This window comes from Mustela lutreola, chromosome 4, assembly GCF_030435805.1.
Source record: "Mustela lutreola isolate mMusLut2 chromosome 4, mMusLut2.pri, whole genome shotgun sequence".
In the NCBI taxonomy this organism is placed as follows: domain Eukaryota; kingdom Metazoa; phylum Chordata; class Mammalia; order Carnivora; family Mustelidae; genus Mustela; species Mustela lutreola.
Window position 1 is genome coordinate 94,764,186 of NC_081293.1, and position 143,547 is coordinate 94,907,732.

The window sequence follows — 143,547 nt, forward strand, 5'->3', positions numbered from 1 at the left end:
GTCTGGGTTATAAAATGTGCTATGCTATCAAAATGGTAATAAGAACATACAAATGACCTGATGTAATGAACTGGACCAGATTGCCAGATATCACATTTCATACCAGAAAGATTCAGTGGTAAGTTTTAAAATGGCCAGCTATACTTCGACTGAATTATAACTCATTTAACTTCTTTCTTTGTGTACAGTATTATACATTAGTCAGTATTATAGTAAATAAGTACTTTGGACAGATGTAATTTTGCTGTAATAAAAAATATTTTTCTTTTTTCTTTTAGTCCTTTTTACTTGTAAGACTAGCCACAAATACCATGCCTCCCCCAAAATAATTTGCAATCCAAATTTATCTCTAAATGAATTTATTGCACAGAAAAAAAAATATATATACACTTACAGTAGACATGTTCAAAAATAGTTACACAACAGCAGGGTTCTAAATGTAAGCAGTATAGTATGTTTTGTTTTGTTTTCTTTAAATAAATAGAGGTTATGTGAAATACTGGAATTTTATTTCCAGGCCTAGTATTTCAAGACAGTTAACTACACTTACAGAGTCAACAGGCTCTTGTTGGCAGTATGATTTTATTGGCTCCATGGAATAAAAGCAAGAATTTACTATTGCTTCTTCCTTTTATGACACACACAGAAAAAAAAAATTGACACATTTGCTCAAGACCAACCAGAATCATTTTAACCTATCAATATTGATGGGAGGCCTTCACTGCCAAAGTCGCTGCTGGGTTTTCACAATTCATTGCAGACAATCTGCTACTCCCATTATGATAAAGGAGAGAAGAGTCATAATCAGGGAAGAAAGCTAGATTAATACTTGTAATTATCATTGAATTATTTAGCCTGCTATAGGATTATTATTATTAGTGTCATTTGATAATTTTCTCTCATTTTATTAAACACAACTGTGAGTAATTACCCTCCCTAATATTTCTCTGTATTGGCTGACTAGCTAGCAAACATTGATGAAAATATCCGGTAGCCACACATATAAAATGCTGCATTATGATGCTGTTGAATCAAAACATACCACTACCTGATCCTGTAGCTCTTTGAGGATTTGCAAATCAATTAATTCTATGTTTATTGGATTCTTCCCATACAATTAGAAAATGTATAATAGAGTCCATGAACACTATTAGTTTTACCATTTTAAGCCAGCAATCACACTTTGATTTTTACAACAAAAGCAGAAATATAAACACACACATTTGGATCAGTTTTCTGTTAGTCTGTCTGGACTTCAGAATCCTATTCCTCAAGATAATGCACACCAAAGTTCTGGATTAAACAAGAAATTAGATGGCACCTGAACACTTGGTTTAATATTCTCCAAAGGACTTATTTCTTACATTATGACATTGTTTTACAAAGATCCATACTTTTATAATGTTAGTATTTTTAATAATCAATAAAGTCAATTAATCGTGATTAAAAATCAAACATAAAAATTTCTACTTTTTGCTTTTGCCCCCTCTATTTAGAACTTATTTATAGCCTGATAATTCAAAGGTCCCTATGTTTATGAAAATCTGGACAGAAATAGCTCTAAGATCCCATTCAGAACTTGATATTAATCTAAGTCTTTTGGCTCCATTTATCCTGAGAGCAAAGAGTAGGACAAAGGATTTGAGTACTGTTAGTTTATCTGGGAGATTATCCAAGGTAGAAAAGAATGGGAAAGTGATACAGTGAAGAAGCAACATTGTGAAAGAGGTACATTGTTGATATAATTGTTGTGGATAGAAAATGAAGGCTTGCTTTTACTGAAAGGTCCTGAGAAACTTCTTTAAGTTGTCCTCATGAAGACCTGAAAACTGACAATTTTATCTATGGTTCTTATTTCCACTTCACTGAGAGCTGTCCTCAGAGGACAGTAACTCTCCTACACTTTTGGGTTGTGTTGGAGACATTCTAAAATGAGAGAGAGAACATGAGATGCTATCAGTCTTAAGTAACTGCAATTTCCCATGGAAGTATCCACCACAGGTTTGGCTATAATCAGGTGTCGGGCCTTGATATCAGAGGGATTTGAGGCAGTATCATTTTAGGTTAATCATTATATCTGAAATTTCCAAAAACTTCAAATGATGAAACTTTGATTATAAATCTATAAATATAACAATAAATCTACAGTATTCCAATTATTTTCATAGAAATACACAGACAAAGCATCAATTGATTAATATTTAAATGTTAGAAAATACTGAACTGAAAGAATTTGGTCATATAGCAACGTGTAAGAAGTAGAACTTAGGTTTAAGTTAGAACTCCGGATGCATTTGAGACTCAGTTAAGAAATTGAATGGAGGGATGCCTGGGTGGCTCAGTGGGTTAAGCCACTGTCTTTGGCTCAGGTTATGATCCCAGGATCCTGGGACGGAGCCCCAAATCTGGCTCTCTGCTCAGCCGGGAGCCTGCTTCCTCCTCTCTCTCTGCCTGCCTCTCTGCCTGCTTGTCAACTCTCTCTGTCAAATAAATAAATAAAATCTTAAAAAAAAGTAATTGAATGGATGTCTGACTATCTTATAGGTTTGCTAAAAATCAGTGACTTTGTGTTCACGTGTGGCTATGCAGGAATTTTTAACTTTCCCTAAGAAGTTATTAGATTTGTTTATATAATGGCAGTAAAGGATGGGGAAAAGCAAAGTACAAACCCCATAAAGACAAAGACACTGAGTATGAGAAAAGAGTAATAGATAAGAAGAATCAATGCATTTGAGGAAAATGGGAATTGAAATACACAATGATTGTTGATTTTTTTAGATGGAGAACACAAAACTAGCTTGCAAGAAGGAAATAACAGAAGACATGTTGTGATGTGAGACAGAATCCTGGAAAAGGCAGTAACGTGGAATAAAGGAGTAGGGAGAGCATATCAGGTAATTTGGATAGGAAGGAGTTAGGAGGTAATTGCTTGATCAATTTTATATGGCCCACTTAAATGCACAGATTTCTCTTCTTTAATTTATATGGAGAACAGGGTGTCCTTTCTCTTCCCTTTCAGAGCACCAGAGGTGTACTCTTTCAGACTGAAAACCTGAAAAGCTCAGGACTCAGTTGCTTAAGCACAGCTGAGAGGACATATTTCAATTACGATTTACATTTTGCTGTATGTAGTAGACTGTCAAAAGTGGTTTAACCATATTTTTTCATTTAACAAGAAGACTACAGAGAGTGTTTTCTGGTGTTGGTTCAGAGTGTCCATCCCTCTGAACAGATTTTTCTCTCAAAGTCCGGGGCAAGAAATCAATTGTTACATATGTATTCACTAAAAAAGCAGCTGGAAGATGTTGAGCACTGTGGCCCATGAGATCAAGGCACCAGCACACACTTGTGAGTGGTGAGCTCCCAAGGCGGGAGGAAAATTCTAGAATAAAGTGCTTATTAGAGAGCCATACCTTTTCTCCTGTTTCCTTACCTCTCTGCACTACCCTCTTGTATCCACAGCATTGGAAATGCTTTTAGCAACACACCACACTGAATCACCACAAATTATGTGATTCTCTTGGTGGAAAACCAAACACTGTGTAAAAACTGTGGTTTTCTAGTTCATGCTTCTGGATTGAAAATAATTCAGAATAAGCTGATAGGAGTAGCCAAGAGAGATTTAATCTTCTGTTTGGAATAGGGCTTCTATATAAGTGAGTAGAGGAACCTTTAAGAATTATTAATGTTTAGGGGCACCTGGGTGGCTCAGCGGGTTAAGCCTCTGCCTTTAGCTCAGGACATGATCTCAGGGTCCTGGGATGGAGACCTGCATTTGGCTCTCTGCTTGGCAGGGAGCCTGCTTCCTCCTCTCTCTGCCTCCCTCTCTGCCTACCTACTTCTGATCTGTCTCTGTCAGAGGAATAAATAAAATCTTAAAAAATAAAGAATTATTCATGTTTAGGGGCACCTGCGTGGCTCAGCGGGTTATGCCTCTGCCTTTAGCTCAGGTCATGATCTCAGGGTCCTGGGATCAAGCCCCACATCAGGTTCTCTGCTCAGCGGGGAACCTTTTTCCCCCCTCCCACTTTCTGCCTGTCTCTGCCTACTTGTGATCTCTGTCAAATAAATAAATAAAGATTTTTAAAAGAAATAATTATTCATGTTTACATATATGCACCAGAATTCTATGTCGCTTGTCAGATAGGCTTCAAATCAACAGAAATGATAATATTTTACTTAATAAGTTTTTTAATTCCTCTGTTAACATTTTGGAATACATCATTTTAATTCACATCTGCAAATTTGTAATCACTTCATGTGAGACAAGGAATGCTTAAAAAGGCAACCAGGGGCACCGGGGTGGCTCAGTGGGTTAAGCCTCTGCCTTTGGCTCAGGTCATAATTTCAGGGTCCTGGGATCGAGCCTTGCATCATTCTCTAGGCTCACCCGGGAGCCTGCATCTCTCTCTCTCTTTCTGCCTGCCTCTCTGCCTGCTTGTGATCTCTCTCTGTGTCATATAAATAAATACAATCTTTAAAAAAAAAAAAAGGCAACCAAAAAACATTTACAGTTTTGGACAGGAGTTTCCCTTACGTTTGGATAAGGATGCAAATTCAACTTCATAATAAATTACACTGCATCATAAAGATTAAATGCACTTGGGATTGCGTTCTCTCCTCCCTCCATCCTATCGTACACACAGCTGCCCGACTAATCTTCCAAAATCACACATTTTCATGTGCTGCTTTTCAAAACTAGCTTCCTGTTGCCTGAAAAAATAGTCTCAAATGCTTTTGTCTGGCATTCGGGGCTCTCTAGGATGGGCACTCTGGCCAACACATCACTGCTCGTTTGTTCCACCACACACAAGTGGATCTCGGGCTAGTTATTCAGAGACCCACCTCCTCACCGACCCAGCAAAGGTCTCGTGCATCTACTAAACTCGCATCTCACTCAGTGATGTTCTCAAAGGCCATTAGTGGGTGACATGCCACTGCTAGAGTCAGGAGCCAGTGTGAAGTTGCCGCTGCCTAAGTGCATGGACTGAAAGCGAGAACGTTGATTCTCCAGGAGAAACCTGGGGCATTGTTATGAGAAGGCAGACGGCAAAACCACCCAGGTCCCCTATGACTGCTTTAACACACTCTGGACAAAATTTAAGGAGACAAGTGAACGTATTAACTCCCACTTAGGCTGTAGAAGGCAAATGCAACGGAGGGAAGGCGTTATCTTCTTCTGGAACAAACCACTTAGCTCCAGGTACTTTTATAAATAGATCAGACCCTGTCCAGGAGCCCACTTAGCTGGGTTCATTTGTATACAATGTCCATACCCTCAGGAATATTAACATTTTATCTCAGATTGCATTAATTTAAATAAAACTTAACAAAAATGGTGTGAAATGAACAAAAACACCATATTCTGTGATGAGTCAAATGAAATACATTTTCAGTTGCTGTTTTCCCCATTTAAAGATAAAATTTCTGATAACTGTCATTATTTGTGAAAAGACACAAGACCAACAGTTTGTGTGTATGTGTGTTTTGGTTTTTGGTTTTTGGTTTTTTTCTTCCCCTTAAGGCTATAGCCATATTGTCACTAATAAAGATCTCAAATTTGCCTGGAAGCTTTCATGGCAAATTTTCAGTCTGAGGGTAGTCACCATGCAGCCAAATGGCTTTAAACATCATCAGTGCCTTTCTTCCACACACATTCTCTTCCTGGTTTAAACATTAGTTACCCTGGTTTTACACTGACACAGTATTTGCATCTCTCTCCTGTCCATAACTCCTAAAAGTTGGGGACCTCTCACTTTGGTTTCCCCAGAGCATGACATTTTATTTGGTGCTTGGGGGGCAATGGGCAGTTCAAGAAGTATGTTAATACTATCACTCAAAGTATTGATCCATCCTATGCACCAACAGTGTAGTAAATATCATTCATTTCTTGTAACAAAGGCAGTAGGAACTTCTCCCAAGGGACGGAATGCCAAGGACAGAATGAAGGCAGGAAGCGAGCTGGTCTATTTGGACCTACTTTGTGAGAGACACTGGTTTAGGTATTTTTATGTATACATTATACCACTGAACTGTCACAATCCTGCAAATTCTTACATGCTTGGATTTCTATGTAGCAAGTTTAGCAAGCCACCCAAATTCACAGTGACAGGCCCGTGAGTCAAATCCAGCATGCTTGACTCCATGATTGTCAAGTCCACTAGCCCCATATATTATGAATCTGAGATTCATGAGTGTGTAGGTGCTATCAGGAAATGTCAAAAATGCCCATTTCAGGGGCACATGGATGGCTCAGTTGGTTAATTGTCTACCTCCAGCTCAGGTCATAATCCCAGCATCCTGGGATCGAGTCCCCCATCAGGCTTCTTGCTTACCAGGAGCCTGCTTCCCACTCTGCCTGCCTCTCCCTCTGCTTGTGCTATCTCTCTGACAAATGAATAAATTAAATCTTTTGTAAAAATCTTGTTAAAAAGGCCCATTTTAAAGAATGTTTTAAAACATTGTTTGGACAGCAATAGAAGCGAAAGCAGAATGACATAATGTAACGACAGATAGTTTATGTGGGAGCCCTTTGGGTACTCTGGTGGATGAATGTTTTTAAATTAGTTTTTCATGGACATGGTGAGTTAGAGAGGAGAAGGGAGGTGGGAGAAATTGGAAGGGGAGCTGAACCATGAGAGACTATGGACTCTGAAAAACAGTCTGAGGGTTTTGAAGGGGCGGGGGGTTGGGAGGTTGGGGTACCAGGTGGTGGGTATTATAGAGGGCACTGCTTGCATGGAGCACTGGGTGTGGTGCAAAAAGAATGAATACGGTTATGCTGAAAATAAATAAAAAATGAATTAAACAAATTAGTTTTTTGTAAACTGCCACAAAAGAAAAGCACTCCCATTGATAGCGTACACTTTATGGTTCACAAAGCACGTGCCAACAATAAAAATAATGATGGGTTACCGTTACAATTCATAGAAAAGGAGGTACAGGGAAATTGAATGAAAGGGAATAACAAAGTAGGTTCATAAGTCCATCTTCCTTGTAAAATAAATTAACCTGAAAGTGCGTTTCTGCCACCTCTCTCCTGTTTGATCTGATAAAGAATGACCACGATACATGAATTATAGTTCGGGGTTTTGAAAAGTATAATAGCTTTATACCAACACTTTAGCTTTTATTTATTTATTTATTTATTTATTTATTGCTAACAAGATAGCTCGATTTGATATGCGGTTCCTGAAACCAACCTCAGAAGTAATTCCATCTTCATGAGAAGTCAGAAAGAACAACAAACCAAACCTCAAAATAGATTCAAAGAGAAAATAGTCTTAAAAAAAATTTCCCTTCCTGAGGCACCCGAGTGGCTCAGTGAGTTAAATCCTCTGCATTTAGCTCAGGTCATGAATCTAGGGTCCTGGGATTGAGCCCAATGTCTGGCTCTCTGCTCAGCGGGGAGCGTGCGTCCACTTCTCTCTGCCTGCTCTCTGCCTATTGGTGATCTATGTCTGTCAAATAAATAAATAAAATCTTTAAAAAAATTTTCCCTTCCTATCAGAAGCAGACCAAACCACTAACAAATTCCCCAGAAAGCTTCATCTAAAAGGTTGTACTTTCCTCAGTCACCCAGCAGGACCTTCTTCTCTGGGCCTGGTATTTCTTCAATGGCCTATTCCAGAGAATAAGACACTAAACTACTGAGCGCCATGGGCCTCAGAACCACGAAAAAGATGATGAGGGGCACAAAGCACGCCTCTGGTCACCAAAGGGTATGTAAACGTTTGCTACTTTTCTGTATTTTTCAAAGCTGAGTTTTTAGCTGGAGGCCGCTTCTTTAGGATAAATTGCTGATACTGTATAGTAAAAGCCATTATATGATCTTTTACAAACCATTTCCTATCTTTGCATTCTCATGTGCCAAGACAGACACGGATTATTTAAAACCCTGAAGAGAGTGCTATTGCATTGAAATTGCCTGTAACCTTCGTGTAATAGATTTATGATTGATGATAGATTTATTTAAAATATAACTGTTTTAAATATTTATTCTCAGTAAACGATTTCAAACTATGCTCATTTAAGTAAGTTGGTGCATAATCCCTTTTCTATTAAACCATAGTGCAAGGACCAATGCCGCGCTTCCGCGAGAACCCCAAGCTCTTTTTCTAGAATGGCCATATGCGTATGTATCAGGCGTCCTCTTTTCACTCCCTTTGTGGAGCACCTACCATGGAGGTCATGTAATAACCAATGACCAAAAAACAAACAAAAAACCCAAACATCCAGGTTGAAGTTATTCGCGCCTGCCATCATGCAAAGGCAGACCCTGCCTGGAGACCAGGGGACTGCTCAAATAGCAGGCAGGCATCTCAGCCCAGGCCTGTGCTGGGGAAGTTGGTTTCGGGCTTCTGGCGCAATCAGAAGCCAGCGAAGTGACCCGAGAGTGCAGCCGGGTTTAGGGCTGATGATCTTTTTGCAGCCAGGCTGCACCCGGACACCCGCTTGGGGAGCCAGGCTAGGAGGCCGCTGAGTGCCGGCGCTGGCCACGCTCACAGGCCCCCGGGGTTTCACCCCGTGCCCAGGCCCTGGCCTCCGCCTCAGGAAGGAGGAGGGCGGGGGCGGGGGAAGCCCGGAGAAGGGTCTTTGCTAATTGCCGACGCGGGAAGTGAGCTCGCGGAGGACATGGCAGAGAGTCTGGGAGGAGGTGGAGGGGCTGGCGGAGGAGGGCCGTGCAGCGCCCCGGTGCTGTGCTGCGACCCAGTCGGTACTGGAGGACCCACAGGACTAGCCGCCCATGCGCTCCTCCGCTCCAGCCTAGCCCTGGAGTCCACGCTGCCCCTCCCAGCCCCAAGGCTTCCCCAGACTACCCTCTGTGGACAGGTAAATTGAAACCGCGCCGCGCCCTCACCTGGAGCAGAAAGCGCAGGCCGCGAGCTCGCGGTGGTGTGGGGACCCAGCCTCCCGCGACCCCCGGGGCACCGGGACCACCCCGGATGCCATGCCTCACCCGGGTCCGTACGGGGTCGGGCCAGGGATGGCGCCGCCCGAGGTTTCCCCCCAGTGGGCGCGCTAGCCCCCATTGTTCGGCACCCCCATGCCTGCGTGACAAGGTCCCCCTTCACTCGTCTCCCACCATGGCCCCACCGCTTTTATTCTGGACTTGGGATCCTAGGTGGAAACTAGTCCCTCAGACCTCCCTGGCAGCAAGGAGCGCAGGGAGGGATTCTCGGTTTTTCCACCCTGGCTCTTCCTCTCTCCACATCCACATGCCTTCTTGTGTCCTTTCCTCTCCTCATTGTCACTTTTATTAAATGGTTTTGTTCTGCGTGTTGACCCGCAGAGCGATTTCATGAATGAATATACAGGAAACCAAGTCGGAGCCCACCTGTGAGAGCCCACCTGTGGAGGCCTTTCATTAGAATGGTCTCTGGTTCTAGCCTCAGTTCAGAATACTGCGTGTACCTGAGGACCGAGTCCAGATGTTTCTTTCATCTCTGACTTGAATTTGAAATCCTCCTCAGACTTCAGCTTCCAGGATTGCTCCCGTCCTTGCTCTCCCACTGTCTCGGTGGGGATCCGCCATGAGTGTTGAACACAGGAATGAATGAATGATATATACCCCCAGGTCGCTGGGGCTTTTTCTTGTTTTGCTGAGGTTGGAAAGGCTTGGGAGAGAACCCCTGTATGCAGATACAGAGCTGCATGCAATTGCTTAGATAAACGTGTTCCCCACTTAATTGCTTGGGCATTGAACATTTCGCCCTTAACCTGTGGCTTGAGCAGTTAGGAGGAGACAATCTGGAGGTGAATCAGAAGATGGCTGAATCCACATGGTGGTGGGCTGGGTTTGGGAGATTTTCCTGGAGATTCTAAAGAAAGATCTAAATTCTTCCAATGGGGAGTGGTAAACATTTTATCAACGGGAGATGGAAAATAAATTGTCTGGTTAACCTTTCCCTCCCCCTCAAAACCCATTATTTGAAAAAACAAAAAAGGAAGTGAAGGGAGAAATCCTCCCACTCCCATCCCCACTCACCTCCATAGCCACCTCCTCTTCCAAGAACTAACAGACAAGGTGCCAAGAAGTGTTAGGTACCAGCAGTGGTCTCAGAGCTCATTCAAGGATCATGGTGAAAGTCATTCAAAGAGATTGTGGGGGCACAGGGATCCAATTAAGGGGGACAAGTTTAAGGTTTGCCTGGTCCCCTAAAAATTAATGGCACTAGAGAAGATGAGCTTTGGGAACTATAGCTTCAGTGAGTCATGGTGGGAAGAGGCCATGAGGGCAGCAAAGACAGTCTTAGATGATGTTATTAATAGCACTACAGGCTCTAGATTTCCTGTGGTGGTGTTCTTGGCAAGACCAGCCCGGCCAAAGTGGATACTCACAACCTGGAACAGAGGGTCTTGGAGATCCCAGCAAGTGTGGTATGATGAGAGCGTAAAATGATAGGAGGTGTCCTTTGGAAGGACTGTCTTCTTGACTTTAAAAGGGAGAACCCAAATCTGTAGGTGAAATCTTCTTGGCTACAAAGAAGGCTGAGGCCTTCTAAGGTCAAGGTCTCCTCGTCATTTTAAAAGATGTCAAAGAACATATTCAGACATTTCAAAGATGTCCTCATGTCCATCCGTTCCCACTCTGGAATTCTATCAATAAGGTGAGAGTTCCTCTAGTTGGAAAAAAGATCTAAAAAGACTTCCCTTTCTCATGTAATCTCTGTAACCTCCAGGACACACCCACCTACCCCTTCCAGCGCTGTAATGAAGCTACAGCTGGTGCCAATTTGTGGAACTCATTAAAGGCTATTTTCCCTTATATACCCCCGGACCAAGTTCCCATGCTCCCTCACCTGATTTCCTGCACTCACCTCCCACCTGGTGTGTTCACACCTGCAGGTGCCTTTTACCAACCCCTTTGCCAAAAGGCAGCCAGAGTGACCTTTCAAAGACCTATCAGTTCCTGGCCTTTGTCTCCATAGAAATCTGCACTGATCTTCTAACAAATTCTCAGTCCTCCAAAGGCATCCATAATCCTCCCATCCATCTCTTCCTACCCTTCCAACTGACTGTTGCCTGTTCTGCCCTGTCTTTCTGCCCTTCAACCACGCTGCCTCCCTCTTCCTGTGGAGACCCCTCATGGTGCCTGCCTCCAAGCACAGGTGATTCCCATTGATGGGAAGACCCTCTTCCTCTCCCCCGTCTCCCCACTACAGTTACTCCCACTTATTCGTGAGCTCACAAGCCCCATGGTACACACTCTCCATGCACCCTGCTCTCTCTTTTCTAGCACTGGCCTCCGTTTCTAGCTGTGGTTGTGTCACGGATGTCCCTCCCCAGCCTGCCTCCAAGCTCTCCGTCCGTTTAGCTCCAACACCTGACACAGTGCCTGGCACATAGTAAGCCCTGGCTAGCTTCTAAGAGCCTCACTGAGGGACTGAAAGCGTTTTAAAAATGTCACCACGTAGGCTCCAAACTGTAGGCAGAAAAAGCTTTGCCTGGATTGACATTTTAGAGACATATTCGTCAAGTTAGATGTGTTCACTGACTTTACCTTGTAAAATTAAAAAAAAAAAAAAGGACCTCTGTATTGCTTCGCATCTAACGAAGGCACATGTATACTATTAGACCACGTTATGAGCTTAATGGAAGGAGACAAGATTTTTTCACTAAGAAAATGTGTAAGACTGTTGAGGTCACGTGGGAGGAAATAGTCCATTTGTTGGAGCATTGCTATCTTACTCTATCACAGCCACTAATAAAAATCTGACACGGGGTGAGTCAGAATTGTCTGTCAGAGATGAGTTAGATCTGGCTCATGTTCGTACAGACATGAAAGCCAGGAACGAAGAAGCAGGCTTTGAAAGCCTGGGTTGAGGAGGCGGTGTGGTTCACTGCGATGAGCTAAGTGCCCAGGGCCACTGGCAGACACGCGGGCCTGTGTCCTTCCTTTGTTCTGGGGTCCCTCTTGCACCATGTGGTGAGGCTAGCAGCTGGGAGCAGCTCAGGACAGGACCAGGTGGCATCTTACCTCTCCCACCCTCCTGTGGGCTCCAGTGGGCTCCAGTGGGCTCCAGTGGATCCCAGGGGACAGCCTGCCTTCCTTGCAAAGCCCAGTAGCACTGGGAGCAGAAACTGGGACCAAAGAGTGAGCACCCTGTTTGACAAGCTGGACCAGCCACCTCTTCTTCAGATGCAGGGGGAGCCCAGGCGTGCTGACTCCTCCCTTCTTCCTTTCCCCTTTCCTCCCTCCCTCCCTCTTCCCTTCCCCTCTCTCCTTCCCTGGTGGTGCCCTTTCCTGATGCCCACTTCATCCCTTTTCCTTTCTTACATGCCTGTCTTCTAGAGTTTCTTCTCTCCTCCCAATTACTTCCCTTCGTCTGAATCTCCTCTTTGGTCCCTTTGTCCCCACTCTCTGCTCCTCCTCCCCTTCCCTGGCCCCTGTTCAGCTCCATCCAGACTGCAGGCAGAGCTGGACTAACACTCTCACTCACTAGCTCAGCTACCCTCCAGAAGAGTCACTCTTCGGTGGCCACCTTCCTGACCCCCTGGTCCTTTCTCCACTTATTCAGCTATTGCTCTGAAGTCTGAGGAGGACAGAGTGGGGCTGCCGCAGAAGCAGGCCAGAGGGGACACCAAACCATGTGTCCACACTGTCCCCCAGTACTGCTGCTCTGAGAGCTTTCAGAGTCCTCATCAGGGTTAGGATTTAGGGGCTTCTTCAGAACCGGGAGTGAAAACAGCCATAGGTCAAAAGAAAAGCTATGGCCCCCACACAAAAATAATAATCACAAATGAAAACTAAGTGAGCTCTGAAGTCCCAAAGTCAAAAAATTGCCTTGAATCTGTCACTAGAAAGCACCCAAGGCCTCACTCTCTGGGTTCTGCGAGCCCTGGGAATGGCAGGAGGCTTTGACCCCCTTCCCTCTTCATCCACTCCCAAAGAACATCCTCTGAGGTGGTCTTCAAAATTCCTCTGAGAAATTTTGAGTTGATTTTGGGATGATTAGTGCTTTGGAGGGCATTGGGTGAAGGTATTTTGCACACGGGAAGGACACGAATTTGGGGAGCCAGAGAGTGGACTGTTAAGAGCTGACCTTGCATTACCCCCAGAAACCTTGCTGCTGTCCTTACCTCTGGTACCACAGAACGTGACCTTATTTGGAACTAGAGTCCTTACAGATGCAATCACATTACAGTGAGGTCGTTAGAGTGGGCCCTAATCTCCTGTAACTGACCTCCTTATGTAAAGGGAAAATCTGGACAGAGAGATGCCCCTACTGTCAGTGGTGGGCAGTGCATGAACATCTAGAACCCTGACAGTAGTGGAAAACAGACAGGATGAGCACTAGGTAAATGGGAGCTCTAGTGGAATTTCAGATGAAGATGCTGTGGACCTCGGCTTCCCAGGTCATAGTGACGTTAGGATTTCAAATTCAAGTCAGAGATGAAAGAAACATCTGGACTCGGTCCTCAGGTACACGCAGTATTCTGAACTGAGGCTAGAACCAGAGACCATTCTAATTAATGAAAGACCTCCACAGGTGGGCTCTCCCAGATGGGCTCCGACTTAGTTTCCTGTATATTCATTCATGAAATCGCTCTGCGGGTCAACATGCAGAACAAAGCCATTTAATAAAAGTGACAATGAGGTGAGGAAAGGGACTCCAGAAGGCATGTGAATGTGGAGAGAGGAAGAGCCAGGGCGGGGCGGTAAAACCTAGAATCCCTCTCTGTGCTCCTTGCTGCCAGGGAGGTCTGAGGGACTAGTTTCCACCTGGGATCCCAAGTCCAGAACAAAAGTGGCGGGTCCAAGGCTCAGGATGAGGGAAGTGGGTCCTCGGCACCCGCGCGGGGGGTGCCAAACGATGGGTGCTATTGCGCTCGCTGCGAGGGGGGGCACCTCGCCAGGCTCCGTCCCCAGCCCGACCCCGTGGGGTCCCGGGTGTGGCGTGTCGTCCGGGTGGTCCCTCTGCCCCGGGGGTCGCGGGAGGCTGGGTCCAACACCCCCGCGAGGTCGCGGCCGGTGCTTTCTGCTCCAGGTGAGGGCGCGGCGCGGTGTCACTTAACCTGCTTGCAGAGGGTCCTCCGGAGAAGCCATGGGGCGGGGGGTTGGGGGGCAGCGGGCCACGGGAGCGGCACAGCGAGGCCACTGGGGCTGGGCGGGAGCGCGGGAGTGCGGGGGTCCTGCAGTGCTGACTGCGCCGCAGCAGAGGACCGCGGCGCTGCGCGCCCCTCCTCCGCCAGCCCCTCCACCTCCTCTCAGACTCTCCTCCACGTCCTCCACGAGCTCACAGCTCACTTCCAGATTCCGCAATTAGCAAAGCCCCTTCTCCGGCCCGCCCCAGCCCCCCGCCCCTCCCCCTCCGTCCTGAGACGCGTGCCCAGGGCATGGGCGCAGCGAAGCCCAGGGGGCTTGGGAGCGTAGCCAGCGCTTGCACTGAGCAGCCTCCTAGCCTGGCTCCCCGAGCCGGTGTCCGCGCGCTGCCTGGCTGCAAAAACATCATCAGCCCTAAACCCTGGCTGCACTCTTGGTTCACTTCGCTGCCTTCCTGATTGTGCCCAAAGCCGGGAACCAGCTTCCCCAGCAGAGGCCTGGGCTGAGATGCCTGCCCGCGATCTCTTTGAGCAGTCTCCTAGTCTCCAGGCAGGGTCCACCATTGCATGATGGCACCCACGAATCACTTCGACCTGGATGTTTAGGTTTTTTGTTTGTTTTTTGGTTATTGGTTATTACATGACCTCCATGGTAGGTGCTCCACAAAGGGAGTGAAAAGAGGACACCTGATACATACGCGTATGATCATTCTAGAAAAAGAGCTTGGGGTTCTCGCGGAAGCGCGGCATTGGTCCTTGCACTATGGTTTAATAGAAAAGGGATTATGCACCAACTTACTTAAATGAGCATAGTTTGAAATCGTTTACTGAGAATAAATATTTAAAACAGTAATATTTTAACTAAATCTATGATCAATCATAAATCTATTACACGAAGGTTACAGGCAATTTCAATGCAATAGCACTCTCTTCAGGGTTTTAAATAATCCGTATCTGTCTTGGCACATGAGAATGCAAAAATAGGAAATGGTTTGTAAAAGATCATATAATGGCTTTTACTATACGGTATCAGCAATTTATCCTAAAGGAGCGGCCTCCAGCTAAAAACTCAGCTTTGAAAAATACAGAAAAGCAGCAAACGTTTACATACCCTCTTGGTGACCAGAGGCATGCTTGTGCCCCTCATCATGTCTTTCGTGGTTCTGAGGCCCTTGGCGCTCAGAGGTTTAGTGTCTTATTCTCTGGAATAGGCCATTGAAGAAATACCAGGCCCAGAGAAGAAGGTCCTGCTGGGTGTCTGAAGAAAGTACAACCTTTTAGATGAAGCTTTCTGGGGAATTTGTTAGTGGTTTGGTCTGCTTCTGATAGGAAGGGAAATTTTATTTTTAAAGATTTTATTTATTTATTTGATAGAGATCACAAGTAGGAAGAGAGGCAGGCAGAGAGAGAGGAAGAAACAGGCTCCCTGCTTAGGAGTGAGCCTGATGGGGGGGCTCGTTGCCAGGACCCTGGAATCATGACCTGAGCCGAAGGCAGAGGCTTTAACTCACTCTGCCACCCAGGTGCCCAAGGGAAATTTTTTTTTAAAGATTTTATTTATTTATTTGGCAGACAGAGATCACAAGTAGGCAGAGAGCAGGCAGAGAGAGAAGTGGAAGCAGGCTCCCTGCTGAGCAGAGAGCTAGACATGGAGCTCTATCCCAGGACCCTAGGATCATGACCTGAGCCGAAAGCAAAGGCCCAGTGAGCCAAACTCACTGAGCCACTCGGGTGCCCCAGGAAGGGAAATTTTTTTAAGAGTATTTTCTCTTTGAATCTATTGTGAGGTTTCGTTTGTGGTTCTTTCTGACTTCCATTGAAGATGGAATTACTTCTGAGGTTGGTTGTCAGGAACCGCATATCAAATCGATATGTCTTGTTAGCAATAAATAAATAAATAATTAAATAATTAAATAAAAGCTCAAGTGTTGGTATAAAGCTATTATGCTTTTCAAAACCCCGAAATATAATTCATGTATCGTGGTCATTTTTTATCAGATCAAACAGGGAGAGGTGGCAGAAACGCAATTTCAGGTTAATATTTTTCAAAGAAGATTGCCTTATGAACCTACTTTGTTATTCCCTTTCTTTCAATTTCCCTGTACCTCCTTTTCTATGAATTGTAACGGTAAACCATCATTATTTTTATTGTTGGCACGTGAGAATTAGAGATCAATGCCCAAAGTGAAAGCACAAGGCAGGTTTATTAAAGCAACAGCACACTATCTAAGGGAGAGCAGGTGTATTCCATGAGGTGGAGCTGGCCCTTACTTTCTGTTGGGATTGGATGAAGAATATTTTAATCAGCAGTGAAGATCAAAATGACAAAGTTCCAGGATCAGAGTAAACATATGGGATTAAAACATAAAAAATAAAAAAAAAAGATTTTTTTGAAACGACTTTTTTTTTAAAGGACTTTAAACAAAAGTCCTTTTTAAGAGACAGTTGGCTGTTTAAACCAAAAGTACAACTCACTGAGAGAATCGCTGCATTATTTTTTGGGGTAGAAAGGACCTGGAATGTAGAAAGACCCATTCTACAGAGGAAAAAAAATAGAATCACTAACAGGACTCATGCCTTGCACAGCCAGTGGCTAGAATCCCTGCCTCATCAGACCCTGTGCTAGCAGGCCGCTAGAACCATCTCAACTATGTTAGTCTCTCTTGGAAGCCAACAAGTGTTTGCCCGGTTAAGAGCACGGTAACAATCAGTCATGTTATGTTATAATGATTGTCGATATCTTTAAAAGGCTTGTAAGTTCCTTTTTGAGTAACCCTCACCCCACCCTTAGAGAAATTTATCTGTGGTTCACCTCTTTGAAATACCTCATTGTTGTTCCACATTTACCATAGCCAAAAAAAAAAAAAAAATCTTTTTATTAACAAAGTGTTCAGAAGGGGGCGCCACTGTAAACAATGAGAGTTTTCGCTGCCGGGACAACTTGTTGCAGAAACAGCTGAAAGCAATCAGGTCAGACAGAGCCAAGGGCTGGAGGGATATTTTTAAATTACAAAAACCTAACCAAATCAAACCAAAACAAAAATCAAAACCAATGGCCAAGGGCACCTGGGTGGCTCAGTGGGTTAAGCCGCTGCCTTCGGCTCAGGTCATGATCTCAAGGTCCTGGGATCGAGTCCCGCATCGGGCTCTCTGCTCAGCAGGGAGCCTGCTTCCCTCTCTCTCTCTCTCTCTGCCTGCCTCTTCATCTACTTGTGATTTCTCTCTGTCAAACAAATAAATAAATTCTTTAAAAAAAAAAACAATGGCCAAGATTTCATGTTTGCTACTAAAGCTATGACATTCTCCTCAGACATGCGTGTGACTTGATCAATATATTTATATATTTATATTTGAAGAAGAAGGAACTATTTGATGCAGCAAATCCACGTTGATTAAAAATACCAGATATGGGGCTCCTGGGTGGCTCAGTGGTTTAGGCCTCTGCCTTCGGCTCAGGTCATGATTTCAGGGTCCTGGGATGGAGCGCCACATCGGGCTCCCTCCTCAACAGGGAGCCTGCATCACCCCTCCCCCCCTCTGTCTTTCTCTCTACCTACTTGCAATCTGTCTGTCAAATGGGTAAATAAGATCTTTAAAAAAAGAATTACTAGGTGTGAAATACATCGAGGGTATGGGAAGGAAAATGATTTCACCTGATCTGACTAGTAAGTGGTTGAAGCCTGAATTAAAGTGCTATAAAAAGAGTAAAGACCTTGGAAATAAATGGGGAAAAAATCCCTAGAAAAACAGCAATAATAACTGGCTGCACTTTATTGATCCAGATCCAGCGGTAGGCAAAGAAGAGCTGGTTTTAACCAGAGGATGATCTCCGTTTGTCTTCATGATCTGGCATTTCCTGCAAGCCAGGCATGGGGCTCTGCTCTAGAGCTGCAAATGCTGGGGAGCCCTCACTGTCCCTTTTCTCTTCTCAGCGGGACAACGGGTATGTCCATGGTGCAGTGAGACAGTCTTTACCACAGGGAGATAAAAGATTCCCAAGGGTAGGTTGGAGCTGGGAAAAGCCACTTAGGAACAGATTTTCAGGGGAGGTGATAGACAAGGGCAAAGCAAAGAATGAGGATGAGTGTGTCAAGTTTCAAAGTGCCAGGAGGAGGCACAGTGCATTCGGGAAACTACAGCAAGTTCATGACAACCAACAGCTGATCTGGCCGCATCACCTGGGAATGGAGGCTGAGCCCAGGGGTTAACACTGGGGCTGAGATGGTTTGTATACTATGTCGAGGAGGTGAGGTACTACACTGTGGGGCACAGGGAGCTACCGGAGGATTTCAAGTATCAGAATTGTAACCATAATAGTGTATTTAATTGCATCCTAGCTTTCATCAAGGGTAAGATGCACTATAGTTTATGTTCGACTAAGAAAGAGAAATGCTGTCAGTTAAACTAAGATATGTCCTCAAGTGCAACGTGAGTGCCACCTTAAGAGATATTAAAATGGGGGGGAAGGACAAATCTTAGAACAAGTAAACTGTGGTACTAGAATAAATAAGAAAGGTCAAACACTTGGATCAACAAAATAAGTGATTATTGCTTCCCATGTGCACAAAACTATATTAAGTGTTAGAACAAGAGACATTCTCATCTTGATGCCCCGCAGCTGTTAGACCCAAGGTACAGAGGGCAGTAGCCAACGACCAGCAGGCCCCAAGTGCCATGTGCAGACTCTAAGAGCAACTGCCTTTGAGAGACGAAACGGTTGAGCGTGGGCTTTCTGAGGTAGAGAATTATTAGCTGGTAAAGGAGGAAAATTGACACAGAATCGGAATTGATGCCCCTTACATGACAGAGTTGGTGAAACTTCCCTTCTCAGAGATCTTGAGGCTCCTCAGAAATGTATTTTTCATTTTGGACGGAACATTCAGGATAAATATGATCTGTTCGAGTTTCTGTTTCTCTCATTAGGACAGTTTTTTAGACTTCAGTGGCACAAATAAAGGGTTTTGATAGTCCAGAGTAAATCCTGACAATGGCAAAGCACGGTATCTATGAAAAACTAACCACTCAGAAGAGAACAACAGATAAAAGGCCAGGCCGACCTGACCCTGCAGGATGGGTAAGGTTGGTCTGGCAACAGGGGTAGAGGGGTAGTGCCCATCTCCTGCTAGAAGAGCTAGAGAAGACCCCTTCCGGAGAGACCACCAGGAGAGGAGAGAAGTAGGTGCTGATGATGAAGAATATTTTAATCAGCAGAGAAGGTCAAAATGAAAAAGTTCCAGGATCAGAGTAAACACATGGGATTAAAAAATAAAAAATAAAAAAAAAAGATTTTTTTGAAAGGACTTTTTTTTTTAAAGGACTTTAAACAAAGTCCTTTTTAAGAGACAGTTGGCTGTTTAAACCAATAGTACAACTCACTGAGAGAATCGCCGCATTATTTATTGTGGTAGAAGTGTCTTGTAATGTAGAAAGACCCAATCTGCAGAGGAAAAAATAGAATCACTAACAGGCCTCATGCCTTGCACAGCCAGTGGCTAGAATCCCTGCCTCATGAGACCCTGTGCTAGAAGGCCGCTAGAACCATCTCAACTATGTTAGTCTATCTTGGAAGCCAACAAGTGTTTGCCAGTTAAGAGCAGGTAACAATCAGTCACATTATGTTAAATGACTGTCGATATCTTTAAAAGCCTTGTCAAGTTTCTTTTTGAGTAACCCTAACCCCACCCTTAGAGAAATTTATCTGTGGTTCACCTCTTTGAAATACCTCATTGTTGTTCCACATTTACCATAGCCAAAAAAAAAAAAAAAATCTTTTTATTAACAAAGTGTTCAGAAGGGGGCGCCACTGCAAAAAATGGGAGTTTTCGCTGCCAGGACAAATTTGTTGCAGAAACAGCTGAAAGCAATCAGGTCAGACAGAGCCAAGGGCTGGAGGGATCTTTAACATTACAAAAACCGAACCAAATCAATCCAAAACAAAAATCATACCAATGGCCAAGATTTCAAGTTTGCTACTGAAGGTGTGACATTCTCCTAAGACATGCGCGTGACTTAATCAATATATTTATATATTTATATTTTAAGAAGAAGGAATTATTTGATGCAGCAAATCCACGTTGATTAAAAATTACCAGATATGGGGCTCCTTGGTGGCTCAGTGGTTTAGGCCTCTGACTTCGGCTCAGGTCATGATTTCAGGGTCCTGGGATGGAGCTCCACATCTGGCTCTCTGCTCAGCGGGGAGCCTGCATCCCGCCCCTCTCTGCTGTCTCTCTCCGTACTTGTGATCTGTCAAATGGGTAAATAATATCTTTAAAGAAAGAATTACTAGGAGTGAAATACATCGAGGGTATGGGAAGGAAAATGATTTCACCTGATCTGACTAGGAAGTGGTTGAAGCCTGAATTAAAGGGCTATAAAAAGAGTAAAGACCTGGGAAATATATGGGGAAAAAATCCCTAGAGAAACAGCAATAATAACTGGCTGCTCTTTATTGATCCAGATCCAGCGGTAGGTAAAGAAGAGCTGGTTTTAGCCAGAGGATGATCTCCGTTTGTCTTCATGATCTGGCATTTCCTGCAAGCCAGGCATGGGGCTCTGCACTAAAGCTGCAAATGCTGGGGGGCCCTCACTGTCCCTTTTCTCTTCTCAGCGGGACTACGGGCATGTCCACGGTTCAGTGTGACAGGCTTTACCACAGGGAGATAAAAGACTGCCAAGGGTAGGTTGGAGCTGGGAAAAGCCACTTAGGAACAGATTTTCAGGGGAGGTGATAGACAAGGGCAAAGCAAAGAATGAGGATGAGTGTGTCAAGTTTCAAAGTGCCAGGAGGAGGCACAGTGCATTCGGGAAACTACAGCAAGTTCATGACAACCAACAGCTGATCTGGCCGCATCACCTGGGAATGGAGGCTGAGCCCAGGGGTTAACACTGGGGCTGAGATGGTTTGTATACTATGTTGAGGAGGTGAGGTACTACACTGTGGGGGCACAGGGAGCTACCAGAGGATTTCAAGTATCAGAATTGTAACCATAATAGTGTATTTAATTGCATCCTAGCTTTCATCAAGGGTAAGATGCACTATAGTTTATGTTCGACTAAGAAAGAGAAATGCTGTCAGTTAAACTAAGATATGTCCTCAAGTGCAACGTGAGTGCCACCTTAAGAGATATTAAAATGGGGGGGAAGGACAAATCTTAGAACAAGTAAACTGTGGTACTAGAATAAATAAGAAAGGTCAAACACTTGGATCAACAAAATAAGTGATTATTGCTTCCCATGTGCACAAAACTATATTAAGTGTTAGAACAAGAGACATTCTCATCTTGATGCCCCGCAGCTGTTAGACCCAAGGTACAGAGGGCAGTAGCCAACGACCAGCAGGCCCCAAGTGCCATGTGCAGACTCTAAGAGCAACTGCCTTTGAGAGACGAAACGGTTGAGCGTGGGCTTTCTGAGGTAGAGAATTATTAGCTGGGAAAGGAGGAAAATAGACACAAAATCTGAATTGATGCCCCTACATGACAGAGTTGGTGAAACTTCCCTTCTCAGAGATCTTGAGGCTCCTCAGAAATGTATTTTTCATTTTGGATGGAACATTTAGGATAAACATGATCTGTTCGAGTTTCTGTTTCTCTCATCAGGACTGTTTCTTAGGCTTGAGTGGCACAAGAAAAGGGTTTTGATAGTCCAGAGTAAATCCTGACAAAAGCAAAGCACGGTATCTATGAAATCTAACCACTCTGAAGAGAACAACAGATAAAAGGCCAGGCCGACTGACCCTGCAGGATAGGTAAGGTTGGTCTGGCAACAGGGGTATAGGGGTAGTGCCCATCTCCTGCTAGAAGAGCTAGAGGAGACCCCTTCCGGAGAGACAACCAGGAGTGGAGAGCAGTAGGTGCTGAAGATGAAGAATATTTTAATCAGCAGAGAAGGTCTAAATGACAAAGTTCCAGGATCAGAGTAAACCTATGGGATTAAAATATAAAAAATTTTAAAAAAGATTTTTTTGAAAGGACTTTTTTTTTTTAAGGACAAAAGTCCTTTTTAAGAGACAGTTGGCTGTTTAAACCAAAAGTACAACTCACTGAGAGAATCGCCGCATTATTTATTGGGGTAGAAATGACCTGGAATGTAGAAAGACCCATTCTGCAGAGGAAAAAATAGAATCACTAACAGGCCTCATGCCTTGCGCAGCCAATGGCTAGAATCCCTGCCTCATGAGACCATTGTAAAAGCTGTACTCATAATGGAACGGAAGGTGTTATTTCCCTATAATTTTATATATGTCATTAATTTGCTGCAAAGCCCAATAGCACTGGGAGCAGAAACTGGGACCAAAGAGTGAGCACCCTGTTTGACAGGAGGGACCAGCCACCTCTTCTTCAGATGCAGGGGGAGCCTTGGAGTGCTGACTCCTCCCTTCTTCCTTTCCCCTTTCCTCCCTCCCTCCTTCTTCCCTTCCCCTCTGTCCTTCCCTGGTGGTGCCCTTTCCCGATGCCCACTTCATCCCTTTTCTTTTCTTACATGCCTGCCTTCTAGAGTTTCTTCTCTCCTCCCAATTACTTCCCTTCCTCTGAATCTCCTCTTTGGTCCCTTTCTCCCTGCTCTCTGCTCCTCCTCCCCTTTCTTGGCCCTTGTTCAGCTCCATCCAGACTGCAGGCAGAGCTGGACTATCATGCTCACTCGCTAGCTCAGCCACCCTCCAGAAAAGTCACTCTTCGGTGGCCACCTTCCTGATCCCGTGGTCCTTTCTCCACTTATTCAGCTATTGCTCTGAAGTCTGAGGAGGACAGAGTGGGGCTGCCGCAGAATCAGGCCAGAGGAGAAACCAAACCATGTGTCCACACTGTCCCCCAGTACTGCTGCTCTGAGAGCTTTCAGAGTCCTCAACAGGGTTAGGATTTAGGGGCTTCTTCAGAACCGGGAGTGAAAACAGCCATAGGTCAAAAGAAAAGCTATGGCCCCCACACAAAAATAATAATCACAAATGAAAACTAAGTGAGCTCTGAAGTCCCAAAGTCAAAGAATTGCCTTGAATCTGTCACTAGAAAGCACCCAAGGCCTCACTCTCTGGGTTCTGGGTGCCCTGGGAATGGCAGGAGTCTCTGACGCCCTTCCCTCTTCATTCACTCCCAAAGAACGTCCTCTGAGGTGGTCTTCAAACTTCCTCTGAGAAACTGTCTCTGGGAACTGTAGGCCCTCGGCTGCTGGGACGAATGAGGGTGATGTCAGGACCTGATGGGAAGCTTTACCAGGAGACTGTGGCTTCTGGATGCCGTCCTCAGGTCCCATGGTCTGGCTGAGATCTAGGTCTTTCAGTGGAGGCAGACAGATGATATTTCAGATTTTGAGTTGATTCTGGGATGATTAGTGCTTTGGAGGGCATTGGGTGAAGGTATTTTGCACACGGGAAGGACACGAATTTGGGGAGCCAGAGAGTGGACTGTTAAGAGCTGACCTTGCATTTCCCACAGAAACCTTGCTGCTGTCTTTACCTCTGGTACCACAGAACGTGACCTTATTTGGAACTAGAGTCCTTACAGATGCAATCACATTACAGTGAGGTCGTTAGAGTGGGCCCTAATCTCCTGTAACTGACCTCCTTTTGTAAAGGGGAAATTTGGACAGAGAGATGCCCCTACTGTCAGTGGTGGGCAGTGCATGAACTTCTAGAACCCTGACAGTAGTGGAAAACAGACTCAAGTAAATGGGAGCTCTAGTGGAATTTCAGATGAAGATGCTGTGGACCTCGGCTTCCCAGGTCATAGTGACGTTAGGATTTCAAATTCAAGTCAGAGATGAAAGAAACATCTGGACTCGGTCCTCAGGTACACGCAGTATTCTGAACTGAGGCTAGAACCAGAGACCATTCTAATGAAAGGCCTCCACAGGTGGGCTCTCACAGGTGGGCTCCGACTTAGTTTCCTGTATATTCATTCATGAAATCGCTCTGCGGGTCAACATGCAGAACAAAGCCATTTAATAAAAGTGACAATGAGGTGAGGAAAGGGACGCCAGAAGGCATGTGAATGTGGAGAGAGGAAGAGCCAGGGTGGAAAAACCGAGAATCCCTCCCTGCGCTCCTTGCTGCCAGGGAGGTCTGAGGGACTAGTTTCCACCTGGGATCCCAAGTCCAGAACAAAAGTGGCGGGTCCAAAGCTCGGGATGAGGGAAGGGGGTCCTCGGCACCCGCGCGTGGGGGTGCCAAACGATGGGGGCTATTGCGCTCGCTGGCGGGGGGGGGGGGCACCTCGCCAGGCTCCGTCCCGGCCCGACCCCGTGGGGTCCAGGTTGCGGCGTGTCGTCCGGGGTGGTCCCGCTTCCCCGGGGTTCCCGGGAGGCTGGGTCCCAACACCCCCGGGAACTCGCGGGCCGCGCTTTCTGCTCCAGTGAGGGAGCTGCGCGGTGTCACTTTACCTGCTCGCAGAGGGTCGTCCAGAGAAGCCATGGGGCGGGGCGGGGCAGCGGGCCACGGGAGCGGGACAGCCGGGTCTCAGGGGCTGGGATGGAGCGCTGGAGTGCAGGGACGGCGAGGAAGGGGGTCCTGAGTCCTGACTGGGCCGCAGCACAGCACGGCGGCGGCGCTGCGCGCCCCTCCTCTGCCAGCCCCTCCACCTCCTCTCAGAGTCTCCACCGCGTCTTCCGCGAGCTCACTTCCCGCTTTGGCAATTAGCAAAGCCCCTTCTCCAGGCCGCACCCGCCCCCGCTCCCCTCCCCCTCCGTCCTGAGGCTAAGCCCCGGGGGCCTGCGAGCGTGGCCAGCGCCAGCGCTGGGCAGCCTCCTAGCCTGGCTCCCCGAGCCGGTGTCCGAGTGCTGCCTGGCTGCGAAAAGATCATCAGCCCTAAACCCGGCTGCACTCTCGGGTCATTTCTCTTGCTTCCTGATTGTGCCCAAAGCAGGGAACCAGATTCCCCAGCACAGGCCTGGTCTGAGATGCCTGCCAGCGATCTCTTTGAGCAGTCTCCTAGTCTCCAGGTAGGGTGGGCCATTGCCTGATGGCACGCGCAAATCACTTCGACCCGGATGTTTGGGTTTTTTGTTTGTTTTTTGGTTATTGGTTATTACATGACCTCCATGGTAGGTGCTCCACAAAGGGAGTGAAAAGAGGACGCCTGATACATACGCATATGTCCATTCTAGAAAAAGAGCTTGGGGTTCTCGCGGAAGCGTGGCATTGGTCCTTGCACTATGTTTTAATAGAAATGGGATTATGCACCAACTTACTTAAATGAGCATAGTTTGAAATCGTTTACTAAGAATAAATATTTAAAACAGTTATATTTTAGCTAAATCTATCATCAATCATAAATCTATTACACGAAGGTTACAGGCAATTTAAATGCAATAGCACTCTCTTCAGGGTTTTAAATAATCCGTGTCTGTCTTGGCACATGAGATTGCAAAGATAGGAAATGGTTTGTAAAAGATCATATAATAGCTTTTACTATACGGTATCAGCAATTTATCCTAAAGGAGCTGCCACCAGCTAAAAACTCAGCTTTGAAAAATGCAGAAAAGCAGCAAACGTTTACATACCCTCTTGGTGACCAGAGGCATGCTTTGTGCCCATCATCATGTCTTTCGTGGTTCTGAGGCCCTTGGCGCTCAGTAGTTTAGTGTCTTATTCTCTGGAATAGGCCATTGAAGAAATACCAGGCCCAGAGAAGAAGGTCCTGCTGGGTGTCTGAAGAAAGTACAACCTTTTAGATGAAGCTTTCTGGGGAATTTGTTAGTGGTTTGGTCTGCTTCTGATAGGAAGGGAAATTTTATTTTTAAAGATTTTATTTATTTATTTGATAGTGATCACAAGTAGGAAGAGAGGCAGGCAGAGAGAGAGGAAGAAACAGGCTCCCTGCTGAGGAGTGAGCCTGATGGGGGGGCTCGTTCCCAGGACCCAGGAATCATGACCTGAGCCGAAGGCAGAGGCTTTAACTCACTCTGCCACCCTGGTGCCCAAGGGAAATTTTTTTAAAGATTTTATTTATTTATTTGACAGACAGAGATCACAAGTAGGCAGAGAGCAGGCAGTGAGAGAAGTGGAAGCAGGCTCCTTGCTGAGCAGAGAGCCAGACATGGGGCTCAATCCCAGGACCCTAGGATCATGACCTGAGCCGAACGCAAAGGCCCAGTGAGCCAAACTCACTGAGCTACTCGGATGCCCCAGGAAGGGAAATTTTTTTAAGAGTATTTTCTCTTTGAATCTATTTTGAGGTTTGGTTTGTTATTCCCTTTCATTCAATTTCCCTGTACCTCCTTTTCTATGAATTGTAATGGTAAACCATCATTATTTTTATTGTTGGCCCGTGAGAATTAGAGATCAATGCCCAAGTGAAAGGAAAATTTTTTTAAGAGTATTTTCTCTTTGAATCTATTTTGAGGTTTGGTTTGTTATTCCCTTTCATTCAATTTCCCTGTACCTCCTTTTCTATGAATTGTAATGGTAAACCATCATTATTTTTATTGTTGGCCCATGAGAATTAGAGATCAATGCCCAAGTGAAAGCAGAAGGCAGGTTTATTAAAGCAACAGCACACTATCTAAGGGAGAGCAGGTGGTATTCCATGAGGTGGAGCTGGCCCTTACTTTGTTTTGGGATTGGATATTTCTTGGTCTTTTTGAAGTGGGAGGACCTTCAACATGCAGTGGATTGATCTCTAATGGAGGCTGCTTCCAATCATTTGGGGGACTCCTACCACATGTTGGGAAAAGGAGTTGTTGTCATTTTTATTTTATTTTTATCAGGGTTCCAAAATTCACTGTTTATGCACCACACCCAGTGCTCCATGCAATATGTGCCCTCCATAACTCCCATTAACAGGCTTACCCAACCCTCTGCCCCCTCCCCTCAAAACTCTCAGTTTGTTTCTCAGAGTCTCTCATGGTTTGTCTCCCCCTCCAATTTCCCCCCACTCACTTCTCCTCTTGATCACCCAGTGTCTTCTGTGTTATTCTTTATGCTCTACAATTAAGTGAAACCATATGAAAATTGACAATCTCTGCTTGAATTATTCCACTCAGGATTATCTCCTCCAGTCCCATCCATGTTGATACAAAAGTTGGGTATCCTTCCTTTCAGAAGGAAGCATAATACTCCATTGTAAAAATGGATCATATCTTCTTTATCCGTTCATCCATTGAAGGTCATCTCGGTTCTTTTCAATGTTTAATGACTGTGGCCATTGCTGCTATAAACATTAGGGTACAGATGTCCCTTCTTTTCACTGCATCTGTATCTTAGGGGTAAATACTCAGTAGTGCAATTGCAGGGTCATAGGGTAGCTCTAATTTTAATTTCTTAAGGAGTCTCCACACTGTATCCCAAAGTAGCTGCACCAACTGGCATTCTCACCAATAGTGTAAGAGGGTTCCCCATTCTCCACATCCTCTCCAACACTTGTTGTTTATTGCCTTCTTAATTTTGGCCATTCTAACTGTGTAAGGTGGTATCCCAATGTGCTTTTGATTTGAATCTCCCTGATGGCTAATGATGATGAACATTTTCTCATGCATCCATTTGCCATTTGTATGTCTTCTTTGGAGAAGTGTCTGTTCATGTCTTCTGCCCATTTTTTGACATGATTATCTGTTTTGTGTGTGTTGAGTTTGAGGAGTTCTTTATAGATCTTGGATATCAGCCCTTTATCTGTAATGTCATTTGTGAAAATCTTCTCCCATTCCGTGGGTTGTCTCTTCATTTTGTTGACGGTTTCCTTTGCTGTGCAGAAACTTTTGATCTTGATGAAGTCCCAAAAGTTCATTTTTGCTTTTGTTTCCTTTGTCTTTGGGGACATGTCTTGAAAGAATTTGCTGTGGCCAGTGTCCAAGAGGTTACTGCCTATGTTCTCCTCTAGGATTTTGATAGATTCCTGCCTCATGTTGAGGTCGTTTGTCCATTTCGAATTTATCTTTATGTATGGGATAAGAGAATGGTTGAGTGTCATTCTTCCATACATAGCTGTCCGATTTTTCCGGCACCATTGATTGAAGAGGCTGTCTTTTTTCCACTGTGTAATTTTCTCTGCTTTGACAAAGATTTTTTGACCATAGAGTTGATGGTCCATATCTGGGCACTCTACTCTAATCCACTGTTCTACAAGTCTTGTTAACCCGCTGAGCCACCCAGGTGCCCCTTTTAAGCTATTATTTAAAGTAGAGTCATTCTTTTTTTTTAAGAATTTATTTATTATTTATTTGACAGAGAGAGATCACAAGTGGACGGAGGACAGGCAGAGGGTTAGGGTTAGACGTCGTTGGGGTCAGGGTTAGCATAAGGCTTAGGGTAGGGGTCAGGGTTAGGATTAGGTTCATGGTTAGGTTTAGGGTCAAGCTCACAGTAGGGTCACGGTTAGCGTTACTGTCAGGGTCAGGGTCAGTGTCAGTGTTAGAGTGACGGTTAGGTTTAGGGTCAGGTTCAGGGTCATGCTCAGGTTTAGGGTCAGGTTCAAGTTTTGGTTTTGGGGCAAGGTTCATGTCAGGGTCAGGGTTAGGTTTGGGACAGGTTTAGTGTCAGGGTTATGGTTAGGTCAGCTTTATGTTTAGGTTCTGCTTTATGAGTAGGTTCAAGATCAGGCTTAGATTTAGGGTTACGATTCTGTTCAGAATCACGGATTGGGTCAGAGTTAGGTTTACAGACAGGGTTAGGGTCAGTGTTAAGGTCATGGCCAGGGTCAGGTTTAAGGTTAAGTTCTGACATAGGCAAAGTTCAGAGTTAGGGTTATGATCAGGGTCAGGGACAGGGTCAGGTTTATTGTTAAAGTGGGGTTATGGTTAGGTTTAGAGATAGGTTGAGGGTTAGGGTTAGACCGGGTTAGGGTCAGTGTCAGGGATAATGTTAGGGGTTAGTTTTAGGGTTAGGTTCAGCGTTAGGTTTCGGGTCGGGGCCCGTGTTAGTGTCAGGGTCAGGGTTACGTTTAGGGTTAGAGTTAGGGTCAGGCTCCCATTCAGTGTCAGGGTTAGTGTTAGGGTCAGGGTCAGTGTCACTGTTAGGGTCAGGGTAAGGTTTATGGTCTTTGGCTGGGTCAGGGTCAGGGTGAAGACTAGGGCCAGTGACAGCTTTACGGTCAAAATCAGATATTGGTTTAAAGTCCACATTCGGGTCAGGGACAGGGTTATGTAGTGGTAAGTGTTAGAATCATGGTTAGGTTTAGGGTCAGGGCCAGAGTCAGTTTTAGGGTCAGGGTCTGGTATAGGCAAAGTTCAGGGGTACGGTTATGATCATAGTCAGGTAGGGGTCAGGGTTATTGTTAAAGTTTAAAGTTAGTGTTAGGGTTAGCGTTAGGTTGACGGTTAGGGTTAGAACTTGTTAGGGTCAGGGTCCGTGGTTAGTGTTAGGGTAAGGTTCAGCAATAGGATTCGGTGTACAGCCCGTGTTAGTGTCAGGATCTGGGTTACATTAGGGTTAGAGTTAGGGTCAGGCTCACAGTCAGGGTCAGGTTTAGTGTTCTGGTCAGGGTCGGGGTCACTGTTAGGGTCAGGGTTAGGTTGATGGACAGAGTCTGGGTCAGGGTCAGGGTGAAGTTTAGCGCCAGTGTCTTTTAAGGGTCTGGTTCAGGTATTGGTTTAAAGTCCACATTCGGGTCAGGGACAGGGTTATGTAGGGGTCAGTGTTAGTGTCATGGTTAGGATTAGGGTCAGGGTCAGGGTCAGGGTCTGGTGAATGTCAGGGCCAGGGTCAGGTTTAGGGTCAGGCTTTGGTTTAGGGTCAATGTTTGGTTCAGTGTCACTGTTAGGTTTTGGTGGTAGGGTTTGGGATTCGGGTTAGGGTTAGAGTTAGTAGTAGGGTTATGGTTAGGGTTAGGGATAGTGTAAGGTCAGGGTTAGGGTTTGGTTTAGGGTACGGGTAAGTGTTAGGGTCAGGGTCAGCGTTAGGTTTAGGTTCAGGGTCTGTAGAGGGTCATGGTTAGAGTTACGTTTGGGTTTAGGGTTAGCGTCAGGCTCCCAGTCACGGTCAGGGGTAGGGTTAGGGTCAGGGTTAGGTCAGCGTCAGGGTTAGCATTAGGGTTAGGGTCAGGGTCAGGGTTAGGTATGAGTCATTGTTACGGTAATGTCAGAGGTACGTTTAGGTTCAGGGTCCACATCAGGGTCAGTGTAAGGCTTAGGTTTAGGTTTACGGTTCAGGTCAGGATCACACTCAGGTTCAGGGTCAGGGTCATGGTCAGGGCTTGGGATAGGGTTTGGGGCGGCCTCAAAGTCAGTGTCAGGGTCAGGGTTAGTGGTTACTTTTAGTGTTACTGTTACTGTTAGATTTCATTGACCCATCCCTTCAGGGTCTCAAGATAAACCATGGGCAGAAGTGTGTAGTCCTTACAACCCATCCCACTTAACCAGCCTTAAACTGGGGTGTGAACATGACTTGCCCACCAGACATCTAACCCCTCATCAGCCTGATCCTGCTTGGGGCATCTCCACCCACGATGGCATGGCCAGGTCCTCTTTACACGCAGACACACAGATACCCAGAGCCGCGCACACACACACACACACACACACACACACACACTCACAGAGAGAGAGACGAGGAGGAGACCTAGGGCTTAACCTGTTGATCAGAAGGTGTGGACTCTCTTACTCTGAGTCCACTGGTGTCCCCTTGATTTTATTAGCCAAAGGGCCTGAGACGTTGGGGAAACCTGATATGACCTGCCAGGGATTGGACGTATCTGGTGGGCGAGCTCTCTTCTCCCTGCATCCTCTGGGCTTCAGTACAGCAGAAGAACATGTCGCTTCCTTTAGGATGTGCCTAGAAATGAGCTGGGCATGGCCGTTTTCTCTGTAATGGGGTGCCTGGATACGTGCCTTCCAATTCCGTTGGGCTCTGTCTTCAGGGAAGTGAGGTCACCACTGCCTGGGGGTTCCTTACCGAACTTTCTATTTCACCAGAGCTCCCTAAGCCACCGGTCCCCAAGCTGCTCAAGGCTCACACTCCACTCAATGCAGTGCCCATCCATTTACCCCCATACAGCCTCCCCACACCCCTGGAGGGCTGGGTTCATCTGTTGTCCCCGCTGGAGGGAACACAGCTGGGTTTAGATCAAGTTACTGTTAGGGTTAGGGTTAAGAACAACTAGGGTCAGGGTTAGGAATAGATGTCATTGGGGTCAGGGTTAGCATAAGGCGTAGGGTAGGGGTCAGGGTTAGGGTTAGGTTCATGGTTAGGTTTAGGGTCAGGCTCACAGTAGGGTCAGGGTTAGCGTTACGCTCAGAGTCAGGGTCAGGGTCCGTGTTAGGGTGACGGTTAGGTTTAGGGTCAGGTTCAGGGTCATGCTCAGGTTTAGGGTCAGGTTCAAGTTTTGGTTTTGGGGCAAGGTTCATGTCAGGGTCAGGGTTAGGTTTGGGACAGGTTTAGTGTCAGGGTTAGGGTTAGGTCAGCTTTATGTTTAGGTTTTGTTTTATGAGTAGGTTCAGGATCAGTGTTAGCTTTAGGTTTACGATTCTGTTCAGAATCACGGATTGGGTCAGAGTTAGGTTTACAGTCAGGGTTAGGGTCAGTGTTAAGGTCAAGGCCAGGGTCAGGTTTAAGGTTAAGGTCTGACAAAGTCAAAGTTCAGAGTTAGGGTTATGATCAGGGTCAAGGAGAGGGTCAGGATTATTGTTAATGTGGGGTTAGAGTTAGGATTAGAGGTAATTTGAGGGTTAGGGATAGACCGGGTTAGGGTCAGTGTCAGGGATAATGTTAGGGGTTAGTTTTAGGGTTAAGTTCAGCGTTAGGTTTCGGGTCAGGGCCCGTGTTAGTGTCAGGGTCAGGGTTACGGTTAGGGTTAGAGTTAGGGTCAGGCTCCCATTCAGTGTCAGGTTCATTGTTAGGGTCAGGGTCAGAGTCTCTGTTAGGGTCAGGGTTAGGTTTATGGTCTTTACCTGTGTCAGGGTCAGGGCGAAGTCTAGGGCCAGTGTCAGGATTACTGTAAGATCAGGTAATGGTTTAAAGTCCACATTCAGGTCAGGGACAGGTTTATGTAGTGGTAAGAGTTATAATCATGGTTAGTTTAGGGTCAGGGCCAGAGTCAGGTTTAGGTTCATGGTCTGGTACAGGCAAAGTTCAGGGGTAGTGTTATGATCATAGTCAGGTATAGGGTCAGGGTTATTGTTAAAATTTAGAGTTAGTGTTAGGGTTAGCGTTAGGTTGACTCTTAGGTTTAGAACTTGTTAGGGTCAGGGTCCGTGGTAGGGTTAGGGGTTAGTGTTAGGGTTAGGTTCAGCGATAGGTTCGGGGTACAGCCCGTGTTAGTGTCATGGTCTGGGTTACATTTAGGGGTAGAGTTAGGGTCAGTCTCACAGTCAGGGTCAGGTTTAGTGTTCAGGTCAGGTTCGAGGTTACTGTTAGGGTCAGGGTTAGGTTTATGGTCATGGTCTGGGTCAGGATCAAGGTGAACTTTAGCTCCAGTGTCATGTTTAGGGACAGCTTCAGGAATTGGTTTATAGTCCACATTTGTGTCAGGGACAGGGCTATGCAGTGGTCAGAGTTAGTGTCAAGGTTAGAATTAGGTTCAGAGTCAGGGTCAGGTAAAGGTCAGGGCCATGGTCAGGTTGAGGGTCAGGCTTTGGTATAGGGTCAATGTTCGGTTCAGTGTCACAGTTAGGTTTTGGCGGTAGGGTGTGGGATTGGGGTTTGGGTTAGAGTTAGAAGTAGGGTTATGGTTATGGTTAGGGTTAGGGTTAGACAGCGTAAGGTCGGGGTTAGGGTTTCGTTTAGGGTTGGGGTTAGTGTTAGGTTCAGGGTCAGCATGAGGTTTAGGTTCAGGGTCCTTATTAGGTTCATGGTTCGAGTTACCATTATGTTTAGGGTTAGGGTCAAGCACACTGTCACGTTCAGGGGTAGGGTTAGGTCCGGGTTAGGTCAGCATCATGGTTAGGATTAGGGTCACGGTCAGGGTCCTGGTTAGGTTTGAGTCATGGCTTCAGTAATGTCAGAGTTACGTTTAGGTTCAGGGTCCACATCACGGTCAGTCAGGCTTAGGTTTAGGTTTAGGGTTCAGGTCAGGATCACAGTCAGGGTCAGGTTTGGGGTCAGGGTCAGGGCTTGGGTCAGGTTTTGGGGCAGGCTCACAGTCAGTGTCAGGGTCAGGGTCAGGGTTAGTGGTTACTGTTATGGTTAGCCCCCTCCTGGGTCATGGACCCATCCGTTCAGGGTCTCAGGTTAAACCCTGGGCAGAAGGGTGTAGACCCTACACCCGATCCCACTAACCAGCCTTAAACTGGAGTGTGAACATGACTTGCCCACCAGATATCTAAACCCTCATCATCTCATCCTGCTTGGGGCATCTCCACCCACGATTGCATGGCCAGGACCTCTTTACACACAGACACACAGACACCCAGAGGCACACACACAGACACATAAACACACACACACACACACACACACACACACACACACACGCAGAGACAGGGAGGAGACCTAGGGCTACATCCATAGATCAGAAGGTGTGGGACTCTCTGACTCTGAGCCCACTGGTGTCACCTTTTGATTTTATTAGCCAAAGGGCCTGCGTCGTTGGGGATACCTGATATGACCTGCCAGGGAGGGGACGTGTCTGGCGGGCGAGCTCACTTCTCCCTGTATGCTCTGGGCTTCAGTACAGTAGAAGAACATGTCGCTTCCTTTAGGATGTGCCTAGAAATAATCTGCACAGGGGGTTTTCTCTGTTATGGGGTGCAGTGATACGTGGGTTCCAATTGCATTGGTCTCTGTCTTCAAGGAAGTGAGGTCACCACTGCCTGGGGGCTCCTTACCGAACTTCCTGCTGCACCAGAGCTCCCTGAGCCGCCGGTCCCCAAGCTGCTCAAGGCTCACACTCCACTCAATGCAGTGCCCATCCAGTGACCCCCATTCAGCCTCCTCCCAGACCCTACGAAGCCTGGGTGCAGCTGTTGTCCCCGCTGGAGGGAAGAGAGCTGGGTTTAAACCAGCTTAGTGTTAGGCTTAGGTCCAAGAAAGAGGTAGGCTCAGGGTTAGGGTTAGACGACTTTGGGGTCAGGGTTAGCGTAATGCTTAGGGTAGGGGTCAGGGTTAGGGTTAGGTTCATGGTTAGGTTTAGGGTCAGGATCACAATAGGGTCAGGGTTAGCGTTACGGTCAGAGTCAGGCTAAGGGTCAGTGTTAGGCTGATGGTTAGGTTTAGGTCCAGGCAGGGTCATGGTCAGATTTAGGGTCAGGTTCAAATTTTGGTGTGGGGGCAAGGTTCATGTCAGGGTCAGGGTTAGGTTTGGGACAGGTTTAGTGTCAGGGTTAGGGTCAGGGTCAGCGTTAGGTTCATGGTTATGGTAAGGTCAGCTTTATGTTTAGGTTCTGTTTCATGTGTAGGTTCAGGATTAGGTTTAGCTTTACGGTTACGATTCTGTTTAGGATCACGGATTGGGTCAGAGTTAGGTTTACAGTCAGGGTTAGGGTCCGTGTTAAGGTCAAGGCCAGGGTCAGGTTTAAGGTTCAGTTGTGACATAGGCAAAGTTCAGAGTTAAGGTTATGATCAGGGTCAGGGAGAGGGTCAGGATTATTGTTAAAGTGGGGTTAGGGTTAGGGTTAGAGGTAGGTTGCGGGTTAGGGTTAGATTGGGGTAGGGTCAGTGTCAGGGATAATGTTAGGGGTTAGTTTTAGGGTTAGGTTCAGCATTAGGTTTCGGGTCATGGCCAGTGTTAGTGTCAGGGTCAGGGTTACGTTTAGGGTTAGAGTTAGGTTCAGCCTCCCATTCAGTGTCAGGGTTAGTGTTAGGTTCAGGGTCAGGGTCACTGTTAGGGTTAGGGTTAGGTTTCTGTTCTTTGCCTTGTTCAGGTTCAGGGTGAAGTCTAGGGCCAGTGTCATGTTTACGGTCATGATCAGGTATTGGTTTAAAGTCCACATTCAGGTCAGGGACAAGGTTATGTAGTGGTCATTGTTATGGTCATGGTCAGGTTTAGGGTCAGGGCCAGGGTCAGGTTGAGGGTCAGGCTTTGGTATAGGGTCAATGTTCGGTTCAGTGTCACAGTTGGTTTTGGCGGTAGGTTTTGGAATTGGGGTTTGGGTTAGAGTTAGAAGTAGGTTTATGGTTAGGGTTAGGGCTGGGTTAGACAGCGTAAGATCAGGGTTAGTGTTTGGTTTAGGGTAGGGGTTAGTGTTAGGTTCAGGGTCAGCTTGAGGTGTAGGTTCAGGGTCCTTATTAGGGTCATGATTCGAGTTACCATTAGGTTTAGGGTTGGGTCAAGCACACTGTCACGGTCAGGGGTAGGTTTAGGGTACTGGTTAGGTCAGCGACAGGGTTAGGATTACAGTCAGGGTCAGGGTCCTGGTTAGGTTTGAGTCATGGTTACGGTAATGTCAGAGTTAATTTTAGGTTCAGGGTCCAAATCAGGGTCAGTGTCAGGCTTAGGTTTAGGTTTAGGATTCAGGTCATGATCACAGTCAGGGTCAGGTTCGGGGTCAGGGTCAGGGCTTGGGTCAGGTTTTGGGGCAGGCTCACAGTCAGTGTCCGGGTCAGGGTCAGGGTTAGTGGTTACTGTTAGGGTTCGCCCCCTCCTGGGTCATGGACCCATCCGTTCATGATCTCAGTATAAACCCTGGGAAGAAGGGTGTAGACCCTACACCCGATCTCACTTAACCAGCCTTAAACTGGGGTGTGAACATGACTTGCCCACCAGATATCTAAACCCTCATCAGCCTGATCCTGCTTGGGGCATCGCCACCCACAATGGCATGACAAGGTGCTCTTTACACACAGACACACAGACACCCAGAGGCACTCGCACACACACACACACACACACAGACAGGGAGGAGACCTAGGGCTACACAATTCGATAAGATGTGTGGGACTCTCTGACTCTGAGACCCCCGTTGTCACCTTTTAATTTTCTTAGCCAAAGGGCCTGTGGCCTTGGGGAAACCTGATATGACCTGCGAGGGAGGGGACATGTCTGGCGGGCGAGCTCTCTTTTCCCTGCATCTTCTCGGCTTTAGTACAGCAGAGAACATGTCGCTTCTTTTAGGATGTGCCTAGAAATGAGCTGGGCATGGCGGTTTTCTCTGTCATGGGGTGCCTGGATCCGTGGGTTCCAATTCAGTTGGGCTCTGTCGTCAAGGAAGTGAGGTCACCAGTGCCTGGGGGCTCCTTACCGAACTTCCTGCTCCACCAGAGCTTCCTGAGCCTCCGGTCCCCAAGCTGCTCAAGGCTCACACCCCACTCAATGCAGTGCCCATCCAGTGACCCCCATACAGCCTCCCCCAGTCCCTGGGATGCCTTGGTGCAGCTGTTGTCCCTGCTGGAGGGAACAGAGCTGGGCTGAGACCAGCTTAGTGTTAGGGTTAGGGTTAAGAATGACTTAGGGTCAGGGTTAGGGTTAGACGTCTTTGGGGTCAGGGTTAGCATAAGATTTAGGGTGGGGTCAGGGTTAGGGTTAGGTTCATGGTTAGGTTTAGGGTCAGGATCACAGTAGGCTCAGGGATAGCGTTACGGTCAGAGTCAGGCTAAGGGTCAGTGTTAGGCTGATGGTTAGGTTTAGGGTCAGGTTGAGTGTCATGGTCAGTTTTAGGATCACGTTCAAGTTTTGGTTTGGGGGCAAGGTCATGTCAGGTCAGGGTTAGGTTTGGGACAGGTTTAGTGTCAGGGTTAGGGTCAGGGTAAGTGTTAGATTCATGGTTATGGTAAGTTCAGCTTTATATTTAGGTTCTGTTTTATGAGTAGGTTCAGGATCAGAGTTAGCTTTAGGGTTACTAATATGTTCAGGATCACGGATTGGGTCAGAGTTAGGTTTGGAGTCAGGATTAGGGTCAGTATTAAGGTCAAGGCCAGGGTGAGTTTTAAGTTTATGTTCTGACGTAGGCAAATTTCAGAGTTTGGGTTATGATCAGGGTCAGGGAGAGTGTCAGGATAATTGTTAAATTGGGGTTAGGGTTAGGGTTAGAGGTAGGTTGACGGTTAGGATTAGACCGGGTTAGGGTCAGTGTCAGGGATAATGTTAGGGGTTAGTTTTAGGGTTAGGTTCAGCGTTACGTTTCGGGTCAGGGCCGGTGTTAGTGTCAGGGTCAGGGTTACGTTTAGGGTTAGAGTTAGGTTCAGGCTCCCATTCAGTGTCAGGATTAGTGTTAGGGTCAGGGTTAGATCAGCATCAGGGTTAGGTTTAGGGTCAGGGTCTGGGTCATGGTTAGGTATTAGTCATATTTACGGTAATGTCAGATTAAGGTTTAGGTTCAGGGTCCACATCAGGGTCCTTGCCAGGCTTAGGTTTTGTTTTGGGTTCAGGTAAGGATCACAGTCAGGGTCAGGGTCAGAGTTAGTGGTTACTGTTAGGGTAGCCCTGCTCCTGAGTCATGGACCCATCCATTCAGGGTCTCAGGATAAACTCTGGGCAGAAGGGTGTAGACCCTACAACCGATTCCACTTAAGCAGCCTTAATCTGGGGTGTGAACATGACTTACCCACCAGACATCTAACCCCTGATCAGCTCATATGCTTGGGGCATCTCCACCCACGATTGCATGGCCAGGACCTCTTTACACACAGACACACAGACACCCAGTGGCACACACACAGACACACAAACACACACACACACACACACACACACACACACACACACACACGCAGAGACAGGGAGGAGACCTAGGGCTACACCCATATATCAGAAGGTGTGGGACTCTCTGACTCTGAGCCCACTGGTGTTACCTTTTGATTTTATTAGCCAAAGGGCCTGCGTAGTTGGGGAAACCTGATATGACCTGCCAGGGAGGGGACGTGTGTGACGGGCGAGCTCACATCTCCCTGTATGCTCTGGGCTTCAGTACAGTAGAAGAACATGTCGCTTCCTTTAGGATGTGCCTAGAAATGATCTGCACAGGGGGTTTTCTCTGTTATGGGGTGCAGTGATACGTGGGTTCCAATTGCATTGGTCTCTGTCTTCAAGGAAGTGAGGTCACCACTGCCTGGGTGCTCCTTACCGAACTTCCTGCTGCACCAGAGCTCCCTAAGCCGCCGGTCCCCAAGCTGCTCAAGGTTAACACTCCACTCAATGCAGTGCCCATCCAGTGACCCCCATTCAGCCTCCTCCCAGACCCTAGGAAGCCTGGGTGCAGCTGTTGTCCCCGCTGGAGGGAACAGAGCTGGGTTTAGACTAGCTTAGTGTTAGGCTTAGGTCTAAGAAAGAGGTAGGGTCAGGGTTAGGGTTAGACGACTTTGGGGTCAGGGTTAGCGTAAGGCTTAGGTAGCGGTCAGGGTTAGGGTTAGGTTCATGGTTAGGTTTAGGGTCAGGATCACAGTAGGGTCAGGGATAGCGTTACGGTCAGAGTCAGGCTCAGGGTCAGTGTTAGGCTGACTGTTAGGTTTAGGTCCAGGCAGCGTCATGGTCAGATTTATGGTCAGGTTCAAGTTTTGTTGTGGGGTCAAGGTTCATGTCAGGGTCAGGGTTAGGTTTGGGACAGGTCTAGTGTCAGGGTTAGGGTCAGGATCAGGGTTAGGTTCATGGTTATGGTAAGGTCAGCTTTATGTTTAGGTTGTGTTTCATGAGTAGGTTCAGGATCAGGGTTAGCTTTACGGTTAGGATTCTGTTCAGAATCACGGATTGGGTCAGAGTTAGGTTTACAGTCAAGTTTAGGGTCAGTATTAACGTCAAGGCCAGGGTCAGGTTTAAGGTTCAGTTCTGACATAGGCAAAGTTCAGAGTTAAGGTTAGGGTTAGGGTTAGAGGTAGGTTGAGGGTTAGGATTAGACCGGGTTAGGGTCAGTGTCAGGGATAATGTTAGGGGTTAGTTTTAGGGTTACGTTCAGCATTAGGTTTCAGGTCAGGGCCAGTGTTAGTGTCAGGGTCAGGGTTACGTTTAGGGTTAGAGTTAGGTTCAGGCTCCCATTCAGTGTCAGGGTTAGTGTTAGGTTCAGGGTCAGGGTCACTGTTAGGGTCAGGGTTTGGTTTCTGGTCTTTGCCTGGTTCGGGGTCAGGGTGAAGTCTAGGGCCAGTGTCAGGCTTACGGTCACGATCAGGTATTGGTTTAAAGTCCACATTCGGGTCAGGGTCAAGGTTATGTAGTGGTCATTGTTAGGGTCATGGTCAGGTTTAGGGTCAGGGTCAGGGTCAGGTTTAGGGTCAGGGTCTGGTATAGGCAAATTTCAGGGTTAGGGTTATGATCATAGTCAGGTATAGGGTCAGGGTTATTGTTAATGTTTAGGGTTAGTTCTATGTTTAGCATTAGGTTGACGGTTAGGGTTAGAACTTGTTAGGGTCAGGGTCCGTCGTAGGGTTAGAGGTTAGTTTTAGGGTTAGGTTCAGAGATAGGATTCGGGGGAGGGCCCATGTTAGTGTCAGGGTCAGGGTTACACTTAGGGTCAGAGTTAGGTTCAGTCTCACAGTCAGGGTCAGGTTTAGTGTTCAGTTGATTGTCGGGGTCACTGTAAGTGTCAGGGTTAGGTAATCGTCAGGGTCTGGGTCAGGGTCAGGGTGAAGTTTAGCACCAGTGTCCTTTTTAGGGTCAGGTTCAGGTATTGGTTTAAAGTCCACAATCGGGTCATGGTCAGGGCTATGTAGTGGTCAGAGTTAGTGTCAAGGTTAGGATTAGGTTCAGAGTCAGGGTCAGGTAAAGGGCAGGGCCAGGGTCAGGGTGAGGGTCATGCTTGGTATAGGGTCAATGTTCGGTTCAGTGTCACAGTTAGGTTTTGGCGGTAGGGTTGGGGATTGGGGTTTGGGTTAGAGTTAGAAGTAGGGTTATGAATAGGGTTAGGGTTAGGGTTAGACAGCGTAAGGTCAGGGTTAGTGTTTGGTTTAGGGTAGGGGTTAGTGTTAGGTTCAGGGTCAGCATGAGGTGTAGGTTCAGGGTCTTTATTAGGGTCATGGTTAGAGATAAAATTAGGTTTAGGGTTAGGGTCAAGCAAAATGTCACGGTCAGGTGTAGGGTTAGGGTCCGGGTTAGGTCAGCGTCAGGGTTAGGATTAGGGTCAGGGACAGGGTCCTGGTTAGGTTTGAGTCATGGTTATGGTAATGTTAGAGTTAGGTTTAGGTTCAGGGTCCACATCAGGGTCAGTGTCAGGCTTAGGTTTAGGTTTAGGGTTCAGGTCAGGATCACAGTCAGGGTCAGGTTCGGGGTCAGGGTCAGGGCTTGTGTCAGGTTTTGGGGCAGGCTCACAGTAAGTGTCACGATCAGGGTCAGGGTTAGTGGTTACTGTTAGGGTTAGCCCCACTCCTGGGTCATGGACCCATCCGTTCAGGGTCTCAGGATAAACCCTGGGCAGAAGGGTGTATATCCTACACCCAATCCCACTTAACCAGCCTTTAACTGGGGTGTGAACATGACTTGCCCACCAGATATCTAAACCCTCATCAGCCTGATCCTGCTTGGGGCATCTCCACCCACGATGGCATGGCAAGGTCCTCTTTACACACAGACACACAGACACCCAGAGGCACTCGCACACACACACACAACACACAGTTAGGGATGAGACCTAGGGCTACGCAATTGGATAAGATGTTGGGACTCTCTGACTCTGAGCCCCCTGGAGTCACCTTTTAAGTTTATTAGCCAAAGGTCTTGCGGCGTTGGGGAAAGCTGATATGACTTGCCAGGGAGGCGACGTGTCTGGCGGGCGAGCTCTCTTTTCCCTGCATCCTCGGCTTTAGTACAGCAGAGAACATGTTGCTTTCTTTAGGATGTGCCTAGAAATGAGCTGGGCATGGCGTTTTTATCTGTAATGTGGTTAAGAATGACTTAGGGTCAGGGTTAGGGTTAGACGTCCTTGGGGTCAGGGTTAGCGTAAGGTTTAGGCAGGGGTCAGGGTTAGGGTTAGGTTCATGGTTAGGTTTAGGGTCAGGATCACAGTAGGTTCAGGGATAGTGTTACGGTCAGAGTCAGGCTCAGGGTCAGTGTTAGGCTGATGGTTAGGTTTAGGGTCAGGTTGAGGGTCATGGTCAGTTTTAGGGTCAGGATCAATTTTTCGTTTGGGGGCAAGGTCATGTCAGGTCAGGGTTAGGTTTGGGACAGGTTTAGTGTCAGGGTTAGGGTCAGGGTCAGGGTTAGGTTCATGGTTATGGAAAGGTCAGCTTTATGTTTAGGTTCTGTTTCATGAGTAGGTTCAGGATCAGTGTTAGCTTTAGGGTTACGATTCTGTTTAGGATCACGGATTGGTTCAGAGTTAGGTTTACATTCAGGGTTAGGTTAGGGTCAGTGTTAAGGTCAAGGCCAGGGTCAGGTTTAAGGTTCAGTTCTGACATAGGCAAAGTTCAGAGTTAGGTTATGATCAGGGTCAGGGAGAGGGTCAGGATTATTGTTAAAGTGGGGTTAGGGTTAGGGTTAGAGGTAGGTTGCGGGTTAGGGTTAGATCGGGGTAGGGTCAGTGTCAGGGATAATGTTAGGGGTTAGTTTAGGTTTAGGTTCAGCATTAGGTTTCGGGTCATGGCCAGTGTTAGTGTCAGGGTCAGGGTTACGTTTAGGGTTAGGGATAGGTTCAGGCTCCTATTCAGTGTCAAGGTTAGTGTTAGGTTCAGGGTCAGGGTCACTGTTAGAGTCAGGGTTAGGTTTCTGGTCTTTGCCTGGGTCGGGGTCAGGGTGAAGTCTAGGGCCAGTGTCAGGTTTACGGTCTGGATCAGGTATTGGTTTAAAGTCCACATTCGGGTCTGGGACAAGGTTATGTAGTGGTCATTGTTATGGTCATGGTCAGGTTTAGGGTCAGGGCCAGGGTCAGGTTTAGGGTCAGGGTCTGGTATAGGCAAAGTTCAGGGTTAGGGTTATGATCATAGTCAGGTATAGGGTCAGGGTTATTGTTAATGTTTAGGGTTAGTTCTACGTTTAGCATTAGGTTGACGGTTAGGGTTAGAACTTGTTAGGGTCAGGGTCCGTGGTATGGTTAGAGGTTAGTGTTAGTGTTAGGTTCAGAGATAGGATTCGGGGGAGGGCCCATGTTAGTGTCAGGGTCAGGGTTACACTTAGGGTCAGAGTTAGGTTCAGTCTCACAGACAGGGTCAGGTTTTGAGTTCAGTTGATTGTCGGCGTCACTGTAAGGGTCAGGTTAGGTTATCGTCATGATCTGGGTCAGGGTCAGGGTGAAGTTTAGCACCAGTGTCCTTTTTAGGGTCAGGTTCAGATATTGGTTTAAACTTCACATTCGGGTCAAGGACAGGGCTATGTAGTGGACAGAGTTAGTGTCAAGGTTAGGATTAGGTTCAGAGTCAGGGTCAGGTAAAGGTCAGGGCCAGGGTCAGGTTGAGGGTCAGGCTTTGGTATAGGGTCAATGTTCGGTTCAGTGTCACAGTTGGTTTTGGCGGTAGGTTTTGGAATCGGGGTTTGGGTTAGAGTTAGAAGTAGGGTTATGGTTAGGGTTAGGGCTGGGTTAGACAGCGTAAGGTCAGGGTTAGGGTTTGGTTTAGGGTAGGGGTTAGTGTTAGATTCAGGGTCAGCATGAGGTGTCGGTTCAGGGTCCTTATTAGGTTCATGGTTCGAGTTACCATTAGGTTTAGGGTTAGGGTCAAGCACACTGTCACGGTCAGGGGTAGGGTTAGGGTCTGGGTTAGGTCAGCGTCAGGGTTAGGATTATGGTCAGGGTCAGGATCATGGTTAGGTTTGGGTCATGGTTACGGTAATTTCAGAGTTAGTTTTAGTTTCAGGGTCCACATCAGGGTCAGTGTCATGGTTAGGTTTGGGTTTAGGGTTCAGGTCAGGATCACAGTCAGGGTCAGGTTTGGGGTCAGGGTCAGGGCTTGGGTCAGGTTTTGGGGCAGGCTCACAGTCAGTGTCAGTGTCAGGGTCAGGGTTAGTGGTTACTGTTATGGTTAGCCCCCTCCTGGGTCATGGATCTATCCGTTCATGATCTCAGGATAAACCCTGGGCAGAAGGGTGTAGACCCTACACCCGATCTCACTTAACCAGCCTTAAACTGGGGTGTGAACATGACTTGCCCACCAGATATCTAAACCCTCATCAGCCTGATCCTGCTTGGGGCATCTCCACCCACGGTGGCATGGCATGGTCCTCTTTACACACAGACAAACAGACACCCAGAGGCCCTCGCGCACACACACACACACACACAGACAGGGAAGAGACCTAGGGCTACACAATTCGATAAGATGTGTGGGACTCTCTGACTCTGATCCCCCTGGTGTCACCTTTTAATTTATTAGCCAAGGGGCCTGCGGTGTTGGGGAAACCTGGTATTACTTGCCAGGGAGGGGACGTGTCTGGCGGGTGAACTCTCTTTTCTCTGCATCCTCTCGGCTTTAGTACAGCAGAGAACATGTCGCTTCGTTTAGGATGTGTCTGTGTGTCTGTGTGTAAAGAGGACGTGGCCATGCCATCGTGGGTGGAGATGCCCCAAGCAATATGAGCTGATGAGGGGTTAGATGTCTGGAGGGTAATTGATGTTCACATCCCAGTTTAAGGATGCTTAAGTGGGTTTGGTTGTAGGGTCTACACCCTTCTGCCCAGGGTTTATCCTGAGACCCTGAATGGATGGGTCCATGACTCAGGAGCAGGGCTAACCCTAACAGTAACCACTAACCCTGACCCTGACTCTGACTGTGAGCCTGCCCCAAACCCTAACGCAAGCCCTGACTCTGACACTGACCCTGACCATGACTGTGATCCTTACCTGAACTCAAAACAAAACCTAAGCCTGGCAAGGACCCTGATGTGGACCCTGAACCTAAACCTAACTCTGACATTACCGTAAATATGGCTAATACCTAACCATGACCCAGACCCTGACCCTAATCCTAACCCTGATGCTGATCTTCCCTGACCCTAACACTAACCCTGACACTGAATGTAAGCCTGAACCTAACTCTAACCCTAAACGTAACCCTGTCCCTGACACTAACACGGGCCCTGACCCGAAACCTAACGCTGAACCTAACCCTAAAACTAACCCCTAACATTATCACTGACACTGACCCTAACCCGGTCTAATCCTAACCCTCAACCTAACTCTAACCCTAACCCTAACCCCACTTTAACAATTATCCTGACCCTCTCCCTGAACCTGATCATAACCCAAACTCTTAACTTTGCCTAAGTCAGAAATTAACCTTAAAACTGACCCTGGCCTTGAACTTAATACTGACCCTAACACTGACTGTAAACCTAACTCTGACCCAATACGTGATCCTGAACAGATTAGTAACCCTAAAGCTAACACTGATCCTGAACCTACTCATAAAACAGAACCTAAACATAAAGCTGACCTTACCATAACCATGAACCTAACCCTAACCCTGACCCCACCCTAAACCTTACCCTAACCCTGACCCCAGAGACGTCTAACCCTAACCCTGACCCTAAGTCTTTCTTAACCCTAACCCAAACACTAACCTTGTCTAAAACCAGCTCTATTCCCTCCAGCAGGGACAACAGCTGCACCCAGGCCTCCCAGGGGTTGGGGGGAGGCTGTATGGGGGTCACTGGATGGGCACTGCATTGAGTGGAGTGTGAGACTTGAGCAGCTTGGGGACCGGCTGCTCAGGGAGCTCTGGTGGATCAGGATGTTCGGAAAGGAGCCCCCAGGCAGTGGTGACCTCACTTCCCTGATGAAAGAGCCCAACGGAATTGGAACCCACATATCCAGGCACCCCATTACAGAGAAAACAGCCATGCCCAGCTCATTTCTAGGCACATCCTAAAGGAAGCAAAATGTTCTTCTGCTGTACTGAAGCCAAGAGGATGCAGGGAGAAGAGAGCTGGCCTGTTAGACAGGTCCCCTCCCTGGCAGGTCATATCAGGTTTCCCCAATGACTCAGGCCCATTGTCTAATAAAATCAAAAGGGGACACAGGAGGTTCAGAGTCAGAGAGTCCCACACCTTCTGATGACTGGTGTAGCCCTTGGTCTCCTCCCCATCTCTGTGTGTGTGTGTGTGTGTGTGTGTGTGTGTGTGTTTGTGTCTGTGCACGGTTGGATGTCTGTGGGTCTGTGTGTAAAGAGCACCTGGCCATGCCATCGTGGGTAGAGATGCCCCAAGCAGGATCAGGCTGATGAGGGGTTAGATGTCTGGTGGGAAAGTCATGTTCACACCCAAGTTTAAGGCTGGTTAAGTGGGATCGGGTGTAGGGTGTACACCCTTCTGCCCAGGGTTTATCCTGAAACCCTGAAGGGATGGGTCCATGACCCAGGAGCGGGGCTAACACTAACAGTAAGCACTAACCCTGACCCTGACACTGACTGTGAGCCTGCACCAAACCCTCACCCAAGCCCTGACCATGACCCTAACCCTGAACCTGACTGTGATCCTGACATGAATGCTAAACCTAAACCTAAGCATGACACTGACCCTGATGTGGACCTTGAACCTAAACCTAACTCTGTCAACACCGTAACCATGACTCATACCTAACCATGACCCTGACCCTGACCCTAATCCTAACCCTGACGCTAACCTCACCCTGAGCCTAACCCTAACCCTACCCCGGACCGTGACTGTGAGCCTGATGCTAACCCTAACCCTAAAGATAACTCTAACCATGTCCCTCTACGGACCCTGAACCTAATCCTAACGATGACCCTGACCCTAACACTAACCCCTACCATAAACCAAACCCTAAACCTGACCTTCCGTTGTCTATCCCTAACCCTAAACATAACCCTACTTCTAACTCTCACCCAAACCCCAATCCCAAAACCTACTGCCGAAACCTAACTGTGACACTGAACCGAACATTAACCCTAAACCAAAGCCTGACCCTAAACCTGACCCTATCCCTAACCTTCACCTGACCCTGACCCTGACCCTAATCATATCCATGACACTAACACTGACAACTACATAACCCTGTCCTTGACCCGAATGTGGACTTTAAACCAATACCTGAACCTGACACTAAACCTGACCGTGGCGCTAAACTTCACCCTGACCCTGACCCAAACAATGACCATAAACCTAACCCTGACCCTAACAGTGACCACGACCCTGACCTTAACACTAAACCTGACCCTGACTGTGAGCCTGACCCTTACTCTAACCCCTATGTAACCCAGACCCTGACACTAACACGGGCCGTACCCCGAATCCTATCGCTGAAACTAAACTTACACTAAATCCTAACCCTACCACGGACCCTGACCCTAACAAGTTCTAACCCTAACCGTCAACCTAACGCTAACCCTAACACCTACTCTAAACTTTAAAAATAACACTGACCCTATACCTGACTATGATCATGACCCTATCCCTGAACTTTGCCTATACCAGACCCTGACCCTAAACCTGACTCTGGCCCTGACCCTAAACCTAACCATGATTCTAACACTTACCACTACATAACCCTGTCCCTGACCCGAATGTGGACTTTAAACCATACCTGATCTTGACCGTAATCCTGACAGTGGCCCTAGACTTCAACCTGACCCTGATGCAGGTAAAGACCATAAACCCAAGGCTGACCCTAACAGAGATGCAGACCCTGACCCTAACAATAACCCTGACTCTGAATGGGAGCCTGACCCTAACTCTAACCCTAACCGTAACCCTGACCCTGATACTAACATGGGACCTGACCGAAAAATAACGCTGAACCTAACCCTAAAACTAACCCCTAACATTATCCCTGACACTGACCCTAACCCGGTCTAACCCTAACCCTCAACCTACCTCTAACCCTAAGCCTAACCCCACTTTAACAATAAACCTGACCCTCTCCCTGACCCTGATGATAACCCTAACTGTGAACTTTGCCTATGTCAGACCTTAACCTTAAACCTGACCCTGGCCTTGACCTTAACACTGACCCTAACCCTGACTGTAAACCTAACTCTGACCCAATCCGTGATTCTGAACAGAATTGTAACCCTAAAGCTAACACTGATCCGGAACCTACTCATAAAACAAAACCAAAACATAAAGCTGACCTAAACCTAACCCTGACACTAAACCTGTCCCAAACCTAACCCTGACCCTGACATGAACCCTGCCCCAAAACCAAACTTGAACCTGACCCTAAACCTGAGCATGACCCTGAACCTGACCCTAAACCTAACCGTCACCCTAACACGGACCCTGACCCTGACTCTGAGCGTAACGCTAACCCTGACCCTACTGTGAGCCTGAACCTAAACCTAACCATGAACCTAACCCTAACCCTGACCCCTACCCTAAGCCTTATGCTAACCCTGACCCCAACGACGTCTATTCCTAACCCTGACCCTAGTTGTTCTTAACCCTAACCCTAACAGTAACTTGGTCTAAACCCAGCTGTGTTCCCTCCAGCGGGGACAACAGATGAACCCAGCCCTCCAGGGGCGTGGGGAGGCTGTATGGGGGTAACTGGATGGGCACTGCATTGAGTGGAGTGTGAGACTTGAGCAGCTTGGGGACCGGCGGCTTAGGGAGCTCTGGTGAAACAGGAAGTTTGGTAAGGAACCCCCAGGCAGTGGTGACCTCACTTCCCTGAAGACAGAGCCCAACGGAATTGGAAGGCACGTATCCAGGCACCCCATTACAGAGAAAACGGCCATGCCCAACTCATTTCTAGGCACATCCTAAAGGAAGCGACATGTTCTTCTGCTGTACTGAAGCCCAGCGGATGCAGGGAGAAGAGAGCTCGCCCACCAGATACGTCCAATCCCTGGCAGGTCATATCAGGTTTCCCCAACGTCTCAGGCCCTTTGGCTAATAAAATCAAGGGGACACCAGGGGGCTCAGAGTAAGAGAGTGCACACCTTCTGATCAACAGGTTTAGCCCTAGGTCTCCTCCTCGTCTCTCTCTCTGTGAGTGTGTGTGTGTGTGTGTGTGTGTGCGCGCGCGCGCGCGGCTCTGGGTGTCTGTGTGTCTGTGTGTAAAGAGGACCTGGCCATGCCATCGTGGGTGGAGATGCCCCAAGCAGGATCAGGCTGATGAGGGGTTAGATGTCTGGTGGGCAAGTCATGTTCACACCTCAGTTTAAGGCTGGTTAAGTGGGATGGGGTGTAAGGACTACACCCTTCTGCCCATGGTTTATCTTGAGACCCTGAAGGGATGGGTCAATGAAATCTAACAGTAACAGTAACACTAAAAGTAACCACTAACCCTGACACTGACTTTGAGCTTGCCCCAAACCCTAACCCAAGCCCTGACCCCGAACCTGACCCTGACTGTGATCCTGACCTGAACCGTAAACCTAAACCTAAGCCTTACACTGACCCTGATGTGGACCCTGAACCTAAACGTACCTCTGACATTACCGTAACAATGACTCATACCTAACCATGACCCTGACCCTAACCCTAATGCTAACCCTGACGCTGACCTAACCCTGACCCTAACCCTACCCCTGACCGTGACTGGGAGCCTGACGCTAACCCTAAACCCAAACGTAACTCTAACCATGACCCTCTACAGACCCTGAACCTAAACCTAACGCTGACCCTGACCCTAACACTTACCCGTACCCTAAACCAAACCCTAACCCTGACCTTACGCTATCCCTAACCCTAACCATAACCCTACTACTAACTCTAACCCTAAGCCGAATCCCAAACCCTACCACCAAAACCTAACAGTGACACTGAACCAAACATTGACCCTAAACCAAAGCCTGACCCTAAACCTGACCCTGGCCCTGACATTCACCAGACCCTGACCCTGACCCTGACCCTAATCCTAACCATGACACTAACACTGACCCCTACATAACCCTGTCCCTGACCCGAATGTGGACTTTAAACCAATACCTGAACCAGACCCTTAAAAGACACTGGCGCTAAACTTCACCCTGACCCTGACCCAGACTCTGTCCATCAACCTAACCCTGACCCTAACAGTGACCCCGACCCTGACCAGAACACTAAACCTGACCCTGACTGTGAGCCTGACCCTAACTCTAACCCTAATGTAACCCAGATCCTGACACTAACACGGGCTGTACACCGAATCCTATTGCTGAACCTAACCCTAACACTAACCCCAAACCCTACCACGGACCCTGACCCTAACAAGTTCTAACCCTAACCGTCAACCTAACGCTAACCCTAACACTAACTTTAAACTTTAACAATAACCCTGACCCCTACCTGACTATGATCATAACCGTACCCCTGAACTTTGCCTATACCAGACCCTGACCCTAAAACTGACTCTGGCCCTGACCCTAAACCTAACCATGATTCTAACACTTGCCAATACATAACCCTGTCCCTGACCCGAATGTGGACTTTAAACCAATATCTGATTTTGACCGTAAAGCTGTCACTGGCCCTAGTCTTCACCCTGACCCTGACCCAGCCAAAGACCATAAACCTTACCCTGACCCTAACAGTGACACTGACCCTGACCCTAACACTAACCCTGACACTGAATGGGAGCCTGACCCTAACTCTAACCCTAAACGTAACCCTGACCCTGACACTAACACGGGCCCCGACCCGAAACCTAATGCTGAACCTAACCCTAAAACTAACCCCTAAGGGCGCCTGGGTGGCTCAGTGGGTTAAGCCGCTGCCTTCGGCTCAGGTCATGTTCTCAGAGTTCTCGGATCGAGTCCCGCATCGGGCTCTCTGCTCAGCAGAGAGCCTGCTTCCCTCTCTCTCTCTGGCTGCCTCTCCGTCTACTTGTGATTTCTCTCTGTCAAATTAATAAATAAAAAAATCTTTAAAAAAAAAAACAAACAAACAAACAAAAAAAAAAAAACTAACCCCTAACATTATCCCTGACACTGACCCTAACCCGGTCTAACCCTAACCCTCAACCTATCTCTAAACCTAACCATAACCCCACTTTAACAATAAACCTGACCCTGTCCCTGACCCTGATCATAACCCTAACTCTGAACTTTGCCTATGTCAGACCTTAACCTTAAACCTGACCCTGGCCATGACCTTAACAGTGACCCTAACCCTGTCTGTAAACCTAACTCTGACCCAATCCGTGATTCTGAACAGAATCGTAACCCTAAATCTAACCCTGATCTTGAACCTACTCATTAAGCAGAACCTAAACATAGAGCTGACCTAACCCTAACCCTGACACTAAACCTGTCCCAAACCTAACCCTGACCCTGACATGAACCTTGCCCCAAAACCAAAACTTGAACCTGACCCTAAACCTGAGCATGACCCTGAACCTGACCCTAAACCTAACCGTCACCCTAACACTGACCCTGACCCTGACTCTGACAGTAACGCTAACCGTGACCCTACTGTAAGCCTGACCCTAAACCTAACCATGAACCTAATCCTAACCCTGACCCCTAACCTAAGCCTTATGCTAACCCTGACCCCAACGACGCCTAACCCTAACCCTCTGCCTGTCCTCCGTCCACTTGTGATCTCTCTCTGTCAAATAAATAATAAATAAATTCTTAAAAAAAAAGAATGACTCTACTTTAAATAATAGCTTAAAAGGGGCACCTGGGTGGCTCAGCGGGTTAACAAGACTTGTAGACCAGTGGATTAGAGTAGAGTGCCCAGATATGGACCATCAACTCTATGGTCAAAAAATCTTTGTCAAAGCAGAGAAAATTACACAGTGGAAAAAAGACAGCCTCTTCAATCAATGGTGCCGGAAAAATTGGACAGCTATGTATGGAAGAATGACACTCAACCATTCTCTTATCCCATACATAAAGATAAATTCGAAATGGACAAACGACCTCAACATGAGGCAGGAATCTATCAAAATCCTAGAGGAGAACATAGGCAGTAACCTCTTGGACACTGGCCACAGCAAATTCTTTCAAGACATGTCCCCAAAGACAAAGGAAACAAAAGCAAAAATGAACTTTTGGGACTTCATCAAGTTCAAAAGTTTCTGCACAGCAAAGGAAACCGTCAACAAAATGAAGAGACAACCCACGGAATGGGAGAAGATTTTCACAAATGACATTACAGATAAAGGGCTGATATCCAAGATCTATAAAGAACTCCTCAAACTCAACACACACAAAACAGATAATCATGTCAAAAAATGGGCAGAAGACATGAACAGACACTTCTCCAAAGAAGACATACAAATGGCAAACGGAAGCATGAGAAAATGTTCATCATCATTAGCCATCAGGGAGATTCAAATCAAAAGCACATTGGGATACCACCTTACACAGTTAGAATGGCCAAAATTAAGAAGGCAATAAACAACAAGTGTTGGAGAGGATGTGGAGAATGGGGAACCCTCTTACACTATTGGTGAGAATGCCAGTTGGTGCAGCTACTTTGGGATACAGTGTGGAGACTCCTTAAGCTGATGTCAGACCACCCTTGTTATTCCTGGGCAGTCAACACTATAGGGATGGCCCCGGGCACTTTGGAGGTTTATCATCCTATTTCTAGGTTTGTGGCCAATGGAATGGGCAGAATTCCCAGGCACAGTCCTCAGGTTTGGCTCCAAGAACCTGTGCCTGTAGGTTTTGTGGGCCAGGGCTTTGGGGACAGTTGTCTGAAAACACAACTCAGCTTAGGTTTCGGGTCGTAGGTATTGCAGGACTGATCTACAGACCGTGAGGAGAACTCTTCAGGATATGAAGAAGGGGGCGAGTGTGAGACGCTTGCTCAAGATTTTGTCTCTGGATATTGTGTCACTGATGGCCGTGGAATGTCCGGGTGGCCTCATGGGCCATGGACGAGTCTTCCTCTCTGGGCATTTGGCCCGATCCCAAGAGTTTGCGGTTATTCTTTGAGATGGGAGGAGTCGGTTTTGTTTTGTTTTTAACTCAGGTGTCCCACCAAAAGAGAGTTTCCAGAGCAGAGCCCTGGGGAGGGGCGACTGGACAACCAGAAAGCTGCTTAAAACTTGGGGCCTAGGGGCATGGCAAGCCCATTATGACGTCTAATGGTCCAGCCACTGAGAGGACTTAATAGAGGACAGGACTCACGCTGAGGGTCACAATGCGTGTTTGTGCCCTCTTCGTACTCAAGCATGGGCGGGGCCTCATGGTGAACGCTGGTTTCTCCTACACTGAACGTGGGACAACATGCCAACCACATGGTTTCTTGCCATAGGGAAGGAGGAGTTCTGATTTCTGCATCACATTCACCCCTTGGCGGGGTGTGGATTTAAGGTCTATGTTCTGAATCCTGAGAAGCTAGGTTGGGAATAGATGACGAGCTAAGGCCATGGCGGGTCTGTTGTGCTCAGTGTGCGGTCAGCTGTCTGGGTGTGGGTCAGGAAGTCCGGGCTCAGGCTGTTTCAGACAGTGTATTAGTGCCCAGATTTGTCGATATAATTTGTGTACAGAAGGGTGCCGTGTTGTCTATCCTCATTTGGGGTGTGTGGGAAGCTCCATAGGGCAACATTTTTTTTTTTTTCTGGAGGGCAGGCAGAGTGCTGCCTTGTGGGTCCAGAATTGCCAAACGTGAGGTCTTGGGGGCCAGGAGTGTGAGGAAGGACATTGGAGAAGAGAAGTTTCACACAGGTTTAAGGGCGAGGGCAAGGCCGGCACACTCTGCAGAGCTGAATCGAGATGTCGTGCATCTGAATTCAGGGCGAGGATCAGACTTTGGCTCAGGTTGGTGTTCCTGTCCATGATTTCCCCCTTCAGAATGGGGGTGGGGGCTTCAGAAAGCCATCACGCTTTTCCCACGTTGGGAGTTGTGAGATGCCCCAAAACGCAAGGATTCCTTCTGCGGGACATTTGAGACCTTTTAGATGGGTCCAGGACGTTCCATATGGAAGGACGCCAGAGCAGGGTTCTAAGGGCGGAGCCCTTGGCAACCCGCCTCGCATCTCAATTGTCTCCTAGCAACAAGACATGTTCTATCTGCTGGCTCTGTGGGAGCAACCTAGAAGCCAGAGTTGAAATGGACTCTCCTGCGGATGGATCCTAATGTGGGTTTGTGTCCATGGAGACCTTGGAAAGGGGTGGTGGCACCGGGCCCTGAAGGATTCTCCTAACCGGAAGTTTTGGCACAGTTCCAGCCTGCTATTTTCCCATGTCGAGACAAGATTTGCCTCCGGAAACCCCCGCATGCTGGTATTTGAAATCATACCTCTGAGGAGAGATGCCTGGAAAGCAAAGCAATGGATCCGATCATGGCCTAGGGACCTGTGAGGTTCAATCTACGACCCTGGTGACATCCAACTACGGTATGAGTGGAGGTAGATGCTCAGCTGTTGTCAGACGCCCTTGTTTGTCCCGGGCGGCCTACACAATTGGGATGGCTTCAGGGACTGTGGAGGTTTCTCCTAATTTGGAGGCGAGTGGTCAAGTGAATGGGCAGAATTCCAGTGGAGTGGGAAGGCACAGACCTGATGTGTGGCTCCAGGGTCCCCAGGCTGGAGGGTATGGAAGCCAGGAATGTGGGGATAGATCTCTGAAAACACTCACTCGGCTTGTTTTGGGGACGTAGTTATGGAAGTCCCGATCTACAGACCGTGAGGTGAACTCTTTGGGATATGACGAAAGAGCGAATGTGAGGCGCTTATTCAGGCTTTTGTCTCTGGATTTTTTGTCAACGATGGGCTTGGAATGTCGGGGAGGCCTAATGGGCCATGGATGAGTCTTCCTCTCGGTGGATTTGGCCCGATACCAATTTGGGGGTCAATCTGTGGGATGGGAGGAGTCCTTTCAGTTTGGTTACCTCATTCTAAAGCAGAGCACAGGGGAGCGCCAATGGACAACACGAACTATGGTTACATATGGGGGCCTAGGGGCATGGCAAGCCCAATATATCGTCTCTTGGTCCAGCACTGTGAGACCTTACTTGGGGACTGGGCTCACGTTGAGGGTCACAATGCGTATTTGTGACCAACGCGGCCCTCAAGCATGGCGGGGTCAAAGGGCCACACTGCATTCAACTACACAGAAGGCCAACCCCAAGATTTCTTGCCATGGGGAAGGATTTCTGATTTCTTCCTCATGTTCAACCCTGGACAGTGATTGGAGAAAACGTCTAGGTTCTGAATCCTGAAAACCGAAGTTGGGAAGAGATGACGACCCAAGGCTTTGGCAGGTCCGATGTGTACAGCGTGAGTCCAGCTGGCTGGGTGTGGGTCGGGAGGTCCAGGCTCAGGCTGTGACAGAAAGGGCAAGAGTGCCCAGGGAATCCTGTAGAATTGGGGTACAGTCAAGTGGCGAAAAGGTTGATCCTCATTTGGGGTTTCTGGTTAGCCCCAGAGGGCAATGTTTTTTCTTCTGGAGGGCAGGCAGAGGGCTGCATTGTTGTTCTGGAATTGCCAAACTGGAGGGCTTGTGGGCCAGGAGAATGGAGAACACAAGCAACCTTAGGTTTCTGGGCGAGGGCCTGGCAGGTACGCTCTGCAGAGCTGAATCGAGAACTCGTGCATCTGAAATCAGGTGAGGATCTGACGTACGCTCAGGTTGGAGTTTCTGTCCCTCCTGGCCCTCTTCATGAAGAGGTTGGGGATCACGAGGCCATGGAATTTTTCCCACGATGGGAGTTGTGAGATGCTCCAAACCGTAAAGATTCTTCTGCGGGACGATTGAGACCTGTTGGTTGGCTCCAGGAATTCCCGTACGGATCGATTCCGAGTAGGGTTCTATGGATGGATGGCTGGGAAGCCAGACTCTCCTTCCTCTTGTGTCCTAGGGACAAGACAGGTTAGATCTGCTGGATCTGGGGGAGAGACTGAGAGGGTTGAGTTGAAATGGACTCTCTTGTGGATGGGTCCTAATGTGGGTTTGTGTCCATGGAGAACGTGGAATGAAGCAGTGGCACAGGGTCCCTGATGGGTTCTCCTAACCAGAGGCTTTGACACAGCTCCAACGTGCAAGATTCCCACATGGAGACGAGATTTGTTCTGATGGCTGCCTCAAGAAACAGCCATATGCTGCTATTGGAATCCAGGCCTCTGAGGAGAGATGACTGGACAACAAAGCATTGGATCCGATTAGGATCTAGGGGCCAGCTCATTCCAATTTACCTCTGGGGACATTTGTCCACGGGTCTAAGTGCAGGTAGATGCTCAGCTGGTGTCAGACCACCCTTGTTATTCCTGGGCAGTCAACACTATTGGGATGGCCCCGGGCACTTTGGAGGTTTATCATCCTATTTCTAGGTTTGTGGCCAATGGAATGGGCAGAATTCCCAGGCACAGTCCTCAGGTTTGGCTCCAAGAACCTGTGCCTGTAGGTTTTGTGGGCCAGGGCTTTGGGGACAGTTGTCTGAAAACACAAACTCAGCTTAGGTTTCGGGTCGTAGGTATTGCAGGACTGATCTACAGACCGTGAGGAGAACTCTTCAGGATATGAAGAAGGGGGCAAGTGTGAGACGCTTGCTCAAGATTTTGTCTCTGGATATTGTGTCACTGATGGCCGTGGAATGTCCGGGTGGCCTCATGGGCCATGGCCGAGTCTTCCTCTCTGGGCATTTGGCCCGATCCCAAGAGTTTGGGGTTATTCTTTGAGATGGCAGGAGTCGGTTTTGTTTTGTTTTTACCTCAGGTGTCCCACCAAAAGAGAGTTTCCAGAGCAGAGCCCTGGGGAGGGGCGACTGGACAACCAGAAAGCTGCTTAAACTTGGGGCCTAGGGGCATGGCAAGCCCATTATGACGTCTAACGGTCCAGCCACTGAGAGGACTTACTAGAGGACAGGACTCACGCTGACGGTCACAATGCGTATTTGTGCCCTCTTCGTACTCAAGCATGGGCGGGGCCTAATGGTGAACGCTGATTTCTCCTACACTGAACGTGGGACAACATGCCAACCACAAGGTTTCTTGCCATAGGGAAGGAGGAGTTCTGATTTCTGCATCACATTCACCCCTTGGCGGGGTGTGGAGTTAAGGTCTATGTTCTGAATCCTGAGAAGCTAGGTTGGGAATAGATGACGAGCTAAGGCCATGGCGGATCTGTGGTGCTCAGTGTGCGGTCAGCTGTCTGGGTGTGGGTCAGGAAGTCCGACTCAGGCTGTTTCAGACAGTGTATTAGTGCCCAGATTTGTCGATATAATTTGTGTACAGAAGGGTGCCGTGTAGGTCTATCCTCATTTGGGGTGTGTGGGAAGCTCCATAGGGCAACATTTTTTTTTTTTTTTTCTGGAGGGCAGGCAGAGTGCTGCCTTGTGGGTCCAGAATTGCCAAACGTGAGGTCTTGGGGGCCAGGAGTGTGAGGAAGGACATTGGAGAATAGAAGTTTCACATAGGTTTAAGGGCGAGGGCAAGGCCGGCACACTATGTAGAGCTGAATCGAGATGTGGTGCATCTGAATTCAGGGCGAGGATCAGACTTTGGCTCAGGTTGGAGTTCCTGTCCATGATTTCCCCCTTCAGAATGGGGGTGGGGGCTTCAGAAAGCCATCACGGTTTTCCCACGTTGGGAGTTGTAAAATGCTCCAAAACGCAAGGATTCCTTCTGCGGAACATTTGAGACCTTTTAGATGGGTCCAGGACGTTCCATATGGAAGGACGCCAGAGCAGGGTTCTAAGGGCGGAGCCCTGGGCAACCGGCCTCGCATCTCAATTGTCTCCTAGCGACAAGACAGGTTCTATCTGCTGGCTCTGTGGGAGCAACCGAGAAGCCAGAGTTGAAATGGACTCTCCTGCGGATGGATCCTAATGTGGGTTTGTGTCCATGGAGACCTTGGAAAGGGGTGGTGGCACCGGGCCCTGAAGGATTCTCCTAACCGGAAGTTTTGGCACAGTTCCAGCCTGCTATTTTCCCATGTCGAGACAAGATTTGCCTCCGGAAACCCCCGCATGCTGGTATTTGAAATCATGCCTCTGAGGAGAGATGCCTGGAAAGCAAAGCAATGGATCCGATCATGGCCTAGGGACCTGTGAGGTTCAATCTACGACCCTGGTGACATCCAACTACGGTATGAGTGGAGGTAGATGCTCAGCTGTTGTCAGACGCCCTTGTTTGTCCCGGGCGGCCTACACAATTGGGATGGCTTCAGGGACTGTGGAGGTTTCTCCTAATTTGGAGGCGAGTGGTCAAGTGAATGGGCAGAATTCCAGTGGAGTGGGCAGGCACAGACCTGATGTGTGGCTCCAGGGTCCCCAGGCTTGAGGGTATGGAAGCCAGGAATGTGGGGATAGATCTCTGAAAACACTCACTCGGCTTGTTTTGGGGACGTAGTTATGGAAGTCCCGATCTACAGACCGTGAGGTGAACTCTTTGGGATATGACGAAAGAGCGAATGTGAGGCGCTTATTCAGGCTTTTGTCTCTGGATTTTTTGTCAACGATGGGCTTGGAATGTCGGGGAGGCCTAATGGGCCATGGATGAGTCTTCCTCTCGGTGGATTTGGCCCGATCCCAATTTGGGGGTCAATCTGTGGGATGGGAGGAGTCCTTTCAGTTTGGTTACCTCATTCTAAGCAGAGGACAAGGGGGGGGGGCAATGGACAACACGAACTATGGTTACATATGGGGGCCTAGGGGCATGGCAAGCCCAATATATCGTCTCTTGGTCCAGCACTGTAAGACCTTACTTGGGGACTGGGCTCACGTTGAGGGTCACAATGCGTATTTGTGACCAACGCGGCCCTCAAGCATGGCAGGGTCAAAGGGCCACACTGCATTCAACTACACAGAACGCCAACCCCAAGATTTCTTGCCATGGGGAAGGATTTCTGATTTCTTCCTCATGTTCAACCCTGGACAGTGATTGGAGAAAACGTCTAGGTTCTGAATCCTGAAAACCGAAGTTGGGAAGAGATGACGAACCAAGGCTTTGGCAGGTCCGATGTGTACAGCGTGAGTCCAGCTGGCTGGGTGTGGGTCGGGAGGTCCAGGCTCAGGCTGTGACAGAAAGGGCAAGAGTGCCCAGGGAATCCTGTAGAATTGGGGTACAGTCAAGTGGCGAAAAGGTTGATCCTCATTTGGGGTTTCTGGTTAGCCCCAGAGGGCAATGTTTTTTCTTCTGGAGGGCAGGCAGAGGGCTGCATTGTTGTTCTGGAATTGCCAAACTGGAGGGCTTGTGGGCCAGGAGAATGGAGAACACAAGCAACCTTAGGTTTCTGGGCGAGGGCCTGGCAGGTACGCTCTGCAGAGCTGAATCGAGAACTCGTGCATCTGAAATCAGGTGAGGATCTGACGTACGCTCAGGTTGGAGTTTCTGTCCCTCCTGGCCCTCTTCATGAAGAGGTTGGGGATCACGAGGCCATGGAATTTTTCCCACGATGGGAGTTGTGAGATGCTCCAAACCGTAAAGATTCTTCTGCGGGACGATTGAGACCTGTTGGTTGGCTCCAGGACTTCCCGTACGGATCGATTCCGAGTAGGGTTCTAAGGATGGATGGCTGGGAAGCCCGACTCTCCTTCCTCTTGTGTCCTAGGGACAAGACAGTTAAGATCTGCTGGATCTGGGGGAGAAACTGAGAGGGTTGAGTTGAAATGGACTCTCTTGTGGATGGGTCCTAATGTGGGTTTGTGTCCATGGAGAACGTGGAATGAAGCAGTGGCACAGGGTCCCTGATGGGTTCTCCTAACCAGAGGCTTTGACACAGCTCCAACGTGCAAGATTCCCACATGGAGACGAGATTTGTTCTGATGGCTGCCTCAAGAAACAGCCATATGCTGCTATTGGAATCCAGGCCTATGAGGAGAGATGACTGGACAACAAAGCATTGGATCCGATTAGGATCTAGGGGCCAGCTCATTCCAATTTACCTCTGGGGACATTTGTCCACGGGTCTAAGTGCAGGTAGATGCTCAGCTGGTGTCAGACCACGCTTGTTATTCCTGGGCAGTCAACACTATTGGGATGGCCCCGGGCACTTTGGAGGTTTATCATCCTATTTCTAGGTTTGTGGCCAATGGAATGGGCAGAATTCCCAGGCACAGTCCTCAGGTTTGGCTCCAAGAACCTGTGCCTGTAGGTTTTGTGGGCCAGGGCTTTGGGGACAGTTGTCTGAAAACACAAACTCAGCTTAGGTTTTGGGTCGTAGGTATTGCAGGACTGATCTACAGACCGTGAGGAGAACTCTTCAGGATATGAAGAAGGGGGCGAGCGTGAGACGCTTGCTCAAGATTTTGTTTCTGGATATTGTGTCACTGATGGCCGTGGAATGTCCGGGTGGCCTCATGGGCCATGGACGAGTCTTCCTCTCTGGGCATTTGGCCCGATCCCAAGAGTTTGCGGTTATTCTTTGAGATGGGAGGAGTCGGTTTTGTTTTGTTTTTAACTCAGGTGTCCCACCAAAAGAGAGTTTCCAGAGCAGAGCCCTGGGGAGGGGCGACTGGACAACCAGAAAGCTGCTTAAAACTTGGGGCCTAGGGGCATGGCAAGCCCATTATGATGTCTAATGGTCCAGCCACTGAGAGGACTTAATAGAGGACAGGACTCACGCTGAGGGTCACAATGCGTGTTTGTGCCCTCTTCGTACTCAAGCATGGGCGGGGCCTCATGGTGAACGCTGGTTTCTCCTACACTGAACGTGGGACAACATGCCAACCACATGGTTTCTTGCCATAGGGAAGGAGGAGTTCTGATTTCTGCATCACATTCACCCCTTGGCGGGGTGTGGATTTAAGGTCTATGTTCTGAATCCTGAGAAGCTAGGTTGGGAATAGATGACGAGCTAAGGCCATGGCGGGTCTGTTGTGCTCAGTGTGCGGTCATCTGTCTGGGTGTGGGTCAGGAAGTCCGGGCTCAGGCTGTTTCAGACAGTGTATTAGTGCCCAGATTTGTCGATATAATTTGTGTACAGAAGGGTGCCGTGTTGTCTATCCTCATTTGGGGTGTGTGGGAAGCTCCATAGGGCAACATTTTTTTTTTTTCTGGAGGGCAGGCAGAGTGCTGCCTTGTGGGTCCAGAATTGCCAAACGTGAGGTCTTGGGGGCCAGGAGTGTGAGGAAGGACATTGGAGAAGAGAAGTTTCACACAGGTTTAAGGGCGAGGGCAAGGCCGGCACACTCTGCAGAGCTGAATCGAGATGTCGTGCATCTGAATTCAGGGCGAGGATCAGACTTTGGCTCAGGTTGGTGTTCCTGTCCATGATTTCCCCCTTCAGAATGGGGGTGGGGGCTTCAGAAAGCCATCACGCTTTTCCCACGTTGGGAGTTGTGAGATGCCCCAAAACGCAAGGATTCCTTCTGCGGGACATTTGAGACCTTTTAGATGGGTCCAGGACGTTCCATATGGAAGGACGCCAGAGCAGGGTTCTAAGGGCGGAGCCCTTGGCAACCCGCCTCGCATCTCAATTGTCTCCTAGCGACAAGACTGGTTCTATCTGCTGCCTCTGGGGCGCAACCGAGAAGCCAGAGTTGAAATGGACTCTCCTGCGGATGGATCCTAATGTGGGTTTGTGTCCATGGAGACCTTGGAAGGGGGTGGTGGCACCGGGCCCTGAAGGATTCTCCTAACCGGAAGTTTTGGCACAGTTCCAGCCTGCTATTTTCCCATGTGGAGACAAGATTTGCCTCCGGAAACCCCCGCATGCTGGTATTTGAAATCATACCTCTGAGGAGAGATGCCTGGAAAGCAAAGCAATGGATCTGATCATGGCCTAGGGACCTTTGAGGTTCAATCTACGACCCTGGTGACATCCAACTACGGTATGAGTGGAGGTAGATGCTCAGCTGTTGTCAGACGCCCTTGTTTGTCCCGGGCGGCCTACACAATTGGGATGGCTTCAGGGACTGTGGAGGTTTCTCCTAATTTGGAGGCGAGTGGTCAAGTGAATGGGCAGAATTCCAGTGGAGTGGGCAGGCACAGACCTGATGTGTGGCTCCAGGGTTCCCAGGCTGGAGGGTATGGAAGCCAGGAATGTGGGGATAGATCTCTGAAAACACTCACTCGGCTTGTTTTGGGGACGTAGTTATGGAAGTCCCGATCTACAGACCGTGAGGTGAACTCTTTGGGATATGACGAAAGAGCGAATGTGAGGCGCTTATTCAGGCTTTTGTCTCTGGATTTTTTGTCTACGATGGGCTTGGAATGTCGGGGAGGCCTAATGGGCCATGGATGAGTCTTCCTCTCGGTGGATTTGGCCCGATACCAATTTGGGGGTCAATCTGTGGGATGGGAGGAGTCCTTTCAGTTTGGTTACCTCATTCTAAGTAGAGCACAAGGGGGGGGCCAATGGACAACACGAACTATGGTTACATATGGGGGCCTAGGGGCATGGCAAGCCCAATATATCGTCTCTTGGTCCAGCACTGTGAGACCTTACTTGGGGACTGGGCTCACGTTGAGGGTCACAATGCGTATTTGTGACCAACGCGGCCCTCAAGCATGGCGGGGTCAAAGGGCCACACTGCATTCAACTACACAGAACGCCAACCCCAAGATTTCTTGCCATGGGGAAGGATTTCTGATTTCTTCCTCATGTTCAACCCTGGACAGTGATTGGAGAAAACGTCTAGGTTCTGAAGCCTGAAAACCGAAGTTGGGAAGAGATGACGACCCAAGGCTTTGGCAGGTCCGATGTGTACAGCGTGAGTCCAGCTGGCTGTGTGTGGTTCGGGAGGTCCAGGCTCAGGCTGTGACAGAAAGGGCAAGAGTGCCCAGGGAATCCTGTAGAATTGGGGTACAGTCAAGTGGCGAAAAGGTTGATCCTCATTTGGGGTTTCTGGTTAGCCCCAGAGGGCAATGTTTTTTCTTCTGGAGGGCAGGCAGAGGGCTGCATTGTTGTTCTGGAATTGCCAAACTGGAGGGCTTGTGGGCCAGGAGAATGGAGAACACAAGCAACCTTAGGTTTCTGGGCGAGGGCCTGGCAGGTACGCACTGCAGAGCTGAATCGAGAACTCGTGCATCTGAAATCAGGTGAGGATCTGACGTACGCTCAGGTTGGAGTTTCTGTCCCTCATGGCCCTCTTCATGAAGAGGTGGTGGATCACGAGGCCATGGAATTTTTCCCACGATGGGAGTTGTGAGATGCTCCAAACCGTAAAGATTCTTCTGCGGGACGATTGAGACCTGTTGGTTGGCTCCAGGACTTCCCGTACGGATCGATTCCGAGTAGGGTTCTAAGGATGGATGGCTGGGAAGTCCGTCTCTCCTTCCTCTTGTGTCCTACGGACAAGACAGGTAATATCTGCTAGATCTGGGGGAGAAACTGAGAGGGTTGAGTTGAAATGGACTCTCTTGTGGATGGGTCGTAATGTGGGTTTGTGTCCATGGAGAACGTGGAATGAAGCAGTGGCACAGGGTCCCTGATGGGTTCTCCTAACGAGAGGCTTTGACACAGCTCCCTCGTGCAAGATTCCCACGTGGAGACGAGATTTGTTCTGATGGGTGCCTCAAGAAACAGCCATATGCTGCTATTGGAATCCAGGCCTCTGAGGAGAGATGAGTGGACAACAAAGCAATGGATCCGATTAGGATCTAGGGGCCTGCTCATTCCAGTTTACCTCTGGGGACATCTGTCCACGCGTCTAAGTACAGGTAGATGCTCAGCTGGTGTCAGACCACCCTTGTTATTCCTGGGCAGTCAACACTATAGGGATGGCCCCGGGCACTTTGGAGGTTTATCACCAATTTCTAGGTTTGTGGCCAATGGAATGGGCAGAATTCCCAGGCACAGTCCTCAGGTTTGGCTCCAAGAACCTGTGCCTGTAGGTTTTGTGGGCCAGGGCTGTGGGGACAGTTGTCTGAAAACACAAACTCGGCTTAGGTTTCGGGTCGTAGGTATTGCAGGACTGATCTACAGACCGTGAGGAGAACTCTTCAGGATATGAAGAAGGGGGCGAGTGTGAGACGCTTGCTCAAGATTTTGTCTCTGGATATTGTGTCACTGATGGCCGTGGAATGTCCGGGTGGCCTCATGGGCCATGGCCGAGTCTTCCTCTCTGGGCATTTGGCCCGATCCCAAGAGTTTGCGGTTATTCTTTGAGATGGCAGGAGTCGGTTTTGTTTTGTTTTTACCTCAGGTGTCCCACCAAAAGAGAGTTTCCAGAGCAGAGCCCTGGGGAGGGGCGACTGGACAACCAGAAAGCTGCTTAAACTTGGGGCCTAGGGGCATGGCAAGCCCATTATGACGTCTAACGGTCCAGCCACTGAGAGGACTTACTAGAGGACAGGACTCACGCTGACGGTCACAATGCGTGTTTGTGCCCTCTTCGTACTCAAGCATGGGCGGGGCCTAATGGTGAACGCTTGTTTCTCCTACACTGAACGTGGGACAACATGCCAACCACAAGGTTTCTTGCCATAGGGAAGGAGGAGTTCTGATTTCTGCATCACATTCACCCCTTGGCGGGGTGTGGAGTTAAGGTCTATGTTCTGAATCCTGAGAAGCTAGGTTGGGAATAGATGACGAGCTAAGGCCATGGCGGGTCTGTTGTGCTCAGTGTGCAGTTAGCAGTCTGGGTGTGGGTCAGGAAGTCCGGGCTCAGGCTGTTTCAGACAGTGTATTAGTGCCCAGATTTGTCGATATAATTTGTGTACAGAAGGGTGCCGTGTAGGTCTATCCTCATTTGGGGTGTGTGGGAAGCTCCATAGGGCAACATTTTTTTTTTTTTTTTCTGGAGGGCAGGCAGAGTGCTGCCTTGTGGGTCCAGAATTGCCAAACGTGAGGTCTTGGGGGCCAGGAGTGTGAGGAAGGACATTGGAGAATAGAAGTTTCACATAGGTTTAAGGGCGAGGGCAAGGCCGGCACACTCTGTAGAGCTGAATCGAGATGTGGTGCATCTGAATTCAGGGCGAGGATCAGACTTTGGCTCAGGTTGGAGTTCCTGTCCATGATTTCCCCCTTCAGAAAGGGGGTGGGGGCTTCAGAAAGCCATCACGGTTTTCCCACGTTGGGAGTTGTAAGATGCTCCAAAACGCAAGGATTCCTTCTGCGGGACATTTGACACCTTTTAGATGGGTCCAGGACGTTCCATATGGAAGGACGCCAGAGCAGGGTTCTAAGGACGGAGCCCTGGGCAACCCGCCTCGCATCTCAATTGTCTCCTAGCGACAAGACAGGTTCTATCTGCTGGCTCTGTGGGAGCAACCGAGAAGCCAGAGTTGAAATGGACTCTCCTGCGGATGGATCCTAATGTGGGTTTGTGTCCATGGAGACCTTGGAAAGGGGTGGTGGCACCGGGCCCTGAAGGATTCTCCTAACCGGAAGTTTTGGCACAGTTCCAGCCTGCTATTTTCCCATGTCGAGACAAGATTTGCCTCCGGAAACCCCCGCATGCTGGTATTTGAAATCATGCCTCTGAGGAGAGATGCCTGGAAACCAAAGCAATGGATCCGATCACGGCCTAGGGACCTGTGAGGTTCAATCTACGACCCTGGTGACATCCAACTACGGTATGAGTGGAGGTAGATGCTCAGCTGTTGTCAGACGCCCTTGTTTGTCCCGGGCGGCCTACACAATTGGGATCGCTTCATGGACTGTGGAGATTCCTCCTAATTTGGAGGCGTGTGGTCAAGTGAATGGGCCGAATTCCAGTGGAGTGGGCAGGCACAGACCTGATGTGTGGCTCCAGGGTCCCCAGGCTGGAGGGTATGGAAGCCAGGAATGTGGGTATAGATCTCTGAAAACACTCACTCGGCTTGTTTTGGGGACGTAGGTATGGCAGTCCCGATCTACAGACCGTGAGGTGAACTCTTTGGGATATGACGAAGGAGCGAATGTGAGGCGCTTATTCAGGCTTTTGTCTCTGGATTTTGTGTCAACGATGGGCTTGGAATATCGGGGAGGCCTAATGGGCCATGGATGAGTCTTCCTCTCTGTGGATTTGGGCCGATCCCAATTTGGGGGTCAATCTGTGGGATGGGAGGAGTCCTTTCAGTTTGGTTACCTCATTCTAAAGCAGAGCACAGGGGAGGGGCCAATGGACAACACGAACTATGGTTACATATGGGGGCCTAGGGGCATGGCAAGCCGAATATGTCGTCTCTTGGTCCAGCACTGTGAGACCTTACTTGGGGACTGGGCTCACGCTGAGGGTCACAATGCGTATTTGTGACCAACGCGGCCCTCAAGCATGGCGGGGTCAAAGGGCCACACTGCATTCAACTACGGAGAACGCCAACCCCAAGATTTATTGCCATGGGGAAGGATTTCTGATTTCTGCCTCATGTTCAACCCTGGACAGTGATTGGAGAAAACGTCTAGGTTCTGAAGCCTGAAAACCGAAGTTGGGAAGAGATGACGACCCAAGGCTTTGGCAGGTCCGATGTGTTCAGCGTGAGTCCAGCTGGCTGTGTGTGGTTCGGGAGGTCCAGGCTCAGGCTGTGACAGAAAGGTCAAGAGTGCCCAGGGAATCCTGTAGAATTGGGGTACAGTCAAGTGGCGAAAAGGTTGATCCTCATTTGGGGTTTCTGGTTAGCCCCAGAGGGCAATGTTTTTTCTTCTGGAGGGCAGGCAGAGGGCTGCATTGTTGTTCTGGAATTGCCAAACTGGAGGGCTTGTGGGCCAGGAGAATGGAGAACACAAGCAACCTTAGGTTTCTGGGCGAGGGCCTGGCAGGTACGCTCTGCAGAGCTGAATCGAGAACTCGTGCATCTGAAATCAGGTGAGGATCTGACGTACGCTCAGGTTGGAGTTTCTGTCCCTCATGGCCCTCTTCATGAAGAGGTGGTGGATCACGAGGCCATGGAATTTTTCCCACGATGGGAGTTGTGAGATGCTCCAAACCGTAAAGATTCTTCTGCGGGACGATTGAGACCTGTTGGTTGGCTCCAGGACTTCCCGTACGGATCGATTCCGAGTAGGGTTCTATGGATGGATGGCTGGGAAGCCAGACTCTCCTTCCTCTTGTGTCCTAGGGACAAGACAGGTTAGATCTGCTGGATCTGGGGGAGAGACTGAGAGGGTTGAATTGAAATGGACTCTCTTGTGGATGGGTCGTAATGTGGGTTTGTGTCCATGGAGAACGTGGAATGAAGCAGTGGCACAGGGTCCCTGATGGGTTCTCCTAACCAGAGGCTTTGACACAGCTCCAACGTGCAAGATTCCCACGTGGAGAGGAGATTTGTTCTGATGGGTGCCTCAAGAAACAGCCATATGCTGCTATTGGAATCCAGGCCTCTGAGTAGAGATGACTGGACAACAAAGCAATGGATCCGATTAGGATCTAGGGACCTGCTCATTCCAGGTTACCTCTGGGGACATCTGTCCACGGGTCTAAGTGCAGGTAGATGCTCAGCTGGTGTCAGACCACCCTTGTTATTCCTGGGCAGTCAACACTATAGGGATGGCCCCGGGCACTTTGGAGGTTTATCATCCTATTTCTAGGTTTGTGGCCAGTGGAATGGGCAGAATTCCCAGGCACAAAATCCTCAGGTTTGGCTCCAAGAACCTGTGCCTGTAGGTTTTGTGGGCCAGGGCTTTGGGGACAGTTGTCTGAAAACACAACTCAGCTTAGGTTTCGGGTCGTAGGTATTGCAGGACTGATCTACAGACCGTGAGGAGAACTCTTCAGGATATGAAGAAGGGGGCGAGTGTGAGACGCTTGCTCAAGATTTTGTCTTTGGATATTGTGTCACTGATGGCCGTGGAATGTCCGGGTGGCCTCATGGGCCATGGCCGAGTCTTCCTCTCTGGGCATTTGGCCCGATCCCAAGAGTTTGGGGTTATTCTTTGAGATGGGAGGAGTCGGTTTTGTTTTGTTTTTAACTCAGGTGTCCCACCAAAAGAGAGTTTCCAGAGCAGAGCCCTGGGGAGGGGCGACTGGACAACCAGAAAGCTGCTTAAAACTTGGGGCCTAGGGGCATGGCAAGCCCATTATGATGTCTAATGGTCCAGCCACTGAGAGGACTTAATAGAGGACAGGACTCACGCTGAGGGTCACAATGCGTGTTTGTGCCCTCTTCGAACTCAAGCATGGGCGGGGCCTCATGGTGAACGCTGGTTTCTCCTACACAGAACGTGGGACAACATGCTAACCACATGGTTTCTTGCCAAAGGGAAGGAGGAGTTCTGATTTCTGCATCACATTCACCCCTTGGCGGGGTGTGGAGTTAAGTCTATGTTCTGAAGCCTGAGAAGCTAGGTTGGGAATAGATGACAAGCTAAGGCCATGGCGGGTGTTGTGCTCAGTGTGCGGTCAGCTGTCTGGGTGTTGGTCAGGAAGTCCGGGCTCAGGCTGTGTCAGACAGTGTATTAGTGCCCAGATTTTTCGATATAATTTGTGTACAGAAGGGTGCCGTGTAGGTCTATCCACATTGGGTGTGTGGGAAGCTCCATAGGGCAACATTTTGTATTTTTTTTTTCTGGAGGGCAGGCAGAGTGCTGCCTTGTGGGTCCAGAATTGCCAGACGTGAGGTCTTGGGGCCAGGAGTGTGAGGACGGACATTGGAGAAAAGAAGTTTCACATAGGTTTAAGGACGAGGGCAAGGCGGGCACACTCTGCAGAGCTGAATCGAGATGTCGTGCATCTGAATTCAGGGCGAGGTTCAGACGATGGCTCAGGTTGGTGTTCCTCTCCATGATTTCCCCCTTCAGAAAGGGGGTGGGGGCTTCAGAAAGCCATCACGGTTTTCCCACGTTGGGAGTTGTGAGATGCTCCAAAACGCAAGGATTCCTTCTGCGGGACATTTGAGACCTTTTGGATGGGTCCAGGACGTTCCATATGGAAGGACGCCAGAGCAGGGTTCTAAGGGCAGAGCCCTGGGCCACCCACCTTGCATCTCAATTGTCTCCTAGCGACAAGACTGGTTCTATCTGCTGCCTCTGGGGCGCAACCGAGAAGCCAGAGTTGAAATGGACTCTCCTGCGGATGGATCCTAATGTGGGTTTGTGTCCATGGAGACCTTGGAAAGGGGTGGTGGCACCGGGCCCTGAAGGATTCTCCTAACCAGAATTTTGACACAGTTCCAGCCTGCTATTTTCCCATGTCCAGACAAGTTTTGCCTCCGGAAACCCCCGCATGCTGGTATTTGAAATCATGCCTCTGAGGAGAGATGCCTGGAAACCAAAGCAATGGATCCGATCACGGCCTAGGGACCTTTGAGGTTCAATCTACGACCCTGGTGACATCCAACTACGGTATGAGTGGAGGTAGATGCTCAGCTGTTGTCAGACGCCCTTGTTTGTCCCGGGCGGCCTACACAATTGGGATGGCTTCAGGGACTGTGGAGTTTTCTCCTATTTGGAGGCGTGTGGTCAAGTGAATGGGCCGAATACCAGTGGAGTGGGCAGGCACAGACCTGATGTGTGGCTCCAGGTTCCCCAGGCTGGAGGGTATGGAACCCAGGAATGTGGGGATAGAAGTCTGAAAACACGCACTCGGCTTGTTTTAGGGACGTAGGTATGGCAGTCCCGATCTACAAACCGTGAGGGGAACTCTTTGACATATGAAGAAAGAGCGAGTTTGAGGCGCTTATTCAGGCTTTTGTCTCTGGATTTTGTGTCAACGATGGGCTTGGAATGTCGGGGAGGCCTAATGGGCCATGGATGAGTCTTCCTCTCGGTGGATTTGGCCCGATCCCAATTTGGGGGTCAATCTGTGCGATGGGAGGAGTCCTTTCAGTTTGCTTAACTCATTCTAAAGCAGAGCACAGTGGCGGAGCCAATGGACAACACGAACTATGGTTAAAAATTGGGGCCTAGGGGCATGGCAAGCCCAATATGCCGTCTCTTGGTCCAGCACTGTGAGACCTTACTTGGGGACTGGGCTCACGCTGAGGGTCACAATGCGTATTTGTGACCAACGCGGCCCTCAAGCATGGCGGGGTCAAAGGGCCACACTGCATTCAACTACACAGAATGCCAACCCCAAGATTTCTTGCCATGGGGAAGGATTTCTGATTTCTGCCTCATGTTCAACCCTGGGCAGTGATTAGAGAAAACATCTAGGTTCTTAAGCCTGAAAACCGAAGTTGGGAAGAGATGTCGACCCAAGGCTTTGGCAGGTCTGATGTGTTCAGCAAGAGTCCAGCTGGCTGTGTGGTTCGGGAGGTTCAGGCTCAGGCTGTGACAGAAAGGGCAAGAGTGCCCAGGGAATCCTGTAGAATTGGGGTACAGTCAAGTGGCGAAAAGGTTGATCCTCATTTGGGGTTTCTGGTTAGCCCCAGAGGGCAATGATTTTTCTTCTGGAGGGAAGGCAGAGGGCTGCATTGTTGTTCTGGAATTGCCAAACTGGAGGGCTTGTGGGCCAGGAGAACGGAGAACACAGGCAACCTTAGGTTTCTGGGCGAGGGCCTGGCAGGTACGCACTGCAGAGCTGAATCGAGAACTCGTGCATCTGAAATCAGGTGAGGATCTGACGAACGCTCAGGTTGGAGTTTCTGTCCCTTATGGCCCTCTTCATGAAGAGGTGGTGGATCACGAGGCCATGGAATTTTTCCCACGATGGGAGTTGTGAGATGCTCCAAACCGTAAAGATTCTTCTGCGGGACGATTGAGACCTGTTGGTTGGCTCCAGGACTTCCCGTACGGATCGATTCCGAGTAGGGTTCTAAGGATGGATGGCTGGGAAGTCCGTCTCTCCTTCCTCTTGTGTCCTACGGACAAGACAGGTAATATCTGCTAGATCTGGGGGAGAAACTGAGAGGGTTGAGTTGAAATGGACTCTCTTGTGGATGGGTCGTAATGTGGGTTTGTGTCCATGGAGAACGTGGAATGAAGCAGTGGCACAGGGTCCCTGATGGGTTCTCCTAACCAGAGGCTTTGACACAGCTCCAACGTGCAAGATTCCCACGTGGAGACGAGATTTGTTCTGATGGGTGCCTCAAGAAACAGCCATATGCTGCTATTGGAATCCAGGCCTCTGAGGAGAGATGAGTGGACAACAAAGCAATGGATCCGATTAGGATCTAGTGGCCTGCTCATTCCAGTTTACCTCTGGGGACATCTGTCCACGCGTCTAAGTACAGGTAGATGCTCAGCTGGTGTCAGACCACCCTTGTTATTCCTGGGCAGTCAACACTATAGGGATGGCCCCGGGCACTTTGGAGGTTTATCACCTATTTCTAGGTTTGTGGCCAATGGAATGGGCAGAATTCCCAGGCACAGTCCTCAGGTTTGGCTCCAAGAACCTGTGCCTGTAGGTTTTGTGGGCCAGGGCTGTGGGGACAGTTGTCTGAAAACACAAACTCGGCTTAGGTTTCGGGTCGTAGGTATTGCAGGACTGATCTACAGACCGTGAGGAGAACTCTTCAGGATATGAAGAAGGGGGCGAGTGTGAGACGCTTGCTCAAGATTTTGTCTCTGGATATTGTGTCACTGATGGCCGTGGAATGTCCGGGTGGCCTCATGGGCCATGGCCGAGTCTTCCTCTCTGGGCATTTGGCCCGATCCCAAGAGTTTGGGGTTATTCTTTGAGATGGCAGGAGTCGGTTTTGTTTTGTTTTTACCTCAGGTGTCCCACCAAAAGAGAGTTTCCAGAGCAGAGCCCTGGGGAGGGGCGACTGGACAACCAGAAAGCTGCTTAAACTTGGGGCCTAGGGGCATGGCAAGCCCATTATGACGTCTAACGGTCCAGCCACTGAGAGGACTTACTAGAGGACAGGACTCACGCTGACGGTCACAATGCGTATTTGTGCCCTCTTCGTACTCAAGCATGGGCGGGGCCTAATGGTGAACGCTGGTTTCTCCTACACTGAACGTGGGACAACATGCCAACCACAAGGTTTCTTGCCATAGGGAAGGAGGAGTTCTGATTTCTGCATCACATTCACCCCTTGGCGGGGTGTGGAGTTAAGGTCTATGTTCTGAATCCTGAGAAGCTAGGTTGGGAATAGATGACGAGCTAAGGCCATGGCGGATCTGTGGTGCTCAGTGTGCGGTCAGCTGTCTGGGTGTGGGTCAGGAAGTCCGGGCTCAGGCTGTTTCAGACAGTGTATTAGTGCCCAGATTTGTCGATATAATTTGTGTACAGAAGGGTGCCGTGTAGGTCTATCCTCATTTGGGGTGTGTGGGAAGCTCCATAGGGCAACATTTTTTTTTTTTTTCTGGAGGGCAGGCAGAGTGCTGCCTTGTGGGTCCAGAATTGCCAAACGTGAGGTCTTGGGGGCCAGGAGTGTGAGGAAGGACATTGGAGAATAGAAGTTTCACATAGGTTCAAGGGCGAGGGCAAGGCCGGCACACTCTGTAGAGCTGAATCGAGATGTGGTGCATCTGAATTCAGGGCGAGGATGAGACTTTGGCTCAGGTTGGAGTTCCTGTCCATGATTTCCCCCTTCAGAATGGGGGTGGGGGCTTCAGAAAGCCATCACGGTTTTCCCACGTTGGGAGTTGTAAGATGCTCCAAAACGCAAGGATTCCTTCTGCGGAACATTTGAGACCTTTTAGATGGGTCCAGGACGTTCCATATGGAAGGACGCCAGAGCAGGGTTCTAAGGACGGAGCCCTGGGCAACCGGCCTCGCATCTCAATTGTCTCCTAGCGACAAGACAGGTTCTATCTGCTGGCTCTGTGGGAGCAACCGAGAAGCCAGAGTTGAAATGGACTCTCCTGCGGATGGATCCTAATGTGGGTTTGTGTCCATGGAGACCTTGGAAAGGGGTGGTGGCACCGGGCCCTGAAGGATTCTCCTAACCGGAAGTTTTGGCACAGTTCCAGCCTGCTATTTTCCCATGTCGAGACAAGATTTGCCTCCGGAAACCCCCGCATGCTGGTATTTGAAATCATGCCTCTGAGGAGAGATGCCTGGAAAGCAAAGCAATGGATCCGATCATGGCCTAGGGACCTGTGAGGTTCAATCTACGACCCTGGTGACATCCAACTACGGTATGAGTGGAGGTAGATGCTCAGCTGTTGTCAGACGCCCTTGTTTGTCCCGGGCGGCCTACACAATTGGGATGGCTTCATGGACTGTGGAGGTTTCTCCTAATTTGGAGGCGAGTGGTCAAGTGAATGGGCAGAATTCCAGTGGAGTGGGCAGGCACAGACCTGATGTGTGGCTCCAGGGTCCCCAGGCTTGAGGGTATGGAAGCCAGGAATGTGGGGATAGATCTCTGAAAACACTCACTCGGCTTGTTTTGGGGACGTAGTTATGGAAGTCCCGATCTACAGACCGTGAGGTGAACTCTTTGGGATATGACGAAAGAGCGAATGTGAGGCGCTTATTCAGGCTTTTGTCTCTGGATTTTTTGTCAACGATGGGCTTGGAATGTCGGGGAGGCCTAATGGGCCATGGATGAGTCTTCCTCTCGGTGGATTTGGCCCGATCCCAATTTGGGGGTCAATCTGTGGGATGGGAGGAGTCCTTTCAGTTTGGTTACCTCATTCTAAGCAGAGGACAAGGGGGGGGCCAATGGACAACACGAACTATGGTTACATATGGGGGCCTAGGGGCATGGCAAGCCCAATATATCGTCTCTTGGTCCAGCACTGTGAGACCTTACTTTGGGACTGGGCTCACGTTGAGGGTCACAATGCGTATTTGTGACCAACGCGGCCCTCAAGCATGGCAGGGTCAAAGGGCCACACTGCATTCAACTACACAGAACGCCAACCCCAAGATTTCTTGCCATGGGGAAGGATTTCTGATTTCTTCCTCATGTTCAACCCTGGACAGTGATTGGAGAAAACGTCTAGGTTCTGAATCCTGAAAACCGAAGTTGGGAAGAGATGACGACCCAAGGCTTTGGCAGGTCCGATGTGTACAGCGTGAGTCCAGCTGGCTGGGTGTGGGTCGGGAGGTCCAGGCTCAGGCTGTGACAGAAAGGGCAAGAGTGCCCAGGGAATCCTGTAGAATTGGGGTACAGTCAAGTGGCGAAAAGGTTGATCCTCATTTGGGGTTTCTGGTTAGCCCCAGAGGGCAATGTTTTTTCTTCTGGAGGGCAGGCAGAGGGCTGCATTGTTGTTCTGGAATTGCCAAACTGGAGGGCTTGTGGGCCAGGAGAATGGAGAACACAAGCAACCTTAGGTTTCTGGGCGAGGGCCTGGCAGGTACGCTCTGCAGAGCTGAATCGAGAACTCGTGCATCTGAAATCAGGTGAGGATCTGACGTACGCTCAGGTTGGAGTTTCTGTCCCTCCTGGCCCTCTTCATGAAGAGGTTGGGGATCACGAGGCCATGGAATTTTTCCCATGATGGGAGTTGTGAGATGCTCCAAACCGTAAAGATTCTTCTGCGGGACGATTGAGACCTGTTGGTTGGCTCCAGGACTTCCCGTACGGATCGATTCCGAGTAGGGTTCTATGGATGGATGGCTGGGAAGCCAGACTCTCCTTCCTCTTGTGTCCTAGGGACAAGACAGGTTAGATCTGCTGGATCTGGGGGAGAGACTGAGAGGGTTGAGTTGAAATGGACTCTCTTGTGGATGGGTCCTAATGTGGGTTTGTGTCCATGGAGAACGTGGAATGAAGCAGTGGCACAGGGTCCCTGATGGGTTCTCCTAACCAGAGGCTTTGACACAGCTCCAACGTGCAAGATTCCCACATGGAGAGGAGATTTGTTCTGATGGCTGCCTCAAGAAACAGCCATATGCTGCTATTGGAATCCAGGCCTATGAGGAGAGATGACTGGACAACAAAGCATTGGATCCGATTAGGATCTAGGGGCCAGCTCATTCCAATTTACCTCTGGGGACATTTGTCCACGGGTCTAAGTGCAGGTAGATGCTCAGCTGGTGTCAGACCACGCTTGTTATTCCTGGGCAGTCAACACTATTGGGATGGCCCCGGGCACTTTGGAGGTTTATCATCCTATTTCTAGGTTTGTGGCCAATGGAATGGGCAGAATTCCCAGGCACAGTCCTCAGGTTTGGCTCCAAGAACCTGTGCCTGTAAGTTTTGTGGGCCAGGGCTTTGGGGACAGTTGTCTGAAAACACAAACTCAGCTTAGGTTTCGGGTCGTAGGTATTGCAGGACTGATCTACAGACCGTGAGGAGAACTCTTCAGGATATGAAGAAGGGGGCGAGTGTGAGACGCTTGCTCAAGATTTTGTTTCTGGATATTGTGTCACTGATGGCCGTGGAATGTCCGGGTGGCCTCATGGGCCATGGACGAGTTTTCCTCTCTGGGCATTTGGCCCGATCCCAAGAGTTTGCGGTTATTCTTTGAGATGGGAGGAGTCGGTTTTGTTTTGTTTTTAACTCAGGTGTCCCACCAAAAGAGAGTTTCCAGAGCAGAGCCCTGGGGAGGGGCGACTGGACAACCAGAAAGCTGCTTAAAACTTGGGGCCTAGGGGCATGGCAAGCCCATTATGATGTCTAATGGTCCAGCCACTGAGAGGACTTAATAGAGGACAGGACTCACGCTGAGGGTCACAATGCGTGTTTGTGCCCTCTTCGTACTCAAGCATGGGCGGGGCCTCATGGTGAACGCTGGTTTCTCCTACACTGAACGTGGGACAACATGCCAACCACATGGTTTCTTGCCATAGGGAAGGAGGAGTTCTGATTTCTGCATCACATTCACCCCTTGGCGGGGTGTGGATTTAAGGTCTATGTTCTGAATCCTGAGAAGCTAGGTTGGGAATAGATGACGAGCTAAGGCCATGGCGGGTCTGTTGTGCTCAGTGTGCGGTCAGCTGTCTGGGTGTGGGTCAGGAAGTCCGGGCTCAGGCTGTTTCAGACAGTGTATTAGTGCCCAGATTTGTCGATATAATTTGTGTACAGAAGGGTGCCGTGTTGTCTATCCTCATTTGGGGTGTGTGGGAAGCTCCATAGGGCAACATTTTTTTTTTTTCTGGAGGGCAGGCAGAGTGCTGCCTTGTGGGTCCAGAATTGCCAAACGTGAGGTCTTGGGGGCCAGGAGTGTGAGGAAGGACATTGGAGAAGAGAAGTTTCACACAGGTTTAAGGGCGAGGGCAAGGCCGGCACACTCTGCAGAGCTGAATCGAGATGTCGTGCATCTGAATTCAGGGCGAGGATCAGACTTTGGCTCAGGTTGGTGTTCCTGTCCATGATTTCCCCCTTCAGAATGGGGGTGGGGGCTTCAGAAAGCCATCACGCTTTTCCCACGTTGGGAGTTGTGAGATGCCCCAAAACGCAAGGATTCCTTCTGCGGGACATTTGAGACCTTTTAGATGGGTCCAGGACGTTCCATATGGAAGGACGCCAGAGCAGGGTTCTAAGGGCGGAGCCCTTGGCAACCCGCCTCGCATCTCAATTGTCTCCTAGCGACAAGACATGTTCTATCTGCTGGCTCTGTGGGAGCAACCTAGAAGCCAGAGTTGAAATGGACTCTCCTGCGGATGGATCCTAATGTGGGTTTGTGTCCATGGAGACCTTGGAAAGGGGTGGTGGCACCGGGCCCTGAAGGATTCTCCTAACCGGAAGTTTTGGCACAGTTCCAGCCTGCTATTTTCCCATGTGGAGACAAGATTTGCCTCCGGAAACCCCCGCATGCTGGTATTTGAAATCATACCTCTGAGGAGAGATGCCTGGAAAGCAAAGCAATGGATCTGATCATGGCCTAGGGACATGTGAGGTTCAATCTACGACCCTGGTGACATCCAACTACGGTATGAGTGGAGGTAGATGCTCAGCTGTTGTCAGACGCCCTTGTTTGTCCCGGGCGGCCTACACAATTGGGATGGCTTCAGGGACTGTGGAGGTTTCTCCTAATTTGGAGGCGAGTGGTCAAGTGAATGGGCAGAATTCCAGTGGAGTGGGCAGGCACAGACCTGATGTGTGGCTCCAGGGTCCCCAGGCTGGAGGGTATGGAAGCCAGGAATGTGGGGATAGATCTCTGAAAACACTCACTCGGCTTGTTTTGGGGACGTAGTTATGGAAGTCCCGATCTACAGACCGTGAGGTGAACTCTTTGGGATATGACGAAAGAGCGAATGTGAGGCGCTTATTCAGGCTTTTGTCTCTGGATTTTTTGTCTACGATGGGCTTGGAATGTCGGGGAGGCCTAATGGGCCATGGATGAGTCTTCCTCTCGGTGGATTTGGCCCGATACCAATTTGGGGGTCAATCTGTGGGATGGGAGGAGTCCTTTCAGTTTGGTTACCTCATTCTAAGCAGAGCACAAGGGGGGGGCCAATGGACAACACGAACTATGGTTACATATGGGGGCCTAGGGGCATGGCAAGCCCAATATATCGTCTCTTGGTCCAGCACTGTGAGACCTTACTTGGGGACTGGGCTCACGTTGAGGGTCACAATGCGTATTTGTGACCAACGCGGCCCTCAAGCATGGCGGGGTCAAAGGGCCACACTGCATTCAACTACACAGAATGCCAACCCCAAGATTTCTTGCCATGGGGAAGGATTTCTGATTTCTTCCTCATGTTCAACCCTGGACAGTGATTGGAGAAAACGTCTAGGTTCTGAAGCCTGAAAACCGAAGTTGGGAAGAGATGACGACCCAATGCTTTGGCAGGTCCGATGTGTTCAGCGTGAGTCCAGCTGGCTGTGTGTGGTTCGGGAGGTCCAGGCTCAGGCTGTGACAGAAAGGGCAAGAGTGCCCAGGGAATCCTGTAGAATTGGGGTACAGTCAAGTGGCGAAAAGGTTGATCCTCATTTGGGGTTTCTGGTTAGCCCCAGAGGGCAATGTTTTTTCTTCTGGAGGGCAGGCAGAGGGCTGCATTGTTGTTCTGGAATTGCCAAACTGGAGGGCTTGTGGGCCAGGAGAATGGAGAACACAAGCAACGTTAGGTTTCTGGGCGAGGGCCTGGCAGGTACGCACTGCAGAGCTGAATCGAGAACTCGTGCATCTGAAATCAGGTGAGGATCTGACGAACGCTCAGGTTGGAGTTTCTGTCCCTCATGGCCCTCTTCATGAAGAGGTGGTGGATCACGAGGCCATGGAATTTTTCCCACGATGGGAGTTGTGAGATGCTCCAAACCGTAAAGATTCTTCTGCGGGACGATTGAGACCTGTTGGTTGGCTCCAGGACTTCCCGTACGGATCGATTCCGAGTAGGGTTCTAAGGATGGATGGCTGGGAAGTCCGTCTCTCCTTCCTCTTGTGTCCTACGGACAAGACAGGTAATATCTGCTAGATCTGGGGGAGAAACTGAGAGGGTTGAGTTGAAATGGACTCTCTTGTGGATGGGTCGTAATGTGGGTTTGTGTCCATGGAGAACGTGGAATGAAGCAGTGGCACAGGGTCCCTGATGGGTTCTCCTAACCAGAGGCTTTGACACAGCTCCAACGTGCAAGATTCCCACGTGGAGAGGAGATTTGTTCTGATGGGTGCCTCAAGAAAGAGCCATATGCTGCTATTGGAATCCAGGCCTCTGAGTAGAGATGACTGGACAACAAAGCAATGGATCCGATTAGGATCTAGGGACCTGCTCATTCCAGTTTACCTCTGGGGACATCTGTCCACGGGTCTAAGTGCAGGTAGATGCTCAGCTGGTGTCAGACCACCCTTGTTATTCCTGGGCAGTCAACACTATAGGGATGGCCCCGGGCACTTTGGAGGTTTATCATCCTATTTCTAGGTTTGTGGCCAGTGGAATGGGCAGAATTCCCAGGCACAGTCCTCAGGTTTGGCTCCAAGAACCTGTGCCTGTAGGTTTTGTGGGCCAGGGCTTTGGGGACAGTTGTCTGAAAACACAACTCAGCTTAGGTTTCGGGTCGTAGGTATTGCAGGACTGATCTACAGACCGTGAGGAGAACTCTTCAGGATATGAAGAAGGGGGCGAGTGTGAGACGCTTGCTCAAGATTTTGTCTTTGGATATTGTGTCACTGATGGCCGTGGAATGTCCGGGTGGCCTCATGGGCCATGGCCGAGTCTTCCTCTCTGGGCATTTGGCCCGATCCCAAGAGTTTGGGGTTATTCTTTGAGATGGGGGGAGTCGGTTTTGTTTTGTTTTTAACTCAGGTGTCCCACCAAAAGAGAGTTTTCAGAGCAGAGCCCTGGGGAGGGGCGACTGGACAACCAGAAAGCTGCTTAAAACTTGGGGCCTAGGGGCATGGCAAGCCCATTATGATGTCTAATGGTCCAGCCACTGAGAGGACTTAATAGAGGACAGGACTCACGCTGAGGGTCACAATGCGTGTTTGTGCCCTCTTCGAACTCAAGCATGGGCGGGGCCTCATGGTGAACGCTGGTTTCTCCTACACAGAACGTGGGACAACATGCTAACCACATGGTTTCTTGCCATAGGGAAGGAGGAGTTCTGATTTCTGCATCACATTCACCCCTTGGCGGGGTGTGGAGTTAAGTCTATGTTCTGAAGCCTGAGAAGCTAGGTTGGGAATAGATGACAAGCTAAGGCCATGGCGGGTCTGTTGTGCTCAGTGTGCGGTCAGCTGTCTGGGTGTTGGTCAGGAAGTCCGGGCTCAGGCTGTGTCAGACAGTGTATTAGTGCCCAGATTTTTCGATATAATTTGTGTACAGAAGGGTGCCGTGTAGGTCTATCCACATTGGGTGTGTGGGAAGCTCCATAGGCAACATTTTGTATTTTTTTTTTCTGGAGGGCAGGCAGAGTGCTGCCTTGTGGGTCCAGAATTGCCAGACGTGAGGTCTTGGGGCCAGGAGTGTGAGGACGGACATTGGAGAAAAGAAGTTTCACATAGGTTTAAGGACGAGGGCAAGGCGGGCACACTCTGCAGAGCTGAATCGAGATGTCGTGCATCTGAATTCAGGGCGAGGATCAGACGATGGCTCAGGTTGGTGTTCCTCTCCATGATTTCCCCCTTCAGAAAGGGGGTGGGGGCTTCAGAAAGCCATCACGGTTTTCCCACGTTGGGAGATGTGAGATGCTCCAAAACGCAAGGATTCCTTCTGCGGGACATTTGAGACCTTTTGGATGGGTCCAGGACTTTCCATATGGAAGGACGCCAGAGCAGGGTTCTAAGGGCAGAGCCCTGGGCAACCCACCTTGCATCTCAATTGTCTCATAGCGACAAGACAGGTTCTATCTGCTGCCTCTGGGGCGCAACCGAGAAGCCAGAGTTGAAATGGACTCTCCTGCGGATGGATCCTAATGTGGGTTTGTGTCCATGGAGACCTTGGAAAGGGGTGGTGGCACCGGGCCCTGAAGGATTCTCCTAACCAGAATTTTGACACAGTTCCAGCCTGCTATTTTCCCATGTCCAGACAAGTTTTGCCTCCGGAAACCCCCGCATGCTGGTATTTGAAATCATGCCTCTGAGGAGAGATGCCTGGAAACCAAAGCAATGGATCCGATCACGGCCTAGGGACCTTTGAGGTTCAATCTACGACCCTGGTGACATCCAACTACGGTATGAGTGGAGGTAGATGCTCAGCTGTTGTCAGACGCCCTTGTTTGTCCCGGGCGGCCTACACAATTGGGATGGCTTCAGGGACTGTGGAGTTTTCTCCTATTTGGAGGCGTGTGGTCAAGTGAATGGGCCGAATACCAGTGGAGTGGGCAGGCACAGACCTGATGTGTGGCTCCAGGTTCCCCAGGCTGGAGGGTATGGAACCCAGGAATGTGGGGATAGAAGTCTGAAAACACGCACTCGGCTTGTTTTAGGGACGTAGGTATGGCAGTCCCGATCTACAAACCGTGAGGGGAACTCTTTGACATATGAAGAAAGAGCGAGTGTGAGGCTCTTATTCAGGTTTTTGTCTCTGGATTTTGTGTCAACGATGGGCTTGGAATGTCGGGGAGGCCTAATGGGCCATGGATGAGTCTTCCTCTCGGTGGATTTGGCCCGATCCCAATTTGGGGGTCAATCTGTGCGATGGGAGGAGTCCTTTCAGTTTGCTTAACTCATTCTAAAGCAGAGCACAGTGGCGGAGCCAATGGACAACACGAACTATGGTTAAAAATTGGGGCCTAGGGGCATGGCAAGCCCAATATGCCGTCTCTTGGTCCAGCACTGTGAGACCTTACTTGGGGACTGGGCTCACGCTGAGGGTCACAATGCGTATTTGTGACCAACGCGGCCCTCAAGCATGGCGGGGTCAAAGGGCCACACTGCATTCAACTACACAGAATGCCAACCCCAAGATTTCTTGCCATGGGGAAGGATTTCTGATTTCTGCCTCATGTTCAACCCTGGGCAGTGATTAGAGAAAACATCTAGGTTCTTAAGCCTGAAAACCGAAGTTGGGAAGAGATGACGACCCAAGGCTTTGGCAGGTCTGATGTGTTCAGCAAGAGTCCAGCTGGCTGTGTGGTTCGGGAGGTTCAGGCTCAGGCTGTGACAGAAAGGGCAAGAGTGCCCAGGGAATCCTGTAGAATTGGGGTACAGTCAAGTGGCGAAAAGGTTGATCCTCATTTGGGGTTTCTGGTTAGCCCCAGAGGGCAATGATTTTTCTTCTGGAGGGAAGGCAGAGGGCTGCATTGTTGTTCTGGAATTGCCAAACTGGAGGGCTTGTGGGCCAGGAGAACGGAGAACACAGGCAACCTTAGGTTTCTGGGCGAGGGCCTGGCAGGTACGCACTGCAGAGCTGAATCGAGAACTCGTGCATCTGAAATCAGGTGAGGATCTGACGAACGCTCAGGTTGGAGTTTCTGTCCCTTATGGCCCTCTTCATGAAGAGGTGGTGGATCACGAGGCCATGGAATTTTTCCCACGATGGGAGTTGTGAGATGCTCCAAACCGTAAAGATTCTTCTGCGGGACGATTGAGACCTGTTGGTTGGCTCCAGGACTTCCCGTACGGATCGATTCCGAGTAGGGTTCTAAGGATGGATGGCTGGGAAGTCCGTCTCTCCTTCCTCTTGTGTCCTACGGACAAGACAGGTAATATCTGCTAGATCTGGGGGAGAAACTGAGAGGGTTGAGTTGAAATGGACTCTCTTGTGGATAGGTCGTAATGTGGGTTTGTGTCCATGGAGAACGTGGAATGAAGCAGTGGCACAGGGTCCCTGATGGGTTCTCCTAACCAGAGGCTTTGACACAGCTCCAACGTGCAAGATTCCCACGTGGAGACGAGATTTGTTCTGATGGGTGCCTCAAGAAACAGCCATATGCTGCTATTGGAATCCAGGCCTCTGAGGAGAGATGAGTGGACAACAAAGCAATGGATCCGATTAGGATCTAGTGGCCTGCTCATTCCAGTTTACCTCTGGGGACATCTGTCCACGCGTCTAAGTACAGGTAGATGCTCAGCTGGTGTCAGACCACCCTTGTTATTCCTGGGCAGTCAACACTATAGGGATGGCCCTGGGCACTTTGGAGGTTTATCACATATTTCTAGGTTTGTGGCCAATGGAATGGGCAGAATTCCCAGGCACAGTCCTCAGGTTTGGCTCCAAAACCTGTGCCTGTAGGTTTTGTGGGCCAGGGCTTTGGGGACAGTTGTCTAAAAACACAAACTCAGCTTAGGTTTCGGGTCGTAGGTATTGCAGGACTGATCTACAGACCGTGAGGAGAACTCTTCAGGATATGAAGAAGGGGGCGAGTGTGAGACGCTTGCTCAAGATTTTGTCTCTGGATATTGTGTCACTGATGGCCGTGAAATGTCCGGGTGGCCTCATGGGCCATGGACGAGTCTTCCTCTCTGGGCATTTGGCCCGATCCCAAGAGTTTGGGGTTATTCTTTGAGATGGGAGGAGTCGGTTTTGATTTGTTTTTACCTCAGGTGTCCCACCAAAAGAGAGTTTCCAGAGCAGAGCCCTGGGGAGGGGCGACTGGACAACCAGAAAGCTGGTTAAAACTTGGGGCCTAGGGGCATGGCAAGCCCATTATGATGTCTAATGATCCAGCCACTGAGAGGACTTACTACAGGACAGGACTCACGCTGAGGGTCACAATGCGTGTTTGTGCCCTCTTCGTACTCAAGCATGGGCGGGGCCTCATGGTGAACGCTGGTTGCTCCTACACTGAACGTGGGACAACATGCCAACCACAAGGTTTCTTGCCATAGGGAAGGAGGAGTTCTGATCTCTGCATCACATTCACCCCTTGGCGGCGTGTGGAGTTAAGGTCTATGTTCTGAATCCTGAGAAGCTAGGTTGGGAATAGATGACGAGCTAAGGCCATGGCGGGTCTGTTGTGCTCAGTGTGCGGTCAGCTGTCTGGGTGTTGGTCAGGAAGTCCGGGCTCAGGCTGTGTCAGACAGTGTATTAGTGCCCAGATTTGTCGATATAATTTGTGTACAGAAGGGTGCCGTGTAGGTCTATCCTCATTTGGGGTGTGTGGGAAGCTCCATAGGGCAACATTTTTTTTTTATTTTTTTTTTTTCTGGAGGGCAGGCAGAGTGCTGCCTTGTGGGTCCAGAATTGCCAAACGTGAGGTCTGGGGGGCCAGGAGTGTGAGGACGGACATTGGAGAACAGAAGTTTCACATAGGTTTAAGGGCGAGGTCAAGGCCGGCACACTCTGCAGAGCTGAATCGAGATGTCGTGCATCTGAATTCAGGGCGAGGATCAGACGTTGGCTCAGGTTGGAGTTCCTCTCCATGATTTCCCCCTTCAGAAAGGGGGTGGGGGCTTCAGAAAGCCATCACGGTTTTCCCACGTTGGGAGTTGTGAGATGCTCCAAAACGCAAGGATTCCTTCTGCGGGACATTTGAGACCTTTTGGATGGGTCCATGACGTTCCATATGGAAGGACGCCAAAGCAGGGTTCTAAGGGCGAAGCCTTGGGCAACCCGCTTCGCATCTCAATTGTCTCCTAAGGACAAGACAAGTTCTATCTGCTGGCTCTGGGGGAGCAACCGAGAAGCCAGAGTTGAAATGGACTCTCCTGCGGATGGATCCTAATGTGGGTTTGTGTCCATGGAGATCTTGGAAAGGGGTGGTGGCACCGGGCCCTGAAGGATTCTCCGAACCGGAAGTTTTGACACAGTTCCAGCCTGCTATTTTCCCATGTCCAGACAAGATTTGCCTCCGGAAACCCCCGCATGCTGGTATTTGAAATCGTGCCTCTGAGGAGAGATGCCTGGAAACCAAAGCAATGGATCCGATCACGGCCTAGGGACCTTTGAGGTTCAATCTACGACCCTGGTGACATCCAACTACGGTATGAGTGGAGGTAGATGCTCAGCTGTTGTCAGACGCCCTTGTTTGTCCCGGGCGGCCTACACAATTGGGATGGCTTCAGGGACTGTGGAGGTTTCTCCTAATTTGGAGGCGTGTGGTCAAGTGAATGGGCAGAATTCCAGTGGAGTGGGCAGGCACAGACCTGATGTGTGGCTCCAGGGTCCCCAGGCTGGAGGGTATGGAAGCCAGGAATGTGGGGATAGAAGTCTGAAAAGACTCACTCGGTTTGTTTTGGGGACGTAGGTATGGCAGTCCCGATCTACAGACCGTGAGTGGAACTCTTTGGGATATGAAGAAAGAGCGAGTGTGAGGCGCTTATTCAGGCTTTTGTCTCTGGATTTTGTGTCAACGATGGGCATGGAATGTCGGGGAGGCCCAATGGGCCATGGATGAGTCTTCCTCTCGGTGGATTTGGCCCGATCCCAATTTGGGGGTCAATATGTGGGATGGGAGGAGTCCTTTCAGTTTGGTTACCTCATTCTAAAGCAGAGCACAGGGGAGGGGCCAATGGACAACACGAACTATGGTTAAAAATTGGGGCCTAGGGGCATGGCACGCCCAATATGCCGTCTCTTGGTCCAGCACTGTGAGACCTTACTTGGGGCCTGGGCTCATGCTGAGGGTGACAATGTGTATTTGTGACCAACGCGGCCCTCAAGCATGGCGGGGTCAAAGGGCCACACTGCATTCAACTACGCAGAACGCCAACCCCAAGATTTCTTGCCATGGGGAAGGATTTCTGATTTCTGCCTCATGTTCAACCCTGGGCAGTGATTAGAGAAAACGTCTAGGTTCTGAAGCCTGAAAACCGAAGTTGGGAAGAGATGACGACCCAAGGCTTTGGCAGGTCCGATGTTTTCAGCCTGAGTCCAGCTGGCTGGGTGTGGTTCGAGAGGTCCAGGCTCAGGCTGTGACAGAAAGGGCAAGAGTGCCCAGGGAATCCTGTAGAATTGGGGTACAGTCAAGTGGCGAAAAGGTTGATCCTCATTTGGGGTTTCTGGTTAGCCCCAGAGGGCAATGTTTTTTCTTCTGGAGGGCAGGCAGAGGGGTGCATTGTTGTTCTGGAATTGCCAAAAGGAGGGCTTGTGGGCCAGGAGAATGGAGAACACAAGCAACCTTAGGTTTCTGGGCGAGGGCCTGGCAGGTACGCTCTGCAGAGCTGAATCGAGAACTCGTGCATCTGAAATCAGGTGAGGATCTGACGTTCGCTCAGGTTGGAGTTTCTGTCCCTTATGGCCCTCTTCACGAAGAGGTGGTGGATCACGAGGCCATGGAATTTTTCCCATGATGGGAGTTGTGAGATGCTCCAAACCGTAAAGATTCTTCTGCGGGACGATTGAGACCTGTTGGTTGGCTCCAGGACTTCCCGTACGGATCGATTCCGAGTAGGGTTCTATGGATGGATGGCTGGGAAGCCAGACTCTCCTTCCTCTTGTGTCCTAGGGACAAGACAGGTTAGATCTGCTGGATCTGGGGGAGAATCTGAGAGGGTTGAGTTGAAATGGACTCTCTTGTGGATGGGTCGTAATGTGGGTTTGTGTCCATGGAGAACGTGGAATGAAGCAGTGGCACAGGGTCCCTGATGGGTTCTCCTAACCAGAGGCTTTGACACAGCTCCAACGTGCAAGATTCCCACGTGGAGACGAGATTTGTTCTGATGGGTGCCTCAAGAAACAGCCATATGCTGCTATTGGAATCCAGGCCTCTGAGGAGAGATGACTGGACAACAAAGCAATGGATCCGATTAGGATCTAGGGGCCTGCTCATTCCAGTTTACCTCTGGGGACAACTGTCCACGGGTCTAAGTGCAGGTAGATGCTCAGCTGGTGTCAGACCACCCTTGTTATTCCTGGGCAGTCAACACTATAGGGATGGCCCCGGGCACTTTGGAGGTTTATCATCCTATTTCTAGGTTTGTGGCCAATGGAATAGGCAGAATTCCCAGGCACAGTCCTCAGGTTTGGCTCCAAGAACCTGTGCCTGTAGGTTTTGTGGGCCAGGGCTTAGGGGACAGTTGTCTGAAAACACAACTCAGCTTAGGTTTCGGGTCGTAGGTATTGCAGGACTGATCTACAGACCGTGAGGAGAACTCTTCAGGATATGAAGAAGGGTGCGAGTGTGAGACGCTTGCTCAAGATTTTGTCTCTGGATATTGTGTCACTGATGGCCGAGGAATGTCCGGGTGGCCTCATGGGCCATGGAGGAGTCTTCCTCTCTGGGCATTTGGCCCGATCCCAAGAGTTTGGGGTTATTCGTTGAGATGGGATGAGTCGGTTTTTTTTGTTTTTACCTCAGGTGTCCCACCAAAAGAGAGTTTCCAGAGCAGAGCCCTGGGGAGGGGCAACTGGACAACCAGAAAGCTGCTTAAAACTTGGGGCCTAGGGGCATGGCAAGCCCATTATGACGTCTAATGGTCCAGCCACTGAGAGGACTTACTAGAGGACAGGACTCACGCTGAGGGTCACAATGCGTGTTTGTGCCCTCTTCGTACTCAAGCATGGGCGGGGCCTCATGGTGAATGCTGGTTTCTCCTACACTGAACGTGGGACAACATGCCAACCACAAGGTTACTTGACATAGGGAAGGAGGAGTTCTGATTTCTGCATCACATTCACCCCTTGGCGGGGTGTGCAGTTAAGGTCTATGTTCTGAAGCCTGAGAAGCTAGGTTGGGAATAGATGACGAGCTAAGGCCATGGCGGGTCTGTTGTGCTCAGTGTGCGGGCAGCTGTCTGGGTGTTGGTCAGGAAGTCCGGGCTCAGGCAGTGTCAGACAGTGTATTAGTGCCCAGATTTGTCGATATAATTTGTGTACAGAAGGGTGCCGTGTAGGTCTATCCTCATTTGGGGTGTTTGGGAAGCTCCATAGGGCAACATTTTTTTTTTTTTCTGGAGGGCAGGCAGAGTGCTGCCTGCTGGGTCCAGAATTGCCAAACGTGAGGTCTTGGGGGCCAGGAGTGTGAGGAAGGACATTGGAGAATAGAAGTTTCACATAGGTTTAAGGGCGAGGGCAAGGCCGGCACACTCTGTAGAGCTGAATCGAGATGTGGTGCATCTGAATTCAGGGCGAGGATCAGACTTTGGCTCAGGTTGGAGTTCCTGTCCATGATTTTCCCCTTCAGAATGGGGGTGGGGGCTTCAGAAAGCCATCACGCTTTTCCCACGTTGGGAGTTGTGAGATGCCCCAAAACGCAAGGATTCCTTCTGCGGGACATTTGAGACCTTTTAGATGGGTCCAGGACGTTCCATATGGAAGGACGCCAGAGCAGGGTTCTAAGGGCGGAGCCCTGGGCAACCCGCCTCGCATCTCAATTGTCTCCTAGCGACAAGACAGGTTCTATCTGCTGCCTCTGTGGGAGCAACCGAGAAGCCAGAGTTGAAATGGACTCTCCTGCGGATGGATCCTAATGTGGGTTTGTGTCCATGGAGACCTTGGAAAGGGGTGGTGGCACCGGGCCCTGAAGGATTCTCCTAACCGGAAGTTTTGGCACAGTTCCAGCCTGCTATTTTCCCATGTCGAGACAAGATTTGCCTCCGGAAACCCCCGCATGCTGGTATTTGAAATCATGCCTCTGAGGAGAGATGCCTGGAAAGCAAAGCAATGGATCCGATCACGGCCTAGGGACCTGTGAGGTTCAATCTACGACCCTGGTGACATCCAACTACGGTATGAGTGGAGGTAGATGCTCAGCTGTTGTCAGACGCCCTTGTTTGTCCCGGGCGGCCTACACAATTGGGATGGCTTCAGGGACTGTGGAGGTTTCTCCTAATTTGGAGGCGTGTGGTCAAGTGAATGGGCAGAATTCCAGTGGAGTGGGCAGGCACAGACCTGATGTGTGGCTCCAGGGTCCCCAGGCTTGAGGGTATGGACGCCAGGAATGTGGGGATAGAAGTCTGAAAACACTCACTCGGCTTGTTTGGGGACGTAGGTATGGCAGTCCCGATCAACAGACCGTGAGGGGAACTCTTTGGGATATGAAGAAAGAGCGAATGTGAGGCGCTTATTCAGGCTTTTTTCTCTGGATTTTGTGTCAACGATGGGCTTGGAATGTCGGGGAGGCCTAATGGGCCATGGATGAATCTTCCTCTCAGTGGATTTGGCCCGATCCCAATTTGGGGGTCAATCTGTGGGATGGGAGGAGTCCTTTCAGTTTGGTTACCTCATTCTAAAGCAGAGCACAGGGGAGGGGCCAATGGACAACACGAACTATGGTTACTAATGGGGGCCTAGGGGCATGGCAAGCCCAATATGCTGTCTCTTGGTCCAGCACTGTGAGACCTTACTTGGGGACTGGGCTCACGCTGATGGTCACAATGCGTATTTGTGACCAACGCGGCCCTCAAGCATGGCGGGGTCAAAGGGCCACACTGCATTCAACTACACAGAACGCCAACCCCAAGATTTCTAGCCATGTGGAAGGATTTCTGATTTCTGCCTCATGTTCAACCCTGGGCAGTGATTAGAGAAAACGTCTAGGATCTTAAGCCTGAAAACCGAAGATGGGAAGAGATGACGACCTAAGGCTTTGGCAGGTCTGATGTGTTCAGCGAGAGTCCAGCAGGCTGTGTGTGGTTCGGGAGGTCCAGGCTCAGGCTGTGACAGAAAGGGCAAGAGTGCCCAGGGAATCCTGTAGAATTGGGGTACAGTCAAGTGGCGAAAAGGTTGATCCTCATTTGGGGTTTCTGGTTAGCCCCAGAGGGCAATGTTTTTTCTTCTGGAGGGCAGGCAGACGGCTGCATTGTTGTTCTGGAATTGCCAAACTGGAGGGCTTGTGGGCCAGGAGAATGGAGAACACAAGCAACCTTAGGTTTCTGGGCGAGGGCCTGGCAGGTACGCACTGCAGAGCTGAATCGAGAACTCGTGCATCTGAAATCAGGTGAGGATCTGACGAACGCTCAGGTTGGAGTTTCTGTCCCTTATGGCCCTCTTCATGAAGAGGTGGTGGATCACGAGGCCATGGAATTTTTCCCACGATGGGAGTTGTGAGATGCTCCAAACCGTAAAGATTCTTCTGCGGGACGATTGAGACCTGTTGGTTGGCTCCAGGACTTCCCGTACGGATCGATTCCGAGTAGGGTTCTATGGATGGATGGCTGGGAAGCCCGTCTCTCCTTCCTCTTGTGTCCTAGGGACAAGACAGGTAATATCTGCTGGTTCTGGGGGAGAAACTGAGAGGGTTGAGTTGAAATGGACTCTCTTGTGGATGAGTCGTAATGTGGGTTTGTGTCCATGGAGAACGTGGAATGAAGCAGTGGCACAGGGTCCCTGATGGGTTCTCCTAACCAGAGGCTTTGACACAGCTCCAACGTGCAAGATTCCCACGTGGAGACGAGATTTGTTCTGATGGGTGCCTCAAGAAACAGCCATATGCTGCTATTGGAATCCAGGCCTCTGAGGAGAGATGACTGGACAACAAAGCAATGGATCCGATTAGGATCTAGGGGCCTGCTCATTCCAGTTTATCTCTGGGGACATCTGTCCACGGGTCTAAGTGCAGGTAGATGCTCAGCTGGTGTCAGACCACCCTTGTTATTCCTGGGCAGTCAACACTATAGGGATGGCCCCGGGCACTTTGGAGGTTTATCATCCTATTTCTAGGTTTGTGGCCAATGGAATGGGCAGAATTCCCGGGCACAGTCCTCAGGTTTGGCTCCAAGAACCTGTGCCTGTAGGTTTTGTGGGCCAGGGCTTTGGGGACAGTTGTCTGAAAACACAAACTCAGATTAGGTTTCGGGTCGTAGGTATTGCAGGACTGATCTACAGACCGTGAGGAGAACTCTTCAGGATATGAAGAAGGGGGCGAGTGTGAGACGCTTGCTCAAGATTTTGTCTCTGGATATTGTGTCACTGATGGCCGTGGAATGTCCGGGTGGCCTCATGGGCCATGGACGAGTCTTCCTCTCTGGGCATTTGGCCCGATCCCAAGAGTTTGGGGTTATTCTTTGAGATGGGAGGAGTCGGTTTTGTTTTGTTTTTACCTCAGGTGTCCCACCAAAAGAGAGTTTCCAGAGCAGAGCCCTGGGGAGGGGCGACTGGACAACCAGAAAGCTGCTTAAAACTTGGGGCCTAGGGGCATGGCAAGCCCATTATGACGTCTAATGGTCCAGCCACTGAGAGGACTTACTAGAGGACAGGACTCACGCTGAGGGTCACAATGCGTGTTTGTGCCCTCTTCATACTCAAGCATGGGCGGGGCCTCATGGTGAACGCTGGTTTCTCCTACACTGAACGTGGGACAACATGCCAACCACAAGGTTTCTTGCCATAGGGAAGGAGGAGTTCTGATTTCTGCATCACATTCACCCCTTGGCGGGGTGTGGAGTTAAGGTCTATGTTCTGAATCCTGAGAAGCTAGGTTGGGAATAGATGACGAGCTAAGGCCATGGCGGATCTGTGGTGCTCAGTGTGCGGTCAGCTGTCTGGGTGTGGGTCAGGAAGTCCGGGCTCAGGCTGTTTCAGACAGTGTATTAGTGCCCAGATATGTCGATATAATTTGTGTACAGAAGGGTGCCGTGTAGGTCTATCCTCATTTGGGGTGTTTGGGAAGCTCCATAGGGCAACATTTTTTTTTTTTTTCTGGAGGGCAGGCAGAGTGCTGCCTTGTGGGATCAGAATTGCCAAACGTGAGGTCTTGGGGGCCAGGAGTGTGAGGAAGGAAATTGGAGAATAGAAGTTTCACATAGGTTTAAGGGCGAGGGCAAGGCCGGCACACTCTGCAGAGCTGAATCGAGATGTCGTGCATCTGAATTCAGGGCGAGGATCAGACGTTGGCTCAGGTTGGAGTTCCTGTCCATGATTTCCCCCTTCAGAAAGGGGGTGGGGGCTTCAGAAAGCCATCACGGTTTTCCCACGTTGGGAGTTGTGAGATGCTCCAAAACGCAAGGATTCCTTCTGCGGGATATTTGAGAGCTTTTAGATGGGTCCAGGACGTTCCATATGGAAGGACAACAGAGCAGGGTTCTAAGGGCGGAGCCATGGGCAACCCGCCTCGCATCTCAATTATCTCCTAGCGACAAGACAGGTTCTATCTGCTGGCTCTGTGGGAGCAACCGAGAAGCCAGAGTTGAAATGGACTCTCCTGCGGCTGGATCCTAATGTGGGTTTGTGTCCATGGAGACCTTGGAAAGGGGTGGTGGCACCGGGCCCTGAAGGATTCTCCTAACCGGAAGTTTTGGCACAGTTCCAGCCTGCTATTTTCCCATGTCGAGACAAGATTTGCCTCCGGAAACCCCCGCATGCTGGTATTTGAAATCATGCCTCTGAGGAGAGATGCCTGGAAAGCAAAGCAATGAATTCGATCACGGCCTAGGGACCTGTGAGGTTCAATCTACGACCCTGGTGACATCCAACTACGGTATGAGTGGAGGTAGATGCTCAGCTGTTGTCAGACGCCCTTGTTTGTCCCGGGCGGCCTACACAACTGGGATGGCTTCAGGGACTGTGGAGGTTTCTCCTAATTTGGAGGCGTGTGGTCAAGTAAATGGGCAGAATTCCAGTGGAGTGGGCAGGCACAGACCTGATGTGTGGCTCCAGGGTCCCCAGGCTGGAGGATATGGAAGCCAGGAATGTGGGGATAGAAGTCTGAAAACACTCACTCGGCTTGTTTTGGGGACGTAGGTATGGCAGTCCCGATCTACAGACCGTGAGGGGAACTCTTTGGGATATGAAGAAAGAGCGAATGTGGGACGCTTATTCAGGCTTTTCTCTCTGGATTTTGTGTCAACGATGGCCTTGGAATGTCGGGGAGGCCTAATGGGCCATGGATGAGTCTTCCTCTCGGTGGATTTGGCCCGATCCCAATTTGGGGGTCAATCTGTGGGATGGGAGGAGTTCTTTCAGTTTGGTTACCTCATTCTAAAGCAGAGCACAGGGGAGGGGCCAATGGACAACACGAACTATGGTTAAAAATTGGGGCCTAGAGGCATGGCAAGCCCAATATGCCGTCTCTTGTTCCAGCACTGTGAGACCTTACTTGGGGACTGGGCTCACGCTGAGGGTCACAATGCGTATTTGTGACCAACGCGGCCCTCAAGCATGGCGGGGACAAAGGGCCACACTGCATTCAACTACACAGAACGCCAACCCCAAGATTTCTTGCCATGGGGAAGGATTTCTGATTTCTGCCTCATGTTCAAACCTGGGCAGTGATTGGAGAAAACGTCTAGGTTCTGAAGCCTGAAAACCGAAGTTGGGAAGAGATGACGACCTAAGGCTTTGGCAGGTCCGATGTGTTCAGCGTGAGTCCAGCTGGCTGGGTGTGGGTCGCGAGGTCCAGGCTCAGGCTGTGACAGATAGGGCAAGAGTGCCCAGGGAATCCTGTAGAATTGGGGTACAGTCAAGTGGCGAAAAGGTTGATCCTCATTTGGGGTTTCTGGTTAGCCCCAGAGGGCAATGTTTTTTCTTCTGGAGGGCAGGCAGAGGGCTGCATTGTTGTTCTGGAATTGCCATACTGGAGGGCTTGTGGGCCAGGAGTTGAGGACAGAAGACGGAGAACACAAGCAACCTTAGGTTTCTGGGCGAGGGCCTGGCAGGTACGCTCTGCAGAGCTGAATCGAGAACTCGTGCATCTGAAATCAGGTGAGGATCTGACGAAAGCTCAGGTTGGAGTTTCTGTCCCTTATGGCCCTCTTCATGAAGAGGTGGTGGATCACGAGGCCATGGAATTTTTCCCACGATGAGAGTTGTGAGATGCTCCAAACCGTAAAGATTCTTCTGCGGGACGATTGAGACCTGTTGGGTGGCTCCAGGACTTCCCTTATGGATCGATTCCGAGTAGGGTTCTAAGGATGGATGGCTGGGAAGTCCGACTCTCCTTCCTCTTGTGTCCTAGGGACAAGACAGGTTAGATCTGCTGGATCTGGGGGAGAAACTGAGAGGGTTGAGTTGAAATGGACTCTCTTGTGGATGGGTCGTAATGTGGGTTTGTGTCCATGGAGAACGTGGAATGAAGCAGTGGCACAGGGTCCCTGATGGGTTCTCCTAACCAGAGGCTTTGACACAGCTCCAACGTGCAAGATTCCCACGTGGAGACGAGATTTGTTCTGATGGGTGCCTCAAGAAACAGCCATATGCTGCTATTGGAATCCAGGCCTCTGAGGAGAGATGACTGGACAACAAAGCAATGGATCCGATTAAGATCTAGGGGCCTGCTCATTCCAGTTTACCTCTGGGGAAATCTGTCCACGAGTCTAAGTGCAGGTAGATGCTCAGCTGGTGTCAGACCACCCTTGTTATTCCTGGGCAGTCAACACTATAGGGATGGCCCCGGGCACTTTGGAGGTTTATCATCCTATTTCTAGGTTTGTGGCCAGTGGAATGGGCAGAATTCCCAGGCACAGTCCTCAGGTTTGGCTCCAAGAACCTGTGCCTGTAGGTTTTGTGGGCCAGGGCTTTGGGGACAGTTTTCTGAAAACACAAACTCAGCTTAGGTTTCGGGTCATAGGTATTGCAGGACTGATCTACAGACCGTGAGGAGAACTCTTCAGGATATGAAGAAGGGGGCGAGTGTGAGACGCTTGCTCAAGATTTTGTCTCTGGATATTGTGTCACTGATGGCCGTGGAATGTCCGGGTGGCCTCATGGGCCATGGACGAGTCTTCCTCTCTCGGCATTTGGCACATCACAAGAGTTTGGGGTTGTTCTTTGAGATGGGAGGAGTCGGTTTTGTTTTGTTTTTACCTCAGGTGTCCCACCAAAATAGAGTTTCCAGAGCAGAGCCCTGGGGAGGGGCGACTGGACAACCAGAAAGCTGCTTAAAACTTGGGGCCTAGGGGCATGGCAAGCCCATTATGACGTCCAATGGTCCAGCCACTGAGAGGACTTACTAGAGGACAGGACTCACGCTGAGGGTCACAATGCGTGTTGTGCCCTCTTCGTACTCAAGCATGGGCGGGGCCTCATGGTGAACGCTGTTTTCTCTTACACTGAACGTGGGACAACATGCCAACAACAAGGTTTCTTGCCAAAGGGAAGGAGGAGTTCTGATTTCTGCATCACATTCACCCCTTGGCGTGGTGTGGAGTTAAGGTCTATGTTCTGAAGCCTGAGAAGCTAGGTTGGGAATAGATGACGAGCTAAGGCCATGGGGGGTTTGTTGTGCTCAGTGTGCGGTCAGCTGTCTGGGTGTTGGTCAGGAAGTCCGGGCTCAGGCTGTGTCAGACAGTGTATTAGTGCCCAGATTTGTCGATATAATTTGTGTACAGAAGGGTGCCGTGTAGGTCTATCCTCATTTGGGGTGTGTGGGAAGCTCCATAGGGCAACATTTTTTTTTTTTTTCTGGAGGGCAGGCAGAGTGCTGCCTTGTGGGTCCAGAATTGCGAAACGTGAGGTCTTGGGGGCCAGGAGTGTGAGGACGGACATTGGAGAACAGAAGTTTCACATAGGTTTAAGGGCGAGGGCAAGGCCGGCAAACTCTGCAGAGCTGAATCGAGATGTCGTGCATCTGAATTCAGGGCGAGGATCAGTCGTTGGCTCAGGTTGGAGTCCTGTCCATGATTTTCCCCTTCAGAATGGGGGTGGGGGCTTCAGAAAGCCATCACGGTTTTCCCACGTTGGGAGTTGTGAGATGCTCCAAAACGCAACCATTCCTTCTGCGGGACATTTGAGACCTTTTGGATGGGTCCAGGACGTTCCATATGGAAGGACGCCAGAGCAGGGTTCTAAGGGCGGAGCCCTGGGCAACCCGCCTCTCATCTCAATTGTCTCCTAGCGACAAGACAGGTTCTATCTGCTGGCTCTGGGGGAGCAACCTAGAAGCCAGAGTTGAAATGGACTCTCCTGCAGATGGATCCTAATGTGGGTTTGTGTCCATGGAGACCTTGGAAAGGGGTGGTGGCATCGGGCCCTGAAGGATTCTCCTAACCGGAAGTTTTGACACAGTTCCAGCCTGCTATTTTCCCATGTCGAGACAAGATTTGCCTCCGGAAACCCCCGCATGCTGGTATTTGAAATCATGCCTCTGAGGAGAGATGCCTGGAAACCAAAGCAATGGATCCGATCACGGCCTAGGGACCTGTGAGGTTCAATCTACGACCCTGCTGACATCCAACTACGGTATGAGTGGAGGTAGATGCTCAGCTGTTGTCAGACGCCCTTGTTTGTCCCGGGCGGCCTACACAATTGGGATGGCTTCAGGGACTGTGGAGGTTTCTCCTAATTTGGAGGCGTGTGGTCAAGTAAATGGGCAGAATTCCAGTGGAGTGGGCAGGCACAGACCTGATGTGGGGCTCCAGGGTCCCCAGGCTGGAGGGTATGGAAGCCAGGAATGTGGGGATAGAAGTCTGAAAACACACACTCGGCTTGTTTTGGGGACGTAGGTATGGCAGTCCCGATCGACAGACCGTGAGGGGAACTCTTTGGGATATGAAGAAAGAGCGAGTGTGAGGCGCTTATTCAGGCTTTTGTCTCTGGATTTTGTGTCAACGATATGCTTGGAATGTCGGGGAGGCCTAATGGGCCATGGATGAATCTTCCTCTCTGTGGATTTGGCCCGATCCCAATTTGGGAGTCAATCTGTGGGATGGGAGGAGTCCTTTCAGTTTGGTTACCTCATTCTAAAGCAGAGCACAGGGGAGGGGCGAATGGACAACTCGAAGTCTGGTTAAAAATTGGGGCCTAGTGGCATGGCAAGCCCAATATGCCATCTCTTGGTCCAGCACTGTGAGACCTTACTTGGGGACTGGCCTCACGCTGAGTGTCACAATGCGTATTTGTGACCAACGCGGCCCTCAAGCATGGCGGGGTCAAAGGGCCACACTGCATTCAACTACACAGAACGCCAACCCCAAGATTTCTTGCCATGGGGAAGGATTTCTGATTTCTGCCTCATGTTCAACCCTGGGCAGTGATTGGAGAAAACGTCTAGGTTCTGAAGCCTGAAAACCGAAGTTGGGAAGAGATGACGACCCAAGGCTTTGGCAGGTCCGATGTGTTCAGCGTGAGTCCAGCTGGCTGGGTGTGGGTCGGGAGGTCCAGGCTCAGGCTGTGACAGAAAGGGCAAGAGTGCCCAGGGAATCCTGTAGAATTGGGGTACAGTCAAGTGGCGAAAAGGTTGATCCTCATTTGGGGTTTCTGGTTAGCTCCAGAGGGCAATGTTTTTCCTTCTGGAGGGCAGGCAGAGGGCTGCATTGTTGTTCTGGAATTGCCAAACTGGAGGGCTTGTGGGCCAGGAGTTGAGGACAGAAGACGGAGAACACAAGCAACCTTAGGTTTCTGGGCGAGGGCCTGGCAGGTACGCTCTGCAGAGCTGAATCGAGAACTCGTGCATCTGAAATCAGGTGAGGATCTGACGAACGCTCAGGTTGGAGTTTCTGTCCCTTATGGCCCTCTTCATGAAGAGGTGGTGGATCACGAGGCCATGGAATATTTCCCACGATGAGAGTTGTGAGATGCTCCAAACCGTAAAGATTCTTCTGCGGGACGATTGAGACCTGTTGGTTGGCTCCAGGACTTCCCGTACGGATCGATTCCGAGTAGGGTTCTAAGGATGGATGGCTGGGAAGCCCGACTCTCCTTCCTCTTGTGTCCTAGGGACAAGACAGTTAAGATCTGCTGGATCTGGGGGAGAAACTGAGAGGGTTGAGTTGAAATGGACTCTCTTGTGGATGGGTCCTAATGTGGGTTTGTGTCCATGGAGAACGTGGAATGAAGCAGTGGCACAGGGTCCCTGATGGGTTCTCCTAACCCGAGGCTTTGACACAGCACCAACATGCAAGATTCCCACGTGGAGACGAGATTTGTTCTGATGGGTGCCTCAAGAAACAGCCATATGCTGCTATTGGAATCCAGGCCTCTGAGGAGAGATATTTTTAAAGATGGGAAACACATAGCTGCCTATGGACTGTGAGGCGGGTGTTAATTAAAATGCATTGATAAGTAAGGGAAGGGCAGCTCACAACCATAGGAAAGGTGCCCTGTGTTTTTGTTTTGTTTTGTTTTGTTTTACAAACAGATACAATTTCCCCTCCCCATGGAAATTTTCAAATTTACTTTGCTCTAACAACCACAAATACTTAGGACATTATGAACACAAGATGGGTATTAAAGGATAAAAATAAACAAAAATTTAAGTAAATGTTAAGTTTTTATCATTATTTCAGCCATGTTTTTCTATGCTTAACTGCTCAAAGAAATTGCACGTTTCTAAATATTATACCAGGCTGTTAAACTAATGGAAAGGGTTTTATGGAATTTTCTATAACACCATCTCGATTTTCTACATTGGCTGTCACTCCTGAAAATTCTCAGTTTATAAATGTGCATATATTTACTATAATAATATTCACTGGTTATTTACCTGGTTTATTACTGTATTTTGATCCTTTCTAATTGTTCACTTTCTTCCATGTTTCCTCCTTATTTCTACAAATGTCAATCCATCACATGGTATGTAAAGTGAAACAAAGAGGAACAGCTGTTAGTAGAAAGGATTAATAGGTGCTTTGATGTTACTCTGTGAGATATTAAGTACTAGGCAAGGTATTTCCATATCATCATTTTAATATATTTTAGGAATACAGCATAGTTGTTTTGCTTTAATTAAACCTTCTCTAAGTCTTTATATATATTTTTTCCTAACTCTCAAGTCCGCCCTTCATGTCCCATTCAAAACCCACTAATTTTATGGAAAAATTGTTTCATCTTCCCAGTACAATCTTCACTTAACTTATAGCTCTGGTGTGCTCCTTTGGCAGCACATATATTAACTTATTGTTCTGGGTATACAAAAGGATAGGAATGGAATATTTTGTAATATGATATTTTGTCCTTTCTACACTACAGAGTATGTGTAAGCATTCTTTGATCAGAGACCTAAGGAGGAGGTCCAAATTGAAGAAAAACAAATCGAAAAAAAGAGAATGTTCTCAGTCCTTTCTTGTAGTTTCATTTGCAGGAATCACATAGGCAAAGACATTAAAATGTTTTTTTCTTATTTTTTAAAATTAATTTTAAATTTTTTATTGGATTTTGCTCCCTTAAACTCATCTGATACCATGAATAGAAAATCAAAGCAATCCACCAAACCTTCTTTCATGATGTTGCCTTTAAACATGTTGCCTTTAAAAATTTTACAGTCTCATCTGTAGAGTAGATGAACCTTGACTCAAAAGTTTCATCTTAGACTGTGGTGACACTTGTCTTGCCACCCGCCCGCTGTTCCTGCCATGGCAGGCTCTCCTGCTTCACGACCGTTTCCCAACAACAAGGCCAATGGCTCGTTCTCTTCTCCCAGGGCGGTGTTGCTGCGCCTTTCCCAGACATGCTCCTGGGGAGCACAGTGACAGACGTGTCCCTTTTCTTAAGGCTGTTTCCACAGGTGCAACCACGCTTCTCTCTCAGGCAGAGGGGATGACCGGGCTAAGAGGATTTCGCTCCATACGGGTTTCTCCCACCATGCTTCGGAGACTATGTTCAGACAAGCGGCATCAGCATCCCACAGAACTGACACAGATTTCCCAAAGAATGCTGTGCTTTCCCAGAGGGGATGCACGTACAAAGAGGCTTTTGCTCTATGCGGGTTTCTCCCACCGTGCTGTGAATACTAGGTTAAGTCAAGACGCAACAGCAGCCCACAGAACCGACTCTGATTTCCCAGCGCCTATTCTGCTTTTGCAGAGGTTTTGGGCTTGGCGCGAACTGCACTTCGCCTCTGCTTCCTCAGCAAAGCTTTGGGCATTAGCTCTGTCGCTTAAGAGAAGAAGAGCCGCGGGAGATCTGGTGCCTCTTGGGCCTTGTTTTCCTGGGCTCCATGTTCCCGCCCTGGGTTCACACTGCCAGGCCAAACTAAGCAAAGCCACAACCCTGCAGCAGCATGTGAGGCCTAGGATTGCACTCTATGCACACTACCATCTCCGGTGACTTGGCCTTTTGCCCTGGAGCGCAGGCAGACTTGGGGACTAGGCCAGTGCCTTCTCCACAGGAAAGAAGAGGTGACAGGATCACTGATCACTGCCCATGCACTGGGATGGGGAGCTGTGGGAGACTGTCCCCCACTCCTTCCCCAGAAACCCCGTGCCTCCGCGAACGCTGCCACATCTTGGAGGAAGAAGGCCTCTGACTGCCTGTTACTCCAGGGAGCTGTTTCTGTGAGTTTGCCTGGTGGCAAAACCAAGTCTGCCCTAGGGACAGGTGTCCAAGGAGATGCTGGCCCCTTGGGACCAGAGGCACAGGACAGGCCTGCCTTCTGCCCACACTACTTCCTCAGAGAGGATCACGAGCGCCCTCATGTCTCCTTAGCTGCTCGTGTCTCCTCAGCCGCCAGGCTTCATTTTATCCGCTCAGGGAGCGGGTGGCACTTGTCTTGCCACCTGCCTGCTGTTCCTGCCATGGCAGGCTCTCCTGCTTCACCACCGTTTCCCGACAGCAAAGCCAACAGCTCCTTCACGTCTCCCAGGGCGGCATGCTGCGCCTTATGCAGACATGCTCCTGAGGAGCGCGGTAACAGACGTGTCCCTTTCGTTAAGGCTGTTTCGACAGGTGCTCTCTCAGGCAGAGGGGGATGCACGGGCAAAGAGGATTTCGCTCTATGTGGTTTTCTCCCACTCTGCTGCGAATACTAGGCTAAGGCAAGGAGCAAGAGCAGCCCACAGAACCGACTCTGATTTCCCAGCGACTGATATGCTTTCGCAGAGGTTTTCAGCTTGGCGTGAACCGCACTTCGCTGCCGCTTCTTCAACAAGGCTTTGGGCGTTCTTTCGGTCCCGTCAGGGAAGAAGAGCTGTGGGAGAGCTGGTGCCTCTTTGGCTTTGTTTTCCCGGGCTCCATGTTAGCACCTCGGTTCACACTGCCTAGCTGAACTAAGACACAGTCACAACCCTGCAGAATCGTGCGCGCCCTAGGATGGCACTCTATGCCCACTACCATCTCCTGGCATAGGCAAAGCTTGGCTTTTTGATCTGGCGCGCAGGCAGACTCGGGGACCAAGCCAGTGCCTTCCCCACAGGAGAGGAGAGGCATCACGATCCCTGCACACCGCTGGCACACTGGGATGGGGAGCTGTGGGGGACTGTCCCCAATCCTTGCCTGGACACCCCGTGCCTTCTCGAACGTTCCACATCCTGGAGGAAGACGGAATATGACTGCCAGTTCTTTCAGGGAGCTGTTTCTGCGATTTCAGGGTAGGCGCCTGGTGGCAAGCCCATGTCTCCACCAGAGACAGGTGGCCAAAGCTGCTGTCTCCTTGGGCCCAGCGGCTCAGGACAGTCATGCTTTCTGCCCAGACTCTTTCCTCAGAGTGGAGCCCTTTCCCCTGCCCTAATCTTCCCCTCGTGTCTCCTTAGCAGCCAGGATTCTTTCGCTCTGCAGTGACAGACGTGTCCCTTTCCTTAAGGCTCTTTCCACAGGCGTAACCACGCTTCTCTCTCAGGCAGAGGGGATGCCCAAGCAAAGAGGATTTCGCTCCATGCGGGTTTATTACACTGTGCTGTGGAGACTAGCTCAGGCAAGCAGCAGCAGCATCCCACAGACCCGACTCTGTTTTCCCAAAGAATGATGTGCTTTCCCAGAGGGGATGCCCGGGCAAAGAAGCTTTCGCTCTATGAGGGTTTCTCCCGCCATGCTGCGAATACTAGGCTAAGGCAAGCAGCAACAGCAGCTCACAGAACCAACTCTGCTTTCCCTGCGACTGCTAAACGTTCGCAGAGAGATTTTCAGCTTGGTGCGAACCGCACTTCACTGCTGCTTCCTCCGCAAGGCTTTGGGCGTCCGCTGTGTCGCCTCATGGAAGAGAAGCCGTGGGAGAGCTGGTGCCTCTTGGGCTTTGCTTTCCAGGGTTCCATGTTCACGCCCTGGATTCACCCAACCAGGCCGAAGTAAGCAGACACAGCCACAAACCTGCAGCTGCGTGCGTGGCCTAGGATGGCAATCTATGCACACTACCATCTCCCTGTGTAGGCAACGCTTGGCCTTTTGCACTGGCCCTCATGCGGACTCGTGGACAAGGCCAGTGCCTTCCACACAGGAGAGGAGAGGCGACAGGATCCCTGAACACCGCCCGTGCCCTAGATTGGGGAGCTTTGGGGGATTGTTGCCACTCCTTCCCCGGCACACCCCCTGCCACCGACAACGATGTCACATCTTGGAGGAAGATGGCATCTGACTGCCCGTTTCTCGAGGGAGCTGTTTCTGTGAATTCAGGGTATGGTGCCTGGTAGCAAGCCCAAGTCTGCCCTACGGACTGTTGTCCAAGGAGATGCTGTGCCCTTGGGACCAGAGGCACAGGACAAGCCTGCCTTCTGCCCAGACTCCTTCCTCAGAGGGGAGCACGCGCCTCAACCCTAGTCGTCCCCTCATATCTCCTAGGCAGCCAGGCTTCCATCTCTCCGCACAGGGAGCGGGTGACACTTGTCTTGCCACCAGCCTGCTGTATGTGCGACGGCAGGCTATCCTGCTTCCTGAGGGTTTTCCGACCCCAAGGCCAACGGCTCCTCTTCTCCGTGGGCAGCGTGCTGCGCCTTCCCCAGACGTGCTCCATGGGAGGGCGGGGACAGACATGTCCCTTTCCTTAAGGCCCTTTCAGATGTGCAAACACGTTTCTCTCTCAGGCAGAGGGGATGCTAGGGCAAAGAATTTCGCTCCATGAGGGTATCTTCCACCGTGCTGCGGGGACTAGCTCAGGCAAGCAGCAGCAGCATCCCAAAACCCAACTCTGATTTCCCAATGAATGCTGAGCTTTCCCAGAGGAGATGCCCGGGCAAAGAGCCTTAAGCTGTATGCGGGTTTCTCCCACCGTTAGACTGGGCTCAGGCAACCAGCAGTAGCAGCCCACAGTACCGATGCTGATTTCTCAGCGGATGTTTTGCTTTCACAGAGGCTTTGGGCTTGGAGCAAACCGCACTTCACCACTGCTTCCTCAGCAAGGCTTCCTTCACGTCAGGGAAGAAGAGCTGCCTGAGAGCTGGTGCCTCTTGGGCCTTGCTTTCCCGGGCTCCAAGTTCGCTCCCGGGGTTCACCTTCCTAAGCCGAACTAAGCAGACAGTCACAACCTTGCAGCAGCATGCGTGGCCTAGCATGGCACTCTATGCCTTTTAGCATCTCCTGGGGTAGGTAAGGCTTTGCCTTATGTTCCGGCGCTCAGGCAGACATGAGATCTAAGCCAGTGCCTTCACCACAGGAGGAGGCGACAGGATCCTTGCACACGGCCCATAAACTTGGATGGGGAACTGTGGGGGACAGTCCCCACTCCTTCCCCGGCACAACCCCTGCCACCCACATCGCTGCCACATCTAGGTGGAAGACGGCATCTGACTGCCCGTTTCTCCATGGGGTTGTTTCTGCGAGTTGCGGGTATGGCACATGGTGGCAAACCCAAGTCTGCCCTTGGGACAGGTGGCCAAGGAGATGCTGTCCCCTTGGAAACAGAGGCACAGGACAGGCCTGCCTTCTGCCCAGACTCCTTCCTCAGAGGGGAGCACACGCCCCTGCCCTGGTCGTCCCCTCATGTCTCCTTAGCAGCCAGGCTTCCATCTCTACGCACAGGGAGCGGGGGACACTTGTCTTGCCACAGGCCTGCTGTTCAGGCCACCGAAGGCTATCCTGCTTCCCGACCGTTTCCTGAACCCAAGGCTAAGGGCTCCTTCTCTTCTCTGGGGGCGTCGTGCCGCGCCTTTCCCACACTTGCTCCTGGGGAGTGCGGTGACAGACGTGTGCAACCACGCTTCTCTCTCAGGCAGAGGGGATGCTAGGGCAAAGAGTATTTCGCTCCATGCGGGTATCTTCCACCGTGCTGCGGAGACTAGCTCAGCAAGCAGCAGCAGCATCCCCAAACCCAACTCAGATTTCCCAACGAATGCTGTGCTTTCCAAGGGCAGATGACAAGGCAAAGAGGCTTTCGCTGTATGCGGGTTTCTCCCACCGTGAGACAGGGATCAGGCAAGCAGCAGCAGCCCGCAGAACATTTCTCAGCGAATGCTGTGCTTTCGCAGAGGCTTTGGCTTCGAGCGAACATCACTTTGCCGCTGCTTCCTCAGCAAGGCTTCAGTCGCGTCAGGGAAGAAGAGCTGCGGGAGAGCTGCTGCCTCTTGAGCCTTTTTTCCCGGGCTCCATGTTCGCGTCCTGGATTCACCCTGCCAGGCCGAACTAAGCAGACACAGCCACAACGCTGCAGTTGCGTGCGGCGCCTAGGATGGCACCCTATACACACTACCATCTCCCGGTGTAGGCATCGCTTGGCCTTTTACTCTGGCGCTCAGGCGGACTCACAGACTAGCCCAGTGCTTTCCCCACAGGAAAGGAGAGGTGACAGGATCCCTGCACACCGCCCGTGCACTGAATAGGGAGCTTTGGGACCCCTTCCCCTTAAACACCGTGCCTCCACCAAGCTTCCTCATCCTGGAGGAAGACAGCGTCTTACTCCCCGTTATTTCAGGGAGCTGTTTCTGCGAGTTCAGCCTAGGTGCCTGGTGGCTAGCGCATGTCTGCCCCAGGGACAGGTGGCCAAAGAGCTGCTGTCTCCTTGGGCCCAGAGGCTCAGGACAGGCATGCTTTCTGCCCAGACTCCTTCCTAAGAGTGGAGCACGCGCCCTGCCATACTCATCCCCTCCTCTCTTCGTCGCAGCCAGGCTTCCATCTCTCTGCACAGGGAGCGGGTGACACTTCAATTGCCACCGGCCGCTGTGCCTGCCAGGGCCGGCTCTCCTGCTTCGCAACCGTTTCCAGACCAGAAGGCCAACGGCTCCTGCTATTTTCCCTGGGCAGCGTGCTGCACCTTCCACAGACATGCTCCTGGGGAGCGCAGTGAAAGACGTGTCCCTTTCCTTAAGGCTCTTTCCACAGGTGCAAGTGCGCTTCTCTCTGAGGCAGAGGGGTGCTAAGGCAAAGAGGATTTCGCTCCATGCGGGTATCTTCCACCATGCTGCGGAGACTAGCTCAGGCATTCAGCTGCAGCATCACACATATCCGATTCTGATTTCCCAACGAATGCTGTGCCTTCCCAGAGGAGATGCCCGGGCAAAGAGGCTTTCGCTGTATGCCGGTATCTCCCACCGCGAGACTGGGCTCAGGCAAGCAGCAGAAGAGCCCGCAGAACCCACTCTGATTTCCCAGCGACTGCTATGCTTTCCCAGAGGTTTTCAGCTTGGCGCAAAACGCACTTCGCTGCTGCTTCCTCAGCAAGGCTTTGGTCGTTAGCTCTGTCGCGGCAGGCAAGAAAAGCCGCGGGAGAGCTGGTGCCCCTTGGGCCTTGCTTTCCAGGCTCCAAGTTTGCGCCCGGGGTTCACCTTGCTAAGCCGATCTAAGCAGACACAGTCACAACCCTGCAGCAGCGTGCGTGGCCTAGCATGGCACTCTATGCCTATGACCATCTCCTGGGGTAGGTAAGGCTTTGCTTTTTGTTCTGGCACTCAGGCAGACTGAGGGTCTAGGCCAGTGCCTTCACCACAGGAGAGAGGAGGCGACAGGATCCCTGCACACGGCCCGTGCACTGGGATGGGGAACTGTGGGGGACAGTCTCCACTCCATCCTTGGCACACTCCCTGCCACCCACATCGCTGCCACATCTTGGTGGAAGACGGCATCTGACTGCCCGTTTCTCCATGGGGTTGTTTCTGCGAGTTCTGGGTATGGCACCTGGAGGCAAGCCCAAGTCTGCCCTTGGGACAGGTGGCCAAGGAGATGCTGTCCCCTTGGGACCAGAGGCACAGGACTGGCCTGCCTTCTGCCCAGACTCGTTCCTCAGAGTGGAGCACACGCCCCTGCCCTAGTCGTCCCCTCATGTCTCCTTAGCAGCCAGGCTTCCATCTCTCCACACAGGGAGCGGGTGACACTTGTCTTGCCACCGGCCTGCTGTTCGTGCCACGGCAGGCTATCCTGTTCCCGAGTGTTTCCCGACCCCAAGGCCAACCGCTCCTTCTCTTCTCCGGGGGCAGCATGCTGCGCCTTCCCCACAGGTGGCTTCTCTCTCAGGCAGAGGGGATGCTAGGGCAAAGGGTATTTCGCTCCATGCGGGTGTCTTCCACCGAGCTGCGGAGACTAGCCCAGGCAAGCAGCAGCAGCATCCCCAAATCCAACTCTGATTTCCCAAGGAACGCTGTGCTTTCCCAGTGGAGATGCCCAGGCAAAGAGGCTTTCGCTGTATGCGGGTTTCTCCCAATGCGCGACTGGGCTCAGGCAAGCAGCAGCAGCCCGCACAACATTTCTCAGCGAATGCTGTGCTTTCGCAGAGGCTTTGGCTTGGAGCGAACAGCACTTTGCTGCTGCTTCCTCATCAAGTCTTCTGTCGCGTCAGGGAAGAAGAGCTTCGGGAGAGCTGGTGCCTCTTGGGCCTTACTTTCCCTGGCTCATTGTTCGCGTCCTGGGTTCACCCTGCCAGGCGGAACTAAGCAGACACAGCCACAACCCTACAGTAGCATGCGTAGCCTAGGATGGCACTCTATGCACACTACCATCTCCCAGTGTAGGCATTGCTTGGCCTTTTACTCTGGCGCTCAGGCGAACTCGCGGACTAGGCCAGTGCTTTCCACAGGAAAGGAGAGGTGACAGGATCCTTGCACACCGCCCGTACACTGAATAGGGAGCTTTGGGGGACTGTCCCTACTCCTTCCCCTTAAACCCCGTGCCTCCTCCAAGCTTCCACATCCTGGAGAAAGACGGCATCTGACTCTCCGTTATTTCAGGGAGCTGTTTCTGCGAGTTCAGGGTAGGCGCCTCGTGGCTAGAGCATGTCTGCCCTAGGGACAGGTGGCCAAGGAGCTACTGTCTCCTTGGCCAACAGGCTCAGGTCAGGCATGCTTTCTACCCAGACTCCTTCCTAAGAGTGGAGCACGCGCCCTGCCATACTCATCTCCTCCTGTCTCCTTAGCAGCCAGGCTTCCGTCTCTCTGCACAGGGAGCGGGAGACACTTGTATTGCCACCGGCCGCTGTGCCTGCCAGGGCCGGCTCTCCTGCTTCGCAAACGTTTCCAGACCAGAAGGCCAACGGCTCCTGCTCTTCTCCCTGGGCAGCGTGCTGCACCTTCCACAGATGCTCCTGGGGAGCCCAGTGAAAGACGTGTCCCTTTCCTTAAGGCTCTTTCCACAGGCGCAACCGCGCTTCTCTCTCGGGCAGAGGGGATGCCCAGGCAAAGAGGATTTCGCTACATGCGGGTTTATTACACCGTGCTGTGGAGACCAGCTCAGGCAAACAGGAGCATCCCTCAGACTGGACTCTGATTTCCCAAAGAATGCTGTGCTTTCCCAGAGGGGATGACAGACAAAGAGGCTTTCGCTCTATGCGGGTTTCTCCCTTCCGGCTATGAATACTAGGCTAAGGCAAGCAGCAACAGCAGCCCACAGAACCGACTCTGATTTCCCAGCGACTGCTATGCTTTCGCAGAGGTTTTCAGCTTGGCATGAACCGCACTTCACTGCTGCTTCCTCAGCAAGAATTTGGGTTTTCGCTCTGTCGTGGCAGGGAAGAAGAGCCGCGGGAGAGCTGGTGCCTCTTGGGACTTGCTTTCCCGGGCTCCAAGTTCATGCCCGTGGTTCACCTTGCTAAGCCGAACTAAGCAGACACAGTCACAACCCTGAAGCTGCGTGCGTGTCCTAGCATGGCACTATATGCCTATTACCATCTCCTGGGGTAGGTAAGGCTTTGCCTTTTGTCCAGTGCTCAGGCAGACTCGGGGTCTAGGCCAGTCCTTCACCACAGGGGAGAGGAGGCGACAGGATCACTGCACACGACCCGTGCACTGGGATGGGGAACTGTGGGGGACAGTCTCCACTCCTTCCCTGGCACACGCCCTGCCACCCAATTCCCTGCCACATCTTGGTGGAAGACGGCATCTGACTGCCCGTTTCTCCATGGGGCTGTTTCTGCGAGTTCCGGGTATGGCACCTGGTGGCAAGCCCAAGTCTGCCCTTGGGACAGGTGGCCAAGGTGATGCTGTCCCGTTGGGACCAGAGGCACAGGACAGGCCTGCCTTCTTCCCAGAATCCTACCTTAGAGTGGAGCACGCGACCCTGCCCTAGTCGTCCCCTCATGTCTCCTTAGCAGCCAGGCTTCCATCTCTCCACACAGGAAGCGGGTGACACTTGTCTTGCCACCGGCCTGCTGTTCATGCCACGGCAGGCTATCCTGCTTCCCGAGCGTTTCCCGACCCCAAGGCCAACGGCTCCTTCTCTTCTCCGGGGGCGGCGTGCTGCGCCTTCCCCACAGGTGGCTTCTCTCTCAGGCAGAGGGGATGCTAGGGCAAAGGGTTTTTCGCTCCATGCGGGTATCTTCCACCGAGCTGCAAAGACTAGCCCAGGCAAGCAGCAGCAGCATCCCCAAACCCAACTCTGATTTCCCAAGGAACGCTGTGCTTTCCCAGGGGAGATGCCCAGGCAAAGAGGCTTTCGCTGTATGTGGGTTTCTCCCACCGCGAGACTGGGCTCAGGCAAGCAGCAGCAGCCTGCAGAACATTTCTCAGCGAATGCTGTGCTTTCGCAGAGGCTTTGGCTTGGAGCGAACAGCACTTCTCTGCTGCTTCCTCAGCAAGGTTTCTGTCGCGTCAGGGAGGTAGAGCTTCGGGAGAGCTGGTGCCTCTTGGGCCTTGCTTTCACGATTGCCATGTTCGCCTCTCCTTGGGCCCAGAGGCTCAGGAAAGGCATGCTTTCTGCCCAGACACCTTCCTAAGAGAGGAGCATGCGCCCTGCGCACCTCATCCCCTCCTGTCTAAAAAAGTTTTCAAATTTATATCTAGATAGATAGATAGATAGATGGATGATAGACAGATATCCCAGAAGCTGCAATGCTAGGCTAAGACCAGGCTTTAAAGGGCTTTTCTATGCTCTACTGAATACTTTAAACCATTCATTATATCATAGCTCAGTGTTCAAATCTCCATTTGTTTCCTCAGTTTCCTAATATTTATCTTAAGGTGACCTGATCCAGACTTTTGATCACCTTTGTCTAAATATTTCTATTTTAACAAAGTCCTTTTGAACACTCAGAGACTATAACTTAGAAAAATACTCTGATTGTTATCTCACTAGAGTGGAAAATATATATTTACCCATTACCTAATGATATCCACGTCTACATTAGATCCATGACATTTTTAATTCTTGGGAGCTTTTGGCTAAATGAATTTTTTACGCTTCCTTTAAATGAAGCTTTAAGCCTTCGCCACATGAATAAAATTAAAGAACTAAATGAAAACAAGCCAAGTATTTACAGAGTAATAGAATGTGCAGTGGAAAGAGTACAATTCTGAAATCATAAAGCCTAAATTAGTGTGATGCATCTTTATCAGCCATGTAATCATAAACCAGTTATCTAAATGTGTTAGCCTCAGTTTTTTCACCCCTGAAATGGTGATGATAATACTTATTATGCAGAGTTGTTTTGTGGATGTAATGAAGCATGGAGCATGAGAGTCTCTTATTCCATGCTAAAATGATAGCTATTTTTATACTTATAATAATTCTAACAATAGTAATTAAATTGTTCAAAATGATAATATTCATTTATATTGAGGCATTGTATTGACTATTCATAGACACATTCACCAAAATAAATTTCATTTTACTTTACCCCCTCTGAGGATATATATTCCTTAATTCAATACGAATCTCATTATGAATAATAATTATCATAATAAATATGCTTATTTTTCTTCTATTTATTTTTAGGGAAGTGTCCTTACTGTTGAACATAAAGAAACTTAAGCAAGTCTGTCTTATTCAAAATTTGCATGCTGCTTTCTTATGAACCTAGATTATAGAGTTGTATGAAATAAATTCATGCAGTTAAGACATTTATGTTTGGAAAACTGGGTGGTCAGTTTAGTATTTCAAAAGAAGATTTTAAATTTAAACCTTAAAACTGAGCTCTTTCAGCCTTATTTATAGACCATCCTTCATGCTTCATAAGTATTCCTTCATTGTAAACTAACTAATAGTGTTTGTCACAGTGTATATAACTAAAATGGATTTTGTATTTCATTATTTCAGAGTTAGTTGCAGTTTCTACTTCCTTACTTCCTTTTTTGAAAAATAGATTAATTCTACAAAAAGTTATTTCCAGCTTTATTGAAAAATAATTGACATATTATAATTTGTAAATTTAAGAAATGATTTCTTATAACACTGCAAACTTTTAACATTGTGTAAATTTTGTACCATTTGATAAATTGGCATACATCTGTATTGCAATATAATCTACATAAAAATTTTAATACATCTACTATCTCATATAGTTGCCACTGATTTTATGCATGTATTGTAAGGAATTTTAAGATCTACTCTCTTAGCAACTTTAATGTATATAGTACAGTAGAGTTGAACTTCAGAGGTCTTGTGGGATTTGTTCCAGACCGCCTCAATAAAGCGATTATCTCAATAAACTAAGTCAAATCATTTTTATTTTATTTTTTTTTTTTTGGTTTCCCAGTGCAAATAAAAAATTATGTTTCCCAGTGCATATAAAAAATAAACACTATACTGTACTGTTCAAAAGCATTATGTCTTTAAGGAAAAACAATGTATATACCTTAAGTAAACTAGTTCTGAGATTTCAGTGGGTCATAATTATTGATCACAGATCACCATAACAAATACAATAATAATGAAAAAAACTTGAAATATTGCAAGAATTACCAACATGTGACAGAGAGACACAAAATGAACAAATGTTTAGAAAAATGGTGGCAGCAGACCTATTTTATACAAGATTGCTATAAACTTTCAACTTGTAAGAATGTGATATATGCAAAGTTTAATAAAGGGAAGCACAATAAAAAGTATGTATATATTATTAACTATGATCATCATGCTGTACATTAGATCCCCAGAACTTTTTCATATTATAGTTGCAAGTTTGTACCCTTTGACCACCTTATTCCACCCCAGGTTCACCTCTTGTCAACTCAACTCTAAGTTTCCATTAGTTTGCTTTTCCTTCAGATTCTGTATGTAAGGGATATCATAATACATAAATTAAAAAAATATATAAAATCTTTGAAATATTTCAATAAGTATAATACCTTCAAGATCCATCCATGCTGTTGTAAATGGCAGTATTTCTTAATTTTTCATGGCTAAGTAGTATTCCATAGTATATATTTACCATACTTTTTTATTCATTCATCCATTAATGGATACTGAAGTTATTTCCATCTCTTGCTTAGAGTTAATAATTTTATAATGAACATAAGAGTGCAGAGATGTCTTCGAATAGTGACTTCCTTTCCTTTAGATATATACCTAGAGGTGGGATTATTGAATCATATGGTAATTTTACTTTTAATATTATGAATAATCTCCATACTGTTTTCCATACAAATTTATATCCCTATCACAGTGCATAAGTTCCGCATTTTACCCAATATTTACCAAAATTTGTTAGTTTTAATTTTTTGGTAGTATATATTCTAATAGGTAGTAATATCTTGCTGTGTTTTTCAGAGGTAAACAACAACAACAACAACATAATGACTTTGCCCTGAGTTTTTACGTTGAGCACTTTTTAATGCTCCTCTTGGTCGTTTATATAACTTTTTTGAAAAAAAAATGTCTATTGAGATACTTTTGCTATTTTTTTAATTATATATTATTTTCTATTTGTATCTGTTGGTTATTAACCTCTTTTCAGATATAAGATTTGTAAGTATTTTCTTCCATTCTGTGGATTGTGTTTTCATTCTTTCTCTCTTTCGTTTTTTTGGCAATGCAGAAACTTTAGTTTAATGTAATACCATTTATTTATTTTTGCTTCTTTTGCTTGTGTTTTTGGTCTGGTATCCAAAAAACTATTGGCAAGACCAATGTCAAGGAGAATTTTTCCTATGTTTTCCTTTAGGAAATTAGGTTTCATGCATCACATTTAAGTCTTTAATCTATTTCAAGTTAAGATTTATGAGTAATATAAGGTTCCAGCTTCATGCTGGTTTATGTGACTATTCAGTTTTAAATATCATTTATTAAACAGACTATCTTTACCCATTATATATGCTGGCCCCTGTCAAATATTAGGTGAATGTATGAAAGGATTTATTTCTGGACTCTCAATACTGTTCTACTTGTTTATGGGTCTGTTTTTATGCCAGTATACTTTATTGTTTTGAGCATGAGGGCTTTGTAGTATAGTTTCAAATCAAGAGTGTAATTTCGCTTCTTCATTCTTTCTTAGAACTGCTTTAATTATTTGTTGTCTTTTATGGTCTCATATAAATTTTAGGATTCTTTACTTACTTCTGTAAAAACACAATATTGGATTTTTTAAAAGATTATTTATTTATTTATTTCACAGAGAAAGATGACAAGCAGGCAGAGAGGCAGGCAGAGAGAGAAGAGGTAGCAGCTTCCTGCTGAGCCGAGAACCTGATGCAGGGCTTGATCCCAGGACCCTGGGGTCATGACCTGAGCCGAAGGCAGCGGCTTAACCCACTGAGCCACCCAGGCGCCCCTAACATTGGATTTTTGATAGGAATTGAATTTACAGATGGTTTTCGGTAGTATGGACATTTTAACAATGTTAATTCTTACCATTCATGAATATGAGCTATCTTTCCATTTATGTCTCCTTCAATTTCTTTATCAATGTCATAGTTTATGGGGTACAGATCTTTCATCTTCTTAGTTAAATCTTTTCCTAAGTATTTTATTAGTATTGATGCTATTGTGAATTAGATTGTTCTCTTTATTTTTTCAGACAGTTCATCATTAGAGTGTTAAAATGCTCCTGTCTTGTGCTTACTTTGGCAGCACATATACTAAAATTGGAATGATGCAGAGATTAGCGTGATCACTGAGCAAGGATGACATGAAAAACTATTAAAAAAACGAAACAAAACAAAATTCTTGTCTTTTATATATTTATCTTGTATTTGGCAGCTTTACTAAATTTGTTAATTCAAAATTTTTTGTGAATTTTTTAGGATTCTTTTACATGTAAGTTCATGTTATCCAAAAAAAAGAAAATTTTACTTCTTCCTTTTTTTTTTTGTCTTTTATTTCTTTGTGTTCCTTTTTTCTCTGGCTAGGACATCCAGTACTATGTCAAATGAGAGTAGTGAAAGTGGACACACTTGTCTTTTTTCTGATCTTTAAGGGGAAAACTTTCAAACTTTTTTGATTGAATATGAGATTAGCTCTGGGCTTGCAATATGTGTTTTTTCTTTAATGGATTTTTTAAATTATTTTTTTAAATTTTTTATAAACATATAATGTGTTTTTATCCCTAGGGGTACAGGTCTGTGAATCACCAGGTTTACACATTTCACAGCACTCACCATCACTCACCATAGCACCTGCCCTCCCCAATGTCCATACCCCCACCATCCTCTCCCAACACACCTCCCCCCAGCAACCCTCAGTCTGTTTGGTGAGATTCAGTCTTTTATGGTTTGTCTCCATCCCAATCCCATAGTCTTTTATTTTTCTTTTCCTACGCCCGAAACCGCCTATGTTGCATCTCCACTTCATCATATCAGGGAGATCATATGATAGTTGTCTTTCTCAGATTGATTTATTTCGCCAAGCATAATACCCTCTAGTTCCATCCACGTCATCACAAATAGCAGGATTTCATTTCTTTTGATGGCTGCATAGTATCCCATTGTACATATATACCACATCTTATTTATTGATTCATCTGTTGAAGGACATTTAGGTTCTTTCCATAGTTTACCTATTGTGGACATTGCTGCTATAAACATTTGGGTGCATGTGCCCCTTCAGAATGCCACGTTTGTATCTTGAGGGTATATACCCAGTACTACAATCACTGGGTCTCATAGGCTAGTTCTATTTTCAGCTTTTTGAGGCACCTCCATGCTGTTTTCCAGAGTGGTTGCACCAGCTTGCATTCCCACGTACAGTGTAGGAGGGTTGCCCTTTCTCCACATCCTCGCCAGCATCTGTCATTGACTGACTTGTTCATTTTAGCCATTCTGAAAGGTGTGAGGTGGTATCTCATTCTGGTTTTGATTTGTATTTCCCTGATGCCGAGTGATGTGGAGCATTTTTTCATGTGTCTGTTGGCCATTTGGATGTATTCTTTGCAGAAATGTCTGTTCATGTCCTCTGCCCATTTCTTCATTGGATTATTTGTTCTTAGGGTGTTGAGTTTGATAAGCTCTTTATAGATTTTGGATAGATACTCGCCCTTTATCTGGTATGTCATTTGCAAATATCTTCTCCCAGATAACTTCTGACAGTCATCTTTTGGCTTTGTTAACTGTTTCCTTTGCTGTGCAAAAGCTTTTTGATCTGATGAAATCCCAATAGTTCATTCTTGCCCTTGCTTCCCTTGCCTTTGGCGATGTTCCTAGGAAGAAGTTGCTGCTGCTGAGGTCAAAGAGGTTGCTACCTGTTCTCTCCTCAAGGATTTTGATGGATTCCTTTCTCACATTATGCTTCTTCATCCATTTCCAGTCTATTTTCATGTATGGTGTAAGGAAATGCTCCAACTTCATTTTTCTGCATGTGGCTGTTCAATTTTCCCAACACCATTTGTTGAAGAGGCTGTCTCTTTTCCATAGGACATTACTTCCTGCTTTGTTGAAGATTAGTTGACCATAGAGTTGAGGGTGTATTTCTGGAATCTCTATTCTGTTCCATTGATCTATGTCTGTTTTGGGGACAGTTCCCTACTATCTTAATGATGATAACTTTGTAATAGAGCTTGAAGTCTGGAATTGTGATCCCAACAACTTTGGCTTTCTTTTTCAATATTCCTCTGGCTATTCGAGGTATTTTCTGGTTCCATATATATTTTAAGATGATTTGTCCCATTTCTTTGAAAAAAAAAGGATGGGATTTTGATAGGGATTGCATTAAATGTGTAGATTGCTTTAGGTAGCATAGACATTTTCACAATATTTGTTCTTCCAATACAGGAGCATGGAAAATTTTTCCATTTCTTTGTGTCTTCTTCAATTTCTTTCATGAGTACTTTAGAGTTTTCTGAGTATAGATTCTTTGTGCCTTTGCTTAGGTTTATTCCTAGGTATCTTAGGGTTTTGAGTGCAATTGTAAATGGGATTCACACCTTAATTTCTATTTCTTCAGTCTTGTTGGTATAAAAAAAATGCAACCAATTTCTGTTCATTGATTTATATCCTGACACTTTACAGAATTCCTATACAAGTTAGAGCAGATTTGGAGTGGTGTCCTTTAAGCTTTCCACATACAGTGTCATATCGTCTGCAAACAGGGATAGTTGGACTTCTCTTTTGCCAATTTGGCAAAATTTGGATGCCTTTAATTTCTTTTTGTTGTCTGATTGCTGAGGCTAGGACTTCTAGTATGATGTTGAATAGCAGTGGTGATAATGGACATCCCTGCCGAGTTCCTGACCTCAGATTTCTATGGAGACAAAGGCCAGGAACTGATAGGTCTTTGAAAGGTCACTCTGGCTGCCTTTTGGCAAAGGGGTTGGTAAAAGGCACCTGCAGGTGTGAACACACCAGGTGGGAGGTGAGTGCAGGAAATCAGGTGAGGGAGCATGGGAACTTGGTCCGGGGGTATATAAGGGAAAATAGCCTTTAATGAGTTCCACAAATTGGCACCAGCTGTAGCTTCATTACAGCGCTGGAAGGGGTAGGTGGGTGTGTCCTGGAGGTTACAGAGATTACATGAGAAAGGGAAGTCTTTTTAGATCTTTTTTCCAACTAGAGGAACTCTCACCTTATTGATAGAATTCCAGAGTGGGAACGGATGGACATGAGGACATCTTTGAAATGTCTGAATATGTTCTTTGACATCTTTTAAAATGACGAGGAGACCTTGACCTTAGAAGGCCTCAGCCTTCTTTGTAGCCAAGAAGATTTCACCTACAGATTTGGGTTCTCCCTTTTAAAGTCAAGAAGACAGTCCTTCCAAAGGACACCTCCTATCATTTTACGCTCTCATCATACCACACTTGCTGGGATCTCCAAGACCCTCTGTTCCAGGTTGTGAGTATCCACTTTGGCCGGGCTGGTCTTGCCAAGAACACCACCACAGGAAATCTAGAGCCTGTAGTGCTATTAATAACATCATCTGGGGCGCCTGGGTGGCTCAGTGGGTTAAGCCACTGCCTTCGGCTCAGGTCATGATCTCAGGGTCCTGGGATCGAGTCCCGCATCGGGCTCTCTGCTCAGCAGGGAGCCTGCTTCCTCCTCTCTCTCTGCCTGCCTCTCTGCCTACTTGTGATCTCTCTCTGTCAAATAAATAAATAAATAAAATCTTAAAAAAAATTAAAAAAAAAATAACATCATCTAAGACTGTCTTTGCTGCCCTCATGGCCTCTTCCCACCATGACTCACTGAAGCTATAGTTCCCAAAGCTCATCTTCTCTAGTGCCATTAATTTTTAGGGGACCAGGCAAACCTTAAACTTGTCCCCCTTAATTGGATCCCTGTGCCCCCACAATCTCTTTGAATGACTTTCACCATGATCCTTGAATGAGCTCTGAGACCACTGCTGGTACCTAACACTTCTTGGCACCTTGTCTGTTAGTTCTTGGAAGAGGAGGTGGCTATGGAGGTGAGTGGGGATGGGAGTGGGAGGATTTCTCCCTTCACTTCCTTTTTTGTTTTTTCAAATAATGGGTTTTGAGGGGGAGGGAAAGGTTAACCAGACAATTTATTTTCCATCTCCCGTTGATAAAATGTTTACCACTCCCCATTGGAAGAATTTAGATCTTTCTTTAGAATCTCCAGGAAAATCTCCCAAACCCAGCCCACCACCATGTGGATTCAGCCATCTTCTGATTCACCTCCAGATTGTCTCCTCCTAACTGCTCAAGCCACAGGTTAAGGGCGAAATGTTCAATGCCCAAGCAATTAAGTGGGGAACACGTTTATCTAAGCAATTGCATGCAGCTCTGTATCTGCATACAGGGGTTCTCTCCCAAGCCTTTCCAACCTCAGCAAAACAAGAAAAAGCCCCAGCGACCTGGGGGTATATATCATTCATTCATTCCTGTGTTCAACACTCATGGCGGATCCCCACCGAGACAGTGGGAGAGCAAGGACGGGAGCAATCCTGGAAGCTGAAGTCTGAGGAGGATTTCAAATTCAAGTCAGAGATGAAAGAAACATCTGGACTCGGTCCTCAGGTACACGCAGTATTCTGAACTGAGGCTAGAACCATTCTAATGAAAGGCCTCCACAAGTGGGCTCTCACAGGTGGGCTCCGACTTAGTTTCCTGTATATTCATTCATGAAATCGCTCTGCGGGTCAACATGCAGAACAAAACCATTTAATAAAAGTGACAATGAGGAGAGGAAAGGACACAACAAGGCATGTGAATGTGGAGAGAGGAAGAGCCAGGGTGGAAAAACCGAGAATCCCTCCCTGTGCTCCTTGCTTCCAGGGAGGTCTGAGGGACTAGTTTCCACCTAGGATCCCAAGTCCAGAACAAAAGCGGTGGGGCCATGGCGGGAGACGAGGGAAGGGGGACCTTGGCACGCAGGCATGGAGGTGCCGAACAATGGGGGCTAGTGCGCCCACTGGTGGGGGAACCTCAGGCGGCGCAATCCCTGGCCCTACGCCGTGCGGACCCTGGTGCGGCGTGGCATCCGGGGTGGTCCCGGTGCCCCGGGGGTTGCCGGAGGCTGGGTCCCCACACCACCGCGAGCTCCGGCCTGCGCTTTCTGCTCCAGGTGAGGGCGCGGCGGGGTTTCAATTTACCTGTCCACAGAGGGTAGTCTGGGGAAGCTTGGGGCTGGGAGGGGCAGCGTGGACTCCAGGGTTTGGCTGGAGCGGAGGAGCGCATGTGCGGCTAGTCCTGTGGGTCCTGCAGTCCCGACTGGGCCGCAGCACAGCACCGCGGCGCTGCACGCCCCTCCTCCACAAGCCCCTCCACCTCCTCCCAGACTCTCCGCCATGTCCTCCGCGAGCTCACTTCCCGCTTCGGCAATTAGCAAAGCCCCTTCTCCGGGCTGCCCCCGCCCCTCCCCCCTCCTTCCTGAGGCGGAGGCTGGGGCCTGGGCACGGGGTGAAGCCCCGGGGGCCTGCGAGCGGGGCCAGCGCCGCGTTCAGGGGCCTCCTAGCCTGGCTCCCCGAGCGGGTGTCTGGGTGCAGCCTGGCTGCAAAAAGATCATCAGCCCTAAACCCGGCTGCACTCTCGGGTCACTTCGCTGGCTTCTGATTGCGCCAGAAGCCCGAAACCAACTTCCCCAGCACGGGCCTGGGCTGAGATGCCTGCCTGCTATTTGAGCAGTCCCCTGGACTCCAGGCAGGGTCTGCCTTTGCATGATGGCAGGCGCGAATAACTTCGACCTGGATGTTTGGGTTTTTTGTTTGTTTTTTGGTCATTGGTTATTACATGACCTCCATGGTAGGTGCTCCACAAAGGGAGTGAAAAGAGGACGCCTGATACATACGCATATGGCCATTCTAGAAAAAGAGGTTGGGGTTCTCGCGGAAGCACGGCATTGGTCCTTGCACTATGGTTTAATAGAAAAGGGATTATGCACCAACTTACTTAAATGAGCATAGTTTGAAATCGTTTACTGAGAATAAATATTTAAAACAGTTATATTTTAAATAAATCTATCATCAATCATAAATCTATTACACGAAGGTTACAGGCAATTTCAATGCAATAGCACTCTCTTCAGGGTTTTAAATAATCCGTGTCTGTCTTGGCACATGAGATTGCAAAGATAGGAAATGGTTTGTAAAAGATCATATAATAGCTTTTACTATACGGTATCAGCAATTTATCCTAAAGGAGCTGCCACCAGCTAAAAACTCAGCTTTGAAAAATACAGAAAAGCATCAAACGTTTACATACCCTCTTGGTGACCAGAGGCGTGCTTTGTGCCCCTCATCATCTCTTTCGTGGTTCTGAGGCCCATGGCGCTCAGTAGTTTAGTGTCTTATTCTCTGGAATAGGCCATTGAAGAAATACTAGGCCCAGGAAGAAGGTCCTGCTGGGTGACTGAGGAAAGTACAAACTTTTAGATGAAGCTTTCTGGGGAATTTGTTAGTGGTTTGGTCTGCTTCTGATAGGAAGGGAAATTTTTTTAAACATTTTATTTATTTATTTGACAGACATAGATCACCAATAGGCAGAGAGCAGGCAGAGAGAAGTGGACGCAGGCTCCCTGCTGAGCAGAGAGCCAGACATTGGGCTCAATCCCAGGACCCTAGATTCATGACCTGAGCTAAATGCAGAGGATTTAACTCACTGAGCCACTCGGGTGCCTCAGGAAGGGAAATTTTTTTAAGACTATTTTCTCTTTGAATCTATTTTGAGGTTTGGTTTGTTGTTCTTTCTGACTTCTCATGAAGATGGAATTACTTCTGAGGTTGGTTTCAGGAACCGCATATCAAATCGAGCTATCTTGTTAGCAATAAATAAATAAATAAATAAATAAATAAAAGCTAAACTGTTGGTATAAAGCTATTATGATTTCCAAAACCCCGAACTATAATTCATGTATCGTGGTCATTCTTTATCAGATCAAACAGGAGAGAGGTGGCAGAAACGCACTATCAGGTTAATTTTTTTTACAAGGAAGATGGACTTATGAACCTACTTTGTTATTCCCTTTCATTCAATTTCCCTGTACCTCCTTTTCTATGAATTGTAATGATAACCCATCATTATTTTTATTGTTGGCACGTGCTTTGTGAACCATAAAGTGTATGCTATCAATGGGAGTGCTTTTCTTTTTTGGCAGTTTACAACAAACTAATTTTTTTTAATTCATTTTTTATTTATTTTCAGCATAACCATATTCATTCTTTTTGCACCACACCCAGTGCTCCATGCAAGCAGTGCCCTCTATAATACCCACCCCCTGGTACCCCAACCTACCAACCCCCCGCCCCTTCAAAACCCTCAGACTGATTTTCAGAGTCCATAGTCTCTCATGGTTCAGCTCCCCTTCCAATTTCTCCCACCTCCCTTCTCCTCTCTAACTCCCCATGTCCATGAAAAACTAATTTAAAAACATTCATCCACCAGAGTACCCAAAGGGCTCCCACATAAACTATCTGTCGTTACATTATGTCATTCTGCTTTCGCTTCTATTGCTGTCCAAACAATGTTTTAAAACATTCTTTAAAATGGGCCTTTTTAACAAGATTTTTACAAAAGATTTAATTTATTCATCTGTCAGAGAGATATCACAAGCAGAGGGAGAGGCAGGCAGAGTGGGAAGCAGGCTCCTGGTAAGCAAGAAGCCTGATGGGGGACTCGATCCCAGGATGCTGGGATTATGACCTGAGCTGGAGGTAGACAATTAACCAACTGAGCCATCCATGTGTCCCTGAAATGGGCATTTTTGACATTTCCTGATAGCACCTACACACTCATGAATCTCAGATTCATGATATATGGGGCTAGTGGACTTGACAATCATGGAGTCAAGCATGCTGGATTTGACTCACGGGCCTGTCACTGTGAATTTGGGTGGCTTGCTAAACTTGCTACATAGAAATCCAAGCATGTAAGAATTTGCAGGATTGTGACAGTTCAGTGGTATAATGTATACATAAAAATACCTAAACCAGTGTCTCTCACAAAGTAGGTCCAAATAGACCAGCTCGCTTCCTGCCTTCATTCTGTCCTTGGCATTCCGTCCCTTGGGAGAAGTTCCTACTGCCTTTGTTACAAGAAATGAACGATATTTACTACACTGTTGGTGCATAGCATGGATCAATACTTTGAGTGATAGTATTAACATACTTCTTGAACTGCCCATTGCCCCCCAAGCACCAAATAAAATGTCATGCTCTGGGGAAACCAAAGTGAGAGGTCCCCAACTTTTAGGAGTTATGGACAGGAGAGAGATGCAAATACTGTGTCAGTGTAGAACCAGGGTAACTAATGTTTAAACCAGGAAGAGAATGTGTGTGGAAGAAAGGCACTGATGATGTTTAAAGCCATTTGGCTGCATGGTGACTACCCTCAGACTGAAAATTTGCCATGAAAGCTTCCAGGCAAATTTGAGATCTTTATTAGTGACAATATGGCTATAGCCTTAAGGGGAAGAAAAAAACCAAAAACCAAAAACCAAAACACACTTACACACAAACTGTTGGTCTTGTGTCTTTTCACAAATAATGACAGTTATCAGAAATTTTATCTTTAAATGGGGAAAACAGCAACTGAAAATGTATTTCATTTGATTCATTACAGAATATGGTGTTTTTGTTCATTTCACACCATTTTTGTTAAGTTTTATTTAAATTAATGCAATCTGAGATAAAATGTTAATATTCCTGAGGGTATGGACATTGTATACAAATGAACCCAGCTAAGTGGGCTCCTGGACAGGGTCTGATCTATTTATAAAAGTAGCTGGAGCTAAGTGGTTTGTTCCAGAAGAAGATAACGCCTTCCCTCCGTTGCATTTGCCTTCTACAGCCTAAGTGGGAGTTAATACGTTCACTTGTCTCCTTAAATTTTGTCCAGAGTGTGTTAAAGCAGTCATAGGGGACCTGGGTGGTTTTGCCGTCTGCCTTCTCATAACAATGCCCCAGTTTTCTCCTGGAGAATCAACGTTCTCGCTTTCAGTCCATGCACTTAGGCAGCGGCAACTTCACACTGGCTCCTGACTCTAGCAGTGGCATGTCACCCACTAATGGCCTTTGAGAACATCACTGAGTGAGATGCGAGTTTAGTAGATGCACGAGACCTTTGCTGGGTCGGTGAGGAGGTGGGTCTCTGAATAACTAGCCCGAGATCCACTTGTGTGTGGTGGAACAAACGAGCAGTGATGTGTTGGCCAGAGTGCCCATCCTAGAGAGCCCTGAATGCCAGACAAAAGCATTTGAGACTATTTTTTCAGGCAACAGGAAGCTAGTTTTGAAAAGCAGCACATGAAAATGTGTGTTTTTGGAAGATTAGTCGGGCAGCTGTGTGTACGATAGGATGGAGGGAGGAGAGAACGCAATCCCAAGTGCATTTAATCTTTATGATGCAGTGTAATTTATTATGAAGTTGAATTTGCATCCTTATGCCAAAGTAAGGGAAACTCCTGTCCAAAACTGTAAATGTTTTTTGGTTGCCTTTTTTTTTTAAAGATTGTATTTATTCATATGACACAGAGAGAGATCACAAGCAGGCAGAGAGGCAGGCAGAAAGAGAGAGAGAGATGCAGGCTCCCGGCTGAGCCTAGAGAATGATGCAAGGCTCGATCCCAGGACCCTGAAATTATGACCTGAGCCAAAGGCAGAGGCTTAACCCACTGAGCCACCCCGGTGCCCCTGGTTGCCTTTTTAAGCATTCCTTGTCTCACATGAAGTGATTACAAATTTGCAGATGTGCATTAAAATGATGTATTCCAAAATGTTAACAGAGGAATTGAAAAACTTATTAAGTAAAATATTATCATTTCTGTTGATTTGAAGCCTATCTGACAAGGGACATAGAATTCTGGTGCATATATGTAAACATGAATAATTATTTCTTTTAAAAATCTTTATTTATTTATTTGACAGAGATCACAAGTAGGCAGAGACAGGCAGAAAGTGGGAGGGGGGAAAATGGTTCCCCGCTGAGCAGAGAACCTGATGTGGGGCTTGATCCCAGGACCCTGAGATCATGACCTGAGCTAAAGGCAGAGGCATAACCCGCTGAGCCACCCAGGTGCCCCTAAACATGAATAATGCACTGATCTTCTAACAAATTCTCAGTCCTCCAAAGGCATCCATAATCCTCCCATCCATCTCTTCCTACCCTTCCAACTGACTGTTGCCTGTTCTGCCCTGTCTTTCTGCCCTTCAACCACGCTGCCTCCCTCTTCCTGTGGAGACCCCTCATGGTGCCTGCCTCTAAGCACAGGTGATTCCCATTGATGGGAAGACCCTCTTCCTCTCCCCCATCTCCCCACTCCAGTTACTCCCACTTATTCGTGAGCTCACAAGCCCCATGGTAAACAATCTCCATGCACCCTGCTCTCTCTTTTCTAGCACTGGCCTCCGTTTCTAGCTGTGGTTGTGTGACGGATGTCCCTCCCCAGCCTGCCTCCAAGCTCTCCGTCCCTTTAGCTCCAACACCTGACACAGTGCCTGGCACGTAGTAAGCCCTGGCTAGCTTCTAAGAGCCTCACTGAGGGACTGAAAGCGTTTTTAAAATGTCACCACGTAGGCTCCAAACTGTAGGCAGAAAAAGCTTTGCCTGGATTGATATTTTAGAGACATATTTGTCAAGTTAGATGTGTTCACTGACCTTACCTTGTAAAATTAAAAAAAAAAAAAAAGGACCTCTGTATTGCTTCGCATCTAACGAAGGCACATGTATACTATTAGACCACGTTATGAGCTTAATGGAAGGAGACAAGATTTTTTCGCTAAGAAAATGTGTAAGACTGTAGAGGTCACGTGGGAGGAAATAGTCCGTTTGTTGGAGCATTGCTATCTTACTCTATCACAGCCACTAATAAAAATCTGACACGGGGTGAGTCAGAATTGTCTGTCAGAGATGAGTTAGATCTGGCTCATGTTCGTACAGACATGAAAGCCAGGAACGAAGAAGCAGGCTTTGAAAGCCTGGGTTGAGGAGGCGGTGTGTTTCACTGCGATGAGCTAAGTGCCCAGGGCCACTGGCAGACACGCGGGCCTGTGTCCTTCCTTTGTTCTGGCGTCCCTCTTGCACCATATGGTGAGGCTAGCAGCTGGGAGCAGCTCAGGACAGGACCAGGTGGCATCTTACCTCTCCCACCCTCCTGTGGGCTCCAGTGGGCTCCAGTGGGCTCCAGTGGAACCCAGGGGACAGCCTGCCTTCCTTGCAAAGCCCAGTAGCACTGGGAGCAGAAACTGGGACCAAAGAGTGAGCACCCTGTTTGACAAGCTGGACCAGCCACCTCTTCTTCAGATGCAGGGGGAGCCCAGGCGTGCTGACTCCTCCCTTCTTCCTTTCCCCTTTCCTCCCTCCCTCCCTCTTCCCTTCCCCTCTCTCCTTCCCTGGTGGTGCCCTTTCCTGATGCCCACTTCATCCCTTTTCCTTTCTTACATGCCTGTCTTCTAGAGTTTATTCTCTCCTCCCAATTACTTCCCTTCGTCTGAATCTCCACTTTGGTCCCTTTGTCCCCGCTCTCTGCTCCTCCTCCCCTTCCTTGGCCCCTGTTCAGCTTCATCCAGACTGCAGGCAGAGGTGGACTAATACTCTCACTCACTAGCTCAGCTACCCTCCAGAAAAGTCACTCTTCGGTGGCCACCTTCCTGATCCCCTGGTCCTTACTCCACTTATTCAGCTATTGCTCTGAAGTCTGAGGAGGACAGAGCGGGGCTGCCGCAGAATCAGGCCAGAGGAGAAACCAAACCATGTGTCCACACTGTCCCCCAGTACTGCTGCTCTGAGAGCTTTCAGAGTCCTCAACACGGTTAGGATTTAGGGGCTTCTTCAGAACCGGGAGTGAAAACAGGCATAGGTCAAAAGAAAAGCTATGGCCCCCACACAAAAATAATAATCACAAATGAAAACTAAGTGAGCTCTGAAGTCCCAAAGTCAAAAAATTGCCTTGAATCTGTGACTAGAAAGCACCCAAGGCCTCGCTCTCTGGGTTCTGCGTGCCCTGGGAATGGCAGGAGGCTCTGACCCCCTTCCCTCGTCATCCACTCCCAAAGAACGTCCTCTGAGGTGGTCTTCAAACTTCCTCTGAGAAACTGTCTCTGGGAACTGTAGGCCCTTGGCTGCTGGGACGAATGAGGGTGATGTCAGGACCTGATGGGAAGCTTTACCAGGAGACTGTGGCTTCTGGATGCAGTCCTCAAGTCCCATGGTCTGGGTGAGATCAGGGTCTTTCAGTGGAGGAGGACAGATGAAATTTCAGATTTTGAGTTGATTCTGGGATGATTAGTGCTTTGGAGGGCATTGGGTGAAGGTATTTTGCACACAGGAAGGACACGAATTTGGGGAGCCAGAGAGTGGACTGTTAAGAGCTGACCTTGCATTTCCCCCAGAAACCTTGCTGCTGTCCTTACCTCTGGTACCACAGAACGTGACCTTATTTGGAACTAGAGTCCTTACAGATGCAATCACATTACAGTGAGGTCGTTAGAGTGGGCCCTAATCTCCTGTAACTGACCTCCTTATGTAAAGGGAAAATCTGGACAGAGAGATGCCCCTACTGTCAGTGGTGGGCAGTGCATGAACTTCTAGAACCCTGACAGTAGTGGAAAACAGACAGGATGGGCACTAGGTAAATGGGAGCTCTAGTGGAATTTCAGATGAAGATGCTGTGGACCTCGGCTTCCCAGGTCATAGTGACGTTAGGATTTCAAATTCAAGTCAGAGATGAAAGAAACATCTGGACTCGGTCCTCAGGTACACGCAGTATTCTGAACTGAGGCTAGAACCAGAGACCATTCTAATTAATGAAAGGCCTCCACAGGTGGGCTCTCACAGGTGGGCTCCGACTTAGTTTCCTGTATATTCATTCATGAAATCGCTCTGCGGGTCAACATGCAGAACAAAACCATTTAGTAAAAGTGACAATGAGGTGAGGAAAGGGACGCCAGAAGGCATGTGAATGTGGAGAGAGGAAGAGCCAGGGCGGGGCGGTAAAACCTACAATCCCTCCCTGTGCTCCTTGCTGCCAAGGAGGTCTGAGGGACTAGTTTCCACTGGGATCCCAAGTCCAGAACAAAAGTGGCGGGTCCAAGGCTCAGAATGAGGGAAGGGGGTACTCGGCACCCACGCGTGGGGGTGCCAAACGATGGGTGCTATTGCGCTCGCTGCGGGGGGGGGGCACCTCGCCAGGCTCCGTCCCGGCCCGACCCCGTGTGGTCCCGGGTGTGGCGTGTCGTCCGGGTGGTCCCTCTGCCCCGGGGGTCGCGGGAGGCTGGGTCCCAACACCCCCGCGAGCTCGCGGCCCGCTCTTTCTGCTCCAGGTGAGGGCGCGGCGCGGTGTCACTTAACCTGCTTGCAGAGGGTCCTCCGGAGAAGCCATGGGGCGAGGGGGTGGGGGGCAGCGGGCCGCGGGAGCGGGACAGCGAGGCCATTGGGGCTGGGCGGAAGCGCGGGAGTGCGGGGGTCCTGCAGTGCTGACTGCGCCGCAGCAGAGGACCGCGGCGCTGCGCACCACTCCTCCGCCAGCCCCTCCACCTCCTCTCAGACTCTCCTCCACGTCTTCCACGAGCTCACAGGTCACTTCCAGATTCCGCAATTAGCAAAGCCCCTTCTCCGGGCCGCCCCGGCCCCCCGCCCCTCCCCCTCCGTCCTGAGACGCGTGCCCAGGGCATGGGCGCAGCGAAGCCCAGGGGGCTTGGGAGCGTAGCCAGCGCCTGCACTGAGCGGGCTCCTAGCCTGGCTCCCCGAGCCGGTGTCCCCGCGCTGCCTGGCTGCAAAAACATCATCAGCCCTAAACCCTGGCTGCACTCTTGGGTCACTTCGCTGCCTTCCTTATTGGGCCCAAAGCCGGGAACCAGCTTCCCCAGCAGAGGCCTGGGCTGAGATGCCTTCCCGCGATCTCTTTGAGCAGTCTCCTAGTCTCCAGGCAGGGTCCACCATTGCATGATGGCACCCACGAATCACTTCGACCTGGATGTTTAGGTTTTTTGTTTGTTTTTTGGTTATTGGTTATTACATGACCTCCATGGTAGGTGCTCCACAAAGGGAGTGAAAAGAGGACGCCTGATACATACGCATATGTCCATTCTAGAAAAAGAGCTTGGGGTTCTCGCGGAAGCGTGGCATTGGTTCTTGCACTATGTTTTAATAGAAATGGGATTATGCACCAACTTACTTAAATGAGCATAGTTTGAAATCGTTTACTAAGAATAAATATTTAAAACAGTTATATTTTAGCTAAATCTATCATCAATCATAAATCTATTACACGAAGGTTACAGGCAATTTAAATGCAATAGCACTCTCTTCAGGGTTTTAAATAATCCGTGTCTGTCTTGGCACATGAGATTGCAAAGATAGGAAATGGTTTGTAAAAGATCATATAATAGCTTTTACTATACGGTATCAGCAATTTATCCTAAAGGAGCTGCCACCAGCTAAAAACTCAGCTTTGAAAAATGCAGAAAAGCAGCAAACGTTTACATGCCCTCTTGGTGACCAGAGGCATGCTTTGTGCCCATCATCATGTCTTTCGTGGTTCTGAGGCCCTTGGCGCTCAGTAGTTTAGTGTCTTATTCTCTGGAATAGGCCATTGAAGAAATACCAGGCCCAGAGAAGAAGGTCCTGCTGGGTGTCTGAAGAAAGTACAACCTTTTAGATGAAGCTTTCTGGGGAATTTGTTAGTGGTTTGGTCTGCTTCTGATAGGAAGGGAAATTTTATTTTTAAAGATTTTATTTATTTATTTGATAGTGATCACAAGTAGGAAGAGAGGCAGGCAGAGAGAGAGGAAGAAACAGGCTCCCTGCTGAGGAGTGAGCCTGATGGGGGGGCTCGTTCCCAGGACCCAGGAATCATGACCTGAGCCGAAGGCAGAGGCTTTAACTCACTCTGCCACCCTGGTGCCCAAGGGAAATTTTTTTAAAGATTTTATTTATTTATTTGACAGACAGAGATCACAAGTAGGCAGAGAGCAGGCAGTGAGAGAAGTGGAAGCAGGCTCCTTGCTGAGCAGAGAGCCAGACATGGGGCTCAATCCCAGGACCCTAGGATCATGACCTGAGCCGAACGCAAAGGCCCAGTGAGCCAAACTCACTGAGCTACTCGGGTGCCCCAGGAAGGGAAATTTTTTTAAGAGTATTTTCTCTTTGAATCTATTTTGAGGTTTGGTTTGTTATTCCCTTTCATTCAATTTCCCTGTACCTCCTTTTCTATGAATTGTAATGGTAAACCATCATTATTTTTATTGTTGGCCCGTGAGAATTAGAGATCAATGCCCAAGTGAAAGGAAAATTTTTTTAAGAGTATTTTCTCTTTGAATCTATTTTGAGGTTTGGTTTGTTATTCCCTTTCATTCAATTTCCCTGTACCTCCTTTTCTATGAATTGTAATGGTAAACCATCATTATTTTTATTGTTGGCCCATGAGAATTAGAGATCAATGCCCAAGTGAAAGCAGAAGGCAGGTTTATTAAAGCAACAGCACACTATCTAAGGGAGAGCAGGTGGTATTCCATGAGGTGGAGCTGGCCCTTACTTTGTTTTGGGATTGGATATTTCTTGGTCTTTTTGAAGTGGGAGGACCTTCAACATGCAGTGGATTGATCTCTAATGGAGGCTGCTTCCAATCATTTGGGGGACTCCTACCACATGTTGGGAAAAGGAGTTGTTGTCATTTTTATTTTATTTTTATCAGGGTTCCAAAATTCACTGTTTATGCACCACACCCAGTGCTCCATGCAATATGTGCCCTCCATAACTCCCATTAACAGGCTTACCCAACCCTCTGCCCCCTCCCCTCAAAACTCTCAGTTTGTTTCTCAGAGTCTCTCATGGTTTGTCTCCCCCTCCAATTTCCCCCCACTCACTTCTCCTCTTGATCACCCAGTGTCTTCTGTGTTATTCTTTATGCTCTACAATTAAGTGAAACCATATGAAAATTGACAATCTCTGCTTGAATTATTCCACTCAGGATTATCTCCTCCAGTCCCATCCATGTTGATACAAAAGTTGGGTATCCTTCCTTTCAGAAGGAAGCATAATACTCCATTGTAAAAATGGATCATATCTTCTTTATCCGTTCATCCATTGAAGGTCATCTCGGTTCTTTTCAATGTTTAATGACTGTGGCCATTGCTGCTATAAACATTAGGGTACAGATGTCCCTTCTTTTCACTGCATCTGTATCTTAGGGGTAAATACTCAGTAGTGCAATTGCAGGGTCATAGGGTAGCTCTAATTTTAATTTCTTAAGGAGTCTCCACACTGTATCCCAAAGTAGCTGCACCAACTGGCATTCTCACCAATAGTGTAAGAGGGTTCCCCATTCTCCACATCCTCTCCAACACTTGTTGTTTATTGCCTTCTTAATTTTGGCCATTCTAACTGTGTAAGGTGGTATCCCAATGTGCTTTTGATTTGAATCTCCCTGATGGCTAATGATGATGAACATTTTCTCATGCATCTGTTTGCCATTTGTATGTCTTCTTTGGAGAAGTGTCTGTTCATGTCTTCTGCCCATTTTTTGACATGATTATCTGTTTTGTGTGTGTTGAGTTTGAGGAGTTCTTTATAGATCTTGGATATCAGCCCTTTATCTGTAATGTCATTTGTGAAAATCTTCTCCCATTCCGTGGGTTGTCTCTTCATTTTGTTGACGGTTTCCTTTGCTGTGCAGAAACTTTTGATCTTGATGAAGTCCCAAAAGTTCATTTTTGCTTTTGTTTCCTTTGTCTTTGGGGACATGTCTTGAAAGAATTTGCTGTGGCCAGTGTCCAAGAGGTTACTGCCTATGTTCTCCTCTAGGATTTTGATAGATTCCTGCCTCATGTTGAGGTCGTTTGTCCATTTCGAATTTATCTTTATGTATGGGATAAGAGAATGGTTGAGTGTCATTCTTCCATACATAGCTGTCCAATTTTTCCGGCACCATTGATTGAAGAGGCTGTCTTTTTTCCACTGTGTAATTTTCTCTGCTTTGACAAAGATTTTTTGACCATAGAGTTGATGGTCCATATCTGGGCACTCTACTCTAATCCACTGGTCTACAAGTCTTGTTAACCCACTGAGCCACCCAGGTGCCCCTTTTAAGCTATTATTTAAAGTAGAGTCATTCTTTTTTTTTAAGAATTTATTTATTATTTATTTGACAGAGAGAGATCACAAGTGGACGGAGGACAGGCAGAGGGTTAGGGTTAGACGTCGTTGGGGTCAGGGTTAGCATAAGGCTTAGGGTAGGGGTCAGGGTTAGGATTAGGTTCATGGTTAGGTTTAGGGTCAGGCTCACAGTAGGGTCACGGTTAGCGTTACTGTCAGAGTCAGGGTCAGGGTCAGTGTTAGGGTGACGGTTAGGTTTAGGGTCAGGTTCAGGGTCATGCTCAGGTTTAGGGTCAGGTTCAAGTTTTGGTTTTGGGGCAAGGTTCATGTCAGGGTCAGGGTTAGGTTTGGGACAGGTTTAGTGTCAGGGTTAGGGTTAGGTCAGCTTTATGTTTAGGTTCTGTTTTATGAGTAGGTTCAAGATCAGGGTTAGATTTAGGGTTACGATTCTGTTCAGAATCACGGATTGGGTCAGAGTTAGGTTTACAGACAGGGTTAGGGTCAGTGTTAAGGTCATGGCCAGGGTCAGGTTTAAGGTTAAGGTCTGACATAGGCAAAGTTCAGAGTTAGGGTTATGATCAGGGTCAGGGACAGGGTCAGGTTTATTGTTAAAGTGGGGTTATGGTTAGGTTTAGAGATAGGTTGAGGGTTAGGGTTAGACCGGGTTAGGGTCAGTGTCAGGGATAATGTTAGGGGTTAGTTTTAGGGTTAGGTTCAGCGTTAGGTTTCGGGTCGGGGCCCGTGTTAGTGTCAGGGTCAGGGTTACGTTTAGGGTTAGAGTTAGGGTCAGGCTCCCATTCAGTGTCAGGGTTAGTGTTAGGGTCAGGGTCAGTGTCACTGTTAGGGTCAGGGTAAGGTTTATGGTCTTTGGCTGGGTCAGGGTCAGGGTGAAGACTAGGGCCAGTGACAGCTTTACGGTCAAAATCAGATATTGGTTTAAAGTCCACATTCGGGTCAGGGACAGGGTTATGTAGTGGTAAGTGTTAGAATCATGGTTAGGTTTAGGGTCAGGGCCAGAGTCAGTTTTAGGGTCAGGGTCTGGTATAGGCAAAGTTCAGGGGTACGTTTATGATCATAGTCAGGTAGGGGTCAGGGTTATTGTTAAAGTTTAAAGTTAGTGTTAGGGTTAGCGTTAGGTTGACGGTTAGGGTTAGAACTTGTTAGGGTCAGGGTCCGTGGTAGGGTTTGGAGTTAGTGTTAGGGTTAGGTTCAGCAATAGGATTCGGTGTACAGCCCGTGTTAGTGTCAGGGTCTGGGTTACATTAGGGTTAGAGTTAGGGTCAGGCTCACAGTCAGGGTCAGGTTTAGTGTTCTGGTCAGGGTCGGGGTCACTGTTAGGGTCAGGGTTAGGTTGATGGACAGAGTCTGGGTCAGGGTCAGGGTGAAGTTTAGCGCCAGTGTCTTTTAAGGGTCTGGTTCAGGTATTGGTTTAAAGTCCACATTCGGGTCAGGGACAGGGTTATGTAGGGGTCAGTGTTAGTGTCATGGTTAGGATTAGGGTCAGGGTCAGGGTCAGGGTCTGGTGAATGTCAGGGCCAGGGTCAGGTTTAGGGTCAGGCTTTGGTTTAGGGTCAATGTTTGGTTCAGTGTCACTGTTAGGTTTTGGTGGTAGAGTTTGGGATTCGGGTTAGGGTTAGAGTTAGTAGTAGGGTTATGGTTAGGGTTAGGGATAGCGTAAGGTCAGGGTTAGGGTTTGGTTTAGGGTACGGGTAAGTGTTAGGGTGAGGGTCAGCGTTAGGTTTAGGTTCAGGGTCTGTAGAGGGTCATGGTTAGAGTTACGTTTGGGTTTAGGGTTAGCGTCAGGCTCCCAGTCACGGTCAGGTGTAGGGTTAGGGTCAGGGTTAGGTCAGCGTCAGGGTTAGCATTAGGGTTAGGGTCAGGGTCATGGTTAGGTATGAGTCATTGTTACGGTAATGTCAGAGGTACGTTTAGGTTCAGGGTCCACATCAGGGTCAGTGTAAGGCTTAGGTTTAGGTTTACGGTTCAGATCAGGATCACACTCAGGTTCAGGGTCAAGGTCATGGTCAGGGCTTGGGATAGGGTTTGGGGCAGCCTCAAAGTCAGTGTCAGGGTCAGGGTTAGTGGTTACTTTAGTGTTACTGTTACTGTTAGATTTCATTGACCCATCCCTTCAGGGTCTCAAGATAAACCATGGGCAGAAGGGTGTAGTCCTTACACCCCATCCCACTTAACCAGCCTTAAACTGGGGTGTGAACATGACTTGCCCACCAGACATCTAACCCTTCATCAGCCTGATCCTGCTTGGGGCATCTCCACCCACGATGGCATGGCCAGGTCCTCTTTACACACAGACACACAGACACCCAGAGCCGCGCGCGTGCGCACACACACACACACACACACACACTCACAGAGAGAGAGACGAGGAGGAGACCTAGGGCTAAACCTGTTGATCAGAGTGTGCACTCTCTTACTCTGAGCCCCCTGGTGTCCCCTTGATTTTATTAGCCAAAGGGCCTGAGACGTTGGGGAAACCTGATATGACCTGCCAGGGATTGGACGTATCTGGTGGGCGAGCTCTCTTCTTCCTGCATCCGCTGGGCTTCAGTACAGCAGAAGAACATGTCGCTTCCTTTAGGATGTGCCTAGAAATGAGCTGGGCATGGCCGTTTTCTCTGTAATGGGGTGCCTGGATACGTGGCTTCCAATTCCGTTGGGCTCTGTCTTCAGGGAAGTGAGGTCATCACTGCCTGGGGGTTCCTTACCGAACTTCCTGTTTCACCAGAGCTCCCTAAGCCGCCAGTCACCAAGCTGCTCAAGGCTCACACTCCACTCAATGCAGTGCCCATCCAGTTACCCCCATACAGCCTCCCCACGCCCCTGGAGGGCTGGGTTCATCTGTTGTCCCCGCTGGAGGGAACACAGCTGGGTTTAGACCAAGTTACTGTTAGGGTTAGGGTTAAGAACAACTAGGGTCAGGGTTAGGAATAGACGTCGTTGGGGTCAGGGTTAGCATAAGGCTTAGGGTAGGGGTCAGGGTTAGGGTTAGGTTCATGGTTAGGTTTAGGGTCAGGCTCACAGTAGTGTCACGGTTAGCGTTATGCTCAGAGTCAGGGTCAGGGTCCGTGTTAGGGTGACGGTTAGGTTAGGGTCAGGTTCAGGGTCATGCTCAGGTTTAGGGTCAGGTTCAAGTTTTGGTTTTGGGGCAAGGTTCATGTCAGGGTCAGGGTTAGGTTTGGGACAGGTTTAGTGTCAGGGTTAGGGTTAGGTCAGCTTTATGTTTAGGTTTTGTTTTATGAGTAGGTTCAGGATCAGTGTTAGCTTTAGGGTTACGATTCTGTTCAGAATCACGGATTGGGTCAGAGTTAGGTTTACAGTCAGGGTTAGGGTCAGTGTTAAGGTCAAGGCCAGGGTCAGGTTTAAGGTTAAGGTCTGAAATAGGCAAAGTTCACAGTTAGGGTTATCATCAGGGTCAGGGAGAGGGTCAGGTTTATTGTTAAAGTGGGGTTAGGCTTAGGGTTAGAGGTAGGTTGAGGGTTAGGGTTAGACCGGGTTAGGGTCAGTGTCAGGGATAATGTTAGGGGTTAGTTTTAGGGTTAGGTTCAGCATTATTTTTCGGTCAGGTCCCATGTTAGTATCAGGGTCAGGGTTACGGTTAGGGTTAGAGTTAGGGTCAGGCTCCCATTCAGGGTCACGGTTATTGTTAGGGTCAGGGTCTGCATCTCTGTTAGGGTCAGCCTTGGGTTTATGGTCTTTACCTGCGTCAGGGTCAGGTTGAAGTCTAGGGCCACTGTCAGGATTACGGTCAAGATCAGGTATTGGTTTAAAGTCCACATTCGGGTCAGGGACAGGGTTATGTAGTGGTAAGTGTTAGAATCATGGTTAGGTTTAGGGTCAGGGCCAGAGTCAGGTTTAGGGTCAGGGTCTGGTATAGGCAAAGTTCAGGGATAGGGTCATGATCATAGTCAGGTATAGGGTCAGTGTTATTTTTAAAGTTTAGAGTAGGTGTTAGGGTTAGCGTTAGGTTGACGGTTAGGGTTAGAACTTGTTAGGGTCAGGGTCCGTGGTAGGGTTAGGGGTTAGTGTAAGTTTAGTTTCAGCCATAGGATTCGGGGTACGGCCCGTGTTAGTGTCAGGGTCTGGGTTACATTTAGGGTTAGAGTAAGGGTCAGGCTCACAGTCAGGGTCAGGTTTAGTGTTCAGGTCAGAGTCGGGGTCACTGTTAGGGTCAGGGTTAGGTTTATGGTCATTGTTTGGGTCAGGGTCAGGGTGAAGTTTAGCGCCACGGTCAGGTTTAGTGTCAGGTTCAGGTATTGGTTTAAAGTCCACATTCGGGTCAAGGACAGGGTTATGTAGTTGTCAGTGTTAGTGTCATGGATATGATTAGGGTCAGGGTCAGGGTCAGGTGAAGGTCAGGGATAGGTCAGGTTTAGGGTCAGGCTTTGGTTTAGGGTTAATGTTCGGTTCAGTGTCACAGTTAGGTTTCGGCAGTAGGTTTTGGGATTGGGGTTTGGGTGAGAGTTAGAAGTAGGGTTATGTTTAGGGTTAGGGATAGACAACGGAAGGTCAGGTTTAGGGTTTGGTTTATGGTAGGGGTTAGTGTTAGGGTCAGGGTCATCGTTAGGATTAGGTTCAGGGTCCGTAGAGGGACATGGTTAGAGTTATCTTTAGGTTTAGGGTTAGCATCAGGCTCACAGTCACGGTCCGGGGTAGGGTTAGGGTTAGGCTCAGGGTTAGGTGAGCGTCAGGGTTAGGATTAGGGTCAGGGTCAGGGTCATGGTTAGGTATGAGTCATGGTTACGGTGTTGACAGAGTTAGGTTTAGGTTCAGGGTCCACATCAGGGTCAGTGTCATGCTTAGGTTTAGGTTTAGCGTTCATGTCAGGATCACAGTCAGGTTCAGGGTTAGGGTGATGGTCAGGGCTTGGGTGAGGGTTTGGTGCAGGCTCACAGTCAGTGTCAGGGTCAGGGTTAGTGCTTACTGTTAGTGTTAGCCCCGCTCCTGGGTCATGGACCCATCCCTTCAGGGTTTCAGGATAAACCCTGGGCAGAAGGGTGTACACCCTACACCTGATCCCACTTAACCAGTCTTAAACTTGGGTGTGAACATGACTTGCCCACCAGACATCTAACCCCTCATCAGCCTGATCCTGCTTGGGGCATCTCTACCCACGATGGCATGGCCAGGTGCTCTTTACACACAGACCCACAGACATCCAACCGCGCACAGACACACACACACACACACACTCACACACACACACACACACAGAGAGACGGGGAGGAGACCAAGGGCTACACCAGTCATCAGAAGGTGTGGGATTCTCTGACTCTGAACCTTCTGCGTCCCCTTTTGATTTTATTAGACAATGGGCCTGAGGCGTTGGGGAAACCTGATATGACCTGCCAGGGAGGGGACCTGTCTAACGGGCCAGCTCTCTTCTCCCTGCATCCTCTTGGCTTCAGTACAGCAGAAGAACATTTTGCTTCCTTTAGGATGTGCCTAGAAATGAGCTGGGCATGGCGGTTTTCTCTGTAATGGGGTGCCTGGATATGTGGGTTCCAATTCCGTTGGGCTCTGTTATCAGGGAAGTGAGTTCACCACTGCCTGGGGGCTCCTTACCAAACTTCCTGCTTCACCAGAGTTGAAGGGTCAGCGTTAGGTTTGGGACAGGTTTAGTGTCAGGGTTAGGGTCAGGGTCAGGATTAGGTTTACGGTTATGGTAAGGTCAGCTTTATGTTTAGGTTTTGTTTTATGAGTAGGTTCAGGATCAGTGTTAGCTTTAGGTTTAAGATTCTGTTCAGGATCATGGATTGGGTCAGAGTTAAGTTTACAGTCAGGGTTAGGGTCAGTGTTAAGGTCAAGGCCAGGGTCAGGTTTAAGGTTAAGGTCTGACAAAGTCAAATTTCAGAGTTATGGTTATGATCAGGGTCAGGGAGAGGGTCAGGATTATTGTTAATGTGGGGTTAGAGTTAGGATTAGAGGTAGTTTGAGGGTTAGGGATAGACCGGGTTAGGGTCAGTGTCAGGGATAATGTTAGGGGTTAGTTTTAGGGTTAAGTTCAGCGTTAGGTTTCGGGTCAGGGCCCGTGTTAGTGTCAGGGTCAGGGTTACGGTTAGGGTTAGAGTTAGGGTCAGGCTCCCATTCAGTGTCAGGTTTATTGTTAGGGTCAGGGTCAGAGTCTCTGTTAGGGTCAGGGTTAGGTTTATGGTCTTTACCTGGGTCAGGGTCAGGATGAAGTCTAGGGCCAGTGTCAGGATTACTGTAAGATCAGGTAATGGTTTAAAGTCCACATTCAGGTCAGGGACAGGTTTATGTAGTGGTAAGTGTTATAATCATGGTTAGTTTAGGGACAGGGCCAGAGTCAGGTTTAGGTTCATGGTCTGGTATAGGCAAAGTTCAGCGGTAGGGTTATGATCATAGTCAGGTATAGGGTCAGTGTTATTTTTAAAGTTTAGAGTAGGTGTTAGGGTTAGCGTTAGGTTGACTATTAGGGTTAGAACTTGTTAGGGTCAGGGTCCGTGGTAGGGTTAGGGGTTAGTGTTAGGGTTAGGTTCAGCGATAGGTTCGGGGTACAGCCCGTGTTAGTGTCAGGGTCTGGGTTACATTTAGGGGTAGAGTTAGGGTCAGTCTCACAGTCAGGGTCAGGTTTAGTGTTCAGGTCAGGGTCGAGGTCACTGTTAGGGTCAGAGTTAGGTTTATGGTCATGGTCTGGGTCAGGATCAAGGTGAACTTTAGCTCCAGTGTCATGTTTAGGGACAGGTTCAGGTATTGGTTTAAAGTCCACATTTGTGTCAGGGACAGGGCTATGTAGTGGTCAGAGTTAGTGTCAAGGTTAGGATTAGGTTCAGAGTCAGGGTCAGGTAAAGGTCAGGGCCAGGGCCAGGTTGAGGTTCAGGCTTTGGTATAGGGTCAATGTTCGGTTAAGTGTCACAGTTAGGTTTTGGCGGTAGGGTGTGGGATTGGGGTTTGGTTAGAGTTAGAAGTAGGGTTATGGTTATGGTTAGAGTTAGGGTTAGACAGCGTAAGGTCAGGGTTAGGGTTTCATTTAGGGTTGGGGTTAGTGTTAGGTTCAGGGTCAGCATGAGGTGTAGGTTCAGGGTCCTTATTAGGGTCATGGTTCGAGTTACCATTATGTTTAGGGTTAGGGTCAAGCACACTGTCACGTTCAGGGGTTGGGTTAGGTCCGGGTTAGGTCAGCGTCATGGTTAGAATTAGGGTCAGGGTCAGGGTCCTGGTTAGGTTTGAGTCATGGCTACGGTAATGTCAGAGTTACGTTTAGGTTCAGGGTCCACATCACGGTCAGTGTCAGGCTTAGATTTAGGTTTAGGGTTCAGGTCAGGATCACAGTCAGGGTCAGGTTCGGGGTCAGGGTCAGGCTTGGGTCAGGATTTGGGGCAGGCTCACACTAAGTGTCAGGGTCAGGGTCAGGGTTAGTGGTTACTGTTAGTGTTATCCCTGCTCCTGGGTCATGGACCCATCCGTTCAGGGTCTCAGGATAAACCCTGGGCAGAAGGGTGTAAACCCTACACCCGATCCCACTTAACCAGCCTTAAACTGGGGTGTGAACATGACTTGCCCACCAGATATCTAAACCCTCATCAGCCTGATCCTTCTTGGGGCATCGCCACCCACGATGGCATGGCAAGGTCCTCTTTCCACACAGACACACAGACACCCAGAGGCACTTGCACACATACACACACACACACAGACAGGTGGAGACCTAGGGCTACACAATAGGATAAGATGTGTGGGACTCTCTGACTCTGAGCCCACTGGTGTCACCTATTAATTTTATTAGCCAAAGTGCCTGGGACGTTGGGGAAACCTGATATGACTTGCCAGGGAGGGGACGTGTCTGGCGGGCGAGCTCTCTTTTCCCTGCATCCTCTTGGCTTTAGTACAGCAGAGAACATGTCGCTTCTTTAAGGATGTGCCTAGAAATGAGCTGGGCATGGCGGTGTTCTCAGTAATGGGGTGCCTGGATACATGGGTTCCAATTCAGTTGGGCTCTGTCATCAAGGAAGTGAGGTCACCACTGCCTGGGGGCTCCTTACCGAAACTTCCTGCTCCGCCAGAAATCCCTGAGCCACCGGTCCCCTAGCTGCTCAATTCTCACACTCCACTCAATGCAGTGCCCATCCAGTGACCCCCATAGAGCCTCCCCCCAACCCCTGGGAGGCCTGTGTGCAGCTGTTGTCCCCGCTGGAGGGAACAGTGCTGGGTTTAGACAAGGTTAGTGTTAGGGTTAGGGTTAAGAATGACTTAGGGTCAGGGTTAGGGTTAGACGTCTTTGGGGTCAGGGTTAGGGTAAGGTTTAGGGTGGGGTCAGGGTTAGGGTTAGGTTCATGGTTATGTTTAGGGTCAGGATCACAGTAAGTTCAGGGTTAGCGTTACGGTAGAGTCAGGCTCAGGGTCAGTGTTAGTCTGATGGTTAGGTTTACGGTCAGGTTCAGGGTCATGGTCTATTTTGGGGTCAGGTTCAAGTTTTGGTTTGGGGGCAAGGTCATGTCAGGTCAGGGTTAGGTTTGGGACAGGTTTAGTGTCAGCGTTAGGGTCAGGGTCAGGGTTAGGTTCATGGTTATGGTAAGGTCTGCTTTATGTTTAGGTTCTCTTTTATGAGTAGGTTCAGGATCAGTGTTAGCTTTAGGGTTACTAATCTGTTCAGGATCACGGATTGGGTTTACAGTCAGCGTTAGGGTCAGTATTAGGGTCAATGTCAGGGACAATGTTAGGGGTTAGTTTTAGGGTTAGGTTCAGCGATAGGATTCGGGTCAGGGCCCGTGTTAGTGTCAGGGTCAGGGTTACGTTTAGGGTTAGAGTTAGGTTCAGGCTTACATTCAGTGTCAGGGTTAGTGTTAGGGTCAGGGAAGATCAGCATCAGGGTTAGGATTAGGGTCAGGGTCTGGGTCATGGTTAGGTATTCGTCATATTTACGGTAATGTCAGAGTTAGGTTTAGGTTCAGGGTCCACATCAGGGTCCTTGCCAGGCTTAGGTTTTGTTTTGAGTTCAGGTAAGGATCACAGTCAGGGTCAGGGTCAGAGTCAGGGACCGGGCTTGCGTTAGGGTTTGGGGCAGGCTCACAGTCAGAGTCAGGATCAGGGTTAGTGGTTACTGTTAGGGTTAGCCCTTCTCCTGAGTCATGGACCCATCCATTCAGGGTCTCAGGATAAACTCTGGGCAGAAGGGTGTAGACCCTACAACCAAACCCACTTAAGTATCCTTAAACTGGGGTGTGAACATGACTTACCCACCAGACATCTAACCCCTCATCAGCTCATCTTGCTTGGGGCATCTCCACCCACTATGGCATGGCCAGGTCCTCTTTACACACAGACACACAGACACCCAGAGGCACACAAACACACAACCACACACACACACACACACTCACACACACACACGCAGAGACAGGGAGGAGACCTAGGGCTTCACCCATAGATCAGAAGGAGTGGGACTCTCTGACTCTGAGCATGCTGGTGTCACCTTTTGATTTTATTAGCCAAAGGGCCTGCGGCGTTGGGGAAACCTGATATGACCTGCCAGGGAGGGGACGTGTCTGGCGGGCGAGCTCACTTCTCCCTGTATGCTCTGGGCTTCAGTACAGTAGAAGAACATGTCGCTTCCTTTAGGATGTGCCTAGAAATGATCTGCACAGGGGGTTTTCTCTGTTATGGGGTGCCGTGATACGTGGGTTCCAATTGCATTGGTCTCTGTCTTCAAGGAAGTGAGGTCACCACTGCCTGGGGGCTCCTTACCGATCTTCCTGCTGCACCAGAGCTCCCTGAGCCGCCGGTCCCCAAGCTGCTCAAGGCTCACACTCCACTCAATGCAGTTCCCATCCAGTGACCCGCATACAGCCTCCTCCCAGACACTAGGAAGCCTGGGTGCAGCTGTTGTCCCCGCTGGAGGGAACAGAGCTGGGTTTAGACCAGCTTAGTGTTAGGCTTAGGTCCAAGAAAGAGGTAGGCTCAGGGTTAGGGTTAGACGACTTTGGGGTCAGGGTTAGCGTAAGGCTTAGGGTAGGGGTCAGGGTTAGGGTTAGGTTCATGGTTAGGTTTAGGGTCAGGATCACAGTAGGGTCAGGGTTAGCGTTACGGTCACAGTCAGGGTCAGGTTCAGTGTTAGGCTGATGGTTAGGTTTAGGTCCAGGCAGGGTCATGGTCAGATTTAGGGTCAGGTTCAAGTTTTGGTGTGGGGGCAAGGTTCATGTCAGGGTCAGGGTTAGGTTTGGGACAGGTTTAGTGTCAGGGTTAGGGTCAGGGTCAGGGTTAGGTTCATGGTTATGGTAAGGTCAGCTTTATGTTTAGGTTCTGTTTCATGAGTAGGTTCAGGATTAGGTTTAGCTTTACGGTTACGATTCTGTTTAGGATCACGGATTGGGTCAGAGTTAGGTTTACAGTCAGGGTTAGGGTCCGTGTTAAGGTCAAGGCCAGGGTCAGGTTGAAGGTTCAGTTCTGACATAGGCAAAGTTTAGAGTTAAGGTTATGATCAGGGTCAGGGAGAGGGTCAGGATAATTGTTAAAGTGGGGTTAGGGTTAGGGTTAGAGGTAGGTTGCGGGTTAGGGTTAGATCGGGGTAGGGTCAGTGTCAGGGATAATGTTAGGGGTTAGTTTTAGGGTTAGGTTCAGCATTAGGTTTCGGGTCAGAGCCAGTGTTAGTGTCAGGGTCAGGGTTACGTTTAGGGTTAGGGATAGGTTCAGGCTCCCATTCAGTGTCAGGGTTAGTCTTAGGTTCAGGGTCAGGGTCACTGTTAGGGTCAGGGTTAGGTTTCTGGTCTTTGCCTGGGTCGGGGTCAGGGTGAAGTCTAGGGCCAGTGTCATGTTTACGGTCATGATCAGGTATTGGTTTAAAGTCCCCATTCGGGTCAGGGACAAGGTTATGTAGTGGTCATTGTTATGGCCATGGTCAGGTTTAGGGTCAGGGCCAGGGTCAGGTTTAGGGTCAGGGTCTGGTATAGGCAAAGATCAGGGTTAGGGTTATGATCATAGGTTAGGGTCAGGGTTATTGCTAATGTTTAGGGTTAGTTCTACGTTTAGCATTAGGTTGACGGTTAGGGTTAGAACTTGTTAGGGTCAGGGTCCGTGGTAGGGTTAGAGGTTAGTGTTAGGGTTAGGTTCAGAGATAGGATTCGGGGGAGGGCCCATGTTAGTGTCAGGGTCAGGGTTACACTTAGGGTCAGAGTTAGGTTCAGTCTCACAATCAAGGTCAGGTTTAGTGTTCAGTTGATTGTCGGGGTCACTGTAAGGGTCAGTTTAGGTTATCGTCATGATCTGGGTCAGGGTCAGGGTGAAGTTTAGCACCAGTGTCCTTTTTAGGGTCAGGTTCAGGTTTGGTTTAAAGTCCGCATTCGGGTCAGGGACAGGGCTATGTAGTGGTCAGAGTTAGTGTCAAGGTTAGGATTAGGTTCAGAGTCAGGGTCAGGTAAAGGTCAAGGCCAGGGTCAGGTTGAGGGTCAGGCTTTGTTATAGGGTCAATGTTCGGTTCAGTGTCACAGTTGGTTTTGGCGATAGGTTTTGGAATTGGGGTTTGGGTTAGAGTTAGAAGTAGGGTTATGGTTAGGGTTAGGGCTGGGTTAGACAGAGTAAGATCAGGGTTAGGGTTTGGTTTAGGGTAGGGGTTAGTGTTAGGTTCAGGGTCAGCTTGAGGTGTAGGTTCAGTGTCCTTATTAGGGTTGGTTCGAGTTACCATTAGGGTTAGGGTTAGGGTCAAGCACACTGTCACGGTCAGGGGTAGGGTTAGGGTACTGTTTAGGTCAGCGTCAGGGTTATGATTACGGTCAGGGACAGGGTCCTGGTTAGGTTTGAGTCATGGTTACGGTAATGTCAGAGTTAGTTTTAGGTTCAGGGTCCAAATCAGGGTCAGTGTCAGGCTTAGGTTTAGGTTTAGGGTTCAGGTCAGGATCACAGTCAGGGTTAGGTTCGGGGTCAGGGTCAGGGCTTGGGTTAGGTTTTGGGGCAGGCTCACAGTCAGTGTCAGGGTCAGGGTCAAGTTTAGTGGTTACTGTTAGGGTTCGCCCGCTCCGGGGTCATGGACCCATCCGTTCATGATCTCAGTATAAACCCTGGGCAGAAGGGTGTAGACCCTACACCTGATCTCACTTAACCAGCCTTAAACTGGGGTGTGAACATGACTTGCCCATCATATATATAAACCCTCATCAGCCTGATCCTGCTTGGGGCATCTCCACCCACGATGGCATGGCAAGGTGCTCTTTACACACAGACACACAGACACCCAGAGGCACTCGCACACACACACACACACACACACACTGACAGGGAGGAGACCTAGGGCTACACAATTTGATAAGATCTGTGGGACTCTCTGACTCTGAGCCCCCCGGTTTCACCTTTTAATTTTAATAGCCAAAGAGCCTCCGGCTTTGGGGAAACCTGATATGACCTGCCAGGGAGGGGACATGTCTGGCGGGCGAGCTCTCTTTTCCCTGCATACTCTCGGCTTTAGTACAGCAGAGAACATGTCGCTTCTTTTAGGATGTGCCTAGAAATGAGCTGGGCAGGGGGGTTTTCTCTGTCATGGGGTGCCTGGATACGTGGGTTTCAATTCAGTTGGGCTCTGTCGTCAAAGAAGTGAGGTCACCTGTGCCGGGAGTTCCTTACTGAACTTCCTGCTCCACCAGAGCTTCCTGAGCCTCCGGTCCCCAAGCTGCTCAAGGCTAACACCACACTCAATGCAGTGCCCATCCAGTGACCCCCATACAGCCTCCCCCAGCCCCTGGGAGGCCTTGGTGCAGCTGTTGTCCCTGCTGGAGAGAACAGAGCTGGGTTTACCAGCTTAGTGTTAGGGTTAGGGTTAGGAATGACTTAGGGTCAGGGTTAGGGTTAGACGTCTTTGGGGTCAGGGTTAGCATAAGGTTTAGGGTGGGGTCAGGGTTAGGGTTAGGTTCATGGTTAGGTTTAGGGTCAGGATCACAGTAGGTTCAGGGTTAGCGTTACGGTCAGAGTCAGGCTAAAGGTCAGTGTTAGGCTGATGGTTAGGTTTAGGGTCAGGTTGAGTGTCATGGTCAGTTTTAGGATCAGGTTCAAGTTTTGGTTTGGGGGCAAGGTCATGTCAGGTCAGGGTTAGGTTTGGGACAGGTTTAGTGTCAGGGTTAGGTCAGGGTATGTGTTAGATTCATGGTTATGGTAAGGTCAGCTTTATATTTAGGTTCTGTTTTATGAGTAGGTTCAGGATCAGAGTTAGCTTTAGGGTTTACTAATATGTGCAGGATCACAGATTCGGTCAGAGTTAGGTTTGGAGTCAGGATTAGGGTCAGTATTAAGGTCAAGGCCAGGGACAGTTTTAAGGTTATGTTCTGACGTAGGCAAATTTCAGAGTTTGGGTTATGATCAGGGTCAGGGAGAGTGTCAGGATAATTGTTAAATTGGGGTTAGGGTTAGGGTTAGAGGTAGGTTGACGGTTAGGTTTAGAACGGGTTAGGGTCAGTGTCAGGGATAATGTTAGGGGTTAGTTTTAGGGTTAGGTTCAGCGTTAGGTTTCGGGTCAGGGCCGGTGTTAGTGTCAGGGTCAGGGTTACGTTTAGGGTTAGAGTTAGGTTCAGGCTCCCATTCAGTGTCAGGGTTAGTGATAGGGTCAGGGTTAGATCAGCATCAGGGTTAGGTTTAGGGTCAGGGTCTGGGTCATGGTTAGGTATTAGTCATATTTACGGTAATGTCAGATTTAGGTTTAGGTTCAGGGTTCACATCAGGGTCCTTGCCAGGCTTAGGTTTTGTTTTGGGTTCAGGTAAGGATCACAGTCAGGGTCAGGGTCAGAGTCAGGGTCAGGGCTAGGGTTAGGGTTTGGACAGGCTCACAGTCAGTGTCAGGGTCAGAGTTAGTGGTTACTGTTAGGGTAGCCCTGCTCCTGAGTCATGGACCCATCCATTCAGGGTCTCAGGATAAACTCTGGGCAGAAGGGTGTAGACCCTACAACCGATCCCACTTAAGCAGCCTTAATCTGGGGTGTGAACATGACGTACCCACCAGACATCTAACCCCTGATCAGCTCATACTGCTTGGGGCATCTCCACCCACGATGGCATGACCAGGACCTCTTTACACACAGACACACAGACACCCAGAGGCACACACACAAACACACAAACACACACACACACACACACACACACACACTCTCAGAGACAGGGAGGAGACCTAGGGCTACACCCATAGATCAGAAAGTGTGGGACTCTCTAACTCTGAGCCCACTGGTGTCACCTTTTGATTTTATTAGCCAAAGGGCCTGCGGCGTTGGGGAAACCTGATATGACCTGCCAGGGAGGGGACGTGTCTGGCGGGCGAGCTCACTTCTCCCTGTATCCTCTGGGCTTCAGTACAGTAGAAGAACATGTCGCCTCCTTTAGGATGTGCCTAAAAATGATCTGCACAGGGGGTTTTCTCTGTTATGGGGTGCCGTGATACGTGGGTTCCAATTGCATTGGTCTCTGTCTTCAAGGAAGTGAGGTCACCACTGCCTGGGGGCTCCTTACCGAACTTCCTGCTGCACCAGAGCTCCCTGAGCTGCCGGTCCCCAAGCTGCTCAAGGCTCACACTCCACTCAATGCAGTGCCCATCCAGTGACCCCCATATAGCCTCCTCCCAGACCCTAGGAGGCCTGGGTGCAGTTGTTGTCCCCACTGGAGGGAACAGACCTGGGTTTAGACCAGGTTATGTTAGGGTTAGGACTAAGAAAGTCGTAGGGTCAGGGTTAGGGTTAGATGACTTTGGGATCAGGGTTATGGTAAGGTTTAGGGTGGGGTCAGGGTAAGGGTTAGGTTCATGGTTCTATTCTATGGTTGTAGCCCTAGGTCTCCTCCCTTTCTCTGCGTGTGTTGTGTGTGTGTGTGTTTGTGTGTGTGTGTGTGTGTGCCTCTGTATGTCTGTGTGTCTGTGAGTATAGAGGTCCTGGCCATGCCATCCTGGGTGGAGATGCCCCAAGCAGTATGAGCTGATCAGGGGTTAGATGTCTGGTGGGTAAGTCATGTTCACACCCCAGTTTAAGGCTGCTTAAGTGGGATCGGTTGTAGGGTCTACACCCTTCTGCCCAGGGTTTATCCTAAGACCCTGAATGGATGTGTCCATGACTCAGGAGCAGGGCTAACCCTAACAGTAACCACTAACCCTGACCCTGACTCTGACTGTGAGCCTGCCCCAAACCCTAACCCAAGCCCTGACCCTGACTCTGACCCTGACCCTGACTGTGATCCTTACCTGAACTCAAAACAAAACCTAAGCCTGGCAAGGACCCTGATGTGGACCCTGAACCTAAACCTAACTCTGAAATTACCGTAAATATGACTAATACCTAACCATGTCCCAGACCCTGACCCTAAACCTAATCCTGATGCTGATCTAACCCTGACCCTAACACTAACCCTGACACTGAATGTGAGCCTGAACCTAACTCTAACCCTAAACGTAACCCTGACCCTGACACTAACACTGGCCCTGACCTGAAACCTAATGCTGAACGTAACCCTAAAACTAACCCCTAACATTATCCCTGACACTGACCCTAACCCGGTCTATCCCTAACCCACAACCTACCTCTAACCCTAACCCTAACCCCACTTTAACAATTATCCTGACCCTCTCCCTGACCCTGATCATAACCATAACTCTGAAATTTGCCTACGTCAGAACTTAACCTTAAAACTGACCCTGGCCTTGACCTTAATACTGACCCTAATCCTGACTGCAAACCTAAATCTGACCCAATCCGTGATCCTGAACATATTAGTAACCCTAAAGCTAACTCTGATCCTGAACCTACTCATAAAACAGAACCTAAATATAAAGCTGACCTTACCATAACCATGAACCTAACACTTACCCTGACCCTAACCCTGACACTAAACCTGTCCCAAACCTAACCCTGACTTGACATGACCTTGCCCAAAAACCAAAACTTTAACCTGACCCTAAAACTGACCATGACCCTTAACCTGACCCGAAACCTAACCATCAGCCTAACACTGACCCTGAGCCTGACTCTGACCGTAACGCTAACCCTGAACCTACTGTGATCCTGACCCTAAACCTAACCATGAACCTAACCCTAACCCTGACCCCACCCTAAACCTTACGCTAACCCTGACCCCAAAGACGTCTAACCATAACCCTGACCCTAAGTCATTCTTAACCCTAACCCTAACACTAAGCTGGTCTAAACCCAGCTGTGTTCCCTCCAGCGGGGACAACAGCTGCACCCAGGCCTCCCAGGGGCTGGGGGGAGGCTGTATGGGGGTCACTGGATGGGCACTGCATTGAGTGGAGTGTGAGCCTTGAGAAGCTTGGGGACCGGCGGCTCAGGGAACTCTGGAGGAGCAGGATGTTCGGTAAGGAGCCCCCAGGCAGTGGTGACCTCACTTCCTTGACGACAGAGCCCAACTGAATTGCAACCCACGTATCCAGGCACCCCATGACAGAGAAAACCGCCATGCCCAGCTCATTTCTAGGCACATACTAAAGGAAGCGACATGTTCTCTTCTGTACTAAAGCCGAGAGGATGCAGGGAAAAGAGTGTTCGCCCCCCAGACACGTCCCCTCCCTGGCAAGTCATATCAGGTTTCCCCAATGCCGCAGGCCCTTTGGCTAATAAAATTAAAAGGTGACACCAGGGGGCTCAGAGTCAGAGA

General features: G+C 49.0%; 1 pseudogene; it reads left to right on the top strand.

The window, feature by feature from the left end:
• The first annotated feature begins 110,080 nt into the window (after window positions 1–110,080).
• On the top strand, window positions 110,081–110,194 carry LOC131831001 (U6 spliceosomal RNA; annotated as a pseudogene).
• The last annotated feature ends 33,353 nt before the right edge of the window (window positions 110,195–143,547 follow it).